This window comes from Diceros bicornis, chromosome 17, assembly GCF_020826845.1.
Source record: "Diceros bicornis minor isolate mBicDic1 chromosome 17, mDicBic1.mat.cur, whole genome shotgun sequence".
In the NCBI taxonomy this organism is placed as follows: domain Eukaryota; kingdom Metazoa; phylum Chordata; class Mammalia; order Perissodactyla; family Rhinocerotidae; genus Diceros; species Diceros bicornis.
Window position 1 is genome coordinate 58,713,170 of NC_080756.1, and position 128,354 is coordinate 58,841,523.

General features: G+C 51.2%; 1 protein-coding gene across 1 annotated transcript; it reads left to right on the forward strand.

Moving 5' to 3' along the window:
- Window positions 1-12,769: 12,769 nt before the first annotated feature.
- Window positions 12,770-117,649, forward strand: IQSEC3 (IQ motif and Sec7 domain ArfGEF 3). Its single transcript, XM_058559087.1, has 14 exons — window positions 12,770-13,323; window positions 47,179-47,262; window positions 68,071-68,338; window positions 79,769-80,889; window positions 82,957-83,118; window positions 99,100-99,222; window positions 99,742-99,908; window positions 104,448-104,587; window positions 105,789-105,914; window positions 107,756-107,855; window positions 108,040-108,201; window positions 111,357-111,449; window positions 113,719-113,768; window positions 117,108-117,649. Exons 1-14 carry the CDS (start codon window positions 12,770-12,772, stop codon window positions 117,540-117,542), a joined length of 3,585 nt encoding a protein of 1,194 aa, XP_058415070.1. The 3' UTR covers window positions 117,543-117,649.
- The last annotated feature ends 10,705 nt before the right edge of the window (window positions 117,650-128,354 follow it).

Sequence of the window (128,354 nt, forward strand, 5' to 3'; positions counted from 1 at the left end):
AGGATGGGAGGGGAATGGAAATAAACTGTTGTAAATTTTTTATATTATATGTGAAATATTATATTTGAAAGTAGACAATGAAAGTTTAACAATAAATATTGTGAACCCTAGAGCAACCGCTAAATAAATAAATGAACAGGTAGTGTCAATAAGCCAAGAGTGGAGATGAAATGGAGTACCAGAAAATACTCAATCTAAAAGAAGGCAGGATGACTTGTTGCTAAGATGGCGGTGTAGACAGACTCTGAACTCACCTCCTCCCACGGACACAGCCAATTTACAACTATTCGTGGAAAAACTACCCCTGAGACAGAACTGAAAGCTGGATAAGAGGAACTCCTGTAACAAAGGACAATCCTAATTGAGGTGGAAGAGGCAGAAACTCCCTTGTGGAGAGGAAAAATGCTGCCTTCACAAGCTGCCAGCTTCACAGCCGCCCGGGAGCAGCCCACAGGTACGCAGCCCTCCCTGGAGGAGCGGGGCCCTGAGCCGGGGAGCACTCCCACTGGGGGCATTTTGTGGACCCAGCACAATTGAGATGAGTGGCATAATATCTGACTTTGCCTGCTACTAAAACATTGGGGAGTACCCCCAGAAAAGCTGCTTCACAAAGAAATTAAAACCAGCTCTTAAAGCGGCCACACACAAATTCACCTGTTTCAGAAAGCAACCGAAAATCACCTGAAAGAAAGGTACACAGTGCTTTGGCGAAAAGAGACTCACCTGATAGGCTCTGAGTGCATTGCAGAGAGAGGTGAGACCTCCCCAGGGACTGGGACATTGGCGGCGACCATTGTTGTTGCCTGGTGTGGGTGTGCTGACACAGACGCCATTGGAGTTCTCCCTGGGGCCTGCTAGCCCAGGTCTGCCCCACCCACTAGAGCACTGATTTAATCCAACTCAGCCAGGGCAGGCAGCCCACCCTAGAGACTGGACCCACCCAACAACAAGCCCTCAGGCAACTTGTGGGCCTGCATAGATTGGTGACTGGATTCTCTGTAGCCTGGCAACTGAGACGACTTCAGTGGGGCAGGGCATACACAAGGAGCGGGTGGAGAGTGTGGGGTGGTGGTGGAGTGTGTGGGGCTCCCACCATGGAGAGACTGGGACCACTTCAGGAGGTTGGGGTGCGCACATGGGGCAGGGCTGTGTTGACTGTGTGTGTGGACCTGTGGGTGGCAGGGCTTGTCAGCTGCAGAAGACTTGTGCTTCTCAAAGACCCACATGGGGGTTTGCCCCACCTTCCAAAGCCTGAAACAATTGGGTGCTCCTGTGCCTGAGGCCAGTCCCACCCAGCTGCAATCCTCAGAGAGCTGACAAGAGACCTAAAGGCTGGAGGCTTATGGCAACTGTAAGCCCCTGAGCCTAACAGCCTGCCACGCTGGGGGCCTACTCACTTAAAAGAAATACTGCAACACAAATATGGTATTAGAACTTGCAGCCAACTGTGCTGGGGCTCCCCAGACCTGATAAAGAGACTGAAGGGCCCACAACAACTACAAGCTGCTGAGCACTACAACAGCTGGCCAGGAGCATAATTTGGCCTCCCTGGGCGCCTACAGGAGAGCAAACAGGCCACAACAGAAGGACACACGTAGCCCACATAGGGGTCACCCCTGGAACATTGAGAACTGAGGGAAGCACACTGCAGGCTTCCTACGGCATCACTTATATAAGGTCACCTATCCAAGAGCAGGAGACGTAGCTGACTTACCTAATACGTAGTCACAAGCACAGGGAAAGAGGCAAAATGAGGAGGCAAAGGAATACATTCCAAGTAAGGGAACAGGACAAAACCAGAAAAGGAGCTAAGTGAAACAGAAATGAGCAACCTACCCAACAGAGAGTTCAAACTAAGAGTGTTGAGAATGCTCACTGATCTTGGGAGAAGAATAGATGAACTCAGTGAGAATGTCAACAAAGAAATGGAAGATATAAAAAAGAACCAATCAGAAATGAAGAATACAATACTGGAAATGAAAAATTCATTAGAGGGACTCAAAAGCAGAGTAGAGGATACAGAAGAACGGATCTGCAAGCTGGACGAAAGACTAGAGGAAATTACCCAAGCTGAACAGGTAAAAGAGAAAAGAATTAAAAAGAGTGAGGACACTCTAAGGGACCTCTGGGACAACATTAAGCGCACTAACATCCGTGTTATAGGTGTCCCGGAAGGAGAAGAGTGAGACAAAGGGGCAGAGAATCTATTTCAAGAAATAATAGATGAAAACTTCCCTAACCTAAGGAAGGAAACAGACATCCAGGTACAGGAAGCACAGAGAGCCCCAAACAAGATAAACCCAAAGAGGCCCACACCAAGACACATCATAATCAAAATGTCCAGAATTAAAGATAAAGAGAGAATCCTAAACGCCGCAAGAGAAAGACAAGTTACATACAAAGGAAACCCCATAAGGCTATCAGCCGACTTCTCAGTGGAAACCTTAGAGGCTAGAAGAGAGTGGCATGATATATTTAAAGTGCTAAAAGGAAAAAACTTACAGCCAAGAATACTCTACCCAGCAAGGTTATCATTCAAAATGGAAGGAGGGCCGGCCCCTTGGCTTAGCGGTTAAGTGCTCGCACTCCGCTGCTGGCGGCCCGGGTTCAGATCCTGGGCGCACATGGACGCGCCCCTTCTCTGGCCATGCTGAGGTGGCGTCCCACATACAGCAACTAGAAGGCTGTGCAACTATGACATACAACTATCTACTTGGGCTTTGGGGGAAAAAATAAATAAATAAAAAAAATTACAAAATGGAAGGAGAGATAAAAAATTTCCCAGACAAGCAAAAATTAAAGGAGTTTGTCAACAAGAAACCAGTGCTACAAGAAATGTTAAAGGGACTGATTTAAGGGGAAAAAAGAAGACTGCAAATAGGAAAAATTATCTATTTCCATGATAAGAGGGTAATGGATACAAATGCACAAAAAAGAGGTTAGATATGATATCAAAAACATAAAATGAGGGAGGTAGGGAGTTAAAGAGTAGAGCTTTCAGACAGAGTCAAACTAAAGAGACCATCAATTCTGTATAGAAGGAGAAAGGAACCGAGAAGGACTACTAAAACACTGAGAAAAAAGAAAGTTAAAAAATGGCAGTAAGTACATACTTATCAATAGCTACTTTAAATGTCAATGGACTAACTGCTCTAATTAAAAGGCATAGGGTGGCTGATTGGATAAAATAACAAGACCCATATATATGCTGCATACAAGAGACACACTTCATTCAGACCTAAAGACACTCACAAACTGAAAGTGAAGGGATGGAAAAAGATACTCCACGCAAATGGCATTGAAAAGAAAGCTGGGGTAGCAATACTCATATCAGAAAAAATAGACTTTAAAACAAAAACTGTAAAAAGAGACAAAGAAGGGCATTACATAATGATCAAGGGAACAATCCAACAAGAGGATATAACACTTGTAAATATCTATGCACCCAATGTAGGTGCACCTAAATATATAAAGCAATTATTAACAGACATAAAAAGAGAAATAGACAGTAACACAATAATAGTAGGGGACTTTAACACTCCACTTACACCAATGGATAGATCATCCAAACAGAAGATCAATAAGAAACATTGGCCTTAAGTGACACACTAGAACAGATGGACCTAGTAGATATATACAGAGCATTCCATCCAAAAACAGAAGAATACACATTCTTTTCAAATGCACATGGAACATTCTCCAGGATTGATCACATATTAGGCCACAAAACAAGTCTCCATAAATTTAAGAAGATTGAAATAATACCAAGTATCTTTTCTGACCACAACGGTATGAAACTAGAAATCAACTATAGGAAGAAAATCAGAAATGCCACAAATTCCTGGAGATTAAACAAAATGCTACTGAACAACGACTGGGTCAACGAAGAAATCAAAGGAGAAATCAAAAAATATCTGGAGACAAATGAAAATGAAAATACGACATGCCAGAATTTATGGGATACAGCAAAAGCGGTTCTAAGAGGGAAGTTTATAGCAATACAGGCCTATCTCAACAAACAAGAAAAATCTCAAATAAACAACCTAACAATGCACCTAAAGGAACTGGAAAAAGAAGAACAAACAAAGCCCAAAATCAGTGGAAGAAGGGAAATAATAAAAATCAGAGCAGAAATAAATGAAATAGAGACTAAAAAAACAATAGAAAAAATTAATAAAACCAAGAGCTGGTTCTTTGAAAAGATAAACAAATTGACAAACCTTGAGCTAGACTCACCAAGAAAAAAAGAGAGAAGGCACAAATAAGTAAAATCAGAAATGAAAGAGGAGAAATTACAACAGACACCTCAGAAATACAAAAGATTATAAGAGAATACTATGAAAAGCTATATGCCAACAAATTCAACAATCTGGAAGAAATGGATAAATTCTTAGAATCATACAACCTTCCAAAACTGGATCAAGAAGAAATAGAGAATTTGAATACACCAATCACCAGTAAGGAGATCGAAACAGTAATCAAAAACCTCCCCAAAAATAAAAGTCCAGGACCAGACGGTTTCCCTGGTGAATTCTACCAAACATTCAAAGAAGACTTAATACCTATCCTTCTCAAACTCTTCCAAAAAATTGAGGAGGGGGGGAAGCTCCCTAACTCATTCTATGAAGCCAACATTACCCTGATACCAAAACCAGACAAGGACAACAACAACAACAAAAAGAAAATTACAGGCCAATATCACTGATTAACATCAATGCAAAAATCCTCAACAAAATACTAGCAAATCACATACAACAATACGTTAAAAAGATTATACACCATGATCAAGTGGGATTTATTCCAGGTATGCAGAGATGGTTCAACATTCGCAAATCAATCAACGTAATACACCATATTAATAAAATGAAGAATAAAAATCACATGATCATCTCAATAGATGCAGAGAAAGCATTTGACAAGATACAGCATCCATTTATGATAAAAACTCTGAATAAAATGGGTATAGAAGGAAAGTACCTCAAAATAATAGAGGCCATATATGACAAACCCACAGCTAATATCATCCTCAATGGTGAAAGATTGAAAGCTATCCCTCTAAGAACAGGAACCAGACAAGGATGCCCACTGTCGCCCCTCCTATTTAACATAGTACTGGAAGTCCTAGCCAGAGCAATCAGGCAAGAAAAAGAAGTAAAAGGGATCCAAATTGGAAAGGAAGAAGTGAAACTCTCACTATTTGCAGATGACATTATTTTATATATAGAAAACCCTAAAGAATCCACCAGAAAACTTTTTGAAGTAATAAACGAATATGGTAAAGTTGCAGGATACAAAATGAACATACAAAAATCAGTTGCATTTCTATACACTAACAACGAAGTAGCAGAAAGAGAAATTAAGAATACAATCCCATTTACAATTGCAACAAAAAGAATAAAATACCTAGGAATAAACTTAACCAAAGAGGTGAAAGATCTGTACACCGAAAACTATAAAACATTGCTGAAAGAAATTGAAGAAGACACAAAGAAATGGAAAGATATTCCGTGCTCTTGGATTGGAAGAATTAACATAGTTAAGATGTCCATACTTCCTAAAGCAATCTACAGATTCAATGCAATCCCTATCAAAGTTCCAACAACAGTTTTCACAGAAATAGAACAAAGAATCCTAAAATTTATATGGAACAAAGAAGACCCCAAATAACTAAAGGAATCTTGAGAAAAAAGAACAAAGCTGGAGGTATCACACTCCCTGATTTCAAAATATACTAGAAAGCTATAGTAACCAAAACAGCATGGTACTGGCACAAAAACAGACACACAGATCAATGGAATAGAATCGAAAGCCCAGAAATAAACCCACACATCTATGGACAGCTAGTCTTCGACAAAGGAGCCGAGAACATACAATGGAGAAAAGAAAGTCTCTTTAACAAATGGTGTTGGGAAAACTGGATAGCCACATGCAAAAAAATGAAAGTAGACCCTTACCTTACATCATACACAAAAATTAACTCAAAATGGATTAAAGACTTGAATGTAAGACCTGAAACTATGAAACTTCTAGAAGAAAACATAGGAAGTACGCTCTTCAACATCGGTCTTAGCAACATATTTTCAAGCACCATGTCTGACGGGGCAAGAGAAACAATAGAAAAAATAAACAAATGGGACTACATCAGACTAAAAATCTTCTGCACAGCAAAGGAAACCATCGACAAAACGAAAAGACAACCTAACAATTGGGAGAAGATATTTGCAAACCAGACATCTGATAAGGGGTTAATCTCCAAAATATATAAAGAACTCATGCATCTCAACAACAAAAAAACTAACAACCCAATTAAAAAATGGGCAAAAGACCTGAACAGACATTTCTCCAAAGAAGATATACAGATGTCCAACAGACACATGAAAAGATGTTCAAAATCATTAACTATCAGGGAAATGCAAATCAAAACTACAATGAGATATCACCTCACGCCCGTCAGAATGGCTATAATTAACAAGACAGGAAACAACGTGTGTTGGAGAGGATGTGGAGAGAAGGGAACTCTCATACACTGCTGGTGCGAGTGCAAACTGGTGCAGCCACTATGGAAAACAGCATGGAGATTCCTCAAAAAATTAAGGATAGAACTACCATATGATCCAGCTATTCCACTGCTGGGTATTTATCCAAAGAACTTGAAAACACCAATGCATAAAGATACATGCACCCCTGTGTTCATTGCAGCGTTATTCACCAATAGCCAAGACTTGGAAGCAACCTAAGTGCCCATCAAGGGACGAATGGATAAAGAAGATGTGGTATATATACACAATGGAATACTACTCAGCCATAAGAAATGATGAAATCCAGCCATTTGTGACAACATGGATGGACATTGAGGGTATTATGCAAAGTGAAATAAGTCAGAGGGATAAGGTCAAATACCGTATGATTTCCCTCATTAAGTAGTAGATAATAACAACAACAAACAAACACATAGAGACAGAGATTGGATTGGTGGTTACCAGAGGGGAAGCGGAGAGGGAGGAAGGCGAAAGGGATAATTTGGCACAAGTGTGTGGTGATGGGTTGTAACTAGTACTGGGGTGGTGAACATGATGTAATCTATGCAGAAATAGAAGTATAATGATGTACACCTGAAATTTATACAATGTTATAAACCAATGTTACTGCAATAAAGAAAATATTAAAAAAAAAAGAAATCTACGTGAAAGAATTCTGAGTAAATCAACATGTTATCACTAAAAAAAAATAAAAAATAAAAAAAATAAAAGAAGGCAGGAAAAGGTGAAAAAGAACAAAGAACAAATGAGACAAAGAATAAAATAGCAAGATGGTAGATTTAAATCCAACCACAATGATAATTAAATTAAATGTAAATGATCTAAGTACTCCAATAAAAAGACAGATTGTCAGGCTGGATTAGAAAAAAGCCTGATCCCACTAATTATTATATTAAGTGTTAAGAAAAAACACTTCAAATGTAAAGACACAGATAGGTTAAAATGAATAGATGGGAAAAAATTGTAACATGCTGTATTAGTTTTCTGTGGCTGCTGTAACAAATTATCACAAATGCAGTGGCCTAAGCCATTAAAATTTGTTATCTTCCGGTTCTGTAAGTTAGAAATCCAACAATGGGTCTCACTAGGCTAAAATCAAGGCATCAGCAGGGCTATAAACCTTTCTGAAAGTTCTAGGGGAGAATCAGTTACCTTACCTTTTCCATCTTCTGGAGACTATCCACATTCCTTGGCTCATGGCCCCTTCCTCCATCTTTAAAGCAAACAAAGCAGGTCTAGTCCTTCTCACATCACACTACGCTGACCATTCTTTCATAGCCGCATATCTCTGAGACCACAACCAGGAAATGTTCTTCATCTCTAAGGAATTATGCGGTTAGGTTGGGCGCACCTAAATAATCCAGGACAATCTCCCCATTTCAAATTCCTTAATTTTAAGGCATCTGCAAAGTCCCCTTGGCCATGTACGGTAACATATTCACAGGTTCCCAGGACAGGATATGGACATTTTTGGGAGCTATTATTCTGCCTACCGCACACATAAACATTAATAATGAGACAGCTGGAGTGGCTATCAGACAATTACACATGGGACATTCATCAAAAGAGACCATAAATTGGACCATATAAAAGTTCCAAAAGTTTCAATTAATTTAAAAACACTGGACTCACACGGAGTATGTTCTCTGACCACAAAGGAATTAAATTAGAAATCGATAATAGAAAGATTTGGAAGTAACAAGGGAAATTATAAAATATTTTGCACTGAATGAAAATGACAACAAAATTTGTGGGATGCAACTAGAACAGTGCTTAGTGGGAACTTTAGAGCTTTGAGTGCTTGTATTAAAAAAGAAGAAAGGTCTAAAGCCAATTGTGTAAGCTTCCATCTCAAGAAGCCAGTAAAAGAAGAGCAAATGGAAACAAAAGTAGGTAGAAAAAGGAAAACCTAAAGGCAAGAGAGGAAATCAATGAAATAGAAAATGGACAAACAATAGAGAAAAATCAACGACATCAAAAACTGGTTGTTTGAAAGTATCATAAAAGTGGATAAATCTTTAGCCAGACTGATTAAAAAAAAAAAAAAAGAATACCCAAATTACCAATATCAGGAATAAAAGAGGAGACATCACTACACAGCCTACAGACATTAAAAGGCTAGTAGGAAAATATTGTAAACAACTTCATGCCAACAAGTTGGACAACTCAGATGAAATGGATATATTCTTGAAAGACACGTATTCATTTCCTATCGCTGCTGTTAAATTACCACAAACATAGCGACTTAAAACACAAATTTGTTATCTTACAGTGCTGGAAGTCAGAAGTCCAAAATGGGTTTCACTTGGCTAAAATCAAGGTATTGGCAGGATTGCATTCCTTCTGGAGGCTCTGGAGCAGAATCTCTTTCCCTTCCTTTTCCAGCTTCTATAGGCTACCTGCATTCTCTTGGCTTCTGGTTCCCAGATAGCAACTGTTTCACTCTGACCTCTGCTTCTGTTGTCACATCTCCTCTCTGACACTCATCTCCCTCTTATAAAGACTCTTGTGATTACATTGGATTCATCCAGATAATCCAGGATAATCTATCCATTTCAAGATTAACTTAATCACATAAAGTCACTTGTGCTGTGTAAGGTAACACATTCACAGATTTTGGAGATTAAGACATAGACATCTTTGGGAGGTCATTCTGCCTACCAGAGAGACAGATTACTGAAATGGACACACAAAGAAATAGAATATTTGAATAGCCCCGTAACTATTAAAGAACTTGTATTTGTAGTTAAAAATCTTCCCACAAAGAAACCTCCAGGCTGGGATGGCTTCAATGGTGAATTCTATCAAACATTTAAGGAAGAAATGAACATTGACTCTTCATACCAAATGCTAAAATTAACCCAAAATGGATCATAGACCTAAAAATAAAAACAAAAGTGATAAAATTTCTAGAATAAAACATAGGAGAATTTGTTTTTGGCTTTGGGATAGACAAAGAATTTTTAGATAGGACACAAAAAGCATGAACTACAAATGAAAAAATTGATGTTTTGCTTTATCAAAATAAAAACCTTTGCTCTTCAAAAGATAATGTTAAGAAAATGAAAAGGCAAGTCATTGACTGGAGAAAATATTTGCAATACATACATCTGACCAAGACTGCTTTCCAAAATATATAAAGAACTCTTACAACTCAATAAGAAGAAGACAAACAATTCAACAGAAACAGTGAGCAAAGAAGATATACAAATAGCCATAAGCACATGAGAAGATGCTCAACAGCATTAGTCATCAGGGAAATACTTATTAAAGCCACCTTAATATACTACTACTCATGAAAATTGATAACATCAAAAAAGGCTAAAAATACCAAGTGTTAGCAAGGATGTGAAACACTTGAACGTCTCATACATTGCTGATGAGGATAAAAAATAGTACAAACACTTTGAAAAACAATTTCACAGTTTCTTATTAAGTTAAATAATACTTAGAATATGACTCAGCAATTCCAATTCTAGATTTGTCCTCCAGATAAAACATACGAAACATAAAATATATGAATACTTATATCCACACAAAACATATGAAAAAAACATAAGAGAACATATGTCCACACAAAAACTTGATCATAGCAGCTTTATGCAAAATAACTCAAACCTGGAAACAACCAAAACGTCCATCAACAGGTGAATAGATAAGTTATGGTATATCCATACCATAGAATACTACTCAGAAATAAAAGGGAACAAACTATTGATATCTATAACAGAATAGATGAACCTCAAAAGAATTATGCTGGGCAAAAAGAAAGACGCAGAAGAGGATATACTCTATGATTGCCATTTATATGAAATTCTAGAACAGGCAAAACTAATTTATCTTGACAGAAACCAGATCAGTGGTTGATTGGGGCTGAGGATGAGAGTAATTGACTGCAAAGGGGCATGAGGTTACTTTTTGCAGTGATGGAAATCTTGATTACAAGGGTGTATATATTTGTCAAAATTCATTGAACTGTGCACTCAAAGTGGGTGCACATTATTACATGTAAATCATAGCTCAATAAAGTTTACTTTTTTAAATAAAAGAAAAAGTCAAAAAATGAAAACACTTGGGCCCCATTCTTAAGTGATTTCAACACAGCAGGACTAATATGGGGCCCAGAAATCTGCATTTTAAACAAGCCCCATGGATAATTACGCTGCAGGCTGTTTCAGTTATAGAAATAGTATTGGTCTCTATGAGCACCCAACTCTTGGACAACAAATCAACAGGCAAGCAAAGACAATTCAGAAGAAAAGTGTTTGAGTTTTTGTGTGCCTTCATTCCATCCCCCAACCTTCATTCTTTAGCTGGAAAACTGATCACTACCAAAGCATCCTCCTGAGTGCTCGGTTCTCCCAACTGTTGGCTCAGCTGTGGATAAGCTTCCTTCACTCATTCTTTACAAAAGGAAGTTTACTAGGAAAATACATGGGAGAAAAGCAAAATAAAAACACAATACAAGTGCAGAGAAATCAATATGTTTGCAGAGCACAGATCCCTTCCCACAAGGTCATTCATGTCTGGTACCAGATGGACGTGGCTTGTCCAGCTCACTGGACATATGATATTCACAGATATGTCTACCTTAGGGGAAGAGCAGGTAGACAGGGAGCCTGACAGGCCACCTGTGTGGAGAATGGAACAGAACAACAGATATGCTAAGAGCACTTATAGCCCAGAGAAAAGAGTCATTTCCCTGCTAAATTAGATTAAACTAAAGTGCTATATTTCCTTTCCTAAGTCTTTTCCTGCTGTGTCACATATCTTCCCCATATTTTGGCCCCCTGTTCCGTCCACCTGTTGAAATCCTTTCCATCCTTCATGGCCCACCTTGAAGAACACCTCCTTCTTTTCAGATCACCATGGTCAAACACAACCTCTCCCTCCGCTGAACTCCTTTGGCACTGGGCTTGAAGAGCTCTTATAGAAATTTTGGTTTATATTTTAGTTATTCATGTGCACGTCATTATCTACTCTACTCGATTGTAGTCTCCTTGATTATAGAAATTGCAACTTATTATCTATGCAAAGCATAGCCTGCACAGTTCCTAGTACATTACTCAGCACTTAGTAGGTGTTTTACATACATGTATTGTAGAAATTAATAAATTATTCAGTCCATGCTGATTCACTATCTCTGAGCTTTTGCTTGTGCTGTTTCCCCTTTCTGGAAAATCCTTCCCACTGCAAGTGTTATTTCCTCCAATAAGCCTTCCCAGATCCCCAGGCTGTTGGGCTCCTATAGCACATTGGGTATAGCTCCATCTTATCACTTACAACCACCACTGTATATTGAAATTAAATATTTATTACCTGTTTCACCTACTTAATCATAAGCCTCAAGAAGCCAAACTTTCCATCCTAGTCATCCTTATCTTACCACCACCCAGCCCAGTGTTTGGTAGTAGTATGCATTTCATAAAGGTTTTCCAAACAGAATGATCTTTTCAGAAGTTTCTGGAAGCATTAGCCCATGACACAGAAAGCCTGGTGTATTTAGTTTGTGTTCCATTAGAGTGGCCAAAACTGTCCTGAGGTCTCATTCCCAGAGAAGACCCAGCACAAAAGGCCTTCCCATCCTAAGTTTCCTCTTGGCTGAAGGAAGGAGTAGGACTGGATGTTCTCTAGGGCCCCTTATAGTCCTATGATCCTCGTGTTCCAGGGAATTCCCCAGCAGAATAGATAGTTGAGAACAATAGAGCAAATGTGGCCTCTCCTCAGAAGGTCTTTAAGATGGACCCCCAGCTTCTGAGATGGCTGGACCTAGGAAAAAGAATTTGTTGACCCTTTCAGAGACCCACGACTTCCTCTTTTTAAATACATTTCTCTTTCCTACCAGTCCCACTGCACTTTCCCAGTGTCACTGCTTCTGCCTCGCCCGCTTTCTCTTTCTTGCTAGATTTATCTTATCCATCCCGGGGCTCCTTCGTTTATCCTGCTCCCCTACCCAGTCTCTCATTCGCCTTCTTTCTCTCCTGTCAGCTCTGCAGTAAGCCGAACTGCTCACCAAGCCTAGAGGTGGGTGGGCCCTGGCGCCCGGTCCCGCCCCTCGGTGCGTATGTGAATGTCTGTGTGGCAGTGACGCGGCGCCGGCAGCGGGGAGGGAGGCCGGGCCCGCCGGAGAGGGAAGCGAGCGGATCGCCGGGGCTGCTCGGCTCCTGCGCGCCCTCGCGCTCCCCGCCGCCCGCCGAGGCGCAGGCAGGGCGCAGGCGGCGGCGGGCGGCATGGAGAGCCTGCTGGAGAACCCGGTGCGCGCCGTGCTCTACCTCAAGGAGCTCACGGCCATCGTGCAGAACCAGCAGAGCCTCATCCACACCCAGCGCCAGCGCATCGATGAGCTGGAGCGGCGGCTGGACGAGCTGAGCGCCGAGAACCGCAGCCTGTGGGAGCACCAGCAGCTGCTGCAAGCCCAGCCTCCGCCCGGGCTCGTCCCCCCGTCGCCCGCCCTGCTGCCGGCTACCCCGGCCACCGCCGCCACCGCCGCCGCCGGGGCCCAAGAACCGGTCCAGAACCACGGACAGCTCTCGCACGCCGCGCCACAGCCCGCGCCAGAGCAGCCATCGCTTCAACACCACGGACAGCTCCTGGCGCAGCCCCAGCCGGGCCCCAGCAGCAGGGCTCACGCACCCCAGTCGCTCCATCAGCACCCAGTGGCGCCCGGGGCCGTCGCCGACAAGGAGAAGGAGCGTCCCCCGAGTTGTTGCGCTGCCGCTGGAACTCTCCTTCAGCACAAATCCCCCGCCGCCCTCGGCAAGGGCGTCCTGAGCAGGAGACCCGAGTGAGTGGGGAAGAAGGGATGGGGACTGTTGTGGTGGGAGAAAGAGAAGCAACGGGTGTGAGGAGGAGACAAGGGGGAAATTGGGTGCACCTAAGAGTCTGAAGGACTAGGGTAACATGAAGTGAGAAGATGCTTGGGGGTAGAAGTGTGTCAAGGAGATTTAGGGGAAAGGAGGGAATGATATCAGTGTTTGAGAGGGTTTGGGGGATGTTAGAGCAAAAGTGAGTATCCAGACCATCATTGGGGGCAAAGGAGAAAAGAAATAGGTTTTAAGTGATTGGGGATATGGGAAACTGGCAGGTTTTAAAAGGGACAAGGTTGACAGGAAGTTGGGGTAAAGATTAAACTGAAGAAAAGAGAACAGCTGAAGATTTTTTTTTAAGTTAAGAAAAATTTGGAAGGGAGTTTGGGGAGTAAAGTTATTTGAATGAAGAGTGAGATACGAAAAAGATGGAGGCTTGGCAAAGAGATATGTTAAGAGCTTTAAAGGCCTGGGTCCAGGAAGAGTAGAATTAGGGTCTGAGGGAATTCAGGAGACAGGGGATACGGCAGAAAAGCAGGAATGATGAGAGAAGGCAGGGGGGTTCGAGACAGAGGAAGATGAAGGGTAAGAGAAAGCATTTTCCAGAGGAAATGACCTGGATCTTAAACTGATGCAGTGGGAGTCAAAGCCAGGAGTGGCTCATTCAGGGAAGCTTACTCTGCTCTGACCTGAGTGGGCACCTTTCTTCTGAATCTCCACAAAACCAGAGAGGTGCAAGCAAACAACCCACCAAGCTAATGGAGGACTCAGTTATAGTGTGAGGACTCAGTCTGGTTATAGCTTTTTCCTCTGACTCAAGGAGGGTTTCTGTGCAGGGTTTGGCAGTCATGGAAAGGGAACAATGATGAGAGAGACAGTTGGCAAACGGAGTTGGTACTTGGATGTAATTCCTGTTTAAACCTCTCTGTTATGGCTGGTGACTGCAAACCTTGTTTCCCCTCAGTAATTTGGTGATAACTGGAATCTCATGTTGAGTTCCAAGAGAAATATGCTCATTAACCCTCAGTGAGGGACTCTCACTGAGGGACCTCAAGCTCTTTCTTTACTCCCAATGTCCATGAAGTAGGAATATGGGAAGAAGAGACGAAAGAGGACTGGACTATTCTCTCCTCTGTATTGGGAAGGCTGTGACCATTTTAGCTTCCTGTCTCTGATTAGACAGATGACGGGAGAACCGCATGGAAGAACAACTCAGGGGAAATCAGCACCTTGTCAGCACCTGACCCTGACAATGATGACGCTAAGATCCAGGTGTAGGGAGGGGGGAGGAGAGCCAAGAATCCCGTCTTCACCTAGTCTTGGTGTGCTTTAGGTCTGGGGATACTTGTGAGGATTTGACGTATTCCTTAAAAACTCAATTTTTTTTCGCATCTACTGTAGATTTAGAGAAGTTGGGACAGGATATGTTAGCTCGCAGAGTAGATTTGACTGGAACCATGGGCTCTTAGAGGTGCAGATCAAGGATAATCTGACTTGGCAGACATACAGCATTTGAGTCAAGCCCCAAGAAGATGTGGTTTTCTTCCCCAGCTCCCTCAATGGCCCATTTGCCCTTTCTTCAGTGTCACAGTTTTCTTTCCTTATCTGGCATAAAAAGCAGAAAGTCAGTTTTCCCTCAGTGCCCATGGCTCAAAAAAGGCAACATCCTCCAATATACTACGTGGATTTTTCCCAAAATAGAAGGAAAAGAACTCTTTTATTCCATTTCCCTGGGGGCAGCCACAGCTTCCTGGTCATTCTTATTCTTCATCTGATTCCTCTCTTTATGCCCTTTGGTGTCTCCCTTCTCTTCCACTGCATCCTCACTTTCTTTGCATCCCTCAGGGGACTGTGTGGGCAAGAAGGATTGAGGAAAGACAATTTTCTTAGATAAGGACTTTGCTGTGGCCCCCGAAGTAGCTTAGAGAGCCCAAAGTCTGCTGCCTAGGTGCTCTTGCTGGGAATCCAGGGAAATAGGAATCACCTGGATTCCTATCCAGCCTCACATGTCAAAACCAGATAGGAACTGTAGTGTCCTCATCTTTCCTTCTCCCTTGTCCTGCTTTTGCTTCCCAAGGGAGCAGAACAAAAATAAGAATTAATTAGTATGGTGGAGAAGAGTGGAAGTTGTTGGAAATCTTTCACTTAGGAAGTTGTGCCAGGCACTAGGAGGTTAACACCACCAGTAGCTCCTTCCTTCTCCAGATCATTCAGCTTTTCCCCCTGCTCCTGAAGCCTGGACACCCAGAGACTTAGAGAGTGAGGATATGCATGCCTCACCTCCTCCCTGCAGCTCTCTCCCCTTGGATGTGAAATCATGGACATCTTGGCTGGCTGAATGCCTTTTGTGCCTTTTGGACCACCCATTTCTCCCCACTGTTTTGCCTAACTTCAACCGAAGTTTCCCCCAAAAAACCTCAGGAAGGAATCATCTTTGCTGACTACATGTTTGGACCCACCCTGCTCTCTACCCATGACCCCCATTTCAGATGTCTGTCTTCCTCTGCCCATACCTCTCAATGGTGCAGGGCTAGATGCAGCCAGCAAGCAGAGAGAGACCTTCACGGACAGGGTGAAGTGAGGAGAGGAAGAGCAGAGCCGGCAGCCCTCATGCTGGTGTTTCTCCTGGGGAGCTCCCTGCTGCATCAGTTCTCTACTGGGTGTGCTCAAGTAGGAAGAGACAGCAGAGGGGGTGGTCTTCGGATCATAATTTCACTGTCAATCTTTTCTCATTCCTTGATTTCCCTTCTCTGGCCTCATTAGAGTGAGAATGCAGCCCTGTGAGGCTGCTGAGGGGTGGGTGGAGGTGGCTAGGGGTTCCCAAGGGCCAGGCATGGTATTAGATGCATTATCTCACTACCCAGTTGGTCTTTTATCCCCAGAACTCCTCTTCCTGCCCAAATCCAGCAGAGGCAGGAGACCAACGGAACCTGGGACAGGGAAATAATGTATCATTTAATTGTCATCGGATCTGCATTAATATGCAGCCTGGCCTCTCTCCCTCCTTCAGCTGAGGGAGATATGAAGGTGGCGGCCTTGGAGATCAGGCCAAGGCAGCAACCATGTGGGGGTGGGTGAGTGCAAACATATCGTGAAGAAAGACACTCAAGGGGTTAAACTCTTCCTCTGCTTGCTTCCTGGCTCTTGCTAAGCTCCAGCCCCCACTGCTTTCGCCTCTTAATGAAAGCAGCAATCGTAGCCTTCCTCTTTATTTTTTTCAACCAAGGCTCACAGCATCCACAGAATTGAATATCTCTTTCCTGGCTGGAACGAGAGCCTCAGCCTGACCTGGCAAATTCTCCTCCTTGCCATGCAAGCACATGACCCTCCGTGAAGCTACTGGCTTCAGTGCGACCACAGCTTCTCTGTTTGAGCACCTGTTTGCCCACCCACCCAGCCATGCATTTAGAGCCCATGGATCCCAGGCTTGCCCATGTCCCCAAGCCCAGGAGCAGAGGGTTACTGGAGGCTGGGTAAGATTGTTGCATTAAAATTCAAATCTAGTTCCTACCCTGAACTCCCACCTGCAAGTGGCTGTCAAGTGTGACTGGCTCAGCAGCTCCTGTCCTCTCCTCTCTTCCTTCCTCCCTTGTCTTCCTTTTATACTCTTCCTCTTTCTCCTTTCCTCCTTTCCTCCTTACTACTTTCCTCCTTTCCCTTTGTTGTTCCTTCTCTCTTCCTCCCTTCTTCCCTCTCCCTCAAACACTTTCTCTCTCCCATATTATCTTCCTTCTATCTTTTGCTTCCACATAAGGTGCATAGGGAAGTCTCCTCTTGTCTACTCCCATCCTCTAAGCATGAAATACTTCTTAGGTCATCTTTTGAGCTCCGTGGTCTCATACTGACTGGAGGCTGGGGGATGGCTACAAGATCACTGGATGTGCTTTTTAGCCTGAGTTGTCTAAGACGCCGACTGAAGCACGTATCTCTGCTGCTACTGAGTCAGTGTTGTCTGCCTGGAGGTGGCAGCTGATGATCGGCCAATCCTGGGAGCTACTAAAAGAGTGGGAAGGTCTGTCAGTCAGTCAACTCTATGTATCAAGTGTCCAGTCCATTCAAAACTTCGCACTCTGTGCTGTGGAAAGTTGGGAAAGAAGCAAACAGTCTTTGCTCAACATACGCAAGACATGTAGCTAGAAACATTTAAACAAGTGTAAGCAGATTGCAGCTGCTTAGAGCTACCCACTATCAGAACAGCACAGGGCAAGAAGGATGAGCATATAAACCATAGTCAGACCCCAGAGAGAAGGTCTGCTTGGATGAAGTCAAGGGTTTACGTCAGGAATAGTAAGAGCCAAGGATAACTGGAAGGGGGACAGAGCCCAGAAGTCAGTCCTCGGAGAGCACTGTACTGCATGTGCAAGATCCTCTGACATTGCAGTCCCCCTACCCTAGGCCCCTCCCACCAGGCTAACCCCCTCTCAACAGGGTAAGGGGAGCCTCAGCACTCAGGGTCCTTGTTTACCTTGTGCCTAGAAGGCCTGCTTGCTGAGCAAGCAACACTATGGCCAATGCTCACCAACCTGCGTATCCTCCTTCTCTCTTCCCCAGGCTCCAGCAAGGAGAGGACTTCTAGCTGGTAAGCTGGGAAATGGGGCCAGAATGAAGGCTCAGGAGAGGAGGGAGCGTGTGTCTTTTTGCTCACCTGGAAGCTGGCACAGAGTGGGCATTTGTAAAGACTTGCTGGCCTCTGCCTTTCCAAGGGCCCAGACCACTGCTCTTCTCTCCCTTTAATCCAAAAAGAACACAATTAAAGAGAAACAAGTCACCCCTGGCCTCTGGGAAACTCCATTGCCTCCCTCCTCCTCACCAGGCCCTATGCCTTGCTCCACCTGTCTTTCTCCTTCCTTACTCCCAGACCCTTCCCAGACCCCACAGTTACCACCACAGGGCCTCGCAAAGGCATCCTAGCATGTTTTTCCATTGGCCTGAAACCAAGCAAGAGGAGCAGCCATTGGTCCTGCTGATTCAGCAAATATCTGTGCAGCCTGAGTTTCAAAGGTCACTTATGAAAAAAGACAGATGGGGTCAGGTCTGGGTGGAAAGTGAATGAAAGGGAGGGTGATATGAAAAAGGAGGAGAGAGCTGGGACAAATAGCTGGGCCCATGGACTGGAAGGAGACTTGGATCCTGAATTTAAATCCCACTTAAAGATTGTTTTTTTTTTGGGGGGGAAGATCGGCCCTGAGCTAACATCTGCCAATCCTCCTCTTTTTTCGCTGAGGAAGACTGGCCCTGAGCTAACATCCATGCCCATCTTCCTCCAGTTTATATGGGACACTGCCATAGCATGGCTCTACAAGCGGTGCGTTGGTGCGCGCCCGGGATCCGAACCGGCGAACCCCGGGCCGCCGCAGTGGAGTGTGCACACTTAACCGCTTGTGCCACCGGGCCGGCCCCCCACTTAAAGATTTTTAGACAGGCCTCCCTTGTTGCGGCACCTAAACATTCTTCACTGGAATCCAAACATACTCTCAGCGGCCCTGGACACAGGGCAGCAGCCGGTTAGTAAGGGGTTTCTTAGTAAGAGGTCCTGGGGACACTCTCACTGCATCTGGCAGATCCCCAAATGCAAGGCCATATGGCAGGATTTCTGAGGCTTTGGCCACTGCAGCTCCTTCCTCCTCTGCTTCTGGAAAAGCACAAAGTGGAGATTCCCACACAGGAAGCAAAGGGTTTCTGGTTTCCATGGAGGAAAGGGGTGGTCATCTCCATTTCAGGCAATGAGGGCATTAACAAACAAACAAAAAAGGATCAGGAGTAGAGTGAGGGAGAAATTCGATTTTTCAGGCTGAAAGGAACTTAAGGAAACCATAGGATCACAGAATTTTCAAGACGTAGGTGTTAAGAACATGGCTTTGGAGGGAGGCACACCTAGCGATGAAGCCTGCTCTACCAGCCACCAGTTACGAGACCTTACCGTCATCATTTACCTGCTTTGAGCCTGTTTTTTCATTTATAAAATGAGGAATGATATCTACTTCAAGGGTTGTTGTAAAGTTTAAAAATTAGATAGTATCATTTGCTTAGTACTGTTCCAGGCACCACAGTCAGTGCTCAGTACATGGTAGTCTTTCTACAGATAGAGAAACCAGGGCGCATCCACATCAGACCACAGCGACAGACTGGAATCCAGGTTCAGGGCTCCTTCTATCCTTCCAGACACATCCTCTCTACATGTGCCCTCTCCTCATCTCCCTCTACCTCTGGACAATGTGCACCCAAGCTATTCCAGACACACGAATGTGAGCTGACCTTGAAATGCAGCCCCGCAGGACAAATCCACCAGCCCTTGGTGATTCGTGACGAGGTCTCACAACTGTATAGCTGGGAAATGCTTCCTTAAGCCCAAATTACATCTCTTCTGTTGCATTTTAACATTATTTGCACTTCTCTTAAAGACATTGAAGAGATCTGAGTTATCACCCAATGCCCCATGGTGATAAGAACATTTTCTAAATGGGGAAGTTACAGTCCCGTGTAGTATATGGACTTGTCAAGGATAAAAGTGGAGGTGGGAGGAATGGAGTCAGGAGACTGCTTCCCACTTCCCTGCAATGAAAGCTAAATCCATGTCTCCCAATTCTTCCATCCTGGGGATGGAAGCGTAGACTCTGAGGTCAGAAAGCTGGAAAGAACAGCAGGGAGGGACTGAGAAAAGGAGAGGCCTGTGTTGTAGGGTTTTGGTGGTGGTTGGAGGGCAGTTGGGGGAGGACTCCACTTTTCTGGTGAAACCCAGGGGGTAAAAGAGTTTCTTCTCGTAAGGACTTGCTTAGATAAAATACCTTCTAGGAAAAACAAAACAAATGGAAAAGAAAATATGGTGGGCTTCTAAAATTCTGTCCCAGGGTGGTTGTGGCTGTGAGGTCACCATAGGCAAAGACCACTCTGTGTGTGTGTGTGTGTGTGTGTGTGTGTGTGTGTGTGTGTTGGGGCACTGGGCAGGGTGGGGGGCCAGGCTGTTTTGCTGTTGCTCTTTGTTCGGAATAGTCCATCTGGGAGGGTTATATAATTCTGCAAGACTGGCGTGTGTACCGTTCCCTCCCAGCGGGCGGGCAGGCTACTGTGGACAGAGGGCACGCAGGCCTGTCCAAATCCCTGCCCATGCTCTGGGCCGGCATTAGGCAATTCCCTTTAGGCCACAGCTGTAGGGGCTGGAGGGCTTTAGGAGCTGGACCAGGGTCCCCCAGCCCATCTGGAGAGTCAGACGAATGTCAGAGCTGGAAAGGTCCTATAAGATCATTTGGTCCAAACTTCTCATTTGGCAAATGAGGAGACTATGGTGTGAGAGAGAAGCGACTAGTGCTTCCAAACCAGTTAGTGGCAGAACTAGGTTTAGAGCTCAGATTCTCTTCACTCTTCATCCAGTACTCTTAACAATATATAGCGATGGACCAGAAGAACTGATCAGGACTGTTCCACGGGTGTGCAGGGCCAAACTTACAGCTAGTATGGGGGTTAAGGCGACCCAGGGAGGTCTCTCTGCCTTCCAGACTATCTCGCCTATGCCAGCAATTCCAGAATTAGAGACTTCTTTGGGTACTTCAAAATTATCTGCCATGTTAAAATGCAAATTCTCCTAGGACAGGAGAAAAACCACAGATTTAGCTATATCAGCCTTTTACACTTCAGCATAAAAGAGTTTATCAGAGCAGTTTTCAAGAGCAGGTTTGATAAGGGAAGAGGATGCCATGGCGGCACTGGCTGACTAAGGGCCAGGGCAGGAGGCTCACAAGGAGTTGAAGGGCTCATGAGGGAGGCTGTTGAGAGCCTAAACGATCTTTATCTCCACCATATTTTCCAGGGAACTGGTATTGACTTGCCTGGGTCTGGTAAGCAAAGGGGAGGGATCCAGGGCACCCCCACATTGGCTTTTCTTGGAAAAATAATTCTCTGGGCTGTGGAAGGGATACTTTTCCAATGAACTTCATGTTTAAGACCCACGAGGCAGGGATTTAAGGAGCATCCTGGTGCTTGGTAAGCACTCTGTTGATCCTTTCTAGGATCTTAAAATAATTTTTTGGATGGCAAAATTTCACACAACTCTATTGCAGTTTGCTATGGGGTGGGAAGATGTGGGCAGGAAGGGCTAGTAGGCAGTAGAGGTTGGTGTCACTTGAGCCGGAAGAAGATGGGGGACGAGAGGCTAACTCAACATCTAGTCGGTGTTGGACAAACACTGGTTGAATGAATAAACTCTGAGTACGTAGGGCCCAGGCAGGCTCATTGATGGTGAGTGGAGGGAGAGGAGGGGATGGTGTCAGGGCTGAGGAAGATCTTAGCTGGAGTGAGGCCCCACTGGGGGAGCAGGCTGTGCTTAGGCCCAACAGCACAGTGTCGGCAGCTGAGCATGCGTGAAAAGCTGGATCAGAGGCTCGGCTCTTAAGGCTGGTTGTAGAGTGAGGAGAACATGGGTGCTCCTTCCAGCTAACAGATCCCACCCCAATCCTATCCACGAGCATGGAGAGCCCTCCTCTCCCTCTGCCTCCAGCCTCTGACCAGACTAGTCCTCAGCCTGGGAAGCTACATTAAGAATAAATCATGAGAGAGCCCTTTGAGTGAGCATTTAATCTCAGTGACACCCACACAGACACAGCCTAGTTAGCAGGTTGAACTAAAATTGGACAATGGGTCTATGAGGCTGGGAGGGAAAGGAAGCCTGAATTGTGGCCATGTTTCTGGGTGGAAAGAGATGAGAGCTGGATTTTGGGGTCACCATCTGGCCTGGGAGACACATTAGGAACCAGCACCCAGGCTCCAGGTCACTTATTCCTATTTCTCAACCAGACAGTGTCAGCTCTGTTCAGGGAAATGTTAGGACACGGCAGGGAGGGTGAGTGGGTGTGTGTACTGCACAGATGTGTTTGTGGGACTGAGCAGACGGCTGCACATGGATGGGTGTGTTACTAACGGGCTGGAGGATTTGGGTGACAATCCACACCATACAACAAAGCTCAGCATAGGCCTTCTTCCCACCTCCCCATGACACGCTGTCTGGTCACACTGTCAGGACTCTGGGTGCCTTCTCCTTTCTCTGCATGACTTGATCCATCCCTCTTGGCTAGCCAGCTCCTCCTGGGTCTCCCCCTCTGCAATGTGGGGTGACTCTACAGTGCCTCTACTCCCAGCCTTCCATTCCTCACTCTGTCTCAAGCTTGAAGGAGACCAGGCCTCTGGAGGATGTTAACCCTGGGGTGGGGGTGGGGGGGCGGAGCCTGCCTGGAGGGTGGGCGTGTGAAGGGGCGGGGCATCTGGGGCTCTCTACTGAGGTGCTGTGACAGGAAGCTCAGGTACTGGGCAGCGGCGTGATGCACAGAAAGCTGCAGTGTGACTTTCCTGTCTTGGCCTAGCTGTGGCCAGGGCCTGGCACCATGTGACCTTTCAGGGCTCTGGATATGTCAGGTCAAACCAGCCAACAAGCCGTCTTTCTGCCTCCAATCAGGAATGCACTCCCCATCCCAGGCAGAGAGGCAAGGGAATTCCATAATTTCTTCCTTGATAAATGATTGCAAACTACCACAATTTTCATTCAACACATCAATTCAACACAATAATTATTTTAAAACAGCAACAGAAACTCTGCAGAGCAGTTGGGAATCTCTTGCTAGTTTCTAGTGTAAGTGTTTCCTGTGTACAGCCTGGTCTTTACAAACAGATGCCCGGAATGCTTCCAAACTGGCTCATTTGACATCTTTGACATTCTTGGCACTACTTAACTCATAGGAGCCCATCAGGGAAGGCCAAAGGGAACTCCAAAGGCAGGTACAAGACTGTTGGGCGGCACCGGAGGGGATACTAGCTTTCTAGGCAGCAGGACTCCGACCCAGAAGCCAGGACCCCTGAGTCCTGATTGCTGTGCCCACCCACACAGACCCCAAGTGTAAGCTTAGAGCAAACCCCTCCCCTTCTCTGGGCCTTGATTGCCCCTTCTGCCCAATGGGGACAATCACTCTTTGCCTGGCTTTTTGCCCCTCTCTCCTCTCAGCTCACCAAGTCTGTGGCAAAGCAGAGCTATTAAGAGGTTGCCGCAGCAGGAAGGACCTAGCTTAGAGGTGAAAAATGACTTCCAAATGATAAGATCCTTGGGAAGGTAACTCAGGATGGGGGACTGAGGGAGACTTGGAATTCACAGACCCCTGTGGGCCCCGTGTAGAGCGGCCCTGCTCTGCAGGCCAGGGAGGGATAAGGTGAATTCTGCAGGGGCTTCTAGCTCTAAGTACGCCAGGAATTTCCACCGGGCTCCCTCTGGACATTAATGCGTAAAAACCGGGAGCAGCGGGAGGCGAGAGCTCAGCCTTCTCCTTCCCTGCCCCAGCCTGAGAGCGCCCCCTTCCTTCCTCTGGTCCTTCTCCCACCCTCTGCCCCCAAACTCACTCGGAAAGCCTGGGGAAAGCCCTTCCTCTTCCGGCCGCGTTCCCCTGGGGGCTTCTCCGTTGAGAGGGAAGGCAGAGTCAGGCTTTCGGCTGTGTGGGCGGGCTGGCGAGCCGCTGACAAGCTGGATGGAATATCCCGGCCCACGCGCCCCTCCCCGCGCCCAGCTCCCCGCTTCCCCGCGGGGGAGGCGGCGGAGGGGGGCACCCCCAGCACGGGGAAGCCGCGCGCCCCCTCCGCCCCGCGCCCTCGCGCCCTCGGTCAGGCGAGGCGGTGCTGAGTCACCCGCTCGGGAAGCGCAGTCTCCGCGCCGTCCCCGCCCCGCGCCACACCTGTGCGCCCAGGCTCCCCCCGGCCCGCGGCGCCTCCGCCTGCCTTCCGGGGCCCTCGCCGCGCCTCGCGTTCTCCTCCCCCCCGCCGCCGGCCTCCCTCCCGCTGCCGCCCTGCCTCTCTCCCCGCGCCCCGTGCCGTCTCTCGAGTCTGGCTGTTTCCCTCAGTCCTTCCTCACCCCCGCGGCCCTCTCCGACTCAGCCTGGCGCGCGCCCCGCCGCCTGCCCACGGCGTCTGGGAGCACCCACCGCGCCGCCGCCTCCCGCGCTTCCCGGGAACCGCGGGGGAGGGGAGGGGGCTCCGTGCTGCGTCACCACCCGGCCGCTGCTGCTTCTGCTGCCGCCGTCCGGGGCCCTGGTGGCATCGCCGGCTTCAGACCGTGACCCGCCCACCCTCCACCCGGGCTGCTCCCCCGAGGGTGCGGACCCTCGGGGCTGGATGTGCGCTTGTTTCCCGGCGTCCACAGGCCCCAGCCCAGGCTGGTCTGAGTGGATTCCCTTTGGAGAAGAAGGGGAGAAGAGGCGGGGGCGGCTAAGAGGGTCAGGGATCAGGGTGGTGTCACGGAGGTCCAACTTGTACTCAACATCCCCCTCTCCTAGCCTTCCTTGTACCCAAGACACCTCAGCACAAATACCCAGCCCTGTCTTAGCCTCCCCACATTTACATTTGTACTTGATAGCATTGCATAATCTTAGAATTCTGGCCCAAACTATGACGAAGCATACTAGTTCAGAGTGTGGCGCTGGGTTTGAATCCTGACTCGGTCATGTATTAACTGTGTGATCTTGAGCAGTGACAGCCTTGGTTTTCATCATTTGCAAAATGGGGAAAGGAATAGTACTAACCTCACAGGATTGCTGTGAAAATTACGAGGTAATGCCCATGCAGCGCCAGGCAAGCCTAGTGCCGAGAGTAGCCAGGGCCCAAAGTATAATAGCTGCTGGTATTGGGGGCCTTCGGGCAAGAGCCAGGCCAGAAGGTGCTTATTGAAGGGAGAGTGCTCTTCCTGGTCTCCTTGTGTCTTCCAGAGGGCTCGGAACAGGACTCCTTTTCCCCTCTTTGACAGTCCCTCAGATATTTGAAGACAGTGACCCCCTTCTCTAGCCTTCCTGTCCACTATTCCCCCTGCCCCCAGTCTTATTTTCTCTCAGACTAGCACACCTAAGCCCACCACTTCCCGCTCCACGTGGCTTTGTGGGTGGCTCCCTTTACCTCATCCAGAACAGGACCAGGAGGGAGCGGTGCCCCCAGAGGGTGTGGCCAGGCCAGCGTGGGCACGGGGAGCCCCTCCCTCACCCCCTGCCCCAGCTGCACTGGTTCTGGACCCCGCCTGGCTCTGGCCGCCGCCTAGGAACCCGCTGGCTTCCAGCCCCAGGCCACAGATGGGACCTGCCAGACGTGGGCAGTGAAAGCCCCTGGGCTCTTTTACTTAAAGGCCTCTGCCCTCCACTTCTGGGCGCCTGTACGTGTGCTGAACTTCTCCCAGGCCCCTATTGGTTTTCATTTTGTCAGTCTGGTTGTGTTCTTTTTAAAATTTAATGTATTATTTTCAAATAGATAATACATTGACATAGGACAGAATTCAAAAGATGTAAGAGTTGGCAGTGAAGTGTCTCCCCACCCCTCTTTCTAACTCACTCACCCCCACCGCCACCCCTAGCTCCCAGGCAACTACTGTTAGCAATTACTCACGTATCCTTCCAGGGATAGTCTATGTACATTCAAGCAAATATGTACATATCTATGTATATATGTGTGCGTGCATGTATTTTTGTTTACACAAATGGCAGTATACTATATGCTGTTCTGCACTTTGCTTTTTTCCGCCTGATAATCTTTCTTGGTGATCCTTCCGTATTCAGTATAAAAAGAGCTGCCTCATTCTTTTTAGCAGCTGTAGAGTGTTCCACTGTATTGCTGTGAATCTAGGTCCTTTCTTCTTGTCTGCTGCAAGTTTGGAAGGCAAGCTCTGGGCAGCCTGCCCCTGTTGAATCATTTGGGATGGGCTTTTCTGAGGGCAGCGGTGGGGGAGGCGGATGTTATCTTGGCCCTCCAGCTGTTGACGTGCCTCTGTAGCGTCCCACAGACATTGGTAAATTGCGGTGGAAACACGATTCAGAGAGCGTGCTCCCCTACCTGGAAGCTCTTCTCCACTCCTCTGGCTTGGCTCACTTTTGTTCCCTGCAGCTGCCTTTATTATCTGCTGTCATCAGGGTTGGGGGAGCTGCCAGGGTGTCATAACCTGGTTCAAAACGAGCTGAAGATGAGTCCTAAAACCCCACCTCCTTCGGGAAGTCTTCCTGAACTGATTGGAGAAATAACCTGAGGTTCTCACTGCCTCTCCCCTTACCTCCCACCCCAGGCCAAGCATACTCCAGTCCTTGCTAAGAATGAAATTCTTTATTCCTGTGGCTTAAAAGTGCTTGTTTTCTTTGTTACAGAAGTCTATGTTCATGGCATCTGTATTTTTTCTTTCACTTAACAAACATTTATTATCTACTCTGTGCCAGATACTGGTCCAGGAACTGGGGTACAGCAGTGAGTAGCCCCCCACCCCCCAAATCTCTTCACAAAGCTTACAGACAAAAAATAAACAAGACCAAGAATTAAAACATATAGTACGTCTGATGGGATAAGTGCTCTGGAGAAACATAAAGCAGAGAAGGGGGCCTGGGTGTAGAGGGGTTTGCTGTTTCCAACAGGGAAGGCCTCACTGAGAAGACGACACTGAGCAAAGACCTGGAGAAGGAAGTTCTGTGCAGTGTGGGGAGCACGAGGCCTGGTGAGGGAGCCTGCCTGGTTGCTCATGTAGGACAGAGCAGAGGGAGCTCAAGCAGAGGAGTCTGAGGAGAAATCAGGGGCGTTGAGGGGTGTAGGGAGGGTGGGAGAGTGCAGCGGTGCAGTGGATTGTAAGAGATTTTCAGCTGGGATTTCCAAATCCACCAGGCAGTGTTTGGAAATGTGTGGGGACATTTAATTTTCTCAATGGCTGGCAGGGTCGAGGGGGAAAGTGTTGCTCTACCAGCCTTTAGTGGGCAAAGGCTAGGTCAAACATCCTATAGTGCACAGGACAGTTCCCATAATGAAGAATTGTCCTGCTCAAAATACCAGTGTTTCTTGTTGAGAGACACTGATAGGGCCTTGGAGTCCACTGTGAAGAGTTTGGCTCTTATTTTAAGAAAAACTGGGAACCATTGGATGGTTTTGAGCAGAGAATGCTTAAAAGGAACCTCAGCTGCTGGGTTGAGTTTCAGTTGAGAATAGACTGAAGGAGGAAGAAAGCTAGAAGCAGGGAGATAAGGTGGGAGGTTGTTGCCAAGTCCCGGTCAGAGGAAGTAGCTTGGACCAGGGGTAGTAGCAGTGAAGGTGGTGATAAGCAGTTAAACCAACAGCCCTTCCTGAGGGATTAATGTGGGGTGTAAGAGAAAGAGGAGTTGAGGATGAGCTCAAGAGTTTGGGACAAAGTTATTGGAAGGTCTAGGTGGGGAGGTCTGGGGGGGAAGATGAGGGATTGAGTTTTAGACATGTTGAGTTTGAGATGCCTACTAGACACTCAAGTGGAGACAATTCATAAGCATTTGGAATGGACTGGAGATATAAATTTGGGATGGCTTTTAAAGCCTTGAGACTGGATGATACCACCAAAGAGTGAGGAAAAGAGACTGAAGAGGACCAAGGATGGAGCCTTGGACCACGCCCATGACAAGAGGTGGGGATGGGAGCTGAGAAGGAGCAGCCCAAGAAGGAGGAGACAGCGGAGAACCACGTGGTGTTGTAGGAAGGAGGTGTTTCAATGAGGAAGGCAGGAACATAGAGTCGAACACAGGGGGCCGGGTGAGGGATGAGAGCTGTCAGTGGCCGTGGGTGACATTGAGGCAGTTGGTGACCTTGAAGAGCATAGTTTTGGTAGAGCGGTGGGGGAGAAGCTTGACTGGTGTGAGTTTAAGAGAGGAGGGAAAAGAGACTTAAGAGACACGTCCACCAAATGTGGTGTGTGGACCTTGATTAGGTCCTGATTCAGACAAAGCAACTGTAAAAGGACATTTTTAAGGCAATTGGGGAAATTTGAACACAGATACTGGAGAATTATTGTTAATTTAGTTAGGTGTAATAATGATACTGTTATTATATCTTTTTAAAGTTCTTACCTGTTAGAGAGACATCTGGGTGAAATGACATTATTTCGGGGGTATGTTTTAAAATACACCGGCAAAAAAGTTGGGGGTGGAATATTGGCAAAATGTATGTTTGAAATTTCCCTGATAAAAAATTTAAAAGACGACAGAATGAGAGGAATTGTAGAAAGCGAGTATACAAAACTCTTTGGTGAATTTTGCTGTAAAGAAGAGTAAAGAAACAGGGTGATCACTGGAGGGGAAGCAGGTTAAGACAGAGGTTGTTCTCTATGGTGGGAGAGATGGTAGCAGGTTTGTTTCCATCAGTGGGACAGTCGACTACACTTACTGACCACCACCACAGAACAGGCCCTCAGCTAAGCCGTGTGGGGAAACTGAGGAAGGCCGCGTCACTACCTAGAGGAAAGTAATGATAATTTAATGAAAGCTAATATGTTGTCATGCGCTTAGTATGGGCTAGGCACTGTGTCAAGGGCTTTACAAACTTTATCTCAATGTATGTCCTAAGAACTCCTCCTTTACTGGGGGATGAGGCACAGAGGTTTAGTAACTTGCCCTCGGTCAAGCAGCCAACAGGAAGCTGTGTCCAGACTCAGACCCTGGCAGTGTGGTTCTGGTGGTCGGCGCTCTTAGCCTCTGCTCTCCGCTGCCTTCCTGCAGACGATTGCAGTGCAGGGCACCCAAATGGCCAAGAGAAGTTTCCCAAAACACACTTGCCCCGGCCTCCGCCCTAGAGACTGTCATTCAGTCGGTGTTGGGGAAGGAGAGCAGGCAAGTGTACTTCAAATGAAGCTCTCAGGACTCTGAGGCAGCTCCCTGCTTAAGAACCAACAGAATAGATCAGCCTGAACACACTCATTTATCAACACATATCCACGCATATCCACGAGAGTGCTGTAAATCATTAGGCAAGCTGGGGGCTAGGGAAAAAAATTAAAATACGACGAGCTGTGCTGTGCAGGAGAAAAGAATGTGGAGAGAGGGGAGCTGAGCATCTTGTTGTTTAGGGAAGGGGGATTTTATTTAGGTTCCTCAAGGGCTCGAGTCATATCTGTACACTCATTGCACAAGTATTTATTGAGCACCTATTGCATGTCAGCTCTGCTGTAGGTGCTGGGGATTCACAGGGAGCAAGTCAGACAGACTCTGCCATCACGGAGCTCACATTCAAGAGGAGAAGACAAGATATTAAACAAGAAAATTAACACATGTATGTATCAATTCATAAGGACTCCAAGGAAAAACAAGGGGAGGAGCGTAGTTTTGACGGGAAAGACCTCATTTAGGAGGTGACATTTGAGCAGAGAGATTAAATAAAGCTGGGGACAGAACTGTGTGAAGACTTGAGGGAAACATTCTGTGCAAAGGTCCTGGCGCTGGAAGAAATGCATGTGTTCGATGAATAGAAGAAGGGAAGGGTGGTCAGATGGCTGAGAGAGAGATATATATAGAGAACAGAGTTGTAGAGGTCAGAATGGGCCTTCCAGTGGAGTTTGTGGGGTGGGAGGTTGATGGGAAGTCATGGGGGTGGGGACTTTGAGCAGGGGAGTTATGTGATCCATAACAGAAAACAGAGTTGGGGGTTCAAAGGGCAGAAGAGGGAGAGCAGTTCAGCAGAGAGGGCCCTGGAGTGCAATTCACAATCATTTGGTATTCTCTCATTATTCCACCTTTCTTTCAACATCCATGCACTAATTTCTGCTATGTGCTAGGCTTTTGTGTACATTTATTATCTCATTTTATCCACACAATCCTGATGGGAAGGTATTATTATCCCTGTTTCACAGATGTGGTAACTGAGGCTCAGAGGGGTTAAGGTGACCCACCCAAGGTCACACAGCTGAAGTGGTGTCTTCAAGATTCACATGCAAGCTGTAGCCTTATACCCTCATGTAGCCATCCCCACTGTAGGAGTGTCCCCTGCGGTGTGGGAAGTGCTTCCCCTAGGCAAGGCCTGATCGGGAACAAGGCTCAGAGTTCAGGGACAAAAAGGCTGGTGGCACCATGCCCATGTGACAGTTGTTCATGTTGCTGCAGCTCTGAACTTGGCCTTTGGCCCACTCGTCTCTGTCATGCCATGCAGGACTGGGCTAGAGGACTGACAGGATGACCCCGCATGGAGCCACCGAGAGATGATTTGCAGTCCCACGGGACAGCGTATCCTTCCATGGCCCTTATGGGAAGGAGGGGTCATGTAGGGGTAAAACATCCTTGGTCTCGGTCCTGTATGGTATGTGTGTGTGTGTGCACATGCCTGGTTGTGAAAATATGTGTATGTGTATATGTATGTCTACACATCCAAGAGTGAGTGCATTCAGGTATATGCGTGTGCAGGATTGTGTGTGCATAGGTTCAGGGAATTTATATTGAGTGTGAGACTAGGAATATATTTAGGACCTGTGTGCATTGTTTTGAGATTTCTGGATGTGTACATGAAGTGAGGTGTGCATGTTAAGGAGTGTGTGCATGTGTGTGCGCACGTATGTATATTTATGTGTATGAATCTCCCCCCCCCGCCCCCGCAGGTGTGTATAAGCACATTGAGTGTTAGTGTGAAGCTGGTTCACCAGCTGCAGCAGGTGTTTCTGTGGGTATGAGTTGGGTTGGTACACATGAGCCTCGGGTGGCTAGGAGGTCAGTGGAAGCTGTGGGACTGGGGATTGGCTGGATGAGGTTTTGTGTTTCTGTCTATCTCAGAGTCTGACTGTGGTATGGAGGGCAAGATCAAGGCTCTTCCATTCACGGCCCAGAGGCCACCTCCCCTGCGGATGCTCGCCGTGGGGTCGAGGGTGCCAGGGGCAGCCTGCAGCAGTGGAAGGGCACGGGGCTAGTCTTAGCTGTGGGTTCTCAGGAGGTCATCAAACCTCTCTTAATCTTAGTTTCTTCATCAGTCAAATGGCATTAATATTAACATTAATTTTTATAATTATACTATATAATTATTTTTACTACCATTATCCCCTGGAATTACTCTTAGGGCATTCAAAAGTGTTTTGTAAATCAGAAACACGGTACAGATGCAGTTGTTACTATTGACCGGGACACGCCTTCACCGACCCTGGGGAAACAATGGGTGCCCACGATTGACTAAGGGTGGATGAGTAATGCGTGTGGGCGGGCTTCTCTGGTGCTGTGAGGTAGGATGTGGTGCAAAGCAGACTGCGGCTGGCATGGCCTGGATGGCCCTGATCCGTCCTCTCAGGCTGGCTTTGCCCAGCAGCCAGGCACCCGTTTGCCGGGTAATAAAGAGATCTCTTGTGAGGGAAGCTGGCAAGATGCAGCCAAGTGCCCGGCTCTGTAATTCACGGCGAGCTGCCAGCCTGGTGCTGGGAGCCCTCCTGGCTCCCATAAAGGAGGCTGGACTTCAAACAAGTAGGCTTCAGGCCAGGCAACTGAATGGCTCTGGTGTTGCTGGCAGTGGCACCCTGCTGGGCAGGAAGAAGAGGGGCAGCGTGAAGCTTGGGGGCTGGGAGGAAGCCCCGATAGCTCTGGGGCTGGGCCAGGGTGGTGAGCGTGGAAGGAGGAGGAGGTTGGGGCCTCCAGGCACACTCAAGTTACAGATGGAATTTCCTGGTCTGAGTTATGCTTCCCCAAGACTGCCAGGTTGATGCCAAGGCTGTATGATATTAAGCAAGTATCTTGCTCTCTCTAAGCCTCCTCATCTGTAAAATGAGGATTAAAAGGAGGTAATGCAGGACCTACAACTAGGGTATACAACTACATACTGGGGCTTTGGGGAGGAAAAAGTGGAAGATTGGCAACAGATGTTAGCTCAGGGCCAATCTTCCTCAAAACAAAGGAGGTAAGGTATGGAACGGGCTTGCATATGCCTTGCACATCTGATGATAGTGGTGAATAGGTCTCTGTGGTATGTACTTGGGCTTTTGTTTCCATGCATGTGCACGTTTTGTGTTATGTGTGTGTTTGATTCCCCATTTCTCTCCTGCACCCTCAGTAATAGGGACTTATTCGTGTGTTGAGTCGAGCAAATGGTATCTACTATATGCCACAAGCCAGGCTACGTCCTGTGCTGGCTGTAGAGACGGATTGGTCACAGGCACAGCTCTGCCCTGGAGAGCTCACTCTGGTACAGGGAGATGGGACATGTATATAAACACTGGCGATACAGCGTGGACAAAGTGATGTTGCAGCCTGCTAGTGTCCCATGCAGGGAGGCTGCTGTGGGAGTCCAGAGGTGAGTGTCCAGCCCGGGGAGGTGCAGAGGCCAGCAGGGGAGGGGCATGGGCACAAGAACCAATCAAGGAAGACTTTGCAGAGGAAAGGTCTCCGGCGCTGGGCCCTGAAGGGTGGGCAGACTCTGGAGATCTGGAGATTGGAGTAGCCTGGGTTATCTGGCTGAGGCCTCCATGGACTTTAGTCTACTTCCTAGTCACACTTCAGATATGGGTAGGGCTGGGCTGTCCCCGCAGTGTTACTGCAAGGCTTTGAGAGTGCAACTCCAGGGCTGAGGGGGAGGGACTCCGGGTCTCCAAGCAGCAGGAAGGTACTGACTGGGCTGGGCACAGTGCTGAGCACTTGAGGTGTTCACTCACTTAATCCTCACGGTAATCCTTTGAGGTGGATGCTGTTTTACAGGTAAGGAAACTGAGGCTTGGGCAGGCCAAGCTGTTAACTAGCAAGGGCAAACCCAGACTTGGACTCTGGACTTCCTGTGCCTCGGATCAGTGCATGTGCCAGATATAGACATTTATGTTGTCCCTGCTGTATGCTAAGCATCATACTAGCACTACAGTGTTATCTTGTTTGACCTTCATAATGACCCTATGAGGTAGTTTCTTTTATGACTCCCCCTTTGCAGTTGAGGAAACAGGCTGAAGGTCAGATAATCTGCCTGAGATTCCACAGCCATCCCAGCGGGAAGGCGGGGACTGAATGCAGGTCTTTCCAAACCTAAAGCCTGCTGGCTTTCCGTGGAACCGTGCTGCCTTCTTTGATGTGAGAAGGGGCCTCGATGAGATTCCTCCCCAGAGGATTGGGGGCTCCCTCACTGCTCCATGCAGGCACACTCCCAGGACCAGAGGACCTCAGTTCACTGGGAAGTGCTGTAATGAAAGGAAGAGACAGAAGCACTGTGTGCCCACCAATGTGGTCATGGAATAAGGAAGGCACTAGGCAACGAAAGCAAAATCAACAAGTGAGACTTTATCAAATGAAAAAGTTTCCACACAGCAAAGGACCATCAACAAAATGAAAAGGCAACCTATTGAATGGGAGAAAATTTTTGCCAATCATATAGCTGATAAGGGGTCAATATTGAAAATATGTAAGGAACTCATATAACTCAATAGCAAAAAACAAACAATCCAATTAAAAAATGGGCAAAGGACCCGAATAGACATTTTTCCAAAGGAGATATACAGATGGCCAACAGGTACATGAAAAGATGCTCAACATCGCTAATCATCAGGGAAATGCAAATCAAAACAACAAAGAGACATCACCTCACACCTTTAGAACGGCTGTTGTGAAAAAGATGAGAGACAACAAGTGTTGGCAAGATGTGGAGAAAAGGGAACATTTGCGCACTGTTGGTGGGAATGTAAATTGGTGCAGCCACTATGGAAACCAGTATGGACATTCCTCAAAAAAGTAAAAATAGAACTATCATATGATCCAGCAATCTCACTTCTGGGTATATATCCAAAGGAAATGAAAACAGGATCTGGAAGAGATATCTGCGCTCCCATGTTCATTGCAGCATTATTCACAATAGCCAGGGTATGGAAACAACCTACATGTCCATCAATGGATGAATGAATAAAGAAGATGTGTGTATATGTATATACACATATGTATACATATATATATACACACACAAACAATGGAATATTATTCAGCCATGAGAAAGAAGGAAATCTTGCCATTTGTGACAACATGGATGGACCTTGAGGGCATTATACTAGGTGAAATAAGCCAGACAGAGAAAGGCAACTGCTGCATGATCTCACTTATATGTGGAATCTAAAAAAAAAAAAAAGTCAAACTCAGAAACAGAGTAGAAAAGGGGTTTCTAGGGGCTGGGAAGTGGGGGAAATAGGGAGAGGTTGGTAAAAGGGTAAAACTTTCAGCTATGAGATGAATAAGGTCTGATCTAATGTAAGACATGGTGACTATATGTGATAACACTGTTTTGTATAATTGAAAAAAAAAAGGCACGCACTAGATTCAGGCTGACTGTGCCCCCAGTTCAGCAGACATTGAAGAAGTAGTGGTGGCAGGTCCTGTGCAAGGGCATGGGCATAGGGACACACAGGACATGGAGTTTGCATTGGATTGGGAAATACAGCAACTAACTCAAGAAGGAGTGACTACCCTTTATTATACAGTACTGTGGGCTGTGGGCTGAACTCCTAAAGTACATTTTCCCATTCAATTCTTTCAACTCTCCAGTGAGTTACTACTATTATTATGCCCATTTGAGATATAAGGGAAGATGCTCAGAGTGGCTAAGTGACTTTCCCAAAGTCACACAGCTAGTAAATGTAAAGGTGCTGTGTACCTTCGAATCAGCCCGATTCCAAACCAAGGTCTTTCCCCTGTGCCTGCCGCCTCCATCCAATGAAGTCACGTTTTCCGAAGGGCAAGGTGGTGGTCTGTGGATGGACTGGGAGATGGGGGAGTCTGGGCCCAGGAATTGCAGTCAGGAGGCCGTTAAGAGTAACAAGCAGTGCCCCTGTGCTGCCTGCACTCTGCGTCATCTGCAGAGAGCTTTCCTTCCGGCTACCTCCCGTGACACTCAAATGACCCAGTGGGCAGTGGATTTCACAGATGAGGGACAGACTTGGAGAGCTCAAGTGACCTGCCCCAAACCACACAGCCGGATGTCTCCCTGGAATCTGAACTTAGGCCCCCTGTTGGGTCCGCTATGCACCACAGTCTCTTCCGTGCAGTGAAACAACTTGGGGCCTGGGACCAGGCCTGAAGTCAGTCCTACCTCAGCCTGTGAGCAGTGGGATTTTGACTAGTTACTAAATTTCTCTGCTCTTCTGTAAGATGGGGATGATGATACCTACCTCTCGGGTCCATTGTTTTATAGTTATTGTGCATCACATTCCCAGCAGGCAATATGTGCTGCATAAGGAAATGGACGAGCAAGCAGTCGTGGAGTGCTCACTGTCTCCTGAGCTCTGCGGGGGAGACCCTGAGTAAGAGGAGAGAGGACCCTTTCTGTCAGGGAAAGGATGCCTTAATACCTGCTTCAGGAAGTGTGGAAAGGAGATGGGGTCCACCGTCTGCAGTTTGGATTGAGTGGAAAACTTGCAGAATCGCATCAAGCCCCTTCCTTTCTCCCAGCCCCGATTTCCCTATCTGTACAACGTGAGAGATGGCAGTAACAGTGCCCACCCCCAGGGAGAGGAGATGTGGGCTGCCACACTAGTCCTCAAGAGCAGATGCAGAGATGTGGGCTCTTCCCTGAAGCAGCTTATCATCCAATGAGGAGACAGGCAAACAACCACAGTCTGCTATGAGAGTGCGTAGCAAACCCCCCAAAACTGTGTCTTAAAACCACCCCGACACTTAAAACAACAAGAAGCATCTGTTCTGCTCAGAAATCGGCTTGTTGGGCACAGCTCCTCTTTGCGCCACATGGCATCAGCTGGAGAGGCTTAACTGAGGGTGGAAGGTTTACGGTCAGGACGGGCAGCAAATGGCTGGCGAGCTGGTGCTGGGTGTTGGTTCCTTTCCACATGTACCTCTCCTCCCAGCCTGGGGGCTGGTTTCTTCCTATTACTGTGAAAAAAAGGAGGTAGAAGTAAGAAAAGCAGGCAGACTACTTCCCTGGAAGTCAAGGGAGGAGGGTGTTTCAAGAAGGAGGGTTTGGCCGATGAATACTGCGGAAAAGTCAAGTCAGTTAGGAACCGAGAAATTCCCAGTGGGTTTGGCAACCACATCAGTGGGGACCTCCTTGGTGCAAGTTGTATTAGGGCTCTGGGGGAAGAGCCCTGTTACAGCAAGTTGGCAGGAGAGCAAGGGGAAAGGAAGCCCCTGCAAGCAGGCAACTCTTTCTGGAGGGCTGGCTGTAGAAGGTGGAGGGAGATGAGTTGGAGGGAAAAATAACATTTTTAGAATGAGAGATTTGAGCCTGTTTACATGCTGGAGCAAAGGCCTATGAAATTGACATTGAGGACCAGCAGAGGAGGAGAGGGCATGAAGAGTTGTAGAGACTGGAGAGGTCTTGGAGAGGAGGAGAACACCTTGCCTCTGAGACCAAAGGGAGAGAGGTAAGGGTGGCGGAAGTGGGCACATTAATAACAGCTGACATTCATTAAGCATTTACCATGTGCCAAGTTCTATTGTAGCTGCTTTACATGTCGTAACTCATTTCATCATCAAAACAATGCTTTAAAGAAGTTCTAATATTAACCTCATTCTACAGATGGGGAAACCAAGGCAAAATTTATACAGAGGAGTTAGGTAGGATTACTCAAGAAGTCTTCCTCCAGGGAGCGAGCAAAGGAGAGCAAGAAGAGCCATTGCAGGAGGACGGCAGGGAGCTCCTCTAAGACCACTACAACTGGATGAGATGGGGCTAGCTTTAACAGCGGCAGTAGGAGGGCTTGGGGTTAGAAGAATGCTTTCCCAGCTGTTTTTTAAAAAAACAAAACATTTCCCCCCCCAAATTAAACCTAATGGTTATCCCTAATACATAAAACAGACCAAATCAGAGCTCCATTGGTTGAAGTGTAAGGGCCTATGCTCTGCTTTCTCTAATTTTCTCCAGCCTCAGTGCGGCCCCTGGGACAGCCACTGGGCACTGAGGCTCTTGGGAGCCTGGGAGAAAAACACCAGGTTCCTGCAAGACCAAACTCACATCCTCCATATGAATGGCTGAAGAGCCCGCAGCATGCTTTTAGGGAAAATTTCTCTGAAAAGGAGAGGCAGGCCACTCTTTCCCTGGGGTTCTGTAACCTTCTATTCCTTGGTGGCAGGGGCATGGACTAGATGAACTTTAAAGCTCTCCCAAAGGAAAGTGAGCAGAGAATGAAAGAGAAGCAAATCCTGGTGAGTGGGAGTTCCACCCAGAGATTTCAGCCTTGCCAGGTGTGGGGCAGAACAGTGGACCCAGTGGGCCTACCCGGACCTGGATACCAACAGGGTGATATCGTCTGTAGCCTTTTGCCCTGGACTGCTGGAACATCTGGAATCGCTTGCCTCATTAAGATCTTTCCAAAGCTTTCTGTGGAAGACCGTACAGTGGCGGAGTGCAGCAATGAGCAACGGAAATCTACCTCCTGCTCCACAGCCTCCAGGCCTGGGGGAGGGGCTGGGGGACAGAGGAGAAGGAACTCAAATGGCATGCTGCTGGCAACAGAGCTGTGGTTGCTGAGTTCCTCTGGGGCAAAGACTAATAATATCAATCATAGTTGTTATAAGATCTTGCATCTGTGCAGGATTTACAATGTTTCTCCCAAGGCAGTTTTACGTTTAATGTCTTACTGAATCCCCACAACTCAGTGAGATAAACAGGGCAGGTATAAGAGCCTCACTCACCATCACTGGACCTTCCCAAGGGCGGGGAGTAGTGGAGTGGGGGCTGGCTTCCCTTCTCAGCACTGTTACCACTGCACTTCCCAGGGTCTCTCAGCCCCAGGCCCATATCCAAAATTTCCCACATTCCACCATCGCCACCCCCAACTTTCTCATTGTCCTAGTTTCTGGCCCCCTGGACTCCTTTGGCTCAGTCATGAGCCATCTGGTCTCTGAAAATCCAATCTAGTGGTTGAAGGGAAGGAAAAATCTGGTGTTTTTTTCTGCTGCTTGAGGGGGGGTTAATAATTAGGTGATCTGGGAGCAATGGGAGGAGGGAAATTATTCTAAAGCCTCTTGATGAAGTATCAAGAAGTGAGAAGGGAGAGGAAAAGATTTTGGTCTTAGAAAAAAAGTCAACCATATTAAGGTACAATTCCAAACAATAAAATTCACTTCATTTTTAAGGGTATAGTTTGATGAGTTTTGACAAAAGTAACCGCAATCTCAATCAAGCTATAGAACATTTCCGTCACCCCAAATGACCCCTTGTTCCCTTTTGCAGTTTAATCTCTCTCTTCCCATGTCACTGAACCTGATCTGCTTTCTGTCACCATAGTTTTGCCTTTTCTAGAATGACACACAAATGGAATCATACAATGTGTAGACTTTTGTGTCTCGCTTCCTTCACTTAGTATAATGCTCTTTTGAGATTCATCCAAACATTCATTAGTGCATGTATGAGTAGGCTTGTTCCTTTTTATTGCTGAAGAGTATTCCATTATATAGATACACTACAATTTATTTATCCATTTACCAGTTAATGGACATTTAGGTTGTTGCTGGTTTTTTTTTTTTTCCATGAGTCTGTTTTATTGATACTAACTGCCTCTACATACATTTAGAACACATGGTCCACATGTGTGCAGGATACATCATTTGCTCAGTTTACAGACAATGCTTGGTGTATGTATGTATTTGTGCCCTCCTTGTATTAACTCAGGGCCAGCTTCATCCCACTCCTACTCCTCTGGCCCGGGCACAGATGCTCACAAAGTGGGAAACACTCATTTTAGTCACACAACTCAAGAAATAAATATTCAAACCAAAACACTTATGTGGATGTTTACCTTTTTTTATTGTATTTTATTTTACTGTGGTAAGAACACTTAACATGAAATCTACCTTCTTAAATTTTTAAGTGTACACTATAATATTGTTAACTATAGACACAATGTTGTACCACAGAATAGAACTTATCTATCTTGCATAATTGAAGTTTTATGCTCATTGATTAGCAATTTCCCATTTCTCCTTTTCCCCCAGCCCCTGGTAACACCATTCTACTCTCTGATTATAGGAATTTGATTGTTTTAGATACCTCATATAACTGGGATCATGCAGTATTTGTCCTTCTGTGACTGGTTTATTTCACTTACATAATGTCTTCAAGGTCCATCAATGTGGTCACATATTACAGGATTTCCTTCTTTTTTAAAGCTGAATGATATTCCATTTTATGTATATACTAAATTTTCTATTTTTTTTGTGAGGAAGACCAGCCCTGAGCTAACATCCGATGCCGATCCTCCTCTTTTTTGCTGAGGAGGACTGGCCCTGGGCTAACATCTGTGCCCATCTTCCTCCACTTTATATGGGACGCCGCCACAGCATGGCTTAACCAGCAGTGCGTCGGTGCGCACCCGGGATCTGAACCGGTGAACCCCGGGCCGCCGCAGTGGAGCGTGCACACCTAACCGCTTGCGCCACTGGGCCAGCCGCTATACTACGTTTTCTTTATCCATTCATCCATCGATGGACATTTAGGTTGTTTGTAAATCTTGGCTATTGTGAATAGTGCTGCACTGAATATTGGGGTGCCAATATCTCTTCAAGATCCTGATTTCAATTTTTTTTTGGATAAATACCCAGAAGTGAGATTTCTGGATCATATGGTAGTTCTATTTTTAATTTTTTGAGAAACCTCCATACTGTTTTCCATAGCACCATTTTGCATTTCCACCAACAGTGTACAAGGATTCCAATTTCTCCACATCCTTCCCCACACTTGTTGTCTTTTGTTTTTTTGCTAACAGCCATCCTAACAGGTGTGAGGTGATATCTCATTGTGGTTTTGATTTCCATTTCCCTGATGATTAGTGACTTTGAGCATCTTTTCATGTACCTTTTGGCCATTTGTATGTCTTCTTTGGAGAAATGTTTATTCAAGTCTTTAGCCCATTTTTTATCGAGTTATTACTTTTTTTGCTATTGAGTTGTAGGAGTTCTTTATATACTTTGGAAATTAACCACTTATCTGATATATGGTTTGCAAATACTTTCTCCCATTGCATAGGTTGCCTTTCCACTCTTGATTATTTCCTTTGCTGTGCAAGAGCTTTTTAGTTTAATGTAGTCCCGCTTGTCTATTTTGGTTTTTGTTGCCTGTGCTTTTGGTGTCATATCTATGAAATCATTGCCAAGACCAATGTCATAAAGTTCTCCCCCGATGTTTTCTTCTGGGAGTTTTACAGTTTCAGGTCTTATGTTTAAGTCTTTCATCCCTTTTGAGTTGATTTTTGTGTACAGTGTAAGATATGGGTCCAAATTTATTCTTCTGCATGTGGATATCCAGTTTTCCCAGCACCACTGGTTGAAGAGACTCTCCTTTCCCTGTTGCACAGTCTTGGCTGCCTTGTTGAAGATCAGTTGACTATAGATGTGTAGAGTTGCCGGTTTTTCACTGCTGTGAACATTTGCTGCCAAGAATAGTTTTATGTCCATGTATGTTTTTATTTACCTTGGGTAAATACCTGGGAATGCAGTTACAGGAGCATGTGGTTAGTGTGTGTTTAACTTTGTAAGAAACTGCCAGATTGCTTTCCAAAGTGTTGCTCCATTTTACCTTCCCACCAGATGTGGCTGAGAGTTCCAGTCGCTCCACACCCTTCTCAACACATGGTTGTCAGACTTTTTAATTTTATTCATTCTAGGGCTAGCATAGTGGTATCTCATTGTGATTTTAATTTGTATTTTTCTAATGACTAATGATATCATTAGTGTATTTTTTTGATGAAGTATCTGTTCAAATCTTTTGTACATTTTTTCTATAAAGTTGTTTGTCTTTTTATTATTGAGTCATAAGGATTATTCATTTTTCTTAGTGTCTTTCAAAGAGAATTTTTTTATTTTGATGAAGTCTAATTTATCAATGTTTTTCTTTTATAGTTTGTGCTTTTTTAAATCTTATCTAGGAAATCTCTGCATATTGTAAGTGACAGATTTTCTCCTATGTTTTCTTGGAGAAGTTTTATAATTTTATCTGTTATTTTAGGTCTATAATACATTTTGTATTAATTTTTATATATGGTGCAAGGTATCGATTCAGTGTTTTTTTTTGCATATGGATATTCAGTTGTTTCAACACCATCTGTTAAAAAGATTGTCACTACCCACTGAATTATCTTGGTACTTTTATCATGAATCAATTTACCAAGAATCAATACATGTTTGAGTCTATTTCTCACCTCTCTGTTTGGTTCAGTCAATCTGTATGTCTCTTCTTATGCCTTCATCAAATTGTCTTAATTTTGGTAGTTTTATTTTAAGTCTTGAAAGCACATAGTGTAAGTCCTACAACTTGCTCTTGTTTTCCAAAGTTGTGTTGGTGATACAGCCTCTCTCACCCCCCAGGAATGGGAGTAACTTCTGAGAAAATAAGGGTATCTTTTCCTGCTATTCATCCTGTTTAGATAGAGAAGCCTTCCCGGAGGAGGTGAGAAAATTAAGAGGAAGTGACAAAAAGGAACCTCGTCTTCAGGCTGTACCAGCACCAGGATGGTGGAACCAGGACGGGTGGGGATGGGGGAGGCAACTGCAAATGATTCTGAGATTTCTCTCTTTTCCTTGCGCTCAAGACAGTTCCTTTAGAGAGGTTCCCTGGCTGTTTCCTTCCAAACGCTAGGGATTAACTCTGCTGTCTTCAGCTTGGTGAAAATTAGAGGGGTTCCTCCTTCAAAGTTGCGCCACTGGGATCCTGGCTTTTCCTCCTTGATTTTCCTGCTGGGAGTCCCCCTTCTTCACCCTTCTGCCAGCTTCACCCACTGCAGGACTGCACACATCATTAGTTCCTCTGAACTACTCAACTGTTCTTTAAGAAACAGGGTCCTTTGCTGGCTGAACCCTCAGTTCTCTTCTTCCTTCAGGTCCACCGGCCTTCTTTGACTATCTTGATTGGGTGGTGCCCTGAAATTCCCTGAGCGGCTGCTCCTCTCATTCCCTGAGGACTCCCAGCTCCTTCCCAGGCTGGCCTCACAGCAACACATCCCAGTCCTCATTCTGGGTCTGGACTGCCCCACATCTAGGTTTACCACATCCCCCCACAATCCAGCTACCTCATCAATATCCATTAGTTTGAGGCACTGGGGATTGCCAAAGCTAGGAACAACTGAATTCTGCCTGAAGTCATGGGCCCTGGAATTAAGAGTACAAGAAACAAGCTTTTGGCCTGGATACCACAAGCTTCCCTCCTTTGGAATTCCATGAGCCAAAGGCTGAGAATGGATCATGTTGTGAATTTCCTAGAGTCTCCGCAAGCTCTAGAACTCCGAGGGCCACAGCCCTGGGCTGTGAACCCTGCAGACTATGATTTGAACAATGCCTCTGGAATTGTGCGACTTGCTAGCTCTGAGAAAGCCCCCCCAGGCACCTGCTCCAGGGTGGGTTAGGGGCTGTATGATTCCAAGGCCTGGCTCACGTTCCTGATGTGCCTTGAAGGGTCCCCTGCACCCCAAAGTGCAGCGACTGCACTCAGGCCCGTGAGCACAGGCCTTTCTCCTTTCTTTACTCTTCCAGTAGCAATGGGCAGCAGACGAGGCCTGGAATTCTGCCTAAATGCCCAGCATCTTAGGGATCTGCTTGACTTGCTGGGACCTGTCTCACTCCACACCAGGCCTCAACTTCCACCACAGTGAAATGGGGATGCGGAGGTGTTGTGGGTCACCCTCCGCCTGGTGTGATAAATCAGGCACAGAGAGCTGAGCATGTCAAGTGCAGAGGCCCCTTGGAGGCAGGTGCTGAGAGCAGCTGGTTCTTGCTATGTTGAGGGGATGTTTTCTGCCTCTTGGTGCTCACAAAATGCAGCACTGATTGACTTCAGGGAAGCAGGACGCGTCCTTGGTGGAAGGAAGACTTCTTCCTTCCCGTCTGTCATTGAGCTGCTGTTACTCATGTAGCTTTCACCTGTAGGATGTGCTTTTACATCCACCGTTGTATTTGCTCCCCTAAAAGCCCTGCAGGGGCAGTAGTTACTGTTGTCCTAGTTTTACATGAGAACACCGAGGCTCTGAGGGCTGAGGGGCTTGAATGAACCTCCACAGGGATGTGATCCATTTGTGGAGGGCTGATGACCCTGGCATAGATGTGGGGTGGGGGCAGGGCCTCAGGTCGGCCTCACTATGGGTTCTGTGACAGAGGCAGGTTGTGCCCATGCCCCCGCCTCACACGTGGACAGGCTGTGATGGGACATCCTGGTGACAGCCTTGGGTTGGTGCCACTCCAGGGACCCTGTCTTGTCCCTCCTGTCCCCTGTTCCTCTTCTCAGCCTCTGGGGCCCAGTGGTTCATCTGCTGTGGTGGCAGTGCTCCCAGGGAAAACGGGAAGAGAGGGAGGCAGAGAGAGAGGAAGGGCTGTGACCTGCAGACTGGGGATTCAGGAAGCAGGGTCAGGACAAGCCTCGGACTTGGGCAGAGAAGAACAACCCAGGCAACGGTTCCTCTGCCCACATCCTCATTATGGCTTCCTTTTCCAGCTTCAATCAAACAGGAGCTTCATCTGTTGTTAATTTGGATGTTCTCTTAGCTGGTGGGCTCCCTGAGACCCGGACTGCATGTGATGCTTCTTTGCACACTCATGCATTGAGCACCAACAGTGTACCGTGCCCCAGGGTAGGCAGTGGGGACTCCCAGTTCAGGGCTTGGTGGCTGGACACATTAATGCTCACTGGCCAAAAACCTTTTGAAGTAGAGTGATGGGCATGATCTTTGAAACCAGCCTGCCTGGGATTTAGGCTCTCCTACTAACTAGCTGTGTGACCTTGGGCAAGTCACTTACCTCCTCTGAGTCTTGGTTTTCTCATTTGTAAAAAAAGAGGATGATCACCCACATCATAAAGAGTTGTCATAAGGAGTGAGGCAAGTGTCAAATGCATCAGTGGTTCACAAACGCACTCTGCCTCAGTTTCCTGATCTGTAGAGTAATGAGGAAGTTTAGTTGGATGTTGTTTTATGAGAATTAATAAGTTAATACATGGAAAGAGCTTAGAACAGTACGTGCCATGTAGTAAACACTATTAAGTGCTAAGATACAATTATTAGTATTTTGCTGCCCCAAAGTTATCGTCTATCATCTATCTACTAAACTCTAGACTTTATTTGTATTTTCCTAGATCTTCCACTGATATCCTCTTTCTGCTCCAGGATCCCATCCAGGGTACCACATGACGGTTGTCGTCTCCTTAGTTTTCTCTGGTCTGTGACAGTTTCTGTCTCTTGTTGGTTTTCATGACCTGGACAGTTTTGAAGAGTACTGGTCAGATACTTTGTAGAATGTCCTCAGTTGGGGTTTGTCTGATGTTTCTCACAGTTAGACTGGGCTTATGGGTTTGGGGGAAGAATCCCACAGAGGTAAAGAGCACTTCTCATCACATCTCCAATTTTATTTTTCATGGGAAGGAATTCTTTGGGTCCCTTTGTTTTGGTTCTCCTTTGGGGTGGAGGGAGAAGTCTGGGAGGCTGAAGGCACGTTCAGCCAAGTCACGACCTTGGGCCAGGAAGGTGGCCAGGCTGGTCAGAGACGGGCAGAGCAGGACTTATAATTCAGCATGAACTAAACCCCGGAAAAGGCAAGAAGGGAGGTTATAATGGGGAGCCCTTGGCCCAGGCTGAGGAGGCCCATGGGGCAGGAGGTGGATATAGGAGAAACAGGAGGAGGGCTAAAGGTAGGCTTCCTCTCTCAGCTGGACTGGCCTGAGGACCCCATGCGCAGGAACCCCAAAAGAGACTGTAACCTACTGCCATAGCACTGCCATCCCAAGCCTGAGGTGCAGAAGGACTTGGGACATCCAAGCTTATGTCGCCCATTGCATGCGCCAACGCAGCCGAGTCTGGGGACCCAGGAGAACCATCTGGAGCCTGCCTCAGTGCCAGGTCAGAGGAACAGCTCGCAGCCCTGGGAGGACACCTCTGGGAAACAGAGGTGGGATCAGAACAGAGCCGCCAGGCTCCGCTGTGCCGGCCTGACTGTGTCTGGGTGAGCTCTCCTCCTGAAATGCCAGTGCCGCGGGTGCTGACAAGCTGTGCCTCTTTGCCCAGGCTCTCGGGGGCTTGTGTTCAGTTCCTACCCTGTCCGGGGGCACACAGGTGCACCTGGGGGCGGGAACTATGCCGTAGGTCCTCCGCTCTGTCTACACACTTGGGTCCACTGCCCCTCCACTGTTTGGGCTCTGAGCCCCTCTAGTTCCTGCCCTGTCTCCTCCTTTCTCCTTCCCTTCTCCTTGGTCCGGGAAGCCCTGGAGGCTGTTGACTGGGTTTGTCTTTGCATTATCTGCGGGATCTCAATGTAGGATATTAACTTTCCTTCTGTCATATTGCAAATACATTTTCCCACTCTATCATTTGTCTTTTGACTTATTAGGGTATCTTTTTCCATAGAAAAGATGTTTTCATTTTATGTAGTCAGATATGTTTATCTCTTTCTTAATGGCTTTTCAGTTTTCTGTTTTGTTTTAAAAGTCTTCCCAACACCTAGGCTAATATTCCTAAGTTTCCTTCTGAATTGTCCCTTGTTTTATTTTTTCTCATTTAAACATGCAATCTCTCTGGAATTTATTTTTCTCAAATTAAGGTAGGCTCCAATGTTATTTTCCTCCATGAGGATAGGCAAAGTCAGCAGTTCCAGTCTATGCTCTCGGAGCTGAGGACCCCCAAGTGATGTGTGGAAGGTAGCTACCAACATTGGGGCTAGGAGGTCAGGGAGGTGGCACAGACCAGCCCCACCCCCCGCCCCTTCCTGACCATGGAGCTATCCTACTTTGGATGTTTTACAAAATGAGTTTCCAGTAAAGACTGGTATTGGACCAAGTGTTCTGAAGCTAAAGGAAGTTCAAAAATCCCTTTCAGGTGATCTTTGGGGGCCGTTCCATGTCTGACATTCTCTGACTCCATAGTGGTGACTGCTTGCTATGGGAGAGAAGGCAGTGGATCAGCATAACTTTAGCCAAAAGTAGTTTCAATATGAAATCCAAAGGTGGCTCAAAGTACATATTAGAATCACAGCATTTTAGAGTGGAAGGGACCTTGGAATCATCAAGTGTAATGGCTCTCGATTCTGGCTGCCTTGTGAATCATCTAGGAGCTTATAAACAGTCCTGGTACCCCGACCTAGGCCAGATCAGGGGAGTCAGTCCCTGGGGAGTAAGGCCCAGGCATCGGTAGTTTTAAAAATCTCCTGGTGATTCTAACAAGTGAGGGCTGAGAACTACTTCTCTAGTTCAACTCCCTTATTTCATTAGTAAATACACTGGGACCCAGAAAAGGTGCACTAGGTACCACACAGCCGGCGGCTGGAGAGTTGGCACCGAAACCCAGATCTCTGCCCCGAGTTGATGTTTTCATCTGCATCATGTGAACCCCTCGGCAAGCACCAGACCTTGGACTTGCCGCTGGCAACACTGAAATCTCTGTATGAGTCCTTTGTGTCTTTGCATATGATCGGCTTAAAAATGTTTGCTGTGTGCAATTCTGTGCCTGATAGATGAGTAGACTTAGTTCTGCCTAGCCAGACCTTGTAACAGGGTTATAAAGAACTAACGATGAGGGCCGGCCCTGTGGCTTAGTGGTTAAGTGCGCGCACTCTGCTACTGGCGGCCCAGGTTCGGATCCCAGGCGCACACCGACGCACCGCTTCTCTGGCCATGCTGAGGCCGCGTCCCACATACAGCAACTAGCAGGATGTGCAACTATGACATACAACTATCTACTGGGGCTTTGGGGGGGGAAAAAAAGGAGGAGGATTGGCAATAGATGTTAGCTCAGAGCCGGTCTTCCTCAGCAAAAAGAGGAGGATTAGCACGGATGTTAGCTTAGGGCTGATCTTCCTCACAAAAAAAAAAAAAAAAGAACTAACGATGATAATGATAAAAGATAGAGCAGAATAAATGGTACATCTGCGTAGAGGAACCTGCTGCGGGGATGGGGTGCAGAGGAGGAGTCGACAGGAGGTCGGGGGTCTGCAAGCCGGAGGTGGTGTTTGAACTGGGCCTGATGGGTGATGGAGGTGATGGAGAAAGGTCGGGAATCAGGGCTGCGCTGCCTTCCCTGGAGCAGTGTGTGGCGCCCTCGCTGTTACACAGGGCAAGGTTTCAGGGCAGAAATGCCTGGGTGTCAGAGAGCCAAGCTGGGACCGGCCTGTCTTGCGCACTCTGACCTTCTTCCTCTGCTCTGCCCTCAGGAATGAGACCGTGCTGCACCAGTTCTGCTGCCCAGCCGCTGACGCCGAGCAGAAGCCCGCCTGCTCCGACCTGGCCTCCCAAAGGTGGGAAGTAATTGTGGATGGTCCTCCCTTCCCCACCCACACCGTCCTGCCCCTCAGAGCAACGCGCACACCACTGCGCAATCTGGTCTCTTCCTCTCGAGTTTTGTGTCTGTGTTTGTTCTTTGCTTTTAACCTCCTTCCTCATACTTCCGTTTCTCTTTCCTTCCACTGGACCCCTGATGAGCCATTCCCAACTTTTGAGATCACTGTATCCTATTGTTCAAATTCCAAACCTACTCTCCTTCCCACTAAACACCCTGTATAAAATAGAATCTCTTTAAACGTGAAGGGAGATTAATATGATTATATATATATATATATACACACACCTCACATGGTAGGCGAGCTGGTGCTCAGTAGGTGCTCAACTCATGGTAGTGTCCATCCTTCCTCTTATAACAAATATTTATGTTTTTCTTTCTAATCTTTCTCCATCCATAAAGGAGCCAAGATGACTGAGTTTAATTTTAACTTCATTGAGTTAGTTGACAACCTGGGAAGGAGGAGGGAATATGGAAAAGTCAAGGTTCAGTGTCCCGCCCCAGGCTTTCTCCTGCATCTTGTTTTGGGTGATGCATACTGCCTGTTTCTTCCCGTCTCCCTTCCTTGGAGTCTGTCTCCACCATGCTTTCGTCTTTCTCCTTCCACCTTCATCTGTCTCCCTGCCCTTCTGCTCCTCCACTCCATCTCCTCCTCGCCACATCAATGTCCTCTCCCCCTTGTCTTGATCCGTGTGTGCTGTCGGCCTCTGTCCCTATTACACTTTGTTCTCTTTTCCTTCCACCAATTTTTCTGTCTCAGTTCAACACTTTCCCTTTTCTTTACTTGTTCTTTACTTCACTGGGAGTCAAGATACTTGGATTCTGGCCTGAAATTTGCCCCATCCACAGTCTCCTGTTGTCAGAATTTGGGCAAGTTACTTAACTCCCCTGGGCCTCAGTTTCCCCATCTGTATAATGAAGGGGTTGGTCCTAGCAGAAAGTAACATTTACATATAATCTCGTTGAGCCTCTCAACTGCTCAGTGAGGTTAGACTAGGCAGCTTTTATTATCCCTGTCTTATGTGAGAGCAAAATAGGGTTCAGAACACTCCAGGGACTTGCCCACAATCACACAGCCCGTAAGTACCAACGCCCACACTTGCACTGAGGGCATTTGGCTCCTGCTTGCCATTTCCAGGTTTAAGACTCACTGATTCCATGATCTTTCTCCCTTTATTCCTTGGAAAATAACTAGATGGTAGCTACTGAGCTTGGGGACAGAAAACCATCCCCTGAAAGGCATTACTACTCATTTTCCCTTAAAGGGAAGTCAGAGGGGATCGGGGAAGAGGCAGGACTCCAAGGAGGGAACTATAGGAGTTGCGCCAAAATAAGTGGCCTACCTTTGAGATCCTTAAGTCCAGGGCTGAGGGCAGCATGGCAGTTCCCTGAGGCGGACCAAGTTGGAGGATGGAAGGCAAAGGGAAGGACCCAGTGCTGTTGCCGGTGCCCTGGGTGGTCTCTGTGCCGAGTTCTGTGCCCAGTGACTCAAGGAAAAGTAAGGCCACTTGGATCCTTGAGAAACTCCTCATCTGGCGGGCACTGTGATGCCCCCACGTTGAAACTGGCTCATCTGGAAACTGGAAGGAAGAAGCGAAATGAGAGAATGAGACAGTGGGAGAGAAGAGGAGAGGACAGAGAGTAGGGTGGCATGAGGGTGATCCAGGAGGAAGGAGATGGAGGACCCTGTCTTGTTCCTGTGAGCTGTCACTGCTCAGACACGTGGCCAAGTCTTCTTCCTAATGTCCTCCTTGCCAGGGGAGGAGAAGAGAGAAAAGCCTTGCACTGTGCCTCCCACGCCATCAATCCTACTCAATTCAGTCAACATTTAATTGCTACTGCCCAAGCACTGGGCACGGGTCGGGGGGGGTAACATAGTGTCCTCAAGAACCTCAGCCCGGGGAGGCGCCAGCAGCAGAAATCCTGCCTTGGGTGGTCCTTCCTCTCTCTCACACTCGCCCCTCCCATTCTTTCAGGTGCCAACACTCCTCTGACTGCCTGGCCGGCCCACCCTGCAGCCCTGGCTCCGAGTGGGAAGGGGTGGGAGGAGCTGGTGTGGGAGAGAGAGGCGGGTGTATGTGGGGGCAGGGGAGGGATGCTGCCCCCTCGTGGGGGCCGGGTTGCCAAGGAATAGGCTTCTTTTCCAAGATTCTGGGTGGGATGGTAGGAAATGGAGTATCTTAGTTTCCCCTTGGAGGGGCAGGCGCCAAGCTTGGCATGAGGGTGCTCTGGGGAGGGAGTGTGGGTGGGGAGAGATTTTCTCGAACGTTGGTTCATGGAGGACTGTGGGCACTGCCTGCTGCAGCCCTCCCCTCTGTGTGGGGTGGGCAGACTGCCCCCAAGTTGGTCCACACCTTCTGCTCCTGTCTGCCTCTGTTCCCAGTTATTCCAAGTTGTCCTGTCTGTCTCGTCTGTAGCTTCCTAGAGTGTGTTTCTGTCTGTCTGTCTGTCTCTTCCATGTCAGTTTCTTAGCTTCTCTGGCAGGAGGCCCTCTGGATGTTTTATGACAGTTCAACAGTGTATGTATCAATCGGTCTGTGTGTTCTTAGCTTCTTGGGAGAATTCCATCCTACAATAAGTTTTCTCCCATCAGATCCCCAACATCCCTGCACCCAACCCTATCAGTGACCCCTCACCACCCCTTATCCCTTCCCTTTAACCAGGTGTCCCGCCTCCAGAGAGTGTAGTCCAAACCTCCCTGTGAGTTTCTCTACAAGAACGTGCCAAGAAAGAGACCGGGCTGAGGGCTAGCACAGTGTGGGTGGGTCATAAAGCCCTCTGGGCCACCCTAGGAGATCCTGGGCTGAGCTGTGGGGCTCTGAGACAAGCCAGGCTCCTCCGCACCGGTCAGTCTGGTTTCCCACCAGCTCAGCCAGGCTCCAGCTGCATCAGCCTTCTCTGAGGGTTTCTAGGGATAAGCCAGCTGCTCTGCAGGAGACGAGACCCCAGTAAGGAATCCAAACCAATCAAACAGATCTCAGGGTCATCAGGGCCTGTGGTGTGTGATCTCGGAGTTAGTCACGGAGGCTCCCTCACCTTCTTCCTCTGCACCCCGGCTGAAGCCAGTGGTGACCAAGGACAGCACATGTTTAAGGTCTCTGTCCCCTCCTTGTGCTCACCCCAAGCTGCAGGGCTGATCAAGAATCCCTTTCCTTCAGCAGCTGGGCTCATCCCCTGGGGCTGCAGTGGCCGCTGATCTGTATAAGCTGATCACCCACAGCCCCATCTGATCAGACATGTCAAGAGGAGCTGCTGCAGCTTGAGGCAAACCCTCAGCCCGGGGGAGAGGCACAGGGGTCCAGGAGGCAGCATGGTCCCAAAGAGGCAGTGAAGCCCCAGCCCCCCGGCAGATGGGTGCTAGGACAGCCTTCCGTAGCTACCTGTAGAGCAGCCTTGGGGGGATGGGGTCAGGAGAAACTCTGTCTTGGGACCCGGAGCCTGCCAGGGAGCAATGCTCCCAGCAGTGGGAAGACCCAGAGTTGAGCCAGCCTGGAACTGGGTGTCTGTAAGAGCGGAGGCCGAGCGGTGGGCATCAGGGACTGGGGTACAGTGGAGCGGTTATGAGGCTAGCACAGGCCTCTGAGGCCAGACCACCTGTACACTGCGCCTAGGTTCACACGCCCCTAGACAAACAACCTACGCTTCCCAGGGTAATTAGGCCCTCAGGTGACGGCTGGCAGGGGTGCAGCCAGAGCAGCCGGCCAGGGGGCAGCAAGTGCGTGCCAGGCTCTTTCTTCCCACTTCCCCACCTCCTCCGGCTGCTAGCTAATGACAGGCCTTTATTCTGGGGAACTGAATAGGCTAGTAATTGCAGCCCTACTTTCGATCCCACAGGCTCCCCTCCCTCTCAGGCTCTCAGGACATTCGGAACAATGACACTGGAGCTGGCCAGCCGCCTCCCAGCATCCAGCAGAATGGCAGCCCATTTGTCTTGGTGGGTGGCAATGGGGTCTGAGATGAGGAAGACTGGCTTCTATTAGAGTAATAGAAGGGAAGGGGAGACACAGGGAAGAAACAGAACAAACCCCAGCCCTGGGGAGGAATAGGGCACGGGTGGGGGGACACTGGGCAGCAGACTGAACTGACTCACACCCGGTTATTTGGTCTTTCCTTCTCACCCACCCCACCCTTAATTCAGGATGGAAGAGACACCAATATTTATTGAACATATTTATTGAAGATGCCAGGCATGTTGCACTAAACACTCTCAATATTTTATCACGCCTAATCCAGAGATAGCTGCTATTCCCATTTACAGACAAGTAATCTGGGATGGAGAGAAGTTTCGTATCTTGATAGAGGGACCACTGCTAATCAGTTCTGGGGCTGGAAGGTGAGCCCAGGTCTAACCCCACAATGCAACCTCTTCTCACAGAGCAGCTGTGAGGATTTTTTTTAGATGCACAGGAGAAATCCTTCTAGCCATTTCATTTGATCTTAAATAACATCTATTTTCCCTGATTATAAGTTATACTTACTAGTTGTTGGAAATGTGGAAAATACAGAAATATAAGGAAGAAAATAAAAACTGAATCCAGTCATATAGAATTAACCACTGTTAATATATTAGTGTGCAACCTTCCAGGGTTTTATTTTTCTAGGCACTGGGTTTTACATTTTCCCCCCTTAATAAAAAAAAAAAAAAAAGATTTTGTAGCCTGCATTTCCCACTTACTATTATAGTGTGTGCACGGGGGGAGCCTCCCGCCCTAACCAGTCCCTCCCGGTGCCCTCCCCCCGCTGCTGGCGCACGTGGCTCCCGTCTGTCACCCGCTAACCGGCCCACAGAGTGTGTGTCGCGGTGGCTGTGGGCGCCGCTGGCGGCGGCGCTCCTGACACCCTGGAGGAAGGGACACCCTTCCCAGAATGGCTGTCAGGGAGAGCCCTTCGTTAGCATCACTAGCGCAGCTGGCCGAGGCGTCATCAACGGCACAGCAGTGTTTACTCAGCGATTAGGGAGCAATTAAATTCTCAATCGATACGGTTTAGTCTTCAAACAGCTGGGTTCGGGAGCCTCGGCGTCGCGTGCCTGCTCCCGAAGTCACAGCCAGGCGCAGAGACGCAGGGAAGCCTGCCCCGCCCCCGGGGGAGGGCGGGTCGCTCTGGGAAGCCTCGGCTTCCCTCGCAGGCCCCGGCTGGGGCGGGGGTGGGGCTCTGCATCTTCGCGCCAGGAGGCCGTGGGCGGCAGCCGAGGCCCAGGGCAAGTCCAGGGGTTGGTGCCCAGAGGCCTCTGCAGGGGTTGGGGTCGTGTGCCCTAAGGCAGCACTGTGAAAATTCCCATGATGCTGTGCCCCGGAGTGGAGCCTCTGCAGACTGCGGGCCCAGGAGGTGTCCTGGGAGTTGAGGGCTCCCGTCTGGTGTGGGACAGCAAACCTGCACCAGAGTGCGGAGCAGCAGGGGAGGAGCGGTGCCCCTCCTTCTTGCTCGGGCTGTCTGAGCGGGTTTGCTCAGCAGTCGCCTGAGGATCTCCGTGTAGTTACGGCAGAATCCGCCCTGGCTGGGTGCTGCACTGAGGGTGACCTCAGCAAAGACGGCAGAATTCAGCCCCGAGCTAGAGAGATCCGTCCCCTGATGAACTGTGTGGCCTGTCGCTTTACCACTCTGCTTTTTGCCCCATCTGTGTCTTCCTGGCCAGACTCAGGAGGCACAAAAGACAAAATAGATGTCAAAATACTTTGATACCTTGGCCAGGAGTGTCCCCCCAATTCCAGAGAGTATTAGGGAAGCTTTGTCTTGTCAGGATTTTTGACTTTCTGTTCAGATCACTTTTCTCAGCTGGGATGTGAAACTGTGTTTGGAGTCAAGTGTTTGTCCAGGCCAATTTCCTTGTGTACTTTTCCCTCCCAGGCCTTGAGCCGTCCTTTAAGACTGGTCTCTGTGTGAGACCTGGGTTGTCGCCAGCAGGTACTTGGGAAACTTACCCGTCCGAGAGGCTGTGAGAGTGAGGCCAAGCTGGGGCCACCTTCAAAGAGCTGCTAGTTGGGACAGACAACGTCCTGTCAGCAGTGTGTCTCGAGATAGAGAATTCCTCCTCACTCTGTATTTCTATTCTGTGTCTCCCACCCATGAGAGAGGGAGAGAGAATTCTAGCTGTCATGCACTGAGCACTTGCTATGTGCTATATAATTTTCTTATTTAATTCTCACTGAAAACTTATAAAATATTACTATTCCCATGTTCCTGACAAGGAAACTGAGGATGGGAGATGATGAATGACTTGTCCAAGGGCCACATACCTGGGAAATGGCAGAGCTAGGACTTGAACCAAGCGTCTGTTGCAGCTTCTGCCACCAGAGTCGGATGACAAAAGAAGGGAGGCGTTTTCAAGCATAGGAAGTAACAGTGTGGTGGGGGTGTGAACAGCGGCTCCCACTTCTACACCACAGGAAGGGGGCTGCTTAGGTCAGCTCCTCCCAGAAAGCCTGCTGGGTGTTCAGGGCCTGAGCCTTTCTTTCCTGCCCCTTCACCCTGTGCGTGAGGCTGTTTGCGGACTCCAGGCAGCGTTAGGTCAACACATCAGAGTGACCATGCTGCAGAGACAAATCACCAAGAGAATACTTTCAGGGGGAAAAAAGCTCTAGGCTTTATTATTTAAAGAAATAAACATAACTAAAGATAATACTTCCAGAACAACAAAATGGAAGATACAACAAGGAATGTCTAGCTATCTCTGTTCAGTTGGCGTTCATTAATGCAGAGTTTTATCCAATTTTCTGGGAAACAAATTCTTGTTTTGTTTACTGAAAACTTCTTGTTTGAGTCTCTTGGATAGTCTTTTTTCATTCCTAGAAAGAGTAACCTCTCTTTGCACGCCTAGAGATTTTTCTAACCTATTTCCTGTGTTTTTTTGTTTTGTTTTTTCCTCTGAAAGGTCATCTGTACCTATTCATTTATCTTTTTTTTTTTTTATTGATGTTTTAATGGTTTCTAACATTGTGAAATTTTGGGTTGTACATTTTTGTTTGTCCATCACCCCATATATGACTCCCTTCACCCCTTGTGCCCACCCCCCACCCCCACTTCCCGGGTAACCACAGTCCAGTTTTCTCTGTCCATGTGTTGGTTTATATTCCACATATGAGTGAGATCATACAGTGTTTGTCTTTCTCTTTCTGGCTTATTTCACTTAACATAATACGCTCCAGGCCCATCCATTCATTTATCTTTTAACCAATAACATGACCATGAAAATAATTTATACTTTTGGTAAGTGTTCCTGATGTTGACAAAAAGGGTTTTAAATCCGTTTCATCAAACCAAAGAAGAGGAAATAATCTTAATCTTTAGCAAGAGTGATTTAATCAGATCAGGCATTTTTAAAGACTTTACTGCCTTTGCGAGGCCTTGGAATAGCTTAAGAAAGGAGATTTTTAGAGATTTCTTTTGTGACAATTAAAAAAAAAAAAAACAAGAAAGATAGCTGTCTGTGAAGGAAGACTGGCGTGTGTGCCTGTCCAGGCAAGGGAGAAGTGCTGGGGGGCAAAGAGAAGGGGTCTGTTGATTTTGAACTACAGGATGTCAGCCAAGGGATGCACCAGCCCTTTATTGCACAGATAGGAGACTGAAGACTGGGGGAAGCCCCCTTGCCCAAGGTCTCCCAGCTGGTGAAGTGCAGAACAGGGTAGAACCCAGGCTTCCCGACGAAGCTGGTGCTGTCTACCACGAGACTTAGATAAGGCATGCGCTTCTCTGTGCCCCAGCTTCCTCAGCTGTAACGTGAGGGTGAACTGTCTAATCCGCAAGGCCCCTCTAGCGCTGATTCTATGAGGACGCCCTCTGCCTTGGCCAGGGATGGGACATACACATGGAGAGACCAGGAGCATTGACAAAGCAGGATGAAGGGCAGGTGTGTGGTATGAATAGTAGACTTGAGAGGCGGATGGGAAAGGCAATGTTCCAACTAGTCCGAGCATGTGGAAGAAAAGAGAGGCATTGGGTAGGCCAGTGCATGGGGTTTTTCTTTCTCCATTTTACTTATTGTTAAAACAAAAAAGGAAGTTTTAAAAAAGGAGGAAACCCTCACCTCCCTCCTAATCCTACAAGCCTGGCACGACCGCCTCCTCTCGTTTTCCCTGTCCCCACGCATCCTGGGCAGTGCAGCCTGGGCACTGGGATGTAACCCCTGGAATGCCACACGGGAGAGCCTGCTACCCACTCTCCTTCCTCCATGCTGGCAGGTCAGCACTGGTCCTCATCTCGGATACAGTTCCTTTCACTCTAAGGACAGAAATGACGCAAAATGAGGGAGGGTTAAGCAGAAAGCCAGTCGTAACCTTAACAGCTAACGTGTGTTCGGCGTTTTCCAGGTCACAAGCCTCCTTCCCATCCTTTCCCTCATTTGATCCTCGCACAACCTTAAAGGTCACAGGGCCAAGAATTATTGTGTTCTTTTTATAGACGAAGACATACTCAGAGAAGAGGAGCAACTTGTTAAACAAGTTCCCGAAGGGGGAGGCTGGCAGGGGTTCAGACGAGAGCCCAGGCAAAGAGAGGGGCCATAGTGAGCTGGGACGTTGGCCCTGCTTCTGCCTTGTCAAGGTTTGAATGTGTTGCCTCAGGGGCCACCAACCACACAGACTGGCAGGATCTTGGTGTGGTCACCAAGTTCTAAGCCCAGGTGACAGTTCTGCAGGTTCAGAGAATCAATTAGACTACTCTGAGCTCCTCGGATTCCAGGGGCACTGACTCACCAGAAACAAAGTCATGAGACTGATGTATTAGTATGATTTACTAATTCACAAGAAATGATCCTGGTGAGCAAGGTGTTCATAATTACTGATCAGTAAAGAACTTAAAAATATGAGAGTCCCCTTTCTTCTCAAGGGCAGAGGGGCGAGCACCAGATGACTTTTATAGAGTCGCTTCTAGGTTGGAGAGGAAGAGAGAGGTGAGGAGGTGGTAAAAGAGTGCCCTGGGCTAGAAGATAACTTCAGGAAGATTTCAAGGAAGCACTAGAATGTGGAGCAGTTGAGAGCATAGAAAGAGCAATTCAAATCCAGGGTCAAGTCCTGGCTTGGCCACTTACAAACTCTGTGACCTTGGTTAAGTTACTTAAGCTTTCTAATCCTCAGTTTATGTGTCTGTAAAATGGGAACAGCAATAGCACTTCCCTCTTAGAGTGGTTGGGAGGATTAAGTGAGATGATGCATGAGAAGGTGTCTGGCATATAGTAAGCACTCAACAAATGCTAGCTGTCTTAAAGCTGGATTTGTCAAGAGCTGAAAGGGAGAAATCAGTCAAGACCCAGGAGTCCTGGGAGAAGGGGTCTAGAAACTTAGGTGTGACTGGGAAATGTTTAGAAAGAATGGGCTGATGACTTCAGGGGGTGGGGTTCTAGTGGCAGAGCCCCTGGTATGGCAAGTAGGAGGGGACACACTACCTTGCATGCTGTTCATGGTCACTGAGCTGTGCCCTTGGAGAGAGGGCCCAGCTGCTTGTTTGGATGGCAGGCCATGGGCGTGGAGGCAGTCTCTCAGGTGTTTCTGTTCGAGCCTAGCCCATGACATATGGAGTGTCAGCTGGAAAGAGCCCAGTATCCACGAGAGAGAGACTGAGAACTGAGGGACTATTTTGGGAAAGAGATCAGAGAAGCTAAAGGCCTAGATGAATGCCAGTGAGCAGGGCAAACAGGCACGGAGAGGAGATTTTCTAGACATCAGGGCAGGAGAGGCAATGATGTAACCGAGCCCCAAGCCATCCCAGCGCAGGCCAGAATGAGAATCTTCTTGCCAGCTGACAGTTAGACTGCCTGCTCTCCTAAGAGGCGGAGACAGTTTAACTCTCGCAGGGAAAGGTGGCACTGACTCCTGCCCTGCCTGCGGGGGAAGGGGTCCCCAAGCTGGGATCTCTGAGGCTTCTTCCCAAAGCCAGTGTGTCCTACATTGTCCCTCCCTCCCAAACACTTTTGGAGATGACCCGTGAAACCCACAGGCATATGGGAAATGGCATGGCCATTCTGATACTGTAAGCTTGTGAGTGGTTTTTGCTGCAGCAAGAAAGATTGAAGCTAGACATTAGGAAGGACTTCCAGTAGGAAAGCTGAAGATAAAGAAGGTGACTGTAGGGAAACAGGTAGGGAGTCTTGCTCCATAGTAACCTGATGGATGTCCAGAGCGATGTCCTACACTACTGGTAATTCTGCCATTTCCACCTCTTGTGTCACAAGACTCCTGTTTTTGGCAAGCACACAGCTGACTCCACAGGCACCTGTAGGCCATCAGAGATCTTTTCTCTGGTGTATGGTGAACCTGACCCTGTGAGGAGCTGGGAGGGTATCCTTCCCTGGAAATGACATGGGGCCAAAGGCATATCTGCTCTGCTGTGCCAGGTAGGGCTGATCTGGGTGGGAACAGGAGGAGGATGAGCTGAAGGGACTTTACAGCCACGAGAGTACAAAACACCCAGGTGTGGTGTCCTGCCCTGCCTCTGGGAGGCACTGTGTGCCCATGGTTTATGTAGGTCACCATCATAGGGCTCTCGAGGGACCCAGGAAGGACAAGAGGTCTCTGCTCTCCAGGGAGTAATGGCTCTTTAGTTAGAAGCTGGGGAAGCACAACTGGCCCAGATTAGCGAGGGAAACCACATTTCCTGAGCATCAATTAGTGTCAGAGGCTTTATGGACATTGTTTTATTAACTCTCCCAGCGAAATCACGTGGTAGGTATCCCACTTTACACATGAGGAAACAGGCTCAGAGAAGTTAAGAAACTAGCCCAATGTCACACAGCCTGTGAGTGTTTGGATTTTAACCATGGTTTGTTTTGTCTGGTTCTTTTTTTGTGTGTGTGTGAGGAAGAACAGCCCTGAGCTAACATTCATGCCAATCCTCCTCTTTTTGCTGAGGAAGACGAGCCCTGAGCTAACATCTATTGCCAATCCTCCTCCTTTTTTTCCCCAAAGCCCCAGTAGATAGTTGTATGTCATAGTTGCACATCCTTCTAGTTGCTGTGTGTGGGACACCGCCTCAGCATGGCCGGAGAAGTGGTGCGTCGGTGCACGCCTGGGATCCGAACCCGGCCGCCAGCAGCTGACTGCGCGCACTCAACCACTAAGCCACAGGGCCGGCCCCTCGTCTGGTTCTTAATCTTGTACTCGTTAAGCTCTGCTGCCTCCCAGCCCTTATTACCTTCTGATAAGCTTCTCAGCATCATCTCTAACTCAGAGCTTCAGAAATTGTACCTTATGGGAGAGTCCAATATTTCTCTGTTTAAAGAGTTCTAGCACAAGACACCAAGAACGTAAAAAAAATGATAGCTGAAGTTAAAGGACCGTTCTTTATTCTGAAATCACATCCTTCCTACTTTTCATATTCTTTTATAATATTACAGGGAAGCTGAATGGTGCTGTTGCTTTTTATTTGCTTACTTAACAAAATAGCATGTTGGAAATCCTAAAAAGGAGAAAGGTGGTTGCTGCTTACATAGGGCTTACTGAGCATTTTACATACATTACGACCTTAATTCTTTCAGAGAGAGGAAAGTGAGGCACGAGGAGGTTAAGCAACTTGCCCAAGGCCACACAACAGGTCAACGGCAGAGCCAGTTCAAACCCAGCCAGTCTGGTGCGGCGTCCACACATGTAACTGCTCCAGTGGCACCCCTAATCAGGAGCTGGCCAACACTACCTGCGGCCCCGTGTGCTCCCTCCCCCAGGAACCCCAAAGCGCTTACACCCTGGACCTGGCTCCCAGCCGGCTCGTGGGCTGACGCTTCTCCTGGCTATACCTCTCCCAGCATCACCCGTGTGGCTCCTGACGGTCACCACAGTCCATTTGGAGATCCTTACACCTCCGGGCCACAAAGGGTCAGAAGCAGGGGATCCTTAAGGAACAAGTTCATTTTCTTTCTTTCCTTGCTGAAATAATGGGCAAAACCCAGCTGCGGTCAGACCCCTGCCATCTTTCCAGTCCTGCCAGCACGGAGTTGCGGGGCCGTCACCCTTGAAGGGGCTTCCTGACCCCTTTGGGGTCTGCATGTCCCCGAGCGTTCCCGAGCCTCCCTGCGAGCACGCAGGCAGACGTGCTCCACCAAGCGGCCCCAGTGCTTGCGGCAAGACAGGAGGACGTCGGCCCTGGGGACAGGCCAGGGACCGCTGAGCACGAGTGCAGGACAGGGTCCTCCGAGGAGGGAGGAGGAAGACACGGGTATCCAAGGCTTCTAAGGTGCTCTTTCTGCAGCTAGGCACAGGTGGATGTGTTTCTTTATGCCTCACGTGTGTTATTGACATTTGTGTACGGAAAGTAGTTCATAATGAGAGGACAGTTACATCGACAGCGGAGTTCGCTGGGCCGTAGCTGGAGGGCTGCTGGAGCCGCTGCGCGACGCCTCGGGCGCGTGCAGGGACCTCTGTAAAGGCGGCGCTTCCGGAGCTTCCTCTGAAGGTGGGTGAGGTGAGAACGTCAGGAGGGGCGGCGTCTCACTGGAGGGGCGTGCGGTGAGCAGACCTACAGGAGAGAAACTCGGACGTGTGTCCAGGCGCAGGCAGCCCCGTGTGCACGGGCTGGAGAGGCGTGCATTGGTGAAGTTGGGTGCGTGTGCCCGGGAGGGTCAGGGATGTCCTCAGAGCTAGAGCCAGGCCCGTTTGTGAGAGAAAAAAATGCTCAAAAATGTCAGCATTCCCGTGGCAATAAGATGGCATTAGTCAGTGTGGCCAGCGTGGGAGCCTATGAGGGAGGTGTCCTGAGGAAGCTTCTAGACGAGGCCTCCCTGAAGCCTACCAGGTGCTGATGTTCTGCCGTGGGGTGGGCTAAGCAGGGAGGTTGCCCCGTGGGACGTCTGGGGACAGTCTGCATGAGCTGCTCCTCTGGCCCACCTTGGGCGAGCACCCTGGGTATTGTGGGCCTGGGTATGGGGAGGGCAGAGCCGAGAGAAGCGCTGCGACCCCTTTGACAGGAAGACCCTGCAGACAAACCAGACCAGCCAGCAGCTTTTAGAACAGCTGTGAGACCAAAGCCTGCAGTCTCCATGGAGCCAACAGGAGAGAGAATAACTTATACTCTCTCAGGGCCCTTGGGAGATGGGAGGGAGAAGCATCTGTCACAGCCAATGAAGTCAGAGCAGCCTGGAAAGCCACAGCTGCCTTCCTCCAGGGCTTTCTATTCTGAGGCCTGGCTTCCAGCTTGGATAATGGAGGTCAAGGAGCCACAGGCTGGGGGAGGTGCTGGCACGGATTACTGACACAGGGAGGCAAGGGGAGGCTATGCTGTGTCCCTGGGTGTTGAGGGCGGGGGAGCCAGAGCCCGGCCACTGGCTGGGGGGTGTGAGCAGGGATGGTGCTGTGTGGGCCCAGGGCCCCTGCAGAGGGAGGGGAGATGGAGGGAGCTGGGCCTCTGCCTCCTTCCAGATATCAAAGCATCTTGCTCAAACTGTCCATTTTGGGATGAGGAAACAGAGGTCCAGAGAGAAGCAACTTGCCTAAGGCTATACAGAACGCTGAGGGCAGAGGAGAGGCTGGACCCTGACTCCCAGCCCAGTGCTCTTCCGCCACCTCCAACAGCATTTTCCAGCCTGACCTGTGAATCAGCACAGAGTGAGTTTGTCTCTAACACTGCCCCTCTGTTCACCTCAACCCTCCCAGCCCCTCCTGAGACCCCAAAGGACGCTTGGCTTCCCTTGCTCAATGCCTTTATTCTGACCATCTAAGATCACTTTATTGATTCAGACAAGGGAGAGAAAGCAGTGTTTTAGTAAAGGCTGAAAAATCTTGAGATGTGAGGCGTGTTGTTAGCTTTTGTCTGGAAAATGCCTGGTTTCTTTGTCCCAGAAGAGCTTTAAGAAGGCTAACAGAGGTTGGGATAATCTGGTGCAATTGGTCAGGCCCTCTTGGGGAATCTTCTGGCCTGAGGTGTCCTTCAGACTTCAAAACACTCCTAGCAAGGCCTCTAGTAATTACTGGCCTAGCCATTGCACAGATGGGAAAACAGCCCCCCGCCCCACCCTACCCCAGCTGCCCACCACCGTTAGCACTAACAAGCCCCTCAGGGCCTGGGCCTCCAGGCTCCTCCTCATTCCCTTCTCCACCTTTGTGCCCAGGGCCACCACCCACGCCAGCCTCAGGTAGGGGAGCGTGGGCCTCGGTGCCCCCTCCCCTGCCGTCTTCCCCTCCCCCAGTAGAGCCCGGGCCCTCTCCTGGCTCTCACACAGCTCTTCAGTTGCTCCTGTCCCCTCCAGCTCCTGGCTGTGGGCAACATGGCCTCGCAGGGTCTGCCTGGGAGCGCAGGGATGACACCCACTGCCCCAGCCTGCTCCCTGCGTGAGAGGGATGTGGGTCCTGCCCGGTGTCCCCTCTCCTTGCCCAGTCCTCAGAGAAGGGCTGTATTTCTCATGGTGGCCGGCAGACAATCTATGAGGTCATTTCCTCTTCATCACTCTCTTGGAAAGGAGATATTCACACCCCCATTTTGAAAATGAGAGAACTGAGGTGTAGAAAGTTTACGAGGACTCCATCAGTGTTGAGGACAACGGTGGCCAGTGTCTGAGAGCTCTGTGGTCTGTGGCACCCACAGATTTCCTCTGTATGGCTAGAGCTGCCTACAGCCCTTGGCACAGCCCTCAGCCAATGGGAGGTAATCTGTGATCATCTCTCCATAAAAGTGTTTTTAGCCTGGGTCCATGGAGTCTGTAAAGCCTCTGAACGTGGGGGTAAAATTTGGCGTGTATGAAGTAATGTGCATTTTTCTGGGAAGAGAGCCCAGAGTTCTTATCAAGGTATCTGGAGCCCAGAAAGGCTCTGCAGGTCTTGGGGCAGGGAGACCAGGGTAATCCTGGCTGTCAAGAAAAAGGAAGGAAAGAGACGAGCTGGTTCCGTCACTGACTGGGCTCTCCGGGAAGCACTATGAGTTCAGGGTGCCGATTGTTTACTTGGGGTGCACTTGGGATCAACACCCACGGAAGGGAGGGCGGGAACACAGTGTGTGGTGAAGGGAGATGTCACATGTGACGGAGGTCCAACAGAAGCCTGCCAGTCCCACGTGAGCTCTGGAGTGAGAATGACAGACTGGTCAAACCCGCCCCACACTGAGTCAGGGGGCTGAACCTGTATATCCCCACCTCCACCAGGGATAGGATGCGGACAGCCCTGGGGAGGACATGACTTTGGGCCATGTAGCTTTCCGCAGCTGAGACAATCTCTGAAGAGGCTGATGGGGCTGACAGCTGAAGGCGGTCTCCAGCAGCACTCCCAGAGCTGGGCAAGAGGTCACCCTTTGAAGGAGGGTCTGGGTAGTGCATCACCAAGGCCACCCCAGTGTCTCTGCCCTTGGGAAAATAGTAGAGATTAAATGATAGCCATCCCTCCATCTATCTATTCATTTAACATTTATTAAACATGCCTTCTGAGCCAGCCCACTGTGATAAGCACCTGTGATAAAAAGGTGTACATGGCATAGTCTAGTGGAGGAGAGAGACACATCAATGAATAATTAGAGCACAAAATCATCATTGTTGAAATAGCAGCAAGTGCCAAGACTTACTAGAACACATTGGAGGGTGGGACTGACTCTTCCGGGGGGCAACGAGTGAGTCCTGAAAGAGCTGACGAGGCGGAGGAAGGAAGGGTGGCAGGGTAGGAGCACAAAGAGGAGAGGGCGTTTTAAGGCGGGAGGGAGTCGTGTGAGAGGCACGGTGGTCTGAGAGGGCTTGGCAGATGTGGGGAGAGTTTCAGTGTGGACAGATGGGATAGGTCAGTTGATGGAGATGAGGCTGAAAAGGGAGGTTGCGCTAAGATCATGAATGCTCTTGAGTGCCACACTGGTGGACTTTATCCCAGCAGTACTGGGAGGTCACTGATGGGTTTTGAGCAGAGAATTGGCATTAAAGCATCTACATTTTAGGAAGTCAACTCTGATAGCAGAGATGATAGATAGTCCGGAGTGGTCATGGAGTCCCAGGGGAGTCATATATGCTCAGCAGGCCCCTAACATCCCTCTAAGCACAAGCCGGCTTCCCACATGAGTGACCCTCCTCTGATGTGACATTCAATTCCAACACACAGGTCATACTGGTCCTGGGCACATGCAGTATTCCTCCTAGCAACTGCTTGTTCCCCCAGTTTCTCAAAGACTTTCATTTCCCATACTCCAATCCTGTGTTGTCATGCGTGGAACAACCTCTGTGGATGGCCTGGGCCCCTGTATGTGTATCAGGCTAATGTCATATGGGCACAACCAAAGCTTTCTAAGAACTCTCTCATTTTGGTGCCACCCACATTCTACTTTTTACCTTCTCAAACGGGTGCCCCAAACCAGGGAAGGTTGCCATGACTAGCATCTCCCTTATGTCAGCAGTCACCCTAAGTTTCTCCAGGCTAGTGGGCTACCATTCCAGGAATTTGTTTCTGCAGCCAGATATGGAGCCCAAGACAGCTAAGGTCACCAAGATCCCCCTCCAGGAGCTCACGGGAGGGGCTCACAAGAAGCTATGCAGGTCACAGAGTGAATCCCAGCCATGTGATTCCTGTCCAAGTGCCAGGCTGCCTGAAATCTGACCCACTAAGGATGGCAGCTTCATGATGGGAGGTCAGCCCAGCAAACTCTGGAATCTTAATGGACATAGCCTGTGTCTTGGGAGGGCTGATGTTCCGGGTGCCGAAACAAGGGACTTCCAGTTCCGTAAGAGACTAGATTGAAGTAGGTGGTCTCTAAGTTGAAGCAGATGGTCCTTCCAGCGATGACAGCCTAGGATGAATATTCTAACCCTTTCCTTGGACCCTTTTTATAGATGGGGTGCAGAGAGGGAAACAGAGGCTAGGAACATTCTGTTGATGCTTAGCCAACAAATAGAGGTTCTGAGCACTCGGGCCTCCACTGCTCCCTGACAAAGTGCCCAAAACACAAATCCATACAATAGTCACTGGACAAATGCCCCCTGGGGCATGCCCCAGATTGTGGTAGGTACAGCCAAGGGGCCTGCCTATAGGTGGTGAATTGCACAGATTCCTCAGAGGCCACGGATCCCATGACTTGGTGACCCCTAAGACCAAGGCCCTCTGCTGTGTCATTGCTCCAGTGGATGGAGAACAGGGATGGGAGGAAGCCTCAAGGAAGCCAATTCATCTTCACTTACCTCCCTAAAGACCCTGGGAGTTAGTCTGGAGGAGTAGGAAAGACCATGAGGTATGATGAAAAACCCTATTGCTTTAGTTTTGTGAAGGTCAAGGAAGCCTAATTGTTGAGAACCCATGTAGGAATTCTCTGTGCTGTTTTTCTTGGAATTCCTTTGGGACTCCATGCTTTAGGGTTCCAGCTCAGAATACAACCACCACTGCCATCACTGTTTATCAAGGACTCCTGTGTGCCAGTCACTGTACTATGTTCTCTGCAAGCTGTATGTATTCCTCACAGCAACCTTGCAAAGGCGTTATTAGGGTGCCCATTTTGCAGATGAGGAAATAGAGCCAGAAGCAGGTTAGGTAACTTGCCCAAAGTCACATAGTAGGTAGCAGAAGCAGGATTCTAATCCAGGTCTTCCTGACACCAGAGCCCACTTTCTTTGCCCTCTACTGTATAACCTTAAACTTTGCCATGTTGATGATAGCAGTCCTGGGTCTCACAGCCACCTTCTACCACACAAGTCTGTGAAGAAGTCTAAGGAAGGAAGGCAAAGAAAGGTCGTCTTTTCAACACTTTTCATCAGATACCTGGGAGGGCCACAGTCTCTCAGGTCCCTGTGCACCTACGTTGGCGAAGGCAGAGTTGGCTCCACCAGCCAGAGAGCTTGGAACCTTGGGGCTAGTGGGCCTTGGTGGACTGGCCTTGACACTTGAATCCGAGCTCCCAGAATGTCCAAGCTGGAAGGGTCCTTAGAGATGAGTAAACTCCCCTCATGTGACAGGTGAGGAAACTGAGCCAGGAGGAGGACATGAATTACCCAAAGCCACAGAGCTAGTTAGAAGCATTGTGTGTGCATCAGCGTGTGTCTGTGTGCATGCGCACGTGCGCACACGTGCTGGAGATGTCAGTGGAGGGCCTCCTACCTCCCAGGCCCTGTGAATGAGTCCAGGTGAGACAGCCTGGGAGCCTTTGTTCGTGTCCAGAGGGGTGGCCCACAAAGAAGGCTATTTTTTAAATTTGTTTTGTTTTAACACAAGTAGTTTATTTGGGACAAGGTGACCCCCAGAAGTGTTGACTGGGGAGCAGGGGATGAGACACAGAAGAGAAGGAAGCCAGTGCAGCTTCATTAATGACCAGGTCACTGCTTTGGCCAACTGGGGCTCAGTCCCACCGGAGATGGCATGGAATGTGCCGCAGAGTTGTTCCACCCAAGGGACGACGAAGCTGGGATATTTATCCACCAGCCTCTACCGTCATTGTTGAGCGCTGCTGTGGAGGGGCATCAACTCCCCAGAACCTCTTGCCAAGCACACTCCAGCAATCAAAGAAAGCAAGGAGCTTTTTTTTTTTTTTTTTTTGGTGAGGAAGATTAGCCCTGAGCTACCATCTGTTGCCAATCCTCCTCTTTTTGTCGAGGAAGATTGGCCCTGGGCTAACACTGGTGCCCATTTTCCTCTACTTTATATGAGTGACGCCTGCCACAGCATGGCTTGACGAGCGGTGCGTAGGTCCGCGCTGGGATCTGAACCTGCAAACCCAGGCCGCAGAAGCAGAGTGCACGAACTTAACCACTACACCACCGGACCAGCCCCAGCAGGGGGATATTTTTAAAGGTGTTTGTAGCCCTGATAGCCACCAGTTCTCTAAGAGTCTGGAAACCTTTTGGGGTGAAGAGGCCTTGGGCATCAGTACGAAGGACAGTCCAGAGAAGAGTTAGGTGAGACTGAATGCTGCCCCTCAGGCCCTGAAGGCAGGTTGTCCGAGGAGAGGGCAGGGGCTATTTCTATGTGCCCTGCAGGAAGAATGGACGTGTCCTATAGCAAGAGGAGTTGAAGTTAGATCTTAAAAAGAACTTTTTGATGATACTAGTGAAAAAAACATCAGATATCTAGAGCTTGTCCAACTCTCCAGCTTGATTGGTGGCCACACAAGAAATGATGGAGCAAAGAAATAAGCTGTAGCAAGGAGGGTTTCCTTAGGGAGTTTGAGGCTCCTTGTTGCTAGGCTGGCCAGTGAGCTTGCCTTTATCGGGGGAGGGGAGCAGGGGAGTGCTGGGAGGACAGAGGGAGGGTGAGCGAAGAGAGGATTCTTCACCCCACCCTGGTTAGTCTAGCACCAGGACGCTCCAAAGGTGGGTGGAAGGGACCGGAGGAGGTCTCTTCTCTGGCGTGATTTGGGGCGTCTTACATGGAGGCAAAGCCGTGGAAGAAGTAAGTCCTCAGGTTGCCCAGCTCTCCGCCCAGGGCCACCCCACCTCCCAGGCCCCTGCTCCTCATCTGTAAGAAAGGGAGATTAGAAGCTAGACTAGGTGACCTTAGGGTCCCTTCCAGTGCTGACCGTCTATCGCTGTCTGCCGCAGAGGCCGTCCTCATGGCCTTGCCTCCTTTCCAATTCTCTCATCAGCAAATGCTCACTGAGCACTTACTGTTTGCCCAGCACTAAGTGGGGAGAAGGGAACAAAATAGAATATGGGCCCTGGCCTCTAGGAGGGGAGAGATGGGGAAGAACAGTCCACACTTACTGAGTGCTTACTCTGTGCCAGGGACTGTGCTAAGCAACCTACATACACTGCCTCCTTGACCTCTCACACAACCTAACACAGTCGGTACTGGTACCTCCATTATACAGGTGAGGAAACCAGGGCTCAGAGGAAAAGCAGCTTAACCAAAGCCACTTGGTAGAGCTTGGACTTGAGCCCATGCTGTGAAATAGACAGTGACTCTCTTAGCACAGCCCCTAGTGTTCTGGCAGAGAGAGCAGTGAAAGCAGGAGTAACCCCGGAAAGCTTCATGGAGGAGGTGGCTTAGCTCTTGGCTTTGAGGGAGGGGCAGAACTTGGAGGCTGGCAGAGGAAGGTTGCAACCTGAGTGCACTGACTCCCCAGGGCAGGCTGGGCTGTGGCGGCTCCAGCTAGCAGGTATTTTCTTAGAGTCAGAGGTGGGCAGCAGCTATGGCTCAGCCTGCTGGTGGCTCCAGCGGGGAGAAGAGGGGCCAGGGAAGAACAGATGCTTCCCTAAACCCAGTAGGGCAAACACCCTCCTCTTAACAGACCCAGCCCCAAAAAGCTGGAGTCCCCCCGCCTTGGAGGGGCTGTATGCCCAAGCTAGGCCTATGACATTACTCTTTCCCAGACTCATTTGGGCGCTCTGAAGATGGAGCTGCTGCAGTGTGGATCAGCTTCTTCCCAGTTACCTAACCCAATGGCCAAGGAGCCAGATCACTAATAACTACCATAGTTAACCCTGATACATAGCAGGGACTGTGAGCCAGGCACAGCTTTAAGAACTTTAACTAACTTAAGGCTTCCAACACCCCTATGAGGTAGTACTATTGTTATGCCCATTTCAGAGATGAGGAAACAGAGGTACAGTGAGGTTAAGTAACCTGTTCAGGGTCCCACAGATAATAAGAGGCGGAGCCCGGATCTGAACCCAGGCAGTCTACTCTTTCCCACTCTGCCATACAGCTTCTAAGCAGAGGTTCATGAGCTCTGCTCATAGCTCCTTCTGCCCTCTGCCTGGGACATCCTCCCCACATTCAGGTTCTCCTCCTTGCTTGGGGCTCTTCTCTTCCAAGACAGCCCCTCCCTAGAGGGGACTGCAAGAGGCACCCCCACCAGCCCCCACCCCTAGAAAGGCCCATTGTGCCCGGTTTTCCCCCTCCCATACTCACACGCACTCCGTCCCCTCCCCCAACCGAGCCCCGTTGCCTTTCGTTCACAGTGACGGCTCCTGCGCCCAGGCTGGTGGGGGCATGGAGGACCCCGTGGTGGCAGCGGCGGCGGTGGCAGCCGGCAGACCCAGTGCCCCTGCCCCGAAGGCTCAAGCCCAGGAGCTGCAGGAGGAGGAGGAGCGGCCGGGGGCGGGGGGTGCCTCCCCGCGGGCTGGCCCCAACCCCATGGCCTCCCCCGGCCCGCAGCAGCCTGCCCTGGCGACGGCGCTCTGCTCCCACACCCCTGCCGAGCTCTCCCTTGACCTAAAGAATAAACAGGTACCCAGGGCCTCCAAGGGGGGCGGGAAGGGTGGTGAAGGGGCCCTGCCTTCGGGAGCTGTCCAGGGTACCAGGAATCTCCCCAGTTGGGCTGTCCTCTGCTGCAGGCATACCTCTTTTGCCACTAGTTCTCCCAAATTGAGCTAAGTAATCTGCCGTTCCCTGTAGCCCGGTTCCTCAGGCAACCGGCCTTTACATGGCAGGGGTCACACTCTTGCAATGCTAGGCCCTTAGGCAGTGTGTCCAGGGCTCTGCTCCTCTCACCATGTGTGGAAACCTAAACTGCCCCACAAACCTCTTGGCAGGTGGCCCATTGTTCTCTGGGGAAGTCCCCACCTCCATGTGCTGTTTAGAAGAGATAGCTCATCTTACACGCCCACCCAAGGGGCAAGCCCCACGCATAGGCACACACAGGCTCAAATGAAGTGCAAAGACAGTGGTCTCCTTCAAGTAGACTGAGGATTACCAAGATTAACCCAGATTGGGGAAGCCCAAAGCTCCTCTATTGGGGAACAAATCCCATTGAGGGATTCTAGGCCTCCATCTTCCATGGTTTGTCTTGACAATTAAGAGACCCGAAGGAAGATCTGTAAGTCTGTGTGTGTGTGCATGCGCATGTGTGCATGCACTTAGAGAAAGACATCATGACTTGATATTGTTAGGAAAGAGCATTGAACTTGGAGCCATAGACATGGGGTCCAATCCTGGTTCTTACTGTAGTTAACTCTGTGGCTTTGAGAATGCCAGCGAAGCACTCTGGGCATTGGTTTCCTCATCAGCAAAATTGTGAATTAGACCTTGAATCATCTCCAAGTTCCCTTCTAGCTCTAGAATAATGTGGGTTCTAAAGAACCACTCTTTAAGTCAACAAACAAAGTGAGTCTTGGGAAGGGAAGCCAGTAGAAAGGTCACTAAGACTGAGTCAAGCCAAACCAACCTCATTTCTTTCTTTTGGCATCAATGCCAAGCTACTATCCTGGCCAACTGTGGGTGGAGCATCTGGCTTTTAGTAAAGTATTTGACAGAATCTCCCGTGATATCTATGTGGACAAGACAAGAAGTGGATTAGACGACAATATAGTCAAATGAGTTGTTCTCAAACAGAATTCTCAAAAAAGTGTTGATTTTTCTATCAATGCTGATTCCTGGGGCGTTGAATTGGGTGCTGTCCTTGGTCCTGTCCAGTTCAACCATCTTGACAAAGCACTGCTTTCTGATGACACAAAGCTAAAAGGGGACAGCTGATAACTTGATGATATAATCCAAGACTTTTAAAAATCTCATTGGGACAGAAAGATGGTTTAAATGAAATAGGGAAAAATCTAAAGTTCTGCTCTTAGCTTTGAAAAGCCCATAGCATTAGTATAAGATGGACAGGCTTGGTCCTGTGAGAAAGGCCTTAGGGCTTCACTTGACTGTAAGTTCAAGATGAATCAACAGTCGTGAAGCAGCTGCCAAAGAAGTGAGTGCAGCAGCCATCACAGATGGGTAGATAAAGCCCCCAACATGAGAGAGCGGCTGGCCAGAGCCCCATGCTGATTACTGGTCAGGGCCTGTCTGGGAGCCCATGCTTGGTTCTGGGGGCTTTCTTAAAGAGGTTCTGAGGTTCTCCTAAGAAGGAAAACAGGACTGGATGGAGTCGTGTGGATAAACTGTAGACATGAAAACAACAATAAGGAGGAGGAATGGACATGTGAAGAAGGGATTAGATGTATTTTCTATTATTCCGGGCAAAAATAGTGGTACTAATGTATGAAAGCTATAGGAAAGGAAGCTTTTAGCTCAGTTAACGATTAGAGCTGTTAAAAATATAGACTGTCCTGCTTGTGAGGCAGTGAGTTCTGTGTCACCAGGGATGCCCATGCAGCTGCTGGAAGACAGTCCATCTGGACATGACAGTGTGATGTGGATGGTCAGTTGGCCCAGATGAGAGAGACTCTCAATTCCACATGACTGCTCCTTGAGGACAGAGACCATCTCTTATTCATCTCTGTACCCTTCCCCCAGCGTCTAGCAGAGTGTCTCAGACATAGTAAGAGCTCATTGAGTGAATATTTTTTGAATAATTATGATGCGCCAAGCAACAAGGGAATGGGGTACCAAAAAGCAAAAAACATGGTCCCTACCTGCCCCCCAAAGAGATTGCAGTTCAATTTAAGGAGTATCCAGCTAATAACACCAAGGGAAACTCATGCTTTGGCTTGGGCAGGAGGTTAATTTAATTCTGACTGACTAGGTGGGATATGGAGTGCTGTACAGGATTCTGATTGGTACTGTGGATGTAATTCTAATAGATGGGTTTGCACGTTGGGCCAGCAGGCGTAGGGCTGGTGAGGTTGATAGAGGAGTGACGGGGCCCTCGACGGGGCTTGACTCTTCCTTGAAGTCAGGCACATGACTTGTTCATCATTATATCCCCAATGCCTGGTGTGAAGAAGATGCTCGATGGATGAAAAGGGGAAAATAATAACTCAGTGACTGAAGGGGACGGGAATGGGCTTGAAGCCTGCAGCCAAGATCTGACTCTACTTTAGGTTTCTTTGAGATCTAGAACTTAATACTCTGAACCTGCGATCCCCGCCAGTTGCACAAATCCTGCAGTCCTTGGACCAGAAGGAATCTTGGACCATCATCATCTCCCCAGTCTACCAACCTGCCAAGCCTGCGCTGTCAGCCAGTCCAGAATCCCAGGTGTTTTCCCTGGCTCCTCTCTCTCCCTGGCACCTCTCCATCCCCAAACCCCACGGATGCTACCTTTTAACTATTTCCCAAATCCCACTCTCTCCTACCAACCCCCATCCTAGTCCAGGCCGCCATGATCTCTTCCAGTGCCCTTGGGGACCTCCTCTAGGTTCCCCTGCTTCAAGCTGTGCGTCTTCCAACCTCATCTCCACTCTGCAGCTGAGTCCTCCTTATATAAAGAGGACATCTGATCATGGTGTTCCCCTGTGGGAGAGCCTTCCAGGGTTCCCCACTATGTGGAGGACAGACTTCTCCAGGCCCTTCTACCAGCCCACATCCTGCCTCGCTCCCCTTCAGGGTTCCAGCCACTCCTATTTGCCTTTCCTGGAATCTCCACGCCATCCTTTGCCTCTGGGCCTTCACATATTTTATTTCCTCTGCTGGGAATTCTCCCCACTTGTCCCCCAATCAGCTTCACCTGGGTGATCTCTACTCCTACACCCAGGTATCCCCAAGCCTGGGTGTGTGCTTTCAGTGAGTGCTCCACAGCTGACCCTGTGCCATCTGGTAGCTGACCCACTCACATGGGCAAGGACCATGTCGTTCCCAGGGCTGCCACAGAGTTGAGCAGGTTGTGCAACCTCTAGGGGTGCCTTTCACTTCACAGTCTCTGAGGAGCTAGCACTCCCTAGAGCCGTGCACTGGGTGCTGCCCTGCTCCTGCCCACTATTGTTTTCCTGCGCCCAGCACAGTCCCTGGTGCCTAGGAAATGCTCAATATTGGAGGAACACAGGAATGAAAGAACGAACGAACGAATGAATGAATGGATGAATGAATCAGGCCCGCCCCAGGTTTCCCCGTTCTCCCAGTTGCCATGCACCCACTGGCTGCTTCCCCAGCCCCCTGCCCATAGTCGCACAGTGAGCAGGTCCTCCTGACAGCTTCTCTCATCCTCTGCTCCCTGTGCCCTCAACTCTCTCACTTCACTTCACAGTGATCCTTAGGGCTACAACCTTGGGGGATGGGGAGGGAACATGCAGATCCCTTTAGGGGACCCTTTAGGAAAGTGGCTGTGGCAAGGATATAGAGGAGACCAGAGTGATTTCCTAATTCATTCGGGTTCTCCAGGGAGTTTGTATCATTTTCTATGCCACTGTAGGGGAGCAGCCCGTTGGAGCCCAGCTGAGATGTGCAAATTGCATAGCTCTCTGTGCTGTCCAAGCCAGGAAGCATGGAGCTGTGGTCAGTAGCGTCCAGGCTCTGCTCTTCGAGTCAGGGTCCTGGGTGGAGGCCATGTTCCCTTCTGGAGAGCAGCCCCTTCCCCACAGATCTCCACACCCCGAGCCTCAGAGTCCGGCCTCATGGTGGGGTACCTCTCAAGGGGAGAAGTGGCGGCTATGTTTCCCACTCTCTGGTCTTCGGTGTCCTCATTTGTGAGACGAGGGGTTGTACCAGCGTGTGTCCAAGGCTTCTTCCCACTCTGAAAGTGAGAGTTCTACCACGGGCGTGGAGGGCACCAGGGGCCCAGCTACAGAGGATGGTGGTGAATGAAGGTTGCACCAGGGGTTGTCCATCCGCTCAGCTGCATTCAACTCAGGGAGCAGCATTGCACCGCTGCTCTGTCCTGGCCCTTTGCGAGGCCTGGGGACACCAAGATGCAAGATACAGCCCCAGTCCTCAGGGAGCTCACGTTCCAGCAGTGGGTGCTGACAGGCACCCAGCACTAGCGAGCACTAGCAGCATTAACTACGTGTCGGGCACAGTGCTAAGCATTTTCCATGCATTGTCTCCCCAGATCTGCAGAGTATCCCAGTGAGCTAGTTACTGTTACTATCCCCATTTTAGGAATGAGAAAACTGAGGCTTAATGATATCAGGAACTTGCCGAAGGACACATTCCTAGGTGTGCATTGCCGGTGCAGCCAAGACTTGGACCCACGGTCCGTGATCTTAACCCAGTGCCTTCCACCATCTCCTCCATTCCAGGGAAGAGGTGGGTTCCATGGGAGCGGTGCGCAGGGCACTGTGGGGGCACTGGAGAGGGCAAGCAGCCCAACCTGGGGTTCAAAGTCGGCCTCCCAGAGCCACTCGACCTGAGGGAGTCTCTGTGACCTAGGAGGAGCTGAGCTTGTACTCCCCCCACTGCTACCTGGCTGTGGTCAGGAGAGGTTCCCAAGGCCTCGATGCCCTGCCACATTGAGCACTTTCTGTATTTCGGACAGTGGGCAGGGAGGTGGGCACACAGAGAAAACGCAGGGGTCACAGCCCTACCCCGTACAGGCTGACCTCTCCTGTGAGCGGCCCCAGCAGCTCCAAAGCTCCTGTCTCCTCCCCAGACTCTGTGCTCCTCAGCCTCACATGAGGTTTGTCTTGCCAAATTCTGCAGGCTCATACCACGTAATGCTTTAATGTGCTCAGTGGAGAAATCTCAGATCAGGGGAAATCCTTGCTTACATTTGAAAGCCCCCCGGGCCTGGCTCCCCCAGGTTCCTCAGCACTGTGGCCCCACAGCTAGCTGCTCTTGCCCCCCTACCCTGACTCGGCAGCCATCTCTCAGCAGCCCTCATCAGGTTCAGCTGCTGCAGCAACCTGAAAAGTGGGAGCATGTTCTAATTAACACTGAGAGGCCCATTAGAGAGACAGAGCCTCCAAGCCCCCCTCCACTGCTTCTTCTGGCAGGAGCTGAGAGATTGCTTTCTTGGGAGGAGGGGAGATCACAATTACCCATGATTCATGGGGTTTAGAGAGAGGTGAGCAGAGCTGCTCCTTGGCCACTGGGCTCAGAGACCCCTCCCTCCCAGGGGCTGTCCTCTCCTGCCACATCCATCTCTCTCAGCTCTCTGGCCTGGCGCTGGTTAAGAACAGCGTTAGGGTGGATGGGTGGGCCTGGCTGGGGTAGATGGAGCTGACCTGGGGCACTGCTGAGTCCCCAAGCCCTATGAGAATGGGGGGAGGGGAATGCATGGGAGAGGGAGAGAGAAAGCGTTTGACTCCAAGCCCAGATCTAAAAGAGAGCCTGGATTTTTATTTCCCCTGGGGCGTAGGAGAGAGTTCAGTTTAGTTCATGTCCGCAAGCATTTATTAAGCCCGAACCACGGATCTGGCTCAGCGCCGGGCACCAGGGATGCAGAGACAGATAATACTCTCCTGCCTGTGAGGTACAGTCTGTGGGTGCTGAGAGAGCATTGAGGGTGGGCTGCAAAGGATAAGGAGGAAGCAGTGGGGGACATTGCAGGTTAGGGGTGCAGCAGGCACAAGGCTGGAATAAGTGGGAGATGATTATGTTAAACGGATTGGAACAAATGGTGAAGATCCAACAACTGAATTCCAATACCATAGTGAGCAGGTGCTCCATGCCAGGCACTGTGCTGGGTGCCCTACATGGATCAGATGATGACTAAGACACACCTGAGGCCTCAAATAACTTGGGCTCTGTTGGAGTCTGGGGGAGGGGCAGGGGAGGGAAGGATGGGTTAGATAAATATCACGAAGATTAGTGGAGAAAACTGAGTGTCAAACAGAAGATTGAAACAGCATTCTCTCCGGGGGCCCAAGGCAGGGAGACCAGCTCTGGTTGGGGGGTTGAGAAGGCTTCGTGGAGGAGGCACATTTGAGATAGGTCTTGAAGGAAGGGGAAAAGTTTTACCTGGAGGAAAGGGGATGAGAGTGGGAGTTGAAGGTGGGGAGAACACTGCAGGCTGAGGGAAAAGGCTGAGCAAGTGCTCAGAGCAGGAAAGCCCAGTGTGGGCTGGGGGAGGAGCGGGAGTCAAGCTGGTGTGTTACATGGACTTCGTGCAGCAGTAGAGGCTGGGCGGTAGGCCAGGCCAGATTGCTCAGCATCAGAATGCCAGGAGGAAGCATTTATACTTCTTTTGGGCAATGGTCTCCAGCAGCAGAAGCCCTGTGTTTACATCTGTTCTTTGGGAGCGCTGATCAGGGTAATACAATGTAAAGTTGATGGCAGGGGTAAGAAGGAAGCAGAGAGGCAGTGAGGAGGCTGCCAGAGTGGTCCAAGTGGGGAAGGAGTCAAAGAGAGCCCCACGTGGTGGCAGTCTGGTGGAAAGGTCAGGATGATTGCACAAGGTATACCGGGGGCGGTGGGGGGAGCAGCTATAGGACTTTGAGGTTGACAAATGCAGAGGATGGGGCAAAGGAGGACCCAAGGACAAATGCATGGTTCCCTGACCGGATGGCCTCACAGCCAAGGTGCTGTTAGGCAAATAAGGAAGTCAGTAAGAGCTGGTTACAGTGAGGTGGGGAAAGACAATGGCTTTGTACAGGGGGACAGAGGGACCCACGTTCTGGTGGAAATGCAGGTCTAGGATCAAAGCCTGGAATGGAGGCTTGAGCGTCATTCACAGAATCATCATGTCATCAAATAGCTACCACTTACTGAGCACTTACTATGTGCCAGCTGCTATATGAAATAATTTAATCCTCACAACAAGCTACAGAGTCAGCAGGATTAGCCTCATTTAACAGATAAGAAAACTGAGAGTCAGAGATGTTCAGAAACTTGTCCAAGGTCACCCAGTAGGGTGGGGGTAGATCTGAGACTAGTATTTCCCCTATGGCTTGCTCCTCAACCCATTGAAGTAGAGTGAATTGTGACAGTGGACGAGCTTCCCCATCAAGAGATGAGACGATATTAGCCTGTGGGACATCTGTAGAGTTGCCACAAAGGCTCTGCCTGAGCTAGCTCCCTCTTAATCAGTTGCGAATTATCAACTACTGGGGGCTGCTCTAACGACTTCCAACGTGGAAGTCATGGAAGATGTGCAGAAGTGCATAGGAAAAGTGCATAGGAATACAGGATTAAGGAGCTGTGTGGAGACAGAAAGACCAAGATAGACTGGGTCATGAGAGCTGAGGACAGAGTTTCAAGGTGATGAAGATATCAAGAGCTGCAGAAAGGAGGGAGGAGGAAGGTTGAGGATGGGCCATCAGATTTAGTGATTAAGGGTCATTGGTGACCTTCCTGAGAGTCGTTTTAGAAGACTGGTGGGAGAGGCAGACTGTGAGGAGTCAGGGCCTGCGGAGTTAGACTGGTAGTTGAGCATTTGCTCATGGAGTGAGCCAGAGAGTGTAGATGAGTCCTCCAAGAGGTTCAGTGGGAAACAGAAAGAAAGAGACTGGGCTAGGGCGCCAAAGCAGGGAGGCCACGCAGAGCTGTGTTTTAGCCTGGGGAGATCTAGGAGGGCCTGTAGGTAGCAGAAAGGGGCCAATGCCAGCATGGAGGTTGGAAAAACAAGTAAAAGAGAGACTAGAGGAGGAAGCAAACTTACAAAGGAGGCAAGAGAGGGTGAGATCATCAGCTCCGGGAGAGGAAAGTTACAGGTGAGATTAGAAAGGTTTTTGAGAGTCACGAAGATGACTTTGGAATTAAAAGATAATTTATTTAATAAATATTCCTTGAAGGCCTACTGTGTGCTGGCCACTCTCCAAGCCCTGGGGATAAAGCAGTGAACATGTCAGGCAAAGTCCATGCTTCATGAGACTTACAGTCCAGCGGAGGACCTGATGGAACAGATTCAAGAATTTAAAGTCTGGTTTCCTCCTCTGCTTGGGTGAAGCATGGATGTTGGCTGGTAGAAGAAGTCTCCTCAGGTTATCTCAGCCAGCCTTCTGCCTCCAAGCAGAATGACACCATGCCAGGGGGTGGACCCCTTTACTGTTTTGGATAAATGGCATTTGGGATGTCATACCCTCCCTCTGTTGCCAATAGCATCTTGTAACCTGAAAAGAATGTTCTCGGGCCTGAGATTTCCCTAGAAATATGAATGGGACAGGCAGGAAAGAGATGCGAATTCCTGCCCGGTGTCAGTTTCTCATGGTGCTTGGGGAGGGGGGTTAAAAGGGAGACAGAAATTGAGAGAGGAGGAGGCAGTTAAGTGGTCAGTGCCCCTCACTCTCTACACTTCCCCTTGGAGGATTTTCCTGCCTAAGCCAAGGCCAGTCTCTCTTCCAGGCCTCAGGGAACCTGCCAGAGTTCCGCAGGGAGAACCAGCCGAGCTACAGTGTAGTCTCCCTTCTGGTGTGATTTCTGCACAAGCAGGAACAGAATGCCTCAGAGGCAGGTATCTGTGTTTCTCTGGAGCTCCTGGGTACATGAGGTCATACCTAAATAAAGACCCAGTAGGCAACTGTCCAATGGGTATGTAGGCAGAACTCCAAGAGGGCTCCCAAGATCCCTGCCCGTTTGTGTGCACATACTGTATGATCCCCCCACCTCCGAGTGTGGGCGGGACTAGAGACTAGATGGGACATCACTCCTATGATTAGGTTAGCAACCAGTTGACGCCGAGTTAATCAAAAGGAAGATCATCGTGGGGGGCCTGAACCAATGAGGTGAACCCTTTAAAAGAAGGTGAAGCATCAGAGAGACGCTCTCCTGTTGGCCTTGAAGGGGCAAACAACCATGTTGTGAAGATGGCCTTGTGGCAGAGAACAGCAGGCTGCCTCTAGTAACTGAGGTCCTCAGTCTTATAATCTCAAAGAGCTGAATTCTGCCGACAACAGTTAGCTTGGAAGAGGACCCGGGCCTCCACATGAGATGACACCCTGATTTCAGCCTGGTGAGATCCTAAGGCGAGAACCTGGCTGAGCTGGGCCCAGACTACTGACCTACAGAACTACGAGGAAATAAGTGGGCATTGTGTTAAGCTGCTAAATTTGTGGTAATTTGTTATGCAGCAATAGATAACAAATGCACTTGGTATGATTTTTAAGAGTACCTTGAGGTTTTAAGAGCAATGGGAGGATCATGAGGACTGGGAGAGATTCCTGCCTTCCGCTTAAGGCCTTGTGCCTTGTGAAGTGAAAATATTCTGGAAGGAGTAATATAGGAAGCCTTTTTGGCCATCCAAACTTTAAGAGGAATAAGTTTTCCAACTATCTTCAGAGTGGAGGGTTGGATGTGGGGAGAGAGACAGCATAATGCCACTAGGTTTGAGGATGGGGAAGGGCACTGAATGGCGAGACCAGGAGAGCTGAAGACAAGAGTGAGGACGTCCTGTTTGACCTGGGATTGTCCCTGGGGATTGGGATTGTATCTGTGAGGTCTCCTGGGCGAGGAGGGTGCCTCTGCTGGTCTAGCTGTGGGGCACCCACAGGGAGGGAGCAGAGGGGATTACTGGGGCTATGGGGAGGCTGTCACTCCAGCTGCGGTCCCTGGGGGGTGGAGTAGAACAGGAAGCAGGGTGAACATTCCTCGTATTGGGGAATGAAATTGGGCCTTTCTATCTGTACCCTCCCCACCCATGACCCTGGGGGAACATGGGAGCAATGATGTTGTTCTTGGCTTGAGTTGTTAATCTCAGTCCACCTATCCGGATTCTTAGTTCAGGAATGACACTGTGTGTCAGTGGAGAGTATGGCTGTGAACAGGACATAATTTCAGGGCCCAGGAACACTTTCTCACTTCCCAAACTCCCCTAAGGACTGATTAGAGCCCACAATGCTACTACCATTATGTCCCTCCCCTTACCATAGCCCTTGTCTGTTAGTTAAATGCAAAAATCTCCAGGAAGGGGCATTGTTAAATGTTATTGGTTATTCACACGACACATCAGGGAGAATGTCTTTCTAGTCCTTTCCTGAGAGGTTTTGATAAGGGAGAAAAAGAGAGGGCACAGCAACCCAAAGGGGAGAAAAGACCATAGACAGGGAGAGAGAGCTGAGAGGAGGTGAGTAAGGGCCTTGAAGAGAAACTGGCCCCACATCCTGAGTTCAGATCTGCCCAGATGAGGTAGCACGCCCCACCAGCCAGCCCCACCAAGTCATGCACTGGTTGTACAGCTCCCGTTGTTGAGAACAGAGGGGACTTGAATATGGAGCATGGCAGCCTGGAGGGACACTCCCACTCTTGAAACAGCCATCTGTCACCCATCCATCACCCATCATCATCCATCCACCTTTTTCTTAAATTCACATTTATTGAGCACCTACCATATGCCAGCCCCTGGGCTGGGTACTGGGAACACAGAGATAATCAAACCTACCCCAGTGCAGTGACATGAATGCTAAGAGCGAACGCAGGTGAACAGGAAAAGTGGCAATTTTTAAAGCATTTCTGTTAATTTTTTATTATTTTTAAGTGTACACAAAAGTAGAGGGAATAATGTAATAAACTCCCACATAACTATCACCCAGCTCCAACTATTTTTTTAAAATTATTTTATTGAGGTCATATTGGCTTATAACATTGTGTAAATTTCAGATGTACATTATTATATTTCAGTTTCTGTATAGACTGCCTGTTTACCACCAATAGTCTAGTTTTTGTCTGTCCAACTATTTTTATTAATATTGTTTCATATAACCCTTCCACTTTTTTTGATGAAGTATTTTAATACAAATTCAAAATTATCATGCATTCTGCTCATAAATACTTCCATGTGCATCTCTGATATGAACATATTAAAATAATCGCCACAGCAACATCTGACTACCATCAGCAACACCTCTCTCCCCTGCCCTGGGGCCTCACCAAGCCGGGGAATCCAATCCCACATCCTACAACTCTGGGGGTTTTGCCAGGGACCTGGTATCTCAGGCCACGACAGGCTAGGAGTTTTCAGACTTAAGCCCCTCAGTGCCCACCCCCACCCACCCGCTGTGCATTGCTGAGCGCCGCCGAAGTTTGGCCGAGTGACTCCCTGCACTGGTGGACAGCCACCAGCACCTCCTTTCGGAAGCGCTGCAGCGCCCCTGCCCCAACCGCGCCTCCTCCTCTCCGTCCTTGTTGCAGATTGAAATGCTAGAACACAAATACGGAGGCCACCTGGTGTCCCGGCGCGCCGCTTGCACGATCCAAACCGCCTTCCGCCAGTACCAGCTCAGCAAGAACTTCGAGAAGATCCGCAACTCGCTCTTGGAGAGCCGCCTGCCGCGGCGGATCTCCCTGCGCAAGGTGCGGGCGCCCACTGCCGAGAGCCTGGCGGCCGAGAAGGCGCTCATGGAGGGCTACGGCCTCATGGGGCTGCCGCTGGTGCGCTCGCCCTCCCTGCCGCCCACCTTCGCGGGCACGCTCACCGAGCTGGAGGACTCCTTCACCGAGCAGGTGCAGTCCCTGGCCAAGTCCATCGACGACGCCCTCAGCACCTGGAGCCTCAAGACCATGTGCTCCCTGCAGGAGAGCGGCGCTTACCAGATCCACCAGGCCCTGCACGCCGGCGCCGGACCCCCGGGCCTGGGGGCCAAGATGCGGGAGCCCGAGAGCGCATGCCCGGGGCCCGGGGAAGAGGCCGCCGAAGCCACCGGCCTGCCCCAGGGCCACAGCAGCACCCTCATGATGGCTTTCCGCGACGTCACCGTGCAGATCGCCAACCAGAACATCTCTGTCTCCTCCACGGCTTTGTCAGTGGCCAACTGTCTGGGCTCGCAGACCGCCCAGGCCCCAGCAGAGTCCGCGGCCAGCAAAGCCGAGCCAGGCGAGGCCCGGGGACAGGAGGCCGCGGTGGCGACCGCCGCGGGCCAGGGGGACGCGCCCTCCGAGAACACGTGCGCAGAGGCCGGAGCCGGCGGGGTCCTGGGAGCCAACAGAGCTGGGGCCGCGGAGGTGGTGGTGGAGGAGGCCGCGGCCACGGAGGCTGAGGAGCAAGAGGAGGAGGAGGCAGGGGAGGTGGGGAAAGGAGCCGAGGCCGAGGCCGGCGACAACTTGGAGCAGCTGAGCAGCAGCAGCACGTCCACCAAGTCCGCCAAGTCGGGCTCGGAAGTATCGGCCTCGGCCTCCAAGGAGGCCCTGCAGGCCATGATCCTGAGCCTGCCGCGCTACCACTGCGAGAACCCGGCCAGCTGCACGTCGCCCACGCTCTCCACCGACACCCTGCGCAAGCGGCTCTACCGCATCGGCCTCAACCTCTTCAACATGTAAGTGAGCACTGGCTCGGGAGCTCCAGTGAGGCCTGGGGGAGGTCCCCGCGGGAAGGGAAGAAGAGGGGGCACCTGCATTTACAGGTTAGCAGGGTGCCAGGTAATTTACCACGTCATCCCAGTGTCCTCCTAGGTGGCGTTTGTGACGCGCCTGCTCCTTGACATACTGATACTGATACTGTGTACCAATACATGTTTTAGTTTTAATTATGACTCAATTTTAAGAAGGATTAGGGACCAAATAACACTTCAAATCCGTGATTTCGCCACTATTACTGCTTAAGATGAAACTAGAGTTTGAAAAGTGAGAGAATTTAAAAGAAAGTACAGTATTAAGTAAATAATAGTACACGTAGTATGAGGATTGAGCAGAAATCATTCAGGTAGGATATGAAGTGGGGGAAACACAGCAATCTCATGGGGTTGATGGAGAGGAGAGAGGAGACAATGAGCGAAGGAGAAAATGACGACAGGGAGATGAGGGACTGGAGAGGAGGGAGAGACCTAGTGTGAGGATTACAGGCAGGAAGCAGGAGAGGGCGGGATACACAGAGGAGGGAGACCAGGAAGAGAGTGCGAAGCATGTGGAGGCGGAGTAGAAGGAGAACAAGGGAATGGAAGGACAGAAACCAACGACTGCCACAGCTCAGAGCCCCCAGCCAGAGCCCGCAGCCAGACCTTTCCTTGCAACCAGAACGTATACAGCCAGTGGCAAGCAGAGGAAACACACCTGCCCCTCTGAGGGAAATCTCAAGTAGAGGAGGCACTCATCTCCACCCTCCACTCACTCCTTCCTTCAGAGCCCTGAGCCAGGAGACACAACATCCCTCCTGCCCACAGGTAACTTCATTTATTCACTCCACTGTTATGTATTGAGTGCCAGGCTCCTTGACCACAAAGATGAGTAAGACACATCCCTTGGTCTCAAGAAGCTTATATTCCAGGAGAATAGCTACTGTTCATAAAGCATCTGCAATCTTCCCAGTAATATCTAGAGATAGCATCATTATGCCATTTCACAGAAAAGGAAACAGGCTCACACCAGTAATGAGAGTTGCTTACACTGTGAAACAGCTAGTAAGCGCCAGACTTAGGTGAAGCCAGATCTGTCTGACTCCCAGTCCGTTGCTCTTTCTTTGACATCAGGCTGCCATCTCGGTGAGCATAGCCCCCACCCTGACACATCCACGGCCTCACTTCAGCATGCACACGAATGCTCACACAGATACTCGGGTCCCTCAAGACAGGGGTTCTCAAATTCTCTGTAGTGAAGTACCAGTTTGGGTTTTTACCCAAGACGTTGTGGGCTGACACTTTTGTAAAATACAAGAAAAATGAATTGCTAGAAAAATAATCACATGCTTAGTTGTCCTGAAAATGTCAAAGTGCTATAAAAGGTTCTAAATGCTTACCTTCTATTTCTGTACTTATCTCCTCCTGGACCAGTAAGAAACAGTTCAGAGCGCATCATGGATTTGCAGACCACACTGTGAGCACATTAGCCTTAAGACACAGCACCCACACCAACACCTACACCCACACACAGAGACTCAAGCCTGAGAAAGTAAATGCTGGCAAGCAGGATTCTTGTGCCCACCATCAACAGGGAAGAGGGGGTGTGGTGGGGATCTCACCTCTGTTTCCCAGTCTCACCCTCTCTCCAGATTCCAGGGTGGGTACTGTGTATAGACGATATGATACAGGGAAGAGCCTTCTTGGAGGGCCTGGGGGACCTCAGGGTAAGATGCAGTGGGAGTGAGGCAGGAAGAGGGAAGGCACACCTCCCCATCTGCTCTGGAATTCACTTTGCTTGGCCAGACCCTCCCTCCCTGGCTTCCTGCCACTCACTATCTTCACTCCTGTGTGGCGAGGTTTAGGAGAGTGAGGCTCTGGTGAGAGGCACTTCCAGTGGGGAACCCCTCTGCATTGAAAGGAATCCTAGCATTTCCTGGGAATTCTTTACAAGGACCCAACGGCACTTCCCCTGGCTGGAAGAAAGGGAGGAAAGAAGTCATGGATGGCCTTGGCTCACTCTCCACTCCTTCTCCCCACCCCCACCTCCAGAAACCCGGACAAGGGCATCCAGTTCCTGATCTCTCGCGGCTTCATCCCTGACACCCCTATCGGAGTGGCCCACTTCCTGCTCCAGCGTAAGGGCCTCAGCCGGCAGATGATCGGAGAGTTCCTGGGCAACAGCAAGAAGCAGTTCAACCGCGACGTGCTGGAGTGAGTGCCCCGCCTCCGGGCTCCTCTCCCTCCCACCCACCTGCCCAGGATCTCTTAAGAGTCCGGGGACCTCAGTGGGGAAGAAGCACTCAGGGGAGAACACGAGACCCCTGAAGTCGTGGCCATTTCCCAGAAATCCTTGCTCCAGTCCTAGCAGCTTCCTGATTGGCCCCAGAATCCAGACTCACGTGGTCTGTAGCCAATCACTGCATCTTGACCGGCCTCTGTTTCTCCTGGAAAGTCATTCATTTGTTGAGCGTGCTCTGTGCAGTGCACCACTGGAGGGGCCAAGGTACAGAAGTGGTCAAAGGAGACAAAAAGGCCTCCCTCTGCCACCCTCGGGGCAAGAGAAGGAGCCTGGAAAGAAGAGGGCTGTGTCTGGCTAGGGCCATCTCCGCAGGGTGAACTGGCCCCTCAGCTCACCCTCCCGCTGCCACCAGTCCAGCCCTACCCCCACGCCGGCTGTAATCTGCCAGCTCCCCGTATAGGCTTGTTTTCATACCGTGGAAGCAAACATGAGGCAGAAAAAAGAAAGAGTTAGGCTGAGAGTTTTTAAAGCAAGAAAATACTATGATTCCGTAAAGATAGATTGACCACCGAAATCACAACAATGAAAGAAAATTGTTTTCAAGTCCAAAAATGGAGGTGGAGAATGAGGGGGCTGCCTTTGCTAGTGCTCGACTTTGTCAGTGTGGACTGGTGAGAGTCGCTTCCCACTTGCTATCTCGTAGCCGCAGGGCAGGGGCAGCTCTCCTTGGGGCTGATGAGCAGGGCCTTGGAGCCCCTCCTCCCCTGGCGACCAGGGGTGAGGCCCCAGGCAGTCTGCTGCAGGCCCTGGCCCTCCCCCAGTGGTCCTTCTCTCTTCCACTAGGCCCCCTGAGCTCACTTCCTCCTTGAGGCCGCCATTCTGTAGGGGGCCGCCCCTGCTTCTCCCCTCTTTCTCCTGGGGTACAGTCAGCGGAGGCGTTCTTCCAGAGGTCCTGGGAGAGCCTCTCCCTTTTGTACTTGTCCCTGAGTAGCAAGGGCCTGCTACAGATGGGCAGGGGCTCCTGATCAAGGGTTTGGACGTGTGGGAGTCACCAGGACTGACCGGGAAGGTCCTCAGTGTCCCTGGAGTGGGAGCTCAGACACCTGGTTTCTGTTTATGGAGCAGTCTTGGTGCTGCGTCTTTGGACAAGTCCCTGCTCCCTGGGCCTGTGTCTCCATGCCTGTAGAGTGGGGACGTTGGATTATGAGGGGTGGATCAGTTGCCCTCTGGAATCCCAGTCATGTTCTAAATCCACTGAGAGAGTGGTTGTCTCACTGAGTACAGTCAGAAGATTGGGGCTTGGAGCTGTCTGAGGGAGCTTGAAATCCCTAGTGGCCATTGGCTGGCAGAACCCAGTTCCTGCCTCCGACTCTCGGTGGCTTTGGACCATCTGCTGTCCCTGCTGGAACTAGTGGTTGAGATGCTCTGGGTACCTCGCAGAGGGAGGTGAACTGATAAATGCTCAGTGTCCCCCTTTCACCCTCCTTTCCCTTCCCTCTCCCCTGGCCCTGAGGAGATGATAGGGAGAGGAGAAAGAGCGAGTTTCCTGTCTGCATCTGGCTCACCCCTCTGGCCTTTTCCTTTACTTTTGTCCCCTTCCATTCTGTAGGAGGGTGAGTGGAGGTGCTGTGCCATCTCATTCCATTCTTTCCAACTGCCCCCCACCCCTGGGTGACCCTGCTTTGTCTGTCTGCTCTGGGGCAGGGATGACTGCTTCATTCACAGGCCCTGACTGTCTGCTGTCTGTTCTTGTCTCCCTGCCCTGTCCCTGCGTGGCCTGGCCCTGGAATACTAACCTGCCAGGCCCACAGTGACCTGGAGTGCTGGAGACGCATGGTTTTTCTCTAGCCCAGGTCGTGCTGAGCAGCACAATGAAAACTAATTGCCATCCTCCCTGGGAGACTGAGTGTGTGGGCTAGAGACTCAGACCAGTCGCTGCAGCCTGTGCTGCGGAGGGGAGCTGGGCTGGCAGCTGAGGCACGGGTCAGCTTGGGAGGAGGAGACAGTGTGGTGGGTAGGAAAATGGCTGGACCTGAGTGAGAGGGCCTGGTTCTGAACCCTGGCTCTGCTCCCAACATTCTGTGTTGCTTTTGCAAGTCAATTCTCATCTAGGCCTCGGTTTTCTCATCTGTAAAGTGAGAGGGTTGGACTGTGTGATCTCAAAGGTCCCTCCAACTTCTGTGAATCTACCATCTTTCCCATTCCTTAGTGCATTTGTAGCACACTGGCATCATTTGCCCAAACATCTGGTCTATGCCTATCATCCTGCCAGAGCAGCCTGCAGGCTCCAGGGCAGTGCTGGGGTACCAGAGTTCGTGGGAGAACAAGATGACCATTTGTCATTCATTCAACAAACATTGATTGTCTCCCATGTGTGGGGAATGGGGCTGAACTGGGCATCCTGTGTGTGTATGTGGGATCAGGGTGGGGAGGAGTGGTGCGGGGAGGAATAGGCATGGCTCGTGGCCTCAGGAAACTTATAGACCCAGGTGTCAACGGGGAGAAATGAGAGGAGGAGCAGGGATAGATCAGAGGAGAAGACTGGAAAGGGAGGCGAGGGGCTGAGGAGCCTCCAGCCGGCATTGTGGGTTTGGGGAGGGTTGGGTGCAGGGCTGAGCCCTGACTGAATGCCTGGGTCCCTTGTGCTTTTTTCTGCAGCCAGGCAGGCCCTGGGCTCTGAGGCCCCTGGCACACTCAGCCTCTGCACACGGACAGCTCCACAGGAAGGAGCCCTCCTCCCCAGGTCCACAGTTTACTGACTGCCTGGTCGTCTCCTGCACAGTGCCAGGAGAAGACGGAGAAGCAGGAGAGGCAGGCATGAGCAGGGAGCCAGAGGCTGGGGTTTTGGCATTTCCCCGCCACTCAAGCAGCTATCCCGGAACCTTTCAGGATCTGCTGCCTCTTCCTTACTCCCACCAGAGAAAACACACAGTAACAAAGTCACCCGGTGGCATTTTGCCCAGGCCTTCCAGGCTTCATTGGGATTCTACACGGCTCCCCTGCCCCCGCCCGGTGACATTCAGCAAGTCGCATCCATTCTATACAAAGCTGTTTGCTGAATAAAAGGACACAAATCACCCATCCCCTTGGAGACTGAGACATCCTAAGCCACAGCACGCTCAAGGTACAGCCAGACAGGACGGGGAGAGGCTGAAAGGTTCTAGGAGGGGAAGGGGCAGGACACCCCTCCACTCTTGGGCCTGTGGGGGACAGGAAGAGAGGAGGGGCCGAGCAGAATCCACCTCAGCCGCTGACCTATGTCTGAGCATCATCAATGAGGTGACATTTTCCTCCAGAATCAGGCCCTTGGCACTCTTAGAAGCTGACCCCTCCATCCCTTTGTGTCCTACGTCCATAAGAGACACATTCCGAAAAGGGACGTATTCCACCAGGCTCTATCAAATAGTGATAGAAGGCATTCTGAGCTCAAAGGACCGTGTCTATTCCAGTGTTTACCTGGGAAGAGTTTTTTTTTTTTTAATTTATTTAGGAGAAACCAGCCTTAGTTTCCTCATATGTCAAATGGAGATAATAGTGCCTACCTCGTATGAATTAATTTTTAAAATACATATAATGTGCTTAACTGGGTGCCTGATGGCTTAGTAAGTTCTTGAATAGAATGGTAGCCATTTCTATTTTTGTGTATGTGTGTGTGTGTGTGAGGAAGATCAGCCCTGTGCTAACATCTGCCAATCCTCCTCTTTTTTTGCTGAGGAAGACTGGCCCTGGGCTAACATCCATGCCCATCTTCCTCCACTTTATATGGGATGCCACCACAGCATGGCCCGCCAAGCGGTGCGTCAGTGCGTGCCCAGGATCCGAACAGGCAAACCCCGATCCACCGCAGCGGAGCAGGCGTGCTTAACCGCTTGCACCACTGGGCCTGCCCTGCCATTTGTATTATTATCATTCCCACTTGAAAGCACAAAGCTTTAGGCACAACCCCCCGCACCCCCCGCCCCCAACACAGGAAATGCCTCAGGTCTGGTCTGAGATGGAGTCTACTCCCCAGACGACACGAGCTTGCTGGGGCATGCTGGGGCAGGAAGGGGAGCTCATGTGCAGACCATCCTGTCCTCTGAGGAAGTCCTTGCTGGTGCCGGGGAGAGAAGGGCAGTGGCAGGCTGGCAGCTGGAGCCAGACGCAGCCGGGATTAAGATCCTTTGGGGCTGGAAGCTTCTCCCTCTCAGTTTTCACGTGGCTGGGAAATTTGGCTCTGCTCTATTTCCTCTCTGAAATGTTCACTTCAGTAGGTTTGAAGGCCAGCGATGAGGGAATGTTCCATGCAGGCTGTGAGCAGTCTCTTTTCTGGCCTGGGTGGTCTTTTCCGATGTGAGCCACATACACGTGGAGGGCATTAGTGTCTGTCATTTCCATGGAAATGCACCAAGGGCAGTGTCTGGGTTGAGCCACCAGAAGAAAGTTTCCTGGATGTTCCTTCTCTCACTGTGTCTACTCCATTCTTTGTTAGATATTAGAGTTTGACGTTTTAGTCAGATTTCATTATTTCATTTCCATGGAAATGTGTTGGCCAGAGTGTAACAGATTTGTTCTTAGGGGACATTCAGAAATGAAGACAGATTGTCTGTCAAACTCAACAGGCTGGAAGACTCTGGCCTTTCATAGCTAGGAACAAATTATTTGAGAACGTCCTGCCCATTGTGCTGTGTCTAACTTCAGAACGGTTACCTTATTCCTGAGGAATTCCACAAGGAGGCGGGGACCAGGCCTCATGGGTCTGGGGGAGGGTGGAAGGAGGCCTGGGGCAGGCAGGGAGAGAAGACTTTGGGGTTATTTCCACTGCTCTGAAAACTTGACGCTGCCACTGCCCAGAGAAATGGAAGGAGGAGTCTCTTCTAAAAGTGGTGTCCTTGGGTTTTATGGCCTTGACCCCTCACGTCTCCAGTGCCCTTCCCCTTATCTCCACCGCTGCGGGCCCACAGCAACACACACACACACACACTCACTCACAGATAGATGAGAGATTCTCCTTAATAGGAAAGAGTCATTAGCATTTAGGACCCACTTACTCCTGTGTGTAGAGATCTTGGGACTCCCACGTGTGGGGTGAACAAGTCCAGAGTTGAGACTCCCTTTGGCTTGGTCACATTAGCATATAAATTGGACTTTAACCCAAAAATGAACAGACCTTCCACCCGATCCCTTCCTGATTATGCAGGCCCTATTTCTCTCAGTCCCTGTGTCATACTCAGGTGTGGCTGAGACTGGCCACTCTTTGAAGTGGGCATTCCTGGAGGGGCTTCCTGGGAGTTACGCTCTCCTGGCGTTGTTTAGGAGGGCCGTCTGTGAGTGAACAGGCCATGAACCCTGATAATGACAGCTCCCATAGATCAAGCATTTACTGTGCGCCAGCAGGCACTGTTCCAAGAACCTTGCGTGCAAAACCTCATTCCATCTTCACAGCAGCTCTGTGAGGTGAATGCTGTAAATTTGTACCAAATGAAGGAACTGAGCACCAGAGAGGGTAGGTGGCTTGCCCACAGTCACAGAGCTAATCAATGGCTGAGATCTGAAGCCAGGCAGAGTGGTTCCATACCCCGAGCCTCTAACCCTGCCCCATCCTGCCTCTGAGCTTCATCCCAAGAGAAGTATGGTGGGAATGCCTGCGTAGTGCTGTCAGAGCCCAGGTGTTCATTGTGGTGCTGAGAGATCCCTTGGATAGCCAGCTTGTCCAGCCCTCTCATTTCACCTGGGCAGAAGCTGAGGCCTGGAGAGAAGACGTGACTAGACCCCTGGCCAGTGGCTGAGAAACTGAGCAGAATCAGGTACTGTTTTGTCCCTCGACTCACCTTTATTTGCTGTGCTCTGACCCTCTCATCTGAAAAGAAAGCAGAGCTGAGAAACTGATTCATAAATCTCAAGAGGTCTGAGCCAGATTCTGTTTCCTCTCTCTGATATATGTATATTTTAAAGGGTCAATGGACAAATGTCTAACGATGTAATTTCAGGCAGAGTTCATTGGTGATCAGGGAAGGGATCTTACTACCTATGCTAGAGGGAACACCAAATCCACTTACTCACCTGGCATGTCAGCTCAGCGCTGGTCTCCAGGTACATAACGAAGACTATCCTCTATTAAGTTCTGTAACATACCAGAAACCTGACGTACATTGTCCCTTGAAACTCATAACCATCCTGCCCATTAGATGTTATAGGTGTTAGCTCCGTTCTATAGATGGGGAAAGTGAGGCACAGAGAGGCTAAATGATGGAAACAAGATTCAAACACAAGGGTGTCTGACACCAAAGGCCTGGCTTCTTCCCATTCTGCCCACTGTTATTGGCATAGAGCAGTGGCTCTCAAAGCGTGGTCCCCAGAACAGCAGCAGCAGCACCTAGAAACTTATAAGCAATATCAACTCGCAGACTCCACCCCAGACCCAGTGAATCAGAAACTCTGGGGGTGGGCCCAGCGAGGTGTGTGCTAATAAGCCTGCCAGGTGATTCTGATGCTCGCTTAAGTTTGAGAACCACTTACTGCTAACAGGAGTGCTGCCAGGCCCAGTGGAAGGAAAGTCACCTCAGGCATCCACACTGGCTTCTCGTTTGCTTGGGCAGTTTAAACGTACTTCTTTTGGTTCCTGAGTCCTCATGGTGTGACTAGAAGCCATCCCGTCTGAGACCCCTCAGGCGAGGTTTTCTTCCTCCTTGTGTCGTCGCCGGGAGCACTGGCAGGTCCCCTGCACCAGCTTCCCCGCGCTCTGCGTTCTTAGCCACATCGACTTCTCCAGGAGGCCTTGACCTTTGCTGGGCGGCTTATGCGTTCTGGCTAACCAAAATAACTTTCTGGTGGATGGGGATATTTTTCATTGAATTGTATGAGCCAAGAACTGCAGAAATAAAACCAGGGTTCCTACGTCCCGTGGCAGTGGGCGTTTTCGTTTTCCATCCTAATTTCAACCTGGGCTCAGTCTCCTCCTGGAGCCCCCAGGTCTGCAGTGCACACACCTCTGCTCGGCCTCGGCCCATGCCTCGCCTTCCAGATTGCTGCTGTCTCTTCCGGCCAATTAAAAATCTCTGCTGCTCTTGGGGCCGGCCCGGTGGCGCAAGCGGTTAAGTGCGCGCGCTCCGCTGCGGCGGCCCAGGGTTCGCTGGTTCGGATCCCGGGTGCGCACCGACGCACTGCTTGGTAAGCCATGCTGTGGCGGCGTCCCATATAAAGTGGAGGAAGATAGGCACCGATGTTAGCCCAGGGCCGTCTTCCTCAGCAAAAAAAAAAAAAGAGGAGGATTGGCGGATGTTAGCTCAGGGCTGATCTCCTCACAAAAAAAAAAAAAAAAAAAAAAAAAATCTCTGCTGCTCTCGTTACCTATTTTCAGCTCCCAACCAGTTCCTTTGTCTGCCAGACACTGTCTTGCTATCATTAAAAAAAAAAAGTTGGGATGACGAAATTCATTTTGATCACAGTCGAGCACAACGCTTCATTTCCCCGCAATGCAAACCACTTCCAGGCACAGATAAGTGTTAACAAGCAATTTTATGCAATATTGTACCTGTTTATACAGATGCAGGGAACACCTGTGCTTATGCTTCTCCAGCCCCTGTGAGGTACTCACCACGGCCCCTGCAGAAACCCACAGGAAAGAGGGAGCTCTGAGCAGAAGCTTCCCCCTCGTGATTCACTCCCCGATCATCGGCACCCCGGAGGCAGGTCCAGACGTGCTCGGTTAGGAGCAGTCTCATCAGCGCCGGTTTGCCCGGTTCTCATCACTCACTCCCTTGCATATGCAGCTGAAGGAAGAGGGAAGCATGTGGGCTCCACACTGCCTCACCGCCCTGGCCTGGAATCCACGGGGCCGTTTCCCTGACAGCTATGCCCAGGTCACATGATCTGGGCAAAGCAGGCCCAGCAATCCTGGGCCACAGGGCAGAGCTTCCAAAGACACAGGACACTGGGCTCCTTCCCCAGCTGAGCACGTGCTCAAGGTCCTGTCATTCACTCGCTTGGTCTGTCACTTACTCATTCATCCTGCAAACATTTATTGAATTCATGTATATGTCAGGGATGCAGAGATTAAAAGAACCAGCTGTGTGGTGAAGGACCACGTAGCCTGGGGGGAGACAGGCAGGGAAATGTTATGACCCAGGAGACAAATGCAGTGGTAAACAGAAGGCGTGTCCAGGGTACAGTGGAGATCAGGGAAGACTCCTAGAGAGACTCCTAGCTAAACAGAGACCCGCAAGGTTGGGGTTGGGAGGCAGGAGGGAAGAACAGCATGTGCAGAAGGTAGAGGCTTGATCATGAGCATGCAGGAGGGGAGCCAGGATGGCCAAGAGGCAGGAGAAGCTGGGGAGCTCACAGGGCCTTGCTTGCTTTGCTGAGGAACGTGGGTTTCCTACAAGGGATGTGGGAAGCCCTTGAAAAAATATAAGCAGAGGAGTGAGTGAGAGGACCAAATGGGTGTCCTAGAAGGATTGTTCTGGAAGATAGTTTGGAGGCAGGGAAGCTGGTAAGAGACTATTGCAGTCACATTGTGGCAAGAGTTGATGAGGCCCTAAACCTCAGCAGTGGCTGCGGGGAGGGTAGAAGTAGGTGGAGCCCAAAGGCTTGGAGAAGCAGCAGGCCTGGTGACTGGGGTGGGAGGAGAACAGAGGTGGCCAGATCACAGTGGACAGCCTCCTGAGCTGCTGAGAATTCAGCACACTTGCTCTTTGCATATGAGTATGTTTGTGCTTCAGGCTCACTAGTGTAATTTGTGCAAATTATACCAAATAAACGTGCACGTATTTTCAGTTTAGGCGAGGAGAGAGATGCTGGGTTTGGGGACATTTCATCTGAAGAATTCCTCAAACCAGACGTTGTCAAATATTTCCTGTGAACCAGTTCAAACATTAAATACCAGGTAAAACATAAAATATATGCAACCTTACTTCCCTGCAAGACATGCGAGCACAACCTGTGGTCATGTGAATACTGCCCCGTGACTGACATCCAGACCAAAACACCAGATGATCTCAACAGGCAGCACTCAGACGTGGTCAAGTTCCAGTCACAGGCGGAGAGCTGATGATTTACAGGAGCCCCCCGCACTCAGCAGCACCATCACTTACCGTGGTCTTCTATAAACAATATAGAGCCACCAAAAGGAAAATTTACTGGTTAGTGACTCATAATGAAATAGTGAAGGTGAGCCCATCGCAGGAGATAAGCACTGAAGAGTTGTCAGCGTGCAGGTGGCACTTGGAGCCGCTGGGACAGGTGCGGTTAGGAGGGAGAAGGGGGCCTGGTGGCCAGCCCTAAGTTAGAGATCAGGTGGAGGAGAAGGAGGAGGAGGCCTGGGGTGGAGGAGAGGCGCCTCCAACAAGGAAAGAGTCGGCCTGGCGGAGGTGGTGTGATGGAAGCAGGAGAGACCAGTGCTTCAAGAAGAGGGTGATAACCATGTCAGGGCTGCCAAGAGGCTGGTGGGATGAAGACAGAGGTTGGTGCCATTGGACTTGGCAACATGGCAGCCAGTGGTGGCCGTGACGAGAGAAATTTTAACGGATGCTGGGGGTGGATGCTTGGCCGGAGCGGGCTGAAAAGTGAATGGGATTGAGGAAGTGGAGACAGCATGCTAGGGATGCCTTCCAGAAGCTTGGCTCTGAAGAGGAGTAGAGAAAAGGGGTAGTAGTGACGAGAGAGCCAAGAAGGGTCAAGGCAGGGTTTTCATTTGTAAAATAGACAAGACGAGAATTTAGGTGCCAATGAGAATGATTTAGTGGAGAAGGGAAAATTGATACTATATGAAAGAACATCTCAAATTTAGTGTGTCCAAAACCGAAGTTTCAATGTTTCCTGCAGCGTCTGTGTGCACCCCATCATGGTCTCATCTTAAAAAATAAACCAGGCCCCCAGTGCTCATGCCAAAGCTCTGAGACTCAACATTGACTCCTCGTTTCCTCCATTCCCACGTCCCCTCCGTCACCTAGTCCCATCGAGTCATCCATTCCATCTGTCTGCACTGCTTCCACCGTAGCCCAAGCCCCATCACCTCTAACCTGGGCCTCTGCAGTAGCATCCCAGCTGGGCCCCTGCTTCCTTCTCGCTCCCTGCCCTCCTTTCTCCACTCATTCTCTCCCCAGCAGCCAGAGAAGTGGTCTTAGAACAGACTGGGCCACATCACTCCTCTGATTGCACCCTCCTATTGTCTCCCTCTGCATTTGGGAACAATTTCAGAATCTTTCTTGTGACTCACAGAGCTCTGACTGGTCAAGCCCCTGCCCACCTTCCCAGCCCCACAGCCCGCCACTCTCTGTTATCCCCGTTACTCTCTGGATTGCAGCCTCATCAACCCGTTCTAGGTCCTTGCAAGTTTTTTTCTGACCACAGTGCCTTGGCACATGCTTCCCCTCTCTGCCTGAAAGCTCTCCCCTGCCCTCCCCTTCCCTCGGTCAGCTCCTACTCATCTTTCAGGTCTCAGCTCAGATATTGCGTCTCCACAGAGGCCTTCCGGAACACACCAATGTAAAATACGTCTCCTTTGTCCTCTCTTGGAACCCTGTCCTTTGCCTACATAAGACTCGTCACAATTATAATGAAATAATTATTTTTAACTCTGAGTTTAATGTCTGTGTCTCTCACCAGGACAGGGTCTATGTTTGTGTTGTTTGCTGCTTATACCAGGTCCCTAGCTCAGCACCGTGCACACAGGAGGCACTCAATGACATTTGCAGGAAGGAAGGAAGGAAGAAAAGAAAGAAAGCACCAGAAAAGGGAAGGCGGTGGGTCGTGGATTTGGTCCCTGCTGTGGGCTGCATGCCCAAGCCAGCTCTGAGACTGCAGGGTGACCACACAGCCTCGTGCTGACTGCCGACAGTGAGGTGGCTACTCACGCTGGAGTCTATGACCGTGTCCAGTCGTCCTCCCACCCCTCACAGGCTCCCATCAGGCGTCTGGGTGAGACAGCAGCCCCCAGGGAGAGACAGTTAGCACCAGCCACCGAGGGAGAGGCAGCAAGGACTGCGATGTGAGCGGTCCCCCTGCAGGGCCGGCTCTCACGTGAGTTTCAGTTTCCTCATATGAAATAAAAGTAACAGGATAACTGTTCCTATCGCGCAGGATTGAGAAGATGAGGTCAGCCTGTGCTTAGTGAAGCACGAGGAACAGCTCTCAGTGAAGGCGACACAGAGGGAGCTGCGGGGGTCAGGACCCCCGTGAAGTGCAGCCAGCCCAGCCGGGGGAGGAAGCCTCAGAGGACCAGGAAGCCAAAAGCCTGCTCTTCCTAGTTGTGGGAGCCTGGGGCAAGCCCCTTTGTGGTCTCAGTTTTGCCTTCTGTAAAATGGGGAGATTATACACCAGAAAAGACCACTCAGAAACGTCTGATGTTTTCACCTTAAAGATGGTCAGAGAGGAGAGATGGGTGTTGGCTGTCCTGGTGGAGGCAGCAGGATGGATTTGGAAAACAGTCAGCAATCTGCTCCCCACAAGGATTCCAGGGTGGCAAAGAAGGGTGGGGAGGGGGAGATTTCAAGTGCTGGTAGATACTGCAAAATAAGAGAAGTGATGAGAATGGGGGAGGGAAGAAGAGAGAGAGGAGGTCAAGGTGTGGACTCAGGCGTACACTTAGGGAGTGAGAAGAGAATCATGCTACGGGGAGGGGCAAGGACTGTGGGTGATGCTGGGGTGACGGAGACCCCTGAGGTGAGGGTCCCTGGAGCAGGCTTGTTGGTAGAGAGCACAGCGTCGGCCAGCCACCTGCCCCAGAGGCCCAGGCCCCACCAGGGAGGCACATGATGATTCTCTGGGAGGAGTGGGGAGAAGCCATCCGTCACCAGGAGCTGTATTCCAAAGCCAGCCAGAAACGACGCTGCAGTCTCCTGCCAGCTGGGGGCATCTGCAGGACCTTTAGGACTGATTGTGGGCCCTCTCTCTTCTGGGTCCTTGTCAGAGAATGTCAGAGGCGGGGGAGTCCTGAGAGGTCGCCTGGCCCAACCCTGTCTCCACGGAGAGGAAGTGATTTGTCTCCCAGGGAGTAATAGCGCCTTTCCACCGCTCAACACAGCTTCTTCCCTTCCTGCCGGGCGTTTTGCAGAAAAGGTTGAGATTATTTCCCTAGGATCTGAGAACCCCAGGACGCCAGCTGCCCATCAAATGCTGGTGCCCCATGGTGGCAAAGGCGGGGATGAAGGCAAGAAATGTGTATGTGTGTCGGGGGACGGCGTCTCGCTGTACCTCCATCCTTCCCTCCCTCACCACCCCCACCACAAAAGCAGCCTGAGAGCCAGGTGGGGACACATGTGCCCCATGAGCCACTGCCCTGGTGGCTCGGGAGTTGCTGCACTCACATTTTAAAAGGCTTCACATGGGCCGATCCCCTCCTACTCTTGCACTTGGCTCAGCCATTGATTTTCAATTTTTAAGAATCTCCTGGAGGGGGCCGGCCCGGTGGCGCAAGCAGTTAAGTGCGTGCGCTCCGCTTTGGCGACCCGGGGTTCGCAGATTCAGATCCCGGGCCGCACCAACGCACCGCTCGTTAAGTCATGCTGTGGCGGCGTCCCATATAAAGTAGAGGAAGGTGAGCACGGATGTTAGCTCGGGGCCAATCTTCCTCAAGAAAAAAACCGGGAGCGGGGAGGATTGGCATCAGATGTTAGCTCAGGGCTAGTCCTCCTCACAAAAAAAAAAAAAAAGAATCTCCTGGAGAGCTTGTGAAGAATGATGATTCCCAGGCCTTGCCTCCAAATGTTCTAGTCGGTAGATCTGGGTGAGGTTTGGGATCTACATTTTAACAAGCCACCTCGCAACTCTTACACGGGGTCCTCAAAGATGAGGGATGTAGAGACTCTCCAGCCCCCCGGCCCTGTGTGCTCCGTGAGTCCTCTCAGCCCGTGGCCATCACTGATTTGTTTAGCACTCCCCGTTCCATGGGCTGGTGTTTCCACCTGACTGCGTCTCCCATCTGGTCCTTGACTCTCAGGCTCCCAGCTCATTACTGGTGCTTTTAGCTGTAGCTCCGAGTGGGTGAGCGGCTGCGTGTCACCTGAGTGAAGGGCTGGACACTAGGCCATCATGCTCGGCTGAGCAAATCCTACCTTCTCCCCGCTGCCTCGCCGCCTCCTGCTGCTGCCTGCCCCCGAGCGCCTGGGCCTCCGAGCACCCACCCACCTCGTCGTGGGGTGAGGCCTGGTCCAGAGCACTGGGGCAGAGGGTCCATGCACACAGGCTCTGGGAGAGACACCGGTGAGGGACACAGGGTCCCAGGACCTTAGGGTTCAGGGGCCCGCAGGAAGATGGCAGGGGCCAGGTAGGAGGTGTATAGAAGGACCGATACGGGCAAATCCTGGGGGCACCTGGACGCCAGACGAGGGAGATCAGAGGCCATTCTGCGTTTCACCAGGAAGTGAGGCCTCGGGTCAGGGTTGGCCAGGCTGGGGCCCATTGCCCTCCCCCTTGGCCTTGCAAGAGTCGGGGGGGTCCCTGGGGTGAGAGTATGCAGTGTGGCTGCCCTTCCACTCCACTCCTGGGCCCACCCAGCCCAGTCTGTGGGGTTTCTTCCCCTTCGTCTCCTTCTGTCTTTGCCTGCCTCTCTTTCTCTTTCTTTCTCTCTTTGTCTCTGTTTTTCTCTTGTACTCTGTCTCTCTCTCCCTCTTTCTGTTGGTCTGTCTTTCTCTCTTCCTTTCTTTGCCTCCTTGCCTCTCTTTCTCTGTCTCTTTCTCTCCCTCTGTCTCTCTCTCCTTGGTCTGTCTGTCTCTCTCACTTGACTCTCTGTACCGTCTGTCTCTCACTGTCTCTGTGTCTCTGTCTCCTCCCTCCGTCTCCTCTCCCTGGCTCAAACTCCCAGTCCACTTGCTGCATGGCCACACTGGCTCACCTCCTCTGGACAGCATCCCTGTGTGGCTCAATCATGCTTGATCCATAGCTCCTGACTGGGCTGGGCTGGGAGATATGCAGATGTGGGCCCCATGATGCTGCCCTCAGAGTTCACATTCCAGCTGGGGAGGGCTCAGAGTAGAGATGACAAGAGCTGCCAAGAAATCAGGCTGGACCTGGAGGCCTCTACCACCCAGCTGTCCGTCTCAAATGCCCAGACACTGACATTGCCAATTCTCATACTTGGGCCAAATTCTTGTCTGCACCTCCCAGCCCCAAGCCCTCACCCACTCACTATCCAGGCAGACAAGCCTGAGGAAAGGCTGGGTTTGACCAGGCCGAGGATAGGCTCCCAGCCTGAAGATGGCCATCCACCCTGCCCTTGGTGGGGGGGCAGGGGAGATCCCCTCCCAGCCCATCCCTCTCTAGGAGAGCTCGATGATGCTCTCTCCCTCTTGGTCCCCATGAAAAGAGTGGGGGAGGCAGAGCCCATGGACCACCAGGCCCTTGGCCACCACCGCATGGGCGTCTCCCCTTGCTTTCTCCTAAAAATTGACAACAGAGCCAGGAGTGAGTCAGGATCTCTGAGTCTTCTGGCAGCGGGCCTGGCATAGTTGCTGGGATCAGAGAGGAAGTGGGTCCTGCTCAGGGCTCATCCCTCCTGTCATGCAGTCACTCCGCAGATATGTCCTGCGCCCCTCAGTGTGCTGGGCCACACTCTGGGCGTGCAGCCGTGAGCACACCTTGCCCTCCATGGGGCAGGGGAGACAGGCAGTGAACAGGTGATTGATGCCCGGGGTTGTGACACTGCGGTGGAGTCCGCCAGGGGCTGTGGGAGGAGAGGGGGGCTGCTCGCCCTCAGCAGGCAGCGTGGGCTGGGTATGAAACGACCAGAAGAGAGGAGATGGGAATAGAGCATGCGTGCAGAAAGCTGAGGCATCAGCCAAGAGCTGTGCTGGCATGTGTGAGCCCCGTCTAACAGCCCTTGTGGTCAGCTTCCACAATTCTTGGGGGACATTAGGTCTGCTGCTTTTCTGGGCCTAGATTCCTGCCTCACTGCTCACAGCCCTGGGGACAGGGCACCCCAAAGGAGGGTAAGGCAGGAGGAGGTGGGGGATGGGAGGGTCCTGGCCCCAGACCCTGTGCAAGGGAGGGGCCACCAGAAGCAGGCCAAGCCAGAGGAATGAGACTGCCTAGTGGGGGTGACAGGCATGTGTCCCCATCTCCTCCTGTCCCCACACACCAAAAGGGGACATTCAGAGGCAAACTCTTCGGCATTGGAGGTGGCATTTCAGAGGTGGAAGGGCCCTTGGGGAGCAGGACTCTGACCTCCTCCCTTCTCAGAAGAGGAGGCTCCAAGAGGCGCGTGTGTGACCCAACATCACGCAAAATTCAGTGGTCAGCCCAGGCCCAGAATCTGACTGTTTGTCACACTCTCCCCGCCTATGTTAAGCCAATTTGTCCTTTACTCTTCAGAGGCCACAGCCTTCCCACCACAACCTCCCCTGAGAACTACGGGCTCCCTGGAGTGGGCTCCCTGGAGTTCGAGTGAGCTTACGCCTTTCTGAGTTTGCCTACAGCACATCGGGGAGGGAGTGATGCAGGAGGAGAGAGCGTCACCTAGAAACCCGATGGGACCAGGACCGGGAAACAGGGAGACACACAGGCTCCTAACATGTCTTCGAAAGAAGAGAGAGTAAATTGTATTTGTTCATATTTAAACCTTTGACTCTGAGATACTCTGAGATTGAGAGGAAAGGATTGAGGTTTGGAGGCAGAAGATCTGCGTTCAGCCTCCTCCCAGCTCTCTGATCTGGGGCAAGCAGCTAAGCTCTCTGGGCCTCAGGTTCTTAGCTATGGAATGGAGACAACAGTCAGCCATCTGGCGCACAGGCTGTTGTGTCAGGTATGAGAAGGCCATCCTCTTAGGTTCTTAAAGGGAGACCCTGGTAGGTGAGTGAGGCCTCAGAAGCCCATGCCTGCTCCCTCCTGGTTGGTCACGGACCACAGTCCCTGCCCCACCCCACCAGGTGGGGCGTTCCAGCCAGCGGGCGGGCTGCACCTGACTCCTCAGCTCTAGTGGGTGGAGGGAGGTTTCAGGAGCCGACCTCTCCTCACGACCCCTCCTCCCCGCCTGCCCTCAGCTGCGTGGTGGATGAGATGGACTTCTCCAGCATGGAGCTGGACGAGGCCCTGCGGAAGTTCCAGGCTCACATCCGTGTGCAGGGGGAGGCCCAGAAGGTGGAGCGGCTCATAGAGGCCTTCAGGTGGGACCCCCTTCCCATCCCACTGCCCTCACACACCCCTCAAAACACACGCCTGGGGCATGGGGGAGGGGCATGGGGAAGCAGAGCTGCTGTGAGCCTGGGGGACAAGAGATGCTGGGGGTCAGTCAGGGGCTGGGAGAAGCCCTCTTAGTGAGGCAGGAGGAGTGGGCGGATAGAAAGGAGGGAAGGAAGAAAAGGGACAGAACTCCTTGAGCTCTCTCAGCTGGAGCAGCACTGGGCCATCCAGGTGAGCACACGAAGCTCACTCATCCCCATCAGCGAGCCTCTGTGCAAGGCTGGTACTGTGTGGGATCAGGGGTGTGTGACACCTGCCCCTTCCCCTCAGTGGGGAGGAGGACGAGGGCTCGGGGCAGATGCTCAATGGGGTGAGGAAGGAACCTCCCTGGGAGATTCTAAAGCCCTAAGAGAACCAGGCTACCTCCCCCGACAGTCCCCCATTGCTGGAGCTCAGGGAGGGAGGAAACGGGCCTCAGCATCCCGCTCTGTGTCCCCCGACAGCCAGCGCTACTGCATGTGCAACCCTGAGGTGGTGCAGCAGTTCCACAACCCTGACACCATCTTCATCCTCGCCTTCGCCGTCATCCTCCTCAACACCGACATGTACAGCCCCAACATTAAGCCAGACCGGAAGATGATGCTGGAGGACTTCATCCGAAACCTGCGAGGTGAGGAGTAGGGGGAGGAGGGGTGAGGCCACTGCTCAGGCCCCATCTGTTCGGGGTCCATTCTGTGAGTCTGAGCCCCGATTGGAGACTGTCACCCCAGTGGCCAAGGGTGCTGGACCCTGCTCTCTGGGCCTGGTCACACATAGAAGCCTGGGAAAGTTGCTTGCATGTCAGGCATCTGGGGAGTTTCCAGGAGCCACTGCCACTGCCCTACACCAAGCATCAAAGGCCCTTGGTCAGTGCTCCTTGCCCTCTGTGGAACATCCTCCATTGGTTGACTTCTAGGCCCTGGCCCCACAGCTGGTGCCTAGGTGGTACCAGCCCTTCCCACTCCACGACTTAGGAGGGAAGAGACAGGAACAGGGCTTTTAGGCCTTGGGTGCGTGTAAGTCAGCCTTGCAGATAACTTTATGCCATTTACCAGCCAAGTCCTTTTCTAATTGATATAGTGCACTTACTGGCAGGGATCAGAACAAAACTGGCAGAGTGTGGTATGTGCTCAATTGATTTTTTCTTTTTTAGCATTTTAAAAATGAAAGTTACACGTGCACATAATTTAATAAAGTCAAATAATTCTACAAGGCTTACTACAAAAAAATTAGTCCCTGCCCCTCCCACTACTCTCCTTCCTCAGAGGCAATCACTTTCATTTTTTTTGCTGTTAATTGTGTTTCTTCTGTAGCTTTAAATAACATGCTTCTGCTTCTTTTTCCTTCTGTCCCATTTTTTTATTGGTATAAAATACATACTGTGAGGTGTAGGAATCTGAGAGCTTGGTGACTGTTTATCACACTCAGATCTACATACAGATCATTCCCATCACCCAGAACATTCCATCCCATTTGACGCCCCTGCCCGAGAGGAACTGTCCTGACCCCCATAACCGGGGTTGGTTGTGCCAGTTCTTGTGCTTCATGTAACAGGGTTATACAGGATATATACTTTTGGTGTCTGGTTTCTTTTATACACTGCTACTTGTTCATGTTTTTTTATTTTAAGTATTATCTGTTAATTTCTATCTTAGTCTATCAGGGTTGCTATAACAAAATATCACAGACTGAGTGGCTTATAAACAACAGACATTTATTTCTCACAGTTTTGGAGGCTGGGAAGTCCCAGATCAAGGCGCCGCAGTTCCATGTCTGGTGAGGGCCTGCTTCCTGGGTCACAGCTGCCGCCTTCTCACTGTCTTCACATGATGGAAGGGGCGAGGGAGCTCTGTGAGGTCTCCTTTTTAAGGGCGCTAACCCATTCATGAGGGATCCACCCTCAGACTTAAGCACCTCCAAAGGCACCACCTCCTAATACCCTCCCCTTTGGAGATTAGGATTTCAACATATGAATTTAGGGGAACACAAACATTCAGACCATAGCAGTTTCCCATCACAGAATGTAAAGATTGACCTGTCTTCCATCCACCTTCCCCAGCCCATCCCCACTCACGCTGCGCTGAAGCCCCATGCTCTCAGCGTGGTTGGGGCATCACTTTTGTGACATCGGTGTTTATGTTACTCAGGCTAGGCAAACACAATCTGAGGCTGAGTCTTGAAGTATATAATGATTACAGATCCTTTCTATTTCTATTTTCCTTGCAGTGAATACATGACTTCTTTTTCCATTTGCTTAGCTCTCTGTGTACCTGCCACTAATTCATCTCTAAACTCCCCACCCCAACCGTCCAATTCCTCTCAGTACATCGAGCCCCTGGAGGTAGTCCATTCCATCTTCTTGGAGATGTCTTGCATCTGTCTCCCCCAGAGCTTCTGGTTCTGCTCCAATCTGGACAGGCTGCTGGGCCAGCTGCACAGCTGTCATCCAGGGGTCTCCCTCCACCATCATCGGAGATCTCCTTCACCTTCCTCCTGTGCTGAATTCCTGTTTCCTGGATTTCATAGCGTCCTCAGTTTTAGTTTACTTCCAGAGAAAAGCTACACTGGAGACAAACTTTTTGAGAAGTTGCATGTCTGAATGTATCTCTTTCCATCTTCACTCTTGATTGGGAGTTTGGCTGTAAATAGAATTTCAGGTTGGAAACTGTTGAACTCGGGGTTTTAAGGCGTTGCTCCACTGTCTTTTAGTTGACAGTGCTGCTCTGCTGTTCCAATTCCTGACCTTTTCCATGCTATTTTTTTCTCTCTTTCTGAAAATTTGTAGGTTCTTCTCTTTATCCTTTGTGTTCTGAATTTGGTAGGCACTGGGTTGGGTCTTCAGTCTAGAAATACGTGTCCTCCAATTGGGGGAAGTTTTCTTAAATATTGTATTTGATTATTTCTGCCTTCCATTTTCTCTGTGCTCTCTTTCTAGCACTCTTATTATTCAGATTCTAGATCTCCTAGTTTGTCCTCTAATTTTTATAGTTTTCCATCTGTCATCCTTGTCTTCCTGTTTGACTTTCTTAAAGATGTCCCTCAGCTTTATCTTGCAAGTCTCCTACAGATTTTTCATTTCTGCTGTCATTTTTCATTTTCAATAACTCTTTTGTTCTCTAAATGTTCCTCTTTTATAGCATTTTATTCTTGTTTTGTACTTGTGATATCTTCTTATATACCTCAGAAGATACCAATGATATGTTTTACTTGTTTGTTTCAGTTTCTCCCTGCTTGCTCCTATTTCTTCTGGGTTCCTTTTCCTGTTTTTCCGATACATTTTCGCTTTAGAGACTTTCCATATGTAGTTGATGAAACTTGGTTGTCTATTCATATTTAAGAGTGAACCACGAAAAGGCTGATTAAAAATTCTGTGAGTATGGAAGGGGGTTGTTGACTGGTGGGCTTTCTCATAGGGTGATTTAGTTGAGCCGTTTCACTGGGGGACCCCTACTGCAGGATCTTGTTGCCCAGAGGATATGAGTCCGGCTGCAGCGTTCTGAGATCTCCGTGGGAGAGGAAGCTGAGGGGTCTCCTGATACACCGACATCAACTTCACCACCCAGCACTCAGCACAGACTCCCACCCTCGGCTGGGCTTGGGGTCCCTGGCCTAGTGTTCCGGGTTCATCCCTTCCAGAGGGTTAACCCTCAGTCAGCAGACGGGAGTGGAGCAAGGGATCGGGAAGTCCAACTGTGTTTTAAACTGACTTCGACCAATTTTCCTGTTTCCAACCCACCCTCACCTCCCCTTTTAGGGGTCCCACCAATTCCAGTGGTGGGCTGAGTGGCTTCTAACCTCTCTGCTGGGGCCGGCCCCATGGCTTAGTGGTTAAGCGCGCGCACTCCGCTACTGGCGGCCCGGGTTCGGATCCTGGGCGCGCACCGACGCACCGCTTCTCCGGCCATGCTGAGGCCGCGTCCCACATATAGCAACTTAGAAGGATGTGCAGCTATGACATACAACTATCTACTGGGGCTTTAGGGGAAAATAAACAAATAAATAAAATTGTAACCTCTCTGCTGTCTTCGGTTTCCACTTTCTTAGGTTTACTAATCCTGCCACTCATTTGTCCACCTTCCAGGCCCTGTGGTACCACTGCCTCTTCCCCTGTTCTTTGTCTTTGTGGCAGATGCCTTACTTTAAAATTCCTTTTACCAGGGTATTCAGAGGTGTGCAACCTGCCGTCTTTAACTGGGAGCCACCAGGTATTCAGTCTTTACCCTGCTCTTTCTTGCCCCCAGCCTGATGTCTTCCAGGCCCCAGGGGTGCTGCCTGGCTCATTTGCCCGACTTTAAGAGCCAAGATCAGATGTGGAAGAAACAGGATCAACCCAGAGAGCTGCTCATAGAAGGTGTAATGTCCTTTCAGCAGTTAGGAAAACCCCTTTGAGGATGCTTGCCAACGTTGCTTTATTTTTAATTTTTCCCTCTTAAAAAAGAAGCATATAGTTATTAAAGAAAGATTTAGAAAAAGGAGAAAGAAGAAATTTTTTTATTGCCTCTGTTTCTATCTCCTAAAGAAATTTGTTTTCATGTTGGTATATTTCCTGCTAATATTTTTTGTTACCAGAGTTTTATCAGTATTATGAAGCAGGAGATGGGTGGAGGGATGCTTCCTGCATCCCCTCAGGGGGCTGCCCTGCTCCTCTTCACTGAATGTCTAATCCCCACCCCCCCACGCTCCCAGAAAGGGATGAATCTTGACACCCATTCAACAACTAATTGCCCTAGAAAGGGAAGCCCTGAAAAAGAACAAGACAGAGTTTCGGCCTTTAAGATGCTGTCGTGGCAGGGCAGGGAGCAGGGGATTGTTCAGACAAATACACAGAGGACGGACAAGAGAACTGCAGAAACAAAGGCAGGAACAGGAGGCTGTATCTGGAGAGGAGGGAAGAGGCCTGGGAGAATGAAGGGTCAGTTAAGGAACAGCAGAAGATGAGGCTGAAAATGTGTGTCAGGGCCATGTTATAGTAGTTTGGTGCCTGGCTAAGGAGTTTGTCCTTAATTTAATGGGTAGGGGAGCCAGCCATTGAAGGCTTTGGAACAGGAACAGGGCAAAATCAAGGCCACTGTTTAGGAGTGAAGGCTGGTAGGGGGTTTCACCTCTGGCTCCAGGCCTCTGACACCCGCCCCTGCCTCCCCCGCCTCCTCTTCCCGGCCCACATTTACAGGTGTGGATGATGGTGCCGACATCCCCAGGGAGCTGGTGGTGGGCATCTACGAAAGGATACAGCAGAAGGAGCTCAAGTCCAATGAGGACCATGTCACGTATGTCACCAAGGTGGAAAAGTCCATCGTGGGCATGAAGACAGTAAGTGCCCACTGCGGAGCCGCACTCGCAGTCGCCTTCTCTGCCCCGGGGCCGCCAAGGCCCTGCATCTGCATCTCCTTTGTTTCTTCCTGATGTCTCCTCCCATTCTGCTCCTTACCTGTCAAAAACACTTTTCTGTTATTCATTCACTTCATAGCTGTTGAGTGCCCCATATATGCCATGCACCACACCCTCTTTTCTGCACTTGCCTGATTTCCTCAGTGCCTCTTGCTACCAGCTACCGCAGCAGGAGACACTGTGGTGAGATGTCGGAAGGACTGCCCGGGGGTCTAGGTTGAAGCATCTAGATGATCAGATAGGGAGGTTTAGGATGGGATGGATCTTGGGTCCTCCTGGCTGGTCCTACTGAATGGAAGACAGGAAATGGGCTACAGTGGGCTCTAGACTGTGGGGTCTCAGCCACTGGGTGCCCCTTAGTTGTGACCTGTGTTGCAGTTTGCAGTATGTTCCAAGTTTGCAATGATTTTTAAAGTGAGCATTCCCTATGGGTTACTACACTACTGATACGTAAGCAGAGGCCCTTATGCCATAAATATAAAGGTTCTGGTAGCCACCTCCCTAACCATCTCCCTAACCCTAACCATCTCCAGTCCTCCTCCTCAAATTGCTGGCTCAGGGAACGGTGTGGGGACCTTGTCTGAGGCTCTGCACCGGACCCCTCCTCTCTGTCTGGGCAGAGCCGGCCCTTCTCTGCCCACAGTCTACTGCTGAAGTCTTAGCAAGTGTCCAGCTTGCAGATGCCCCTGGAATAGATTGTTTTACACACTGGAGCAGATTCGAGGTGTCCCTGTAACCATCTCCCTCTTGCACACTTGCGTTTGGGTGCAGGTGCCGTCCTGCAGGCCACAGCCTGGGATGTGGGGGTGCCCTGAAGAAGGCCTTGGAGGGAAAAGGGTTGCCAGTGACTGGATTTGAACAGTCTGAAAGCTGTCTCCAGTGTCCTTTCTCGCCCTTGATGTCCTCATGTTCCCCAGCATAAAGAACGCCTTCCCCCCAGCCTTGCTCCCTAAGAAGCATGGAGAAGGGGAAAGAGCCCAGATGAGGAGAGAGGGGTCTTAGGGTCGAGTGCAGGCCCCGCCGTAGAACCCTGGGCTCCATCTGCTCTTCTGGAAGGCGGGTGCTGTGGGGCGGGGAGGCCTGGCGCTCCGGCCTCTCGCGCTGAGCAGAGCCCCGGCCACAGGTGCTCTCGGTGCCCCACCGCCGCCTGGTCTGCTGCAGCCGGCTCTTCGAGGTGACAGACGTGAACAAGCTGCAGAAGCAGGCCGCACACCAGAGGGAGGTCTTCCTCTTCAACGACCTGCTGGTGGTGAGCCGACCGCGGACGGGGGCCCTGCTGCCCTGCTCAGCCTTAGCAGGGGCCCGAGGGGCGGGGTGGGCCCTCGAGACCCCACATGGGGTGCTGTGTCCTCGGGGCCGATTCACCTTTCTCGTGGCGCTTCCACATCACGGGTGTGAGCAGCTCGGGCAGATGTGGTCGCTCCTGCTTTACAGGCACAGAGAGGGTGAATCATCTGTTCCTCGTTCCACAGTCATGGTGGAAATGAACTAGGTCCCAGATCACCAGTCTCTCCCGCGTCGTAGGCAGCCTGGGGCAGGGAGGGTACAGTGTGCACAGCCCACAGCCTGGGGGTACGGTGGCTGGCGTGCACTGTCCTGGGAGATGCTGGGGTGTGTGTGTGCAGACATCTGTGGGGAACCCAGTCTTTGCTCCATTCCACAAGTATTTCAAGAGCTATGTGCCAGGCATTGTTCTGAGTGTAGGAGGCAGTGGTGAGCAGGACTTGATTTCTGTCTTCCCCTCGGCCCCAATATCCTCCCTCTCCAGGAGTCATATTGCACCACCTCTAAAATTGTCCCAAATCTACCCCACCTCTAAGGCCCATCTCCCACAGAGCAGCAGAGTGATCTTTCTAGAGTGCAAATCAGGCCCTGCGTCTGCCACGCCTCAGACCCGACGCTGGCTTCCCATGCCGGGAGAAGGAGGGCCACACTGCCCGCCTCAGAGCCTCCAGGGCCTCCGACCTCACTGCCTCCACTCCTCCCCTGGCTGCTCTGGCACCCGGCCCCACCAGCCGCCGCCCACGGGCCAGGCTGGTTCCGGTCCAGGCCTTTGTTCCCGCCGCTCTTTCTGGTTGAAAAGCCCCCCAACCCTGGACCTCTGCCAGCCACCTCCCTCTCTTCCTCCAGGTCTCAATTCTGATGTCACCTCCGCAAGAGGCTCTCCCTCACCACCTAGCACAGTCACCTGCCCCATTACTTTCTATTCCTTACTCTATGGCACTGTCTTCAAAACACTTACCAGTTTCTGAAATTACCTTATGTATCCATTTCTTCATTTTGTTTTTTTCTTTTTTTTGCTTATTATGCTTTATTGATTGATCAGTTGATTTGCCCCCAGACGGTCTTCCTCCACCATAGCATCAGCACCTGAGGGCGGGGCTCCCTCTGCCTCGTGGGCACCTCTGCCCCAGAGCCCAGCTCAGACAGTGCTGAAGAAATGTTTGTGCATGGAGCAGCTGGCTGGCTGAGCCTTCCTTCCAGTAGAGGAGGGAGATAGGAAATAATTAAGAAAACAAATAAACAAGATAATGTCAAATTGGGGGAAGGTGCTGTGAAGACAGTAGAAGAGAGTGATAACCATAGCAAGTGACTGGTGTTAAAGTGGACTTTTTTGTTTAATTTTGGTTTTGTTTGTTTTTTAGATAGGATGGTCAGGGAAGGAATCTCTAAGGAGGTAGCATTTGAGTTAAGATCTAAGAGAGTAATCCAGCCATGCAGTAAGCTGCAGGGAATAGCACATGCAAAGGGCCTGGGGTGGGACAGAGCCTGCCCTGTTCAAGCTACAGAAAGGACAGCGTGGCCTGAGAATAAAGCCAGAGTAAGGCAGGGATCAGATAGGGTGGGGCAGGAAGTGTGGATGGGCTTCTGAGCACAGTGGGAATAGCCACTGATGGGGTTTATGCAGTAAAAAAACATATTTTGATATTGTGTGTGTATACATATGTATATGTGTGTATATGTATGTGTGTGTGTATGAATTATCCTAAGTGTATGCATGTGTGCGTCTTTGTGTGTGTTTACTTGTGTGCTCAGTATCCCTGAGTGTTCATGCATGTCAGTGGGTGTCTGTCCCCCTCTCCTGGACAGATTCTCAAACTTTGCCCGAAGAAGAAGAGCTCCTCCACGTACACCTTCTGCAAGGCGGTCGGCCTGCTGGGCATGCAGTTCCAGCTCTTTGAGAATGAATGTAAGTCTCGGTCGGACCCCGAGATGTGGCCGAGGGTGGCTCGGGCAGTTGAGGGAGACGAGATGGGCTGTGGGGAGGGCGGAGGGGCGAGCACCCCAAAGGCCTGTCCACCCTCCGCGTCGGGCTGCCTCCAGCCCCACCTGCTGCTGCTCACGGCCCTGGGGGCCTGGGGTCTGGGTTCCAGATTACTCTCATGGCATCTCTCTGATGACGCCGCTCTCGGGCTCTGAGAAGAAGCAGGTGCTGCATTTCTGTGCCCTGGGCTTGGACGAGATGCAGAAGTTTGTGGAGGACCTGACGGAGTCCATCGCTGAGGTGACGGAGCTGGAGCAGATCCGGATAGAGTGTAAGGAGGCGGTGCACCCCAGGGTCTCCTAGGCTGGGCTTCCAGTCAGCAAGGAACAGGGTCAGCGTGCAGACAGACCCCACTGAGTCCTCGCCCCACTCTGGAGTGAGGGTGGGGTGAGCCAAGGACCCTCCAGTCATCCTTCCCCGTCCCCCAGGCCCACTGCACCATCCCACCCGATGTGGGTGCACAGCTCTTCATGTTTCTTCACAATTAAAGCGAGGTATGCTAGGGCGTGCACACATGTGTGCACATCTAGCCAGGCTGTGGGGCTGTGTGTGGGCCCCGGTAAACAGAGAACTCTGCTGTGTTTGGCCAGGGCTGAGTGAGCGACCAAGGCGGGCATGCAAACCAGATGTCTGGGAGCTCAGGGGCTTCTCTTCTCACCCAAAAGCCATGTGCAGCCTCTGCCCCGGATCCACTCCAGGTTCACATACTACATCTGGTTGTTTCATCTCCTTCATCTCTTTTAATCCAGAATCGTCCCCACACTTTATTTTTTCATAACTTTGTCTTTTTGAAGACGGGCTGGTTTTCTGACTGTCCCTCATCCTGGAGTTGTCTCTCTGTTCCTCTGAGGAATGCCTTGATTCTTGATTGTTCCAATCCAGGCGCTTGAGAAAATTCGTGAGCCTCTTCAGAAGTCAGTGGCTTACTGGTTGCTTTTTGGTTTAAGAAAAGAGCAGTGATGACCTGAACCTCTGCCCCTTGGAAGCTTTTACTGTTTAAGCATCGCAGTGGCTTCAGATAACCTTTAAGAAAATCAAATAAGAATGGACTCAGAAGCTAAAACAGAAAATAAAGGCAGACTTTGGACCTGCCTTATACGGCCACTTCATTTTTCTAAATTACTGGGAATCCATTAGGCAATAGGCAAGGCAGTGGCAGGGTTGGAGCAGGGGACCAGCATGACAGGGCCGTGCGTTTTAATCTCTGTTTTGGGAACACCTACCGTGTGCTGGGCAGTTTGTTCATATTCCGCTACTCCTCACAGTGACACTGTAAGGTAGGGGTTTGTCCCCACTTCACAGATAAAAATCAGAGTTCAGGAGCGTGTCCAGGTCATGCATATCAGAAGTGGAGGAGCCAGCCTCTGCGTTTAAGTTGCTTCCCAGGTTCCTGTACTTCCCATCTGAGAGTGAGAGAAGAGGTTCTGTTGAGAATTTCCTACGAGAACAACTAAATCCAGTTAACACAAACCCCACCAGACTAGACTGTACACCTCCCTGTGGCAGGAGGCAGGGTGCGTGCAGATCCCTTCCAGCACCCTGCTGGTATTCTTGCGTCCAGCCATGTAACGACCAGACTCTTTTCTTTTCTTTTTTTTTTTTGGTGAGGGAGATCAGCCCTGAGCTAATATCTGTGCCAATTCTCCTCTTTGTTGCTGAGGAAGATTGGCCCTGGGCTAATCTCCGTGCCCATCTTCCTCTACTTTATATGGGACGCCGCCACAGCATGGCTTGACAAGTAGTGCGTTGGTGCACGCCCGGGATCCGAACTTGCGAACACCGGGCCACCGCAGCGGAGCGCGCGCGCTTAACCGCTGTGCCTCCAGGCCAGCCCCATGACCAGACTCTTTTCAAGGGCTGGACTGGAGGCTTAGAGATGCCACCTTGGCCGTTGATCTTGACCATTCTCAAGGACACGCCCTGAAATGGCTTCACTTCTCACTTTGTCAGAACGTCACAGATGGCTCCGTATGGCCCTGCGGAGCCAGAGCATCGGCAGTCGACGCACCTTTTCCCCTATCAGCCTGAGAGCAGCACGTCATGTCCCCCCAAAGTACAAGGGAGTAGACAGGCCAGCATCTGTTCTGTTAAGAGGTGGGTCTCCTCTCCTGCTGTCTAGAGGGCAGGGGCAGTGAGAGAGCCTGACGTCTGGCCCTTGCTCTTCAGATGGGGAGACAGAGAAGGAAGAGCTGAGGAAAGATGAAGGTGCTCAGGAGGCAGGGACGAAAGCAAGTAGAAAACAGAAAATGAAAACCAGCAACAGCTACCGCTCAGTGAGCACTTATTACCTGCCTGGCACAGGGCTGACGGCCGAACCTGTTGTGTTATTTAATTCTTGCCACATCTTTCCATGAGGTGAGTCATATTATCCTCATCTTAAATAGGGAAACTGAGTCTAACAGAGCTTAAAGAAGTTGTCCAAGTCCATGCAGTCAGTGACGAAACAAGATTCACACGCAGGTTACTCGGGCTCCTTGCGCGTAATGACGACGCTAGCTTCTCTGAGGCCACGAGAGCCCCTCAGCAGGAGGAGCGCCCTCAGTTCAGGAGGAACAGCTGGTGTTGACCGATGCTGTGACTCGAGCATCAGGACACGGTGTCCTCGTTGGGGTTTGCGGTCTGGCGTCCAGGGAGACAGAGACTGGGACCTGGGAGAGCAGCTTTAACAAAAGGAACTGGAGTGGAGTGTCCTGGAAGAGAGCGGCTGAAAGGGGATGTCGTGATGCCTGTCGGCCCCCCAGAGTGGTGGCCGCAGTCCCCTGGCACCACCAAGAAGAGCAAGGAGCAGGTTTACAGTCTAGGGAGAGGACGTAGAGAGGAGAACAAGACAGATGCCCAGCCAGGCGGGCTGTGCAACGCCGGCAGAGCCTCAGGCGTGTGAGGGCTCCTCCCTGGAGAGCCCAGAGAGCCTGTGCGGGCTCTGCCCGCTGGGCAGTCGGTTCGGCACCAGCCGCTGCTAAGGTCTGCCGCGCAAAGTATTCTTACGCTTTGTAATAAAAGCTAATCTTTACTGAGCACTTGCCACAAGCCAGACCTTGTTCTAAGTGCTTTAATATATTTCCTCATATAATTCTCTTAATGACACTTTGAAGTGGCACTGCTGTCCCCTCGGGTGAAGCACAGAGAGGTTAAGTAACTTGCCTAAAGCCACACAGCCGGGAAGTATCAGAACCAGACTCAAAGCGGGCAGTCCACCTCCCTCTTCCTGACCTCTTCTACGCTTCTCTGGCCTTCAGGCAGGCTTTATGGTCCCCATGTGCAGATGAAGAGACAGGCTCGCCGTGACGTGGTGCCAGACTTTGGGGTCTGGGTTTTGTAGCCCGTGTCAGGGAGCCTCTCTTCCTGCTCTCTCTCCTCGTCTCTTCTTCCCCTCTGTGTGGTCGAGGTCAGGGTTTCTCTCTGTTCATGAGCCTCTCCCTTCCCTAGGGGAGCTGGAGAAGCAGCAGGGAGCAAAGACGCTCTCCTTCAGGTCCGGTGGAGCCCAGGTGGACCCACAGTCGAAGCAGGGATCGCCTACAGGTGAGCCGGCTCCGCTCCGGAGTTCCAGACCCCAGGCCTGGGGTGGCTGGGCCCGGGCTGTGGGGAGGCCACTCGCCACCCCTGGGCTTGGGTTCCTGGGGAACGTGGGCGAGGGACATGCTCGTTTCCATGGCCGTTTCTTTCTGCTGAGGGGCTCCCAGCTTGCTGAATCCCCTGGGGCCTTAGCAGTGGGCGTGAGGAGGAAGGTGAGAGAGACACTTGTCGATTTACAACCCACACTAAGGCCCAGGGTCCATGTGAAGGCCGCTGTCCACCCTGACCTCCTGGCTCTGGTGGGTGCTACCTACCCTCCAGAGCCGGGCTCACTGGGGCGCCCGGAGGTGTGGTAAGGAGAAACCTCATGAGAAAAGACTGCTGTGTCTAGGATGGGGGCAGAGTAAGAAGGAGGGGTGACCAGAAGGGTCTGGAAATCTTGATCAGCCCCGTCAAGTCCTTTCCCTAATGAGCCACCAGCACTCTCTGATCCCAGCCTCAAATCCAGATAAACCCTCAAACTCCATTCTCAGATAGTTTCTTCAGACTGAATTCTTCACTCCAGACAAATCAAGCCAGCTTCAGGTTTGGTATCACCTTTGGCCATGTTCTCTAGACCTGCTTCCTTCCTCCACCAACATCCTCCCACCCCTCCCTTTACCCCCACCTACAGGGAGCCTGGGAAAAGTGCCCCCACCCCACTCCACCTGTCCCGAGTAGAGAAGCATTAGAAGGAGAGGTGGCATGAGAATTAAATCCCATCCCAGGGCCAGCCCCGTGGCTTAGCGGTTAAGTGCGCGTGCTCCGCTGCTGGCGGCCCAGGTTCGGATCCCGGGCGCGCACCGACGCACCGCTTCTCCGGCCATGCTGAGGCCGCGTCCCACATACAGCAACTAGAAGGTTGTGCAGCTATGACATACAACTATCTACTGGGGCTTTGGGGAAAAAAATAAATAAATAAAAATCTTTAAATCCCATCCCAGCAGAACCCCAGCAGACCATCCAGAACTGTCTACTCATTAATTCAGTCGTTTCTTCTCACATCTGACAAACACTTACTTATTCAAAGCACTGGAAAGCCAGGGTCCCAGCACGGCGTCACCTTGAGCTGAGACCCTCTGGTGGGTGTCATGCTGTAACCCTCAGTCACCACCATGACACTAGACTGGACAGGCAGTGTCATGGGGCCGTCCCACCAGCTGGGAGATGTGATTTATTTTCCAAGCAAGACTTGGGGCTCTTTTAGCTGTGTGGAGATTCTCAGGGTGATGTCATCTTCTGTATGCGGGTTTGACCTGCCATCCTGCATTCATAGTTCTCCACCCTGCCTGGTCAGCCAGCACCTTTGTTTCTATAAGGTCAAGTACGTGGATCACTGCTTGTGTTCACAGCTGTTTAAACTCCAGAGTCTCTGACCCCCACCCCACACTCTGCATCCCAGCCTCCTCTTTCAGAGGCTGTGACCCTAGTCAGGCTGGGATGCATGTCTCCAGGGCCCTGTCCATCAGGGGCCTCCACAATGGGGGCTTCTCCGCTCCGGACAGTGGCACAACTCCCTCTTGTGCTGCAGAGAGAGGGATGAGCACAGCCAGGGATGTGGCCCCCCCTGGGGCGTGTGAGAAATCAGAAGGCTCCAGCAGAGGGACCCTGGGAGGCCGCTGTGGCTGGGGGTGTGAGCCGGGGGTGACTGAGCCAGAAAAAGTCATCAGGCTGTCCCTGGGGGTCCACAGGGTCCCTGGCGCTGTGCCAGGCCAGTCAGAAGGCCTAGGAGCAATTACAGAGCCGTTATCAGCTCTGACGCCTGCCAGGCCCCACGGTGAGTGCTGTTCAGCCTCAGCCCACTGACTCCCCCACTCAGCTACTGAGAGGTGGGAACAGAAGAGGGAGCCTGCGGTTGAAGGAGACAGATGAACGCGCTGCCCACAAACACACAGCAGAGCCTCCTGTGTTTCTGGGAGCCGAGTACCAATGCCCCTCATAACCAGTTTTCACAGTCCCTATTGGGAAGGCTTTGACTGTGGGTGCCCACGTCAGAAAGAACATTAGAGATCGTCTGGTCTGTGGAGGCCCAGAGAGGTGTAGCATCTTGTCCAAAGTCACACAGCTTAAGGGGTGACTCCGAATTCCAGTCCACTGCCCCGGCTGCCTCTCGTCAGCAGTGGCGTGGCACCGCCCGTCTAATTACAGGGATGCTTGGTCTGGGGGTGCTGGGGGAGAAGTAGTGATTAGTGTTGGGACTGGTGGAGAATGAGCCCTGTGCTCTTTGCATTCAAAGCCAAAAGGGAAGCTGCGCTTGGGGAGAAGCCTGCGGAGAGCACAGTGGAGGTGAGTGGAGGCCTGGTCGCCCAGGTGAGTGGTCGGCGCCCCTGCTGGTCCTTCTTCTCACCGTGTCTGTTGTTTCTCTCTTCTCAGGTGTTAATCAATGCCTCCCCAGCCCGACTCACCATTTTTCCAATTTCAAGAGATACAATTAAAAGTTACCGCTAGTATGGTAACGCCACTGTTCCAGCGCCTAGTTAAGCCGCAGCACTTTCCGCCCATTCCCCAGCCGGGCTGCCCCCGCTGACTGCCCCCCATGGAGATGAAGCCCATGACACTTCCATCGCGAGCCCCCTCAACTCCCAAATCCACTTCCCCGGAAACTGCTCCCTGAACCCCTAATAGTCACTGTGTCAGAGAACTCCATCTTCCCTTCCCACGCCCGCCGGTCCTCCTGTGGAGAATCACCCCTTAAGTCCAGTCCTCGAGTCATTGCTTCCCGGATGCCTGTTGGATAAGTTGGAGCCTTAAGAGCAGGGGCAGCTGGGAGGGGGAGCTTCTCCCTGGCGCAGCTAGTCCTTCTGGAAAGCTGGCCATGGGGGAGGAACGCGTGCAGGAGAAGGTGAGGCAGAGTAGGGCTGCGGTTGTCTTAGCGGTTTTCTCAGGGGGAGAGCTGATGACTCTGAGGATTGTCCACGTTGGATGGAAGGGCACGCCCATCCCCAAGCCATACAGGGCAAGGAGCGGCAGCAGCTGGTCCTTGCCGGGCCCCCAAGTGTCACCGGGTTGGGGGGCATGCAGTTGCCCCTGCAAGCCTTGCTGGGCCCCAGTCCTCCCCCTCTTGCCCCCTGCACCCCAGGGAGCCCTCTCACTGCTTTTCTGCCAGGCCTCCAGGGACCACCAGCCTCTCACACAGACACCTCCCCTCCCAACTTTCACTCCAAGCCCCCGCTTTGAGGGACGAGTCCTGCCCCCCAGCCTGGCCAAGCTTGGGGAAGCCCCTGATACCCCAGGGGAGCCCATTCTTTCTCTCTGCCCCCCACTGCCCCCACCCCCCACACACCTGTGTCTGGAGGAGGCACCTTTACCGGAGGAGCTTCCTGCCCCAGCAGCTGACAAGCCCCCAGGGTGGGTATTCCATCCCCTGCCCCTCATCCCCCATCTTCCTGCAGCTGCCCATTCTCTAGCCTTGCAGATAAACACACGAAGTCATCAGCCCTCCAGTTTGGTCTACCAGCCCTGCCCGTGCCTTAGCCCGACCTGCCTAGGGAGGACAAGCAGTCTGATGGCCCTGTCTCCCCTCCTGCCCTGCCCAGAGGGCCATGTGACTATCTGCAAGGCTGCCACCCTCAGCTAGTCCCAGGGCCCCGCCAGCTCTGCTCCCCTGCACAGAGGGCAGCCTCGCCGCCCAGCCTCTCAGCTGGACCCTGAGCTCTCTGTCCTCTGCCCTCTCCCCATCATTGCCTGGCCCAGCGCCCCTCTGGCAGGCGCTTCTCCATCTTCTCTGAGCTGTTCTGACCTGCCACTCATGTTCCATCCTCTCTCTCTCTGTCTCTCTCTCTCCTTTCATCAGCAGGAATGAGAAGGGGGTCAGAATGAGAAAATGTTTTACTGTCACTTCCTGCTTTTCACATATTGACCATTAAAGAGTAAGGCTCCAGGCTGGGGTAGGGAGGAGGGGGTGCAGACAGTGGAGGTGCAGCATGAGGCCAAGAGCTGTGGGCTACGTGGGGGCAGCAGCAGGGGAGGAGAAAGAGGGCCCAGGGGCTCTGGACTGGGGCAGCCAGGCATTCGGCCGGGGAGAGGCAGTTGTCAATCTGAGGGGCGAGAACAGAAGGGGACGAGTCTGCCCTCGCTGTCTCAGGGCACCTTTCTCCTGGGGAATAACTCAGACTACAAGCAGGTGGGGGAAGGAGCTGGTCCGTTCCAGCAGTGCTGGACAGAGGCCTTCTGCTCGAGTAAGGACCAGAGGGCTCCCCAAAAAGAAGGTGGGCCCCAGCCTTGCTCTCTGCCTGCCCTGTGTCTTGGCAGGGCAGTGAGGGGTGCGGGGTCTCGTTCATTTGTTGGGGGAATCTCAGGCCTAGAAAATGCTGCCGAGTTGGAGGTTGACAGTGAAGAATAAAGCCTGCAGCTTGCTGGGCATGGCCGTGGGGCTTGTGAACACTGAAGGGGCAGACAGAGAATGGCCCTGGGGAGCCTGTGGAGAGGGAAGCAGCCCATCAGGAGTGCACAGACCCAGCAAAGGGGGTCCCTGAAATTGCACCTTTTGCCAATAAATAGGGTTAGGATCTGCGGGTTTAGGGCTCTGAGATGGTTTTGGGCTGGGCTGTCCTGGTCTAGGCCTGGGGTAAGGTCCCCTCCCCTGCAGCCTCCGTTTCCCCCTCTGTGCTCTGAGCAGCAGGTCATGGGTGGTGGTGCCCAAGGACAGTAGGAAGCATCCTCAGAGAGAAGGGTCTCAGCGCCCCCAAAGGGCCCAGGTGTTCGCAGGGGATTGTGGGGTATCCTATCTACAGGCTGGGAGCTGGAGGCTGAGGAATTAAACCCCTAGCCTTCCTTCCACCCATTTCCTCCACCTCCCCCTGAGGGTAAGAGGAGGCCAGGCTAGTTCACAGTGACCTCCATGGTCTGAGGGAGGGGGCCACCTCCTCATGCCCCACCCAGGGGGTAAAGGTTAGAGTCCTTTTGGGGTACCCCCTCCTGCAGTGGGACAAATTTAACCAGGACCCAGGTTGGGCCAGAAAGGCAGCTGGGAACCTGACTCTGGCCTTGGCTGTCTGGGCTGCTCTCAAAGCATGGTCATGGCCCTGGGGAGTCTGGGAGAATGGAGTGGGTCAGGGTCACCCATCAGAGGTCCCTAGCCTTCTGGGGTTTGGGTGCCTCGTGATGTCAATGGTGACGATGACCTTCTCCTTTAACAGAGCCGGTGGGAGGAGAGGGGCTTGAGAGGCTGAAAGATGCTGGATTGCCTGTCTGTGTCTAGTCTCCCTTTATCCTCCACACACCCCTGGGAGGCAGGGAGGGCACAGACTGTCACCCTTGCTTTTCAAGCTCGGAGTTGGTGGAGAGGGAGGTGGGAAGCCACTCAGCAGGTCCATGAATTCAGACTGCAGAGCTATGCAGAACCTTTGAGTGCTTTGGTCCAACCGCCCATCTCACCGATGAGGAGACTGAGGCCTAGAGAGTGGAGGCTGCTCAGTGTCGATGGCAGAACACAGTCTCTTGACTCCACCCAGGGTCAGCCCCTCTGTCTGCAGCCGGCTTTCCTCTGGGTGGAGAGATAGGGTGCGGGTCAGAGTGAGGGCACAGGAGACAGGAGAGTGGGGAGGGAGGCTCAGGGTAGCCAGTCCTAGCAGCTGGGAAGTAGTCTTGTAACATTTCATGCTTCTCTGGCTGTTTCTAAACTAGGTGTCAATTCACAACAGGCTTCAAACGTCCCAGCACAGCTCCGGGCTGGGGGCCGAGAGGGGAACGCCGGCGCCGCTGCCAGACCTGCAGCCTAGCCCCTCGAGAGAGCAGCCCCCGCCGCTGCCACTGCCGCCACCCACGCCTCCGGGGACCCTGGTGCAGTGCCAGCAAATTGTCAAGGTCATTGTCCTGGACAAGCCCTGCTTGGCCCGCATGGACCCCCTGCTGAGCCAGGCTCTCTCCTGCTATGCCTCGTCCTCCTCCGACTCCTGCGGCTCCACACCCCTGGGCGGCCCAGGCTCCCCTGTCAAGGTCATCCACCAGCCTCCGCTGCCCCCGCCTCCACCCCCCTACAACCACCCTCACCAGTTCTGCCCGCCCGGTGCCCTGCTGCACCGGCGCCGGTACTCCAGCGGCTCCAGGAGCCTCGTGTAGACTCTGCCCACCACGCTGTGGTCCCGGGAGGGCTGGTTGCCGGGGGCATCCAGTGGCCCCGACTGCCCCTTCATTGTTCTCCACCCCCTGGCACACTGCATTCCTGGTCACCAATCACTGTCGTTTTGGAAAGAGAACCCCCATCCCTGGCACCTGAGTTTGCCTTGCCTGACCATGCTTCCCCTTCTCAATTGAGCACCCCTGTCCCAAAGCTGGAGACACCACCTCACTCTCTGGGGCTGGGCTCTCTTGCTCCTGCCACCACTCTGGCCACTTGGACCATGAACTGGAGGAAACAGGAGCTGAGGGCCTAACCAGCTTCTGGGTCCTGAGTCTGGTAGGACTCAGGCTGGGTGGGCAGGTGCGAGGGGCTGGGTGGCCAACACCCCAGCATTGGACAGAAGGTGGCCTGGTTTACCACTCCAGCACTAGATGCCACAATGAGTGGAGGAGGCTTGGCCCTGGATCCCTGGAGGGGCCAGGTCGGGAGGCGATATGAGGAGGGGGCTTTCTCTGCTGCCCCTGCTCCCCACCCCTAAGCCCACGGTCTCAAGAGGCTGCTCCTCCATCCCCAGGGATGTTGGCTGTCCTGACCACATCCGCCCCCTCCTCCCGGGGCCTTCTCCTACTTTCTCAGGAGCTGAGGCCCTGCCTGCTCAGGGCTGCCCAGACTCCAGGAAAGCTTCAAGAAAGGGAGGAGGGAAACGGGGGCCACTCTCAGCTCTCACTGGGTCAATTCAACAGACCTGCAGAATCGTGAGGTCATGTATTTGCAAAATGCACCTTTTTAAAGAGTTTCTTAGTTCCGTAGCCCCAGATAATACCCAGCCAACGCAAATTGCGCATGGGGCGTAAACCTAAACACGCACGAAGAGCACCAGGTTAATTTCTTCCGTTGTGGATGCGGCAACAGGGAGCAGGGGCGGGGACTTGCCCCGGGAGGGGAAATGCAGCCAGCAGAGGTGGGATCTGGACCCGAGTCAGGGCTCCCTCGTGGTCTCCGTGAGTGATTGGGACGCAGACATGGGCGAGAGGATCTGGTGCTCCAGGGGCACTGGCATTTCCCCTTCTGCCATCCCAAAGTAGCCCCTCAGCCTTTAAATCCCCACCCCCTGCTTCCCCCCACCAAGGCACCAGACCTGCCGCCGCCAGCTGGGGTAGCTAAGAGTTCCCACACCCTCACAATTGCACAGGAGAGCAAAGCAGGGCTTGCTGACCTCAGGTTCAAGCAGAATCCGAGAGTCAACCTTTATGGGCCCTGCGGAGCCTAGGCAGCCCAGCCTCCGAGACCTCCGGGGCAGTACCACCACTGCCCCAATCGTGGCCCTTTCAGGAGGTATCTGTCCCAAGCAGGCTGGACTCTCCAATCCTGTGCCAACAGCTCACTGCTATCTTTCGTTAAGATCCCCTCCCACTTGGAGCCCATTTTCAAAGCATCCCGGGAGATGGAAGAGAATGTTGGCCAGGTCTAAAGTGAATTTGCTTCTCCCCAACCCCTGCCCCACACCCCAACTTCCGTCCCTGGGCCAGCTAGGAGGCACAGATTCTTCCCCGCCCTCAGAGTTTCCAGATGACCTAGTTTCGTGTGTATGTATGTGGTCACCAGGTGTCCCTATGATGTCACCAGCGAGTTTATTTCTGGCCCTGTCTTTGTCAGCCCGGTTTCCGTAACTTGTGGCCAGTTTGCTGTCTCCTCCCACTGTGGCTCCCCAGCAGGTCTGCTCCCCTGTCCTTGTTGCCCTGGCCCCTCTCCCGTGTCTTTTCTGGAACAGAGTCGCTCCCATCAGAGCCTTTCGGAAGGGAGTGGCTGACAGATGGGGTCATGAATCCAGACACGTCTGATGCCCTTGGCCGGGGCAGCAGGTGTCAGGGTCGTGGGAGGCAGTGGAGTTGTGGGGTAGGAGTGGATGATCGTGAATGAGGGGCTGGACATAGAGTGGGAGTTACGGGTGGGCGGCAGGGAGTGAGTTATGGAGGAAGAGGAGTTATGAGGTGCCTGAATATGTTTATGGGGTGGGGACCACGAGTGCCAGGGGCTGCTGAAGAAGGGGTGCAGTCCCCACTGTGCTCACATAGTGCTTCTGGTTGACCAAGTGCCCTCCTCCCAGTTGATGGGCACACCGACTCTGGCCCCTCTGCCCATCTCTGCTGAAGCCCTGACTTTCCAGACAGGACCAGCAGAGGTCTTAAGGCTGGTGCGTTCCTGGAACCTCTCTCTGAGGACCCAGGCGCTCAGGCATCTCACTGTCCTTCTCCTGTAGGGGCTTACACCTGGTCGCTGCGGTGGCTGCCCTGGGCCGCCCTGGCAGCAGTGGGAGTCCCGGCCTAGGAAGCAGACCAGTCTGGGGTCAGCAGCACATGGAGCCAGTCCTGAGCTGTGAGGGGCTTTTAATTCCTGAAGGCCTGGGGCAGGTGCAGCTGGCCTTCCTGTCAGGGAAGCCAGAGTTTCTAGTGTCTGTAACCTCCCTCTCCTCATCATGCAACGGGCTAAGGTTGGGACCCACATCTGTCCCCGTTCCCAGAGCCTAGCCCCTAGAGACGTGGGACGAGCCTCCTGCCCCTCCCCATGGCAGTGGCCATGTCAGGGCCTCCAGCCCTTCCAGAGGCCCAGCTGGAGATGCTCTTGGGCCCTTCTGCTCGCCCAAGGCCGAGGGGCAGTGGAGTGCTGGCTGAGCTCCCAGACACGGCCTATTGGGTACATGCCCAATTACCCCAACATGGCCCCACTCTGTCAACTCTCTAGGCCTTACTTTGGGGGACCTGGGCCCCTCCCTCAATCTTAGCTATTTGGCCCCAACTCCAGAATCAGAAGTGGGAGACAAAACTAGCTTTCCCACCCATTTTTGGCAAGTTGTACCTCAAGACCTGGAGTGAGATCCTGCCCTGGCAGCCTAAGCTGGAAGCCCGCCCGCCTGCCTGTGTCCAAAGGACACATCTATCAGCCCTGGACCCTGGACCCCCCGCCTGTCCGCCCACAGCCTGCCAGAGTGTCTCTTTGTGCCCAGTAGCTTCCTGATAACCATCTGTCCATCCGTCCCCGCGTTCTGCCGTCCTTCCCTTCTTGCTGCACTCCCTCCTCCCTGCGCATGCCCTTCCCCCTTGGAGAGAACCCTCTCTAGGGAAAGGCAGGGTGGCTGCACCCAGCGACTAATCCAAATGGCAAATATTTTGTAACAAAATAGCCCAGAGGTATTTTATCTGTTTAATTCATAGAGATTTAGAGATTATATTGAAATATGTCACTTGAGCAAACTGTGTCGGTTCCGTTTCTTTTGTTCTCCAAGAGGGAGGGCCCACCTCAAATCAGAGCATCTAACTGCAAGAGTCCAGGCAAAAGGACTTTCAGATGCCCTCAGGCCTGGTGTCTCTGCTGGGCAGCCGGGCTCCAGGCTGCTCTCCTCGGGCCATAGCGGCGTCATTCCGTCCCCAGGGTGACGTGCTTCCAGCTGTGATGTGACAGGATTAGGAAGCCTCGCCTTAAATAAATGAGGCATGGGTGCGGGGAGTCATCTGATGGATGGGCACTGGGTCAGAGCTGTGGGCGCAGGGCCAGGAAGGTGACTCCCACCAACACACACACACTCAGCCTTTAGCCAGTTGTTGAGACAGCAGGTTTCAGTGGAGACCAGGGGCAGCTTCGGAGGCAGGACGCACCCCAGCTGCCAGGGTGCATCCCGGCAGAGTGAGGGATGGAGGCTAGGACCCCTCTGCCCAGCCTGGCTTTCTGCAGTGGAGAGCAGGGGTATGTTGGAGGGTCAGGTTCCATGGACTATGATTGATCATCAGCCTCAGGTGGTTTTCACCAGACATCAGCTCTGGAAGTCTGACCTTCCAATCACAGGGTCTGGTTTGACAAGCCCTGGGGTGTACTCTTGCTGAAATGGAGGTAAGTCAGGCTCAGGTGAAAGGATCCGGGGAACACTGTCGGGAAAAGTGCCTGGAGCCACAGAGTGCAATGGAGCAAACATTTACCGAGCCCCGCAGGGTGCCAGGTCCCCTGCTGGGAGCTGGAAGGGATGCCAAGATTCTGCAGAGGGATAAGGCGACAGCCAAGTGGCTGTAACGCAAGAGAGAAGACTGAAATCAGGGCTGGAGAGAGACTCGAGGTGCTTGGGTGAGCATTCACAGCTACGTGCAGTGCCTAGATCAGGCCCCACAGACAGGGGCTTGACATAGGGCGATTTCTCCTGGCAGGGGAGGGAGGAGAGAGCCTTGCAGCAAAGCTGAGGCATCAGAGGGACTGCACCATGGGAGAAAGGCAACTGGCCGGGATGGCTGGTCCGGGGACACCTGCAAAGAGGGCATCCAGGTCTCCTGGTGACCAGAACTATGAACACCCAGAAACCCAGACAGCTCCCCAGGCTGGGTGCCGTTGTCCCCTGTTAAAGTGAGAAGGCACGTGGCCTCACCCTCCCACCGGGGAATGGGAAATTCCAGGAGAAGCCTGGGGCCAGCTATGACCTGTCCCTCTCTGGGAACTCTCTGGGCCAGGAAGCTGAGGACTGGCCCCCCGAGAGCATCCCTGAGGAGACCCAGCTCAGCCCAGCTTGGGAGAGGGCCCAGGGCCAAAAGGGCCTGCTGCCATCTATGGGGGGACGTGGGCCGGTGCCACCATTCTCCATGTCTTCTGGCCCCTGAGCCCGTCTAGAAGGATTGGCCGTCCCTCTAGTGAGAGAGGGAGACCATCCTGTTCTGACAGAGCCCCTCTGGTGTTCCAGGCCCCTCTGAGTCCATCTGCCATAGGGATGGAGAGCTATAGTCAGTGCATCTCCCTTGTAGTGACCCTTCAGATGAGGAAATGTAAACTCATCAGCCACTGACTTGGACTGTTTCCAGTAAGGGGTCCCAGGGTTTGCAGGTTTCTGGCTGAGAGCAACAGGCCAGAACAAGATGCCAGTGCTGGAACTCCAGGAAAATCCAACAACAAGCTTATGAACACCTGGTGTGCAGTGGGCACTGGTCTTGGGCAGGGGACGTGCCGTGAAAGGGACAAGCAAGCTTCCTGCTCTCGAGGAGCTCACAGTGGTGGTGCCGCCAAGAGTAAACCAATGGGGCGAGTATTTTCACACGGCGGATGGTGGTGCAACAGAGGTGAGGGAGGGACTGTTTCAGACTCGACAGGAAGCCCCTCCACAGAGGCAAATTCCACAGGTCAAGATCAGGTCTGAGGGCAGGTGGGCAGTTCAGAGACCACCTCTACAGGGCGGAATGACCACAGCTTTTTGAGCCAGAAACTTGGGACAGTCAGCCAAAGGACCATTTCCTGAGGTATGAATTTACTTACATAAAAATTCTTACTGAATCTTACTTAAATGCATTTAAAAGCCACCTTTACTGAGGAAATAATAAAATGGGGCTTCTAGAAAACCCGGGATGGATGGTCACCATATTCTATGGGCAAGGAGGTGGATTGAAAGCAGGCAGTCAGGTGGCCCCAGAAGGCAGGGTGGGTGGGGGTAGTGTTAAGGGCTGGGCTGCAGAGGAGGACCCAGGCCACCCTGCAGACCCCAGAAGACAAACATGGGCAGGGAGGAAACGCTGGCCCGTGCCGGGCAGGGCAGCTGCTGTCCAGAGCAGCTCCTGATGTGGAGGTGCCCTCTCCTTGGGGCCTGCAGGCAGCGCTCCGTCCACCTCCTCTCTGTCACCCCAATCCAAGCGGACTCAGGTTTGCCATTTAAAATAATAACAGGATGGGCTCCATGGCCTGGTGCCCACCTGGTCCTCGGGTTGATGACCTCTCCCACCCCAGCGTGAACTACATAAACTGTAGCAAGATCGATTCCTCTGACAGTGGGGCTGGTGGAACACTGCTGTGGGCCCTGGCGCGCCTCCCTCCCTTCCCCAGCCTTGACAGACGTGCCTCATTGATCACTGCACCATCCATCAACGTATGGTGACAGCAGGATGAAATTCACTTGCCCATGGTGTCCTCATTGAGGCCCCCTGCAGGAAGGGATTTTGGAGGGGCCAGCAGGCACAGGCTACAACTGTGGGCCAGGAGACACTGGGGCCCCGGGAAATGGCCCCGTGAGGAAGTGCTCACGCACATGCCCACTGTTCTCAGATTGCCCGGGAGACGGCCCGGGGAGGGACATCTGCTTTGTTCCTTAGCTCACTAGCGCTCTGCCCCTCCGATGCTCAGGGCTGCTTTCTTGTAGGACCCCACACTACTCTAACAACCTGTCACCTCCCTGTCCAGTGGGCCCCTCACTTGCTCTACTCACCTCCCACCAATTCCCTCTCCTCTGACAAGGTGTCAGCTGGGGTCACAGATGCAGATCAGGGGTGCCAGGGGAGAAGGCGTTCAGAAGAGCTCTCTATCCAAGGGCAAAGCACGGCCTGGAGAGGCCACCACCGGGCACTGCTGCCCTTGGGAGAGACCCTCACAGGGCAGGGGGAGGTGTTTCCTCCAGGAGAACGGGAGGCCCAGCCAGAGCCCAGTGGCCTGGAGTCTCAGGCTGAGTTCTTGTCTGCTCCCTTCCCCTTCCTAGGAAGTCAGCCAGGCCAGGGACAGGCCCCATGCCCTAGCTGGGAGTCAGAACTGGTCCTCTGTGGAAAATTCCATTCTGGAAGAGGCTGGAGGATGAGGAACAGAGCTCAGGAGATGGGCAGGAGGGATGGGAACTCTTTCCTCATCCCTCCTCCCATCCTCCCTGCAGGTCTGGGTGGCTTCGTTCTCTGGGGAACCAGGCATCCTCACCCCATGAGCCAGGCCCTAGCACCTCAGTGTTTCCTGCTCCCATGACCCTAAAGAACCTCAAGGCAGGCTCTGGAAAAACTGTGGGAACTAGCTGCAGGAAGGCAGGAGACCACCAGGAGAGCTGGCTCTTGTTCCCACATTCCCCACTTCCCTAGACAGACCTGCTACCCCCCTCACCCCCAGCCCAGGGACCCCTAGTCCTCTTTCCTTCCCAGACATCTGGGCTTGGAAGTCGCCTCCCTCCCAACCCCCCAGGGGAACAGAAAGCAGGGCGCAAGGGAGCATGGTCAGCCACCACAGGCAGCCGCAGAGCCCCGTGTCAGGCCTGCCAGCAGGCAGCTTAGTCAGGCCGACTGCTGTCTTCTACGGATGACGGACGATTCAACGTAAGAAGTTAAAAACAGAAAAGAATAAGAGAATAAGCCCACAGCAAGTAGAAGGAAGGAACTAATAAGACAAAAGCAGAAGTAATGAAATAGAAAACACATATACAATAGAAAGGACTAACAGAGCCAAAAGTTACTTCTAGGAAATGACTAATAAAATTGACAAGCCTTGGAGAAGACTGATCATGAAAAAGAGCGTCGCACAGGTAATGCCCTGGCTGGGCATTGCTGGCTCTGGGCCCCTCATAAGGTAGCAGCCAATGTCAGCCAGACCTGCAGCCATCTGAAGGCTGGACCAGGGCTAGAGGATCCACTTCCACAGTGGCTCATTCCCCTGGCTGACACAGTGGTGATGGCTTTTGGCCAGAGGCCTCAGCTCCTTCCATGTGGGCCTCTCTATTGGGCTGCTTGAGTGTCCACATAGCACGGCGACTGGCTTCCCCGAGAGCAAGTGATCCCAGAAATCAAGATGGAAGCCACAGTGCCTTTGATGACCTAGCTGCAGAGGTCACTCACCGTCACCCCCCACACTCTGCGGAGCAAGGGTGTGAATACAGGAGGTGAGGGTCCCCGGGAGCTGTCTTAAAGGCTGGCCACCACAGGCCTGAGGGGAGAAGGAGGTAGTAGGGGTAGAAAGGGTCATCCAGGGAGCTCCTTCTGTTCCCTGGCTATTCTAGGACAAGGTGCTGGCCGTTCCTGTGAGCTGACTCTAGCCCCACAAACCCCAGTCCTCGCTCCTTCCTCCCAAAGCCCATCCCTTTCTCCTCCAAGCCTCCTAGTCTATGTCCCTCTTGCCCCCCATGTGATTCTGTTCCTTTCTCCTGCCCCAAATCCCAGTCCCATAACCCTGTCTGCTCACCCTGGCGTGTAAGGGCTTACAAGGCTGCAGGTCATGTGGCTTACATTCTCTCTTTCTCTCTCTCTCTGACTGGGGTGGGGGGAGTTCTGGCCTGAGGACCCTGGGTAGTACTGGCACAAAACGAAAGGGCACAGCTGATGCTTCCTGCCCACGGGGGCAGCAGAGACACGGGACCCTGACCAGAAGTTAGGGGCCTGCACCCGGAGGGTGGTTTGGAGGTGGAGCCCAGGCGATTCCTGGAGGCCCACACCAGAGCCAGCCCCTCCCTTAAGGGAGCTGCATGGAGCAGGGTTGGAGACGCTGTAGAAGGATGCCCGGCTAGACAGGAGAGCAATTTCCCCTGGTCAGATGCCTTTCCAACCTGACACACACAGCCCACGACCTTGCACATAGGAAGCCCACTCACCAGGGGTTGGGAGGCAATCTCAGCAGAGTTCAAGGCTCTCTTCAGCTCTTAGAACTCTCCCAGTCCAGGGGCTGGGGGGAGGCGACCGAGCATACCTTAGCTCACTCCTCAGCTCCTGCAAGGGCAACCCACACCCAGTCAAGGCCAGGGGCTCTCAGATGAGATGAGATGGGGAGAGTCCAAGCCCAGGCAGGCACCAAGGTCCAGCTGCGTCAAGGGGGACATAGGGGAGAACCAAGGTGAGTGGCTGGGGACAGCAAACCCCAAGACACCAACAGCCTTGGAGAGCCAGCTCTGCAGGAAGTCCAGCCGGGGGGGGCCAGGGGGGATTCCCAGGGGGAGCTCTGGGTGCCAAGAAGGCAGGGACAGTCTTAGCCTCACAGAGTGGAGGAGAGCCACAGTCAGGTAAAAACTCTTTTGCCTGAAAGAAGGGGAAAGGGAGGATGATTACTAAGCATATCTGATGAACTGGTGGGATTGGGAGGCAGACATGATCCTGAACATCAGAAAATCCAACTGAGTTCTTTTTGGCTTTGGAGTCCCTTCTGCCATGGGGGCTGCTGTGGCCTGACATCTCAGATCCAGCTTTGAAATTAGACTTAGCCACCACCCTTCTTTGGGGAAGGGAAGAGCCTGGGTGGGAGGGGGCATTAACCCAGGATGAATAAATAGCATCAGAGGGTCTACAGAATGGGAAGTCCACACATCAACAAGCTGGAGTTGGTGGCCGTCCTGTGACTGCCCGCGTCCGAGGCACCAGGACTCCTGCGACCATGGGCCTTCGGTTTCCCCCTCCTGCTCAAGCAAGGGTTCTGGTTCCCTCCCTTGCCCAGAGGCTCCCAGCTCTTCTCCTCAGGCACAGCTTATGAATTCAAATGCCTTCAAACGTGCATGTGTCAAAAGGTCAGGTGTGAGTAATAGGGAGTGGTGGAGCCTGTGGTAAACTGGAAAATGCCTCAAGGCATTCACTTAAAAATTTTGCACACATGTGCAAGTATGCACACACCCACACACCTGTATTAGTACCTGGTCACTTCAAAGAGTCAAATTGTTGCTCCTTGCCCATGTTGTGGACCCAGGATGAGTGGGTTCCCACGAGCTGTGCAGTTGGCCAGAAGTCCCTTTCCCTGACACCCTGTCCTTCCAGCCCCAACCTGCCCCATCCAGACCCCTTTGGACCCGCGGGCCACAGAGGTTCTACCCTGAGTGCCAGGGACTGGAGGGAGGAACTGCTGCAGACACACTGCCCCCCGCAGCCCCCTGTGCCGGAGCCCAGACCTTCCCAGACGGCTGTGAGTTTAAAGCCGGGGGAGCTGGGGCAGCTGAGAGTACTGGCGGATTTATGTGGGGCAGGGGGCCCACGGGAGAGGGCGTGCCTGCAGAGACAGAGACTGCGAGATTCAGGGCCCAGCGAGCTGCAGAGAGCTTGTGCCCCACCGGTGGGCCAAATTGCGTAAATTCCTACAACGAGTTGGAGAGACCACGGCTCTACACAGGAGCACTCTGGGGAGGCGGCAGGGGGCTGAGAGCCTGGCTGGCCTCGGCCTCCATGTCTCCAGCCAGCTGCGCTGCCCCAAAGCAAGCCGACTCTCCTGGGGAGCCCCCCGGGGCCATGGGGAGAAGGATGTGGGAAGTATTTGGCTTCCAGAGGGTGAGAGCTTACACAGGGAAGGAGAGCTGCGCAGCCTGTCCGTCCATCCCGAGGGCAGGAGTGAGGGCGCTTTCCTCCTTCTTGTGAAGGGTGCTCTGGGGGTCAGAGGCAGGGCCAGGGGAGGCGGCACTGCTCCCACCTGGCACCAGGCGGCAGCAGAGAGCACCATGCCTGCCCCACCTTTCGCTTGGACAGGTTCCCGGTCTCATAAATGACACCAATCTGGCTGAAGCAGTTTCTCTCCATCCCTTTCTCCTCTGCCTCCTTCTTTACCCACTAACTAGTCCAAGAAGGGTGAGCACAGGTGCACGGAGCAGTCCAGAGGGAGGCAGAAGGCAACCGCCAGAACTCAGGAGTCTGGACATCTGCTCATGCCCAGTGTGCCAACGAACTTGTCCTCGCCAGTTGAGAAGCCTGCATATCTGGGCAAACGACGGTGGATGCTCTGAGGATGGCCTAGGGGCTGTTGGGATGGAACTCACCCTGGCCAGATTTTTACTCTGGCCACTGGGCAGTGGCTCTGGGTGACATCTACCTAGGCATCATTCGCCCCAGGAGACTCCCCTTCTTCCAGCTGCCAGGTCCTGCCCCAGGAAACTGTCCAGAAGTGGCCTACCCCATCCCCACTCCCTCTCCTTGCTTCCCTTCTGAACCCAAGAACATGGAACTTATCCAAGCCCTGCCTTCCTCCTCCAGAAAGCCTTCTCCAGCCAGGGAAGGATCTGGTGATTTAGTAGGGACACGGGGAGAGGAGCACCCCACACACAGCTCCCTCTCTGTGGGATACCAGGGGCTTTGCAGACCCCAAGG

Bases quoted from the DNA above. Each gene is read 5' to 3' on its own strand.
- IQSEC3 (XM_058559087.1), top strand. From the start codon at position 12,770: ATGGAGAGCCTGCTGGAGAACCCGGTGCGCGCCGTGCTCTACCTCAAG. The intron at 68,339-79,768 runs GTACCCAGGGCC...TCCTTGTTGCAG, and splicing joins TTGACCTAAAGAATAAACAG to ATTGAAATGCTAGAACACAA. The intron at 104,588-105,788 runs GTAAGTGCCCAC...CCCCGGCCACAG, and splicing joins CCATCGTGGGCATGAAGACA to GTGCTCTCGGTGCCCCACCG.